Source organism: Cannabis sativa, chromosome 6 (assembly GCF_029168945.1).
Source record: "Cannabis sativa cultivar Pink pepper isolate KNU-18-1 chromosome 6, ASM2916894v1, whole genome shotgun sequence".
In the NCBI taxonomy this organism is placed as follows: Eukaryota; Viridiplantae; Streptophyta; class Magnoliopsida; order Rosales; family Cannabaceae; genus Cannabis; species Cannabis sativa.
In genome coordinates this window covers 1649113-1790880 of record NC_083606.1, presented here as the reverse complement: position 1 = coordinate 1790880, position 141768 = coordinate 1649113, and the positions used below count along the sequence as shown (strand labels likewise).

Below are 141768 nucleotides of genomic sequence, written 5' to 3'. Positions count from 1 at the left end.
TTTACAATGTTTTTGTTTTTCTCTTTATCCAAAATTACTAATATGTTTCTTTGATGTTGTTCTGAATACATTATTTGACCCTAAGAGAAGAGGTTCTTTTAATTTTCATACCTGAATATAAAATTTTCTTCAATTGTCATTGTCGTGTGGTTTCCCCCGCACTTACTCTTTTTTACTTTGGTTTGAAGAGAAGGGGTATTAGTACGATAACTGAAAATTTACAATATTTTTGACAGATAGATTTGGCAGAAAATTGTTTCATTGTTTTGCTGTTTGACAATTTGTGTTTAAGGTATCTAGGGTTAGGCCTTTCAGTTCTCATTTATAATGCTTCCCACGTTTTGCAGCCTTTAGCAATCCCTAACCAGATAAGCATTGTTAGCTGGGGAGGAAAGAGTTTACATTTCAGAACTTTAAGATTTTTTGGTCATGGGAGAGGAAGATACGGTGGTTGAGGGAACTGAGACTGTGGCAAATGGGACTAACCCGCCGGACAAAACCAGTGACACTGTGGCTGAGACAAAGGAAAAGGAAGTAAAGGTGAATGACGAGCCAAAGGAGAAGGAAGTAAAGGTAAATGATGTGCCAAAGGAAAAGGAAGTAAAGGCAAATGACGAGCCAAAGGAAAAGGAAGTAAAGGCAAATGACGAGCCAAAGGAAAAGGAAGTAAAGGTGAATGATGAGCCAAAGGAAAAGGAAGTAAAGGTGAATGACAAGCCAAAGGAAAAGGAAGTAAAGGTGAATCACAAGCCAAGTGAAAAGGAAAAGGAAATAAAGGTGAACGACAAGGCAAATGAAAAGGAAATAGAAGTAAAAGAGGAGTCAAAGGAAAAGGAAAAGGGAATGGAAATAGAAGTAAATGAGGAGTCAAAGGAATTGGAAACGAAAGATGTACCTAAGGAAAAGGCAGAGAAAGCAAATGATGAGCCAAAGGAAAAGGAAGTGGAAATAAATGATGAACCTAAGCCAATGGAGGAAGATAAAAAAGAAGACAATAAAGATGAAGCTGAGAAGATGGATGAAGACCCCAAGGGAGATGAAAAGATAGATGAGAAAGAAAAAGAAAAAGTAGGGGAACCTAAAGCTGAGCTGGTAAAGGAAGAAACTAGTCCAGCTGAAAAAGAAGAGAAGAAAGAAAAGGATGAAGTTAATGAAGCTGCGGATGAGAAGATGGATGTGTCAAAGGAGGAAGAGCAGGACAAGGATGAGAAAACTGAAGAGCCCGAGGAGGAAAAAGGATCAAAGAAGCCTGTGAAAGGGAAGAGGTCGGAGAAAACCAAGAAGGAGAAGAAGGTAGTGGAGGAAAAGGAGAAAGAGCCAAAAACTCCTGTAAGTGATCGCCCTGTACGAGAGCGCAAATCAGTTGAAAGGCTGGTGGCAACTATTGATAAAGAATCTGTCAGGGAATTCCAAATTCCAAAGGTTTTGTTCATGTTTTTCCTTTTTCTTTTTGTCCATTTTTATTTCCATTATTTATTTTTTGGTGCTAGAACATCATAGTTTGCTTCCAAAAGATCATTGACTTATGTAAACTCGTTCAATTTCAGGGCAAGGGTACACCACTGAAAGATATACCCAATGGTATTGTTCCTGCACTTAAATTTATAGCTAATTTTTAGGAATTATGTGAACATTGTTTTTCCTCAAATTGGGCACATAGCGGGTGGACCATTTTTTAAATTGTTGCTTCTTCGTGGCATTTGTTAGTTGTGAAGGCTGTGCAGCAGAATTGTTTTGTGCATATGCCAGGTTTATGATCGGAGTTTACTTATATTAACATTTGAATACCTTTACTTCTACAGTGGCTTTCAAATTTTCAAGGAGAAAAACAGATGACACTTTGAAATTACTTCATACGATTCTTTTTGGCAGAAGAGGAAAGGTATTCACGACCTTATCTCTTGCTTTTCTCGTATTACTTTTCCTTTCAACTTCCTTGTGTTGGTGGACAGATTGCCTTTGAGGGTAATAAACTTATCTCATTTCCTTTTTTTTTTGCTGCAGCAATTTCAGGTCAAGAGTAATATATCTCGGTTTTCAGGTTTTGTGTGGCATGAAAATGAGGTAAACAAATGCATAAACTAAAAGAAATTGGGATACAAATTGCGGATCATTGGTTGACAAATTGTAGTACATTGTACAACTAGTTTTCTAATGCATTCATTACTTATTTGTTTAAAGATGATTACTGTGAAGCAATGGGATGTAGATCTTGAAGCCTCCAACACTCTTCTCATGTGTTACCATTGTTGTTGTAGGACAAGCAAAAGAACAAAGTAAAGGAAAAACTTGATAAATGCAACAAAGAGAAATTACTGGAATTCTGTGATTTGTTTGACATACCAATTGTCAAGACTACAACTCGTAAGGTTTGTTTATATACTTTCTGCTGCTTCAATTAGCTTTCCTAATCATTTCTTTTTAGCAAGGACAAGTTTAATGTAGATAAATTAAGGTGCCACTTTATGCTAACGCAAGAGGTTTGTATGGCTGGTTGTTCAGGTCTCCAACCTCCATATATGTAATTTGTAAAAAGTAAATAAGATTTAGTTGATGGATCTTGTTTTTTTCATTCTCGGAAGAAAGAATCATTCTATGGTAGATTGGAATCTTCCTAAGTAATTTTGAAGTGAACATGTTAATAATGAGGCGGGTATGCATTTGCAGGAAGATACTGTCATAAAGCTGATGGATTTTTTGTTGGCCCCTTATGCTACTACAACTGTGCTACTTTCTGAAAAAGAAAAGGTTTGCCATTTTCAACCATCATAATTTCTCCCTGTAAACAGCAACATCTAAAGCATTATATCTTCTGTTTCTCAGTCAGATAAAGGGAAAAAGCGTAAGAGAGGAGGAAAACGAAGTTCGTCAAGGAGCTCATCTGCAAAACGCTCTGTTAAGGTGTTATTTTCAATCTTACTCGGAGCACAATATTACAACCTTCTTATTGGAGCCTAATACTTCTTATTTATTTATGTTGCCTTCCCTCATCCATCTTCATTATGCTAATATCATTTAGCATTATGATTTGAAATAGCTTTAACTCTGAAAATACTTGTTTACCTGTTTGCCAATTATCAGAGAAAGAGTGAGGACACTTCAAAAGCACAAGCCAAAAGTCATGGATCTGATTCGGAAGATGAATCAGAAGATGAAGAAGAAGAGGAGGAAGAACACAAAGAAGAGGAAGAACACAAAGAAGATGAAGAAAACAAAGTAGTTGAAGATGAAGAAAATGAGGTGGAAAACGAAAATGGTCTTCCAGAAAAATCTGAAGATGAGATTAGTGAGCATTCTATAAGTGAAGAGAAAGAGGAATCCGAAGAAGAGGAATCTGAAGAAGAGGTTAAAAAACGTAAAAGAAGTTCCAAGAAAACTCCCCAAAAGAAAGAATCTGCTCAAAAATCTAGAAGCAAGAAGGTAATTGTTTCACCTAAGTCCAGCCCCCCACCACCTAAAAAAAAACCAAAGAAGTCATCAAAGCAGTCCAAGGATGACGATGAGAGCGATGCGAGTCCAAAGGTATTCTCAAGGAAGAAAACAAGTGAAAAGAAAGCCCCATCTAAAGCAAAACCTGCTCCTAAGGAGAAATCAGGTATAATATACTGACTACACCGTCTTCTCGTACAACTCGTGAACTTAAATTTAGAAGCGGGTGCCTTGCATACATTCTTTGTTATCATTTACCGTTCTCTTATATCTTAAACAACATACTAAAATGAAATTCTCTTGTTTTATATTCTCAGGGAAAAAATCCTCTAGAGGAAAGGTTAAGACCAAGGATAAATTGAAGCCAAGTGATGATGAGCTGAGAGATTCAATATGCGAAATCCTCAAAGAAGTCGACTTTAACACAGTAAGTAGTCAATCATAGTATCAGTTAAGAATGCTTAATTATGTTATCATAGCTTCTTTCTCTTATAACATCTATACTATAATGTATATATTGCTTTAGAATGCATAATTGTTTTCGAGAAATGGTTTTTCGGTGTGTACAGACAGCAAAGTATGTAAAATGCAACTTTAATCCGATTCTCTCTTTTCCATTTTTGCAGGCTACTTTCACCGACATTTTGAAGCTACTCGGTATATTCCCTATCTACTTTTATTTTTCCATCTTTCGGGTTTCAAAGTTGAAATTCTGATTAAGAATCCTCCTAACCGAACTGATAATAACTGACCTAATAATTTCAGCTGAGCGATTCGATGCTGATCTAACACCAATGAAATCATCGATAAAGTTGATGATTCAAGAGGAGCTTACGAAACTAGCAGACGAGGCAGACGAAGAAGAAGAGGAAGAAGGAGAAGAAGGCAATGCAGAGAAGGATGAAACTAAGGCTAAGTCAAGTGGGAAAGAAGTAGAAGCTTGATATGATTTGATGAAAACAAGATTGGAATTAGTAGAGTTTGTGGGGGGACTAACTATGAAGAAAGTATTAGCATTAGTAAGTATAACAATATTTTATTTCCTCTTTTACCCTTTTGAGTTATTTGTGGATTTACATGCATATTATTAGTGTATCAAAGTCCCCTTTGTCTGTAATTTGTTTGTTTAGTTATTTTTATTTGGTACCTACCAACAAACAAACAAACAAGCAAAACTATAATCTGTGAAATTGTAGCTTTTCAATGTAACACATTTAACATATATTTTGTAGGAATTTTTAGTTTATTTAATTTTAATAGAACTACTACTACTACTACTACTCACCACACTTTGTGGAAGAAAGGGTGTAATAATTAAACCTTTTTAATTTTGGTTTTTCATTTTTAGTACTCTAATTTGGTTTGTTTATTCATTGCACATTTTTAAAGGGGAACTTTTATTTTTATGGGGTTTAAGTAACCATGTTGCAAAAATAAAATATGGTCCTTTTTTTTTCTCAAAGAAGTTAATTTTATTGGAAAATTTATAAAAAAGTAAAAAAAAAAATTTTGCGAAGTGTAAAAACCCAAGTACCTGCATTTTTAGGTTTTTAGAAAATTTTAAGAAATTGTTGAAAAATATGGGAAATTAACAAAGGTAACCAAATAGTAATTAGTAAGAGGGTAACTAGTTATTTTATACTTCTATTTGTATATATATTTTTTACTTTTTTCTAAAAATATTTTATAAATTATTTTTTTTTTTTTTGAATAACATTCATATTTTTATAAATTTATACTTTAAAAACTATAAAAATGATAAAGGGTAACAATAGTGCTTAGTACTTTCACTAATCGTCATATTGTTGTTGATGCAATTAAGTATTGAGTTTTATCTTAATAAAAAATATATATAGAGTGAAAGTTTGTTGTTCAAAAAAAAATATAGAGAGAGTTTTGTATATTTGAATTTAATAATTATTATAATTGAGGAGATTATAATGTATACTCATTTTATTTTATTTGTTTTAATTTTTACCTTTATTTTTATATTTTTTAAGATATACCTAATGTTCTTATTATACTCATTAAGTTAATATAAAATTTACTCAAAAAATAGAAGTATTTTTTATTAATGGATAAAAAATAAATATTTCTTAATTTATCTCAAAATTATTTGTAGGTGGTAATTTCAAGTTCTCACATTGTTAGTGGACATCACTAGTCCACTATTATTATTATATTTTGAAGGGAATATATTATTAAATATGCTTTGCACGAGTATTTGGTAATACATATTTTCAATAAAAGAAAAAAGAAAAAAGAAAAAGGAAAAAAGAAAGAGTACTTGGTAATACACATCTTTTTAGATTTGCATTTGGTAATACATGTGTTTCACAATTGGTATAAACTTTTCAAAAAAAAAAAAAAAGATTTTTTTAAGCAAAAGAGAAAAACTTTTCTTTATTATTTTTTGGTTCTTTAAAAATTTAAAGTAAAGTAGAATCTCTATCTAAGAATATATTTAGAATAAAACAAAATAAATTATATTCTAATTCAAAGAATATAATTAAATAAAGATACATCAAAAAAAATCAAAACACCTAAATGTATAAAATATAACAAAAATAGAAATAAACAATCATTAATACTATATCATAATAAAATTATAATTAAGTAAATATAATATTTATAAATGTATTTGAATTTAAAATAAATATATTAATTTTACATAAATAAATTTATAAACCATATAAATATTTTTATTAGAAGTATACTTTTTAATATAAGACTTAAAAAATGTATAATTAATTACATTTTAAATGTTATTTTTATTTGTAATAAATTAGAGATTATTTTTAAATAAAGTATTCTTAAATAGAGTTTCTATACTTTAATATTTTTTCTTTTTTCTTTTTTGATAGCCATTGACCAGTGGCAAGGATAAGCTTATTTTCAAGTTCAATGCTTTTTTATTCATTATACATTTCATATTTATTATACCCCTCATATTTTTTTTTATAATTATATTGCATTTGTTATGCATTTTTAAAATAAGTGTTTTTTTTTTTTCATTTTTTATATAACTGTAATATAAGTAATTATATATAGCCATTGTGTACATTTATGTAATTATGAATGATTTTTGTATTTCTTGCCCTATAAAAAAAATATTTTTAGATAAATTTATGTGAGTGATATTGTAATTTTTCATTAATATTGAAAATCATAAAATTATAGTTATTATATTCTTATCAATATTTCCCTTCTTGATTATTATGCACAATCAAACATTATTATCTTACATGATTATAATTCATAGATAGGCAATAACATTATAATTATAAACTAGGAAACATTCTAACAAACACAAACCCTAATTAAGATTATTTTGGTCCAAAATCAAACTTTAAGATTATGTGTGACAATATTAATTAAAATTTTCATATATTCATTAAATATTTTATACTAATTGTTTTTCCATTTTAATTTTGTAGGTGTTCTAGTGGTGAGATGAAAAGTTACAAGTTAGAAGTTATTTTATTTTATTTTTATTTTTTCTCATATTAATGTTTTATTATCTAATTTTTCTGTGATATTTCTTCATGCTCTTAGAATAGATAATGAACTTTTTAAGATGAAAAAAAATCATTCACTTATTACGCAACTTAGTTATATTTATTATTTTAACATTTAATCGGTTTACCCTGACAAAAAAAATAGTACTATTTTTTTAGTTATATGAATTAAAAATTAAAGAAGTTTTTAAAGTATTTATTTTTGGGAGTGTCAAAGTAGGGTCTACATTTTTTGGCTTTGTTGTTTGTAACCTAATATTTTCTCAATCTCCTTTGGTTTTTTGCTCTCTTTTATAGTTAATTGTTTGACTCTATTCAATTATCATGAAGGAGCACATACAAAGTGCATATGAGATACTAGACAAAGAAGAAAATTGGGGCAATAAAGGAAAAGTTGATGCTTTGATGGGCAACAATAATCAATCCATTCTTGATAAAAAAAAAAGACATTTAGATTCTATACATCTTTTGTATCCAATGTTGACTGAATTTGGACACATGTTTCTTGTTGTGTCTAAGGACTTAATATATTTTTTTATATATATATATATACTAGGTTATTGTTACGTATATTGCATGTATATTTAATTATATTTTAAATTTTTATTTTTCTTATATATAATTTTAAAATTTAATAAATTAAAGAAAACTACTTATTAATTTTTTATTTTTTTTAAAAAAATTAGTATTTAAAATTTAAAAATTTGAGGAAAGTAATATAAAATTTAAAAATATTAAAATTGAGCATACTTCAAATATTAAAAATAATAATAAAAAAAAATAATACTGTTACAAATAATATATTAATATTTATATATTTAAATTAATCTAAAATTAGTATAACTTCAATTAACCTAAAACAAATAACCTACTAATACTTTAAATTTAAAAGAATATTCTGATAGGCCTTAGGATATTAAATAAAAGGGGCATAATGGTAATTGTAATGAGGCATTAGTATTATATATATGAGTGAATAGAAAAGGAAAAAGGGGAATGATTTAGTTAAGTGAGCTTATAGCTCTTGGGAGAGAGCTGGGTCTCTCGAATACCCAGCAAACTTGTTCTCTTTGTCACTCTAATATCAATGTACTTGCTATTTCTTATTGTTTCTACTGTTTGGCTCTATTTTCTTTTATCTTGCTACTGATTATACCCAAAATGATAGGAAATTCCTATCATATTCTTATATTCTTAAAATATTTTATTAAACTAAAAAAATCTGATAAATAATTACATTTTATATATATAATCAAAGACCATTCTTATATGATATTTTGTTACCAAATAAATTCTTTTGATATTTTCCAACTTGTTGAGAAAATTCCCTTGCTATTTTCCCACTTGTTAAGAATTATTATAGACTTTATGCTTTGACAAGAAAGGGAGAGGAGAAAATTATCAATATCCTATAGTCTAGGGATGAAATAATAATTTTACATAAATTAATGACATTTTTTTTTTCAATTAATTATCTACCAAATATGTGTCTCCTAGATTTCTCTTCTCAATGATATGTTTTGTGACCAATGTAATAAATTCCCAAATTATTAATTGTTTTTCTAAGAAGAAAAAGGGTAAATTTGAGGTGCATGTCTCTTTCCATATATACAAATTGAGATATTATAGAGAGCAAAGACAAGAGTCAAACCTTATTAAGAAAAATGATACACATGTGATTTGACTTTATTAATGAGATTTACCTACTTTCCTCTTTGTTTTTTTTTTTTTCAAAAAAAAAGTACATAATATTTTTTAGGGGAATTTAGATGCTAATTTTCTCAATTTTGAGGCCTTTTTTTCTAATATAAAAATAAAAAAAGTTATCAAAATAAAAAAAATTGTAGGGGATGATTTTGGTCCCCCAACCCTATAAAAATTACATATCTTCCTTAATAATAGTATAGGGATAAAGTCCTAAAAAAAAGTACAGGGATGAAGTAATAATTTAAATCAGGAGCTTATTGTTGGTCATATACTCATATTACTCTGGCAAATTATATAAATGTTAAAAGGTATTGGTTCCTCCTCGGTGTCATATCGCTATTAGTGTAATTAAGTATCAAATCTCATATAGCTTAAGATAATAATTTTTAAGGGATATCGCTAATCAATCGTAAGGCGTCATCTGTAGATAGTGCTAGGCACCACTAGTATCCAACAACAATACTCCTCAATATTACACATATTTTCTATACACAATAATACATTATAATTAATCTCAACTATATAATTAAAAGTGGTATAGTTCCTACTCAAAAATATAAAAGGAATAATATTTAATACATATTATTGTATGTAATAAGTGTATACAATGTAGTGTACATTATAGTTAGAGAAACTCTATACTAGGGGTAGGGGATGCCATTATTAATGATACTTCTAGTTCTTGGCTCTTTTAGAGCATATGGCTCTTTAGTTGGTTAATCTTAGGCTATTCTTCTAAAAAAACTAGATATCATAGATGAAATAGAAATAAAGAGGAAAAATAATAATAATTGAGAGAATTTTCTCATATATCAATGTCTTTTTTGTATAACAAGACTATACTTGTTTTCTTTCTTGTTTTGTTTCCAAATAAGAGAATCATAGTAGATAAAATCTAGCAAGAATTGGATTCCACAATAGAAAATGGTCCACCACAATGTGAGGCCACTTGAATAATTTTTTGGCAAGAGACTTACAAAATTTTCTCTTATTGGATCTAAATCCAAATCTATGCATTTGCACTATAAAGGTTCAATTTTTTTTAACTCTAAAAAATGAGAAGGAAATATTGTCTTGTCCTTTTCAAAATTTATTCACTAACTATCTTCATATAGGTAGAAGAAAAATAAGGGTATCCAATTATGTGATAGGTTGAGAAAGACATATTGTTATCCAATTCTCTTTATTATTATTTTTTTCACTACTTTAAGTACAATAGTTCAACTTTTTCTTTTAAAGAAAAAAAATATTAAAGGTCCAAGCAAAAGACACAAATTTTGTTTAGATTTTTTTCTTCTAAATTTCACATGGTAATTTTATTGTAAATAAAAAGAATTTTTCTCTATCCTAGGTTAATAAAAAATTGATTAATAAGAAAGTTTAGTATAAAAATATCTATATATGTGTAAATGTAATATTACCAACCACCCACTAAATAAAAGCTTGTTAAAGTTATCATAACCCTATAGCAAAAGACAAAAAGACTCCACTAATGATAGTGAGGGAGTCACTTAGATTCCAATAATCAAATCCAAAAAGATAATTAACATAAACCAATAAGATATTATGAGTGCAAATCATGTATTAAACCATGTTTATTGAACATATCCATTTTTAAGTGCTTTTAACCAAAATTCATTCATTGCTCCAATTCCTTTTTTTTTTGGTTATAACATATATATATATATACTTTTGTTTTTTTAAGTTAAATTAAAACATTCTATTCTATTTTTGTAAATCAATATAAATTTTTCTTTAAAATTATAGTATGAATTAATTGAAAGAATTATATTGTTTTATATTTACAAATCAATACAAAATTATCTTTAAACCCCAATTTTGGTCAAAAATAATTTAAATAAAAATAAAGTATATTATATAGTTTATTTAAATGATCAAATATGCAATTTAAGAAAAAATCAAGTCCTAATTATAGTTTTATATTGTTTTGTAAAATATAAAGAGTGTCTTATCTTTATTCATTAAATAAAAAAGTATAACCAACTAGTTTAAAGTGTTTATAAATAATATTCTTATAATGGAAGCTTGATTTTTAGTTTCATATATATTTTTTTTCGTCAATACTATTTTAAATTTTGTGTTTTACAAATGTTATCAATTGGATCTCTGTTTTGTAAAATTATAAAATAGACACTGTGTTTTTTAAAATAGTACAAATTTACGACCCTAAGCTCAATTTTCAACAATTTTTTTTTTAATATAATTAACTTAAAGACAATTTCTAACACGATAATGTAATAAATTTTATCATAACACATCTATATTGGTTTATAATTAAGTTTTATTTTAAAAAAAAAAAGTTTAAGGTATACTATTTAGTATTATTTTAGAAAATATATAGTTTAATTATTATTTAACAAAACAGAAAACTTAATTAGTAATTTTTATAAAATACAAGATTTAATAAATAATATTTATTTTTTATTAATTAATAGTTCTTATGTGTAGTTGTAATGAAAACTAGATGTCTTAATAATTTTATTTATAAAGTAATATGTTGCACACTTTACCTTATTGGAACTTCTCTCTTTTGTCACTTAGTTAAACTACTAAACCTTTTATTTTTAAAAAAATAAAAATAAAAATCATTTAAACAAAACCAAATAAACTATGCATGTATGTCCCATATTAATTTCTTAAACCTTATATATTAATCTAATCAAACCTATTAAAATAAGTGACAATAGGTGATTATATAAATGGGGGGTCGGTGTGGTAGGTTCAAGATTTTTAATGACTAAGATTTTGGCATATTCTCAATTGCCTATGTAGCAAGTAACTATGTATATATATATATATATGCATGTGTAAATATATATATTCATATATTTTTGTATATAAATATATATGACTAAACTTCCACTATCCCATATTAAATATATTTAGTTGAGAGTGATAGAATGAGTGCCATGTAAGGAAAAAGCTCATGGTTTGATTATTTGAGCAAAAGGATAACATTTATGTTGACATATATAGTACCTACTTCCTTGGGTATTATTATTATATATAATCTATTTTATATATATATTAATATATAAAACAAAGATTTTGTGCAGTTAATTATTGCTAATTATTATTTGAGCTATTAGAATTTTTATGTTTGAAATTACATATATTAAAATATTTTTTATTAAAAATTTTCTTAGTATTTGTTATAATTATAGTACTCTTTTTGTAAAAGCAAAAGTAGAGTTCTGAGTATTCTAATTTACCATGCGTGTTCAAAAATTTTTAAACATATTTTCAACATTGTAAATCATTTAAAACAATTTAAAAATTTATAAAAATAAAAAATTAAAAATATTTTGACATATATTTTTGAGTACAAAAATTAAGTAAAAGATTATAATAAATTGTTGACAGTAAGACTTCTCATATCTTTAGTAATTTTATTTTTTTAAATAAGATATTTTAACTAAAGTGATATGATATATATATATAACTTCTTTTTTGAAGTTATTTTGTAATTTAATTTAGTTTGATAATTTTTTGTAAATTTTTCCTGTCTATTATAAATATATTTAAATAATCATATATGTATTTTAGTAGACCACTTAAATATATTAAAGAACAAATTATATATAGTGCACTTGTATTAAAAAAAATATTGGGTGCATCAACTTGATTGGTTATTAAATTTAATGAAGTGCAAGAAATCCATGCTATTTATTTATTATTACTTTATCTTAACTCATAAATAAACTTCTTTTATTATTAATTCAATAAATAAATAGTTATACAAAGTAAGTGAATTCAAAAATAAAATAACATGTTATATTATTATTCATGCATGCTTTAAGTAGGAGCGCGTGATGATGACGCGAGTGCAAGAAGCGGGGGAATGTATTTCCCTACAAACACCAAGAAAGATTTTTACTGTCGTTTATTGGCTTCATTGTCGTTTATAATTGGTGTCGTTTTATTGCAACTTGATGCAGTTTTGATGTCGTTTCATTACAACGCCAAATACCGTGACGTGAGGCCTCTTTATATTTGATGTCGTTTTTTTGGTTCATTGTCGTTTTTATTGTTTATGTTTTGTTTTCCGTTTTCTGTTTTGTCTTCCTGTCCGTATCAAGTTTGTTAGTTATCGTTACATTCACTGTCGTTTTCTTTTTTCCATTATTATCTCATTCAATAAAATAATAATAATAATAATAAAAAGAAAAATAAGTAAATTTTAATATGAATAAATAGATTTATTTTCTCAGAAGTATTACCCAACAAAATTGTCCATTTTAATTGTTGCAAATATCTTTGTTGAGTTATATTTTGTTCATTTATTTAAAATAATTTACTTATCACTTATGAACTATAATTGCAGTATTAGAATTTATTTAACCATTTTAACTTAGTCGAAATTCTATAAAATCATAATTCGAGAGATATATCATATTGAGTGCTTCTAAATGCACCTCATAAAATAAGTATACCGATGCACTTTTTATACATTTTGGCATCTAAAAAATTTTTTTAGTCTAATTTTCTTTATAGACGTGTACGTCATAGTCATTTAAGACATCCTTCAAATTTTACGAAATCTAAAATAATTTACCATATAAAACACAGTATTCAAATAGTCTATTCCACATGAATACAAAATAAAAGAGTCATGCAATCTATAGATTGTTTAAACATTATTTTTGACGTGTTAAAATTTTTTAAATTTCTAAAATTTAATAGTACGACTTACATAATTATAAAATACATGACCATGAAAAAAAAAATTAAACTAAAAAATTAAATGCATCTCTTTTAGAAGGGTTCATAGTAGAAATTTTCAATTATATTTCTTTTTAAAAATAAATATAATAATGAAAAATTCTATAATACACCCATTGAAAGGGATGCACCGGTATTCGGTACACCCTTATTTATTTTGGTATATAAAAAAAAATTAATCTAACTTTTTTTTATGATCGTATACGTTGTAGTTATTTAAGACATTATGCAAAATTTTGAGAAATTTAGCAAAATATAATACACTGAAAATAGAGTTCAAAGTGTTTATTGCACGCGTGACTTTTTCATTTTATACACGTGTGAAATAAACGATTTGAACATTGAATTCTATATTGTAAATCATTTCGATTTTTTTAAAATTTTACAGAATGTTTAAATAATTATAACGTGTATACGATTATGAAAAAAATTAACTAATTTTTTTTAAAATGCTGAAACTGTTAAGGCTTACACTAGTGCACTTTAAATTTTTATGTGTCAATTATGCTATTCGTACAACTAATAATTTTTAAGAAATATTGATAGTCAATCACAATGCGTCATATTTATAATAGCTAAACACCACTGTGCCTAATAAAAATACTAAAAATAATAATTAAAAAAAAAAACTAAAAAGAAAAATGCCAGGTCAGACTAGCTCAAAAAAATAAAAATTAAAGCCAGGTCAGACAAACCACGTGCTAGATACCGAATCGACGGTCAATAATATAGCCCTCTAGACCAATCCAACGGTTTCAATCTCGTTCGTGCAAATTCACACTTATCGTCAAACAACGGTCAATATTCTTCCACGTGTTCGAAAGATATGCTTTATTAACCCAAACGATCCAACGGACTCAAACTCAAACTCTCCTCTTTCCCCTTTCTCTCTCTCTCTCTACACTCTCTCACTAACTTCTCCGGTCACCGGAGCAAAATCCTTCGCCGCCGATCACACAATTTCCTCACAAGAATTCAAATTACGCGAATTCAGAATCTCAAAAACAGTAATTTCAATTTTCGAACCCCCGAGAATCGCGGAAACCCTAACTACTGAAGAAGAAGAAGAAGGTGTTAATGGCGGATTCCGACAATGACTCAGGAGGACATAACGCGGGAGCTAACGCGAACAGTGAGCTTTCACCTCGAGAACAGGATAGGCTTTTGCCTATAGCTAACGTGAGCAGGATCATGAAAAAGGCTTTACCGGCGAACGCGAAGATCTCAAAAGACGCAAAGGAGACAGTTCAGGAGTGCGTATCAGAGTTCATAAGCTTCATAACCGGAGAAGCTTCAGACAAGTGTCAGAGAGAGAAGAGGAAGACAATCAACGGTGACGATCTGCTGTGGGCGATGACTACGTTAGGGTTTGAGGAGTACGTTGAGCCACTCAAGATCTACTTACAGAGGTTTCGTGAGATGGAAGGAGAGAAAGGAGGAGGAGTAGCGGCGGCGCGTGAGAAGGACGCGGTGTCTGGGAGCGTGGGAAACGGTGGTGGTGGTGGTGGTTATGGAGATGGGATGTACGGTAGTGGAATGGTTATGATGGGTCAGCAACAACAACAACAACAACATCAGGGACACGTGTACGGTTCTGGTGGGTTTCATCAAATGGCTGGTAATAGTAGTGGTGGTGGTGGTGGGCTTGGGCCTAAGTCTGGGCCTGATCATTTAAGCCCAACTTCAAACTATGGTAGACCCAGATAATGGGGACTTATTGTTGATCTCTCTACTCACTCTTAAAAATATATATATACATATATAAAAAAATGTATTATATATATAATTAAAGATTAAATAGAGATTAGAGGGGGAAACATTTTTAAATGTTAATTCTTGTTCTTTGCCACTAATACTCTTTTTTTTTTTTCTTTTAATATATTATTTGTTTTTTAATGTTATATTGGTTTGTTTTGTTTTACTTTTTGTTTGTTTCTAGAAGAGTATGTCTTTTCTTTTGTTTATTTATATGTAACATGAAAGGGGAATATTAACATTTATGTTTATTATTAAAGTGTAAATAGTTAATTTTTTTTTTACTTTCTTGAATTATGAGTCTTGTAGAGTTTTTATCGAGAATTTTTTCGGTGTAATTAAAATTTATACCCGAATGGTTAAATTCTCCTTGAATTGTAAAAATTATTACGAGCGCGCTTCTTTTTAAAATATGTATAATTTTTATTTGTTAAATAAACTCTTTGTGTTAGTGAATTATAATCGTATTTTGTTTGATCAAAATGTTACAAAAAAGATATGTTTTGTTAGTAATTGCAATGGTTATAAGAAAATTTTAGCCAAACAAAAGAAAATTAGTGGGAATTTTGGTTACACAAATTTGAGAGAAAATTATACTAAATTCATAGTTCCACAAGAAAAATAAATATTTACCCTTTTTAAAAAAGTTTAAATATCTTAAGTTTTGGATAAGGTGAAGGTTTTGGTTGGCCATGCCTTTGATTTTGCACTTTAAGATTTTCAAGAAGCTACAATGTTGTTTTTTCTATGAGTTTTTAAAATATTTATTTTTATGTATACTTCACAATGATAAAGAAGAATTAAAAAATAGGGATCTAAAATTCTTTTTAACATTTTTAAGAATTTTAATTTTTTTTTTTTTTTTTGATAAAAATACAATTAGTTTTTTTTATAAAGCAAAAATTTGTGTAAAAATTCCTTTTAAAAAGTCAAAATATATGTAGAGTAATAATAAACATGCATTTAAATTGCATGTAATATTATTCATGAATATTATATATAAGTGTTATCGTCAACTTTTTATTGCAATTTTTTAATTAATATATGTACCTAAAAACAGATGTAGAAATATTTCTATTTTTCGAAATCTTCTTCATGATAGTATTCGTTATAATTACTACATCATCTCTATAAATTTTTGAAAATTTTAAATAATTTATAGTATTGAAAATAAGTTTGAAATTTTTTGAATACGCAGGTAGACTGAAATATTAGAAATTATGTTTTCAGTACTGTAAATTATTCAATTTTTTTTAAAAGTTTACAGGGATGATATTCTAACTATAACGAATATTTCTATGAAAAAAATTAAAAGTATTCCAATATATAATTTCGATCATAGAAATTAATTAAAAAATTGTAATTAGCCCTCCTCAAAAGTCCCATAAATTTACTAAAGAAAGGATCAAAGGATCCCTATTGGCCACTATTGTTGGCTCGTGAGTGGCTTCATGAGGTATTGATTGGTACTATGGCTTGGGAAATTGCATACAACAAAGGATCAATTTAAATTGTATACATTTCTATAAATGTATGTAATAGTACCTACCAATCAATACAATTGATTTGATTATACAATAAATTTGAGAAGCCATAGTACCAATCAATACCTCATGAAGACACTCAAGAGCCAACAACATATTATAAATGTATTTTAGTACTATGGCATTAATAATTTAATATTATAAGAAATCTCTTATTAATTCAAAATAATTATAAAGGTTCTTTTTCAATCAATTTGATCATTCTTTTCTTTTTAACAAAAAATTGAATTTTTTTTTATACTCAAAAAAAAAATTGATTTTTTTTTAAATTAAAAATAATCAATCACTATTGCATAGTGTAAATTTTATGTTGATTTTTAACATTGTGCTCTAATGGAGAAGGTACAAAATCTAAAACATCAATATATGTCATTAAATTTTCATAAAATTATACACAAAAATAACTACTAAATAAATGGTTTAAAAAAACTTTCAATTAATATGAAATAATACATTTTGACAAAGAAAATAAACAAAATAAGAACATTTATTGTGTGCAAATTTGGGCACACCTTCTGCAACATCATTGTAACTATATACATATATATATGAAACACTTCTTAATGAGTATTACCCATTGATAGGTACTATATGAATTTAACTATAAATATTAATTTTAAAAATATTAAGCTATTAGATTTTGATCTGATGGCGAATAATAAAAGAAAAATTTAAATTTCTACGCTTAAATTAGCTACTTAATTAAAGAAAATATCAAAAAAAATACACCTTAACACGAAAAAATGCAAAAAAAAAAAATTAACTATTTTTGTCATAATACTTATAGGTCGAATTGTTATTAAATTTTATTTTGATAAAAAATTCAATTCAGGATCTTATTTGTACTATTTTAGAAAATACAAATTCCATTTTATTATTTAACGAAACAGAAAATCTAATCTATAACTTTTACAAAATTTAAAGTCTAAAATAATATTACTCAAAGACTAATGATACTAACTTCATAAGAATTTGAAGATTTAAATGCAAAACTTTGAAGTTAGAGACCAAAGTGCAAAAAATGAATTCTGTTGGAAATTTATGATTGCATTACATATAGTTCAACTTTCAACAAAAATGGTATAATTATTACAATTATATAAATACATTATGCCATATATTTTCACCAATATTAAAAACAAGAAAACAATAATTAAGTACACACTTAGGCCTAGTTTGATAAGTCATATAAGAATTTTATTATATTAAATAATAAATAACATTGTTTGAATAGAACATTGTACTATATTAATTACTACGACTATAAATTTTAATAAAATGTGAGTCATATCATTTAATACATAACAAAACACGTATTAGCTTATAATATTTACAAAAGGTTTGAAATCAACCAAGCCCCAACCTCGAACCCTGAATCTCGAACTCAGACTGAAACCCAGACATGGACCCCAAATCTAAAATTGGACCCCCGACCCGAAACCAACCCTGAACTCAAACTCGAACCCAGAACCTTACTCGAACCCCTAATCGAGACCAAGACCAAGACCCCAGACCTTGACCCGACCCTGATCCTAGACCTTGACCCAAGACCCGAACCTCAAACAAGGACCCAACCCTGAACCTTGACCTTGGACCTCAACCCGACCCCTGAACCAAGTCCAAGATCTCGGGCCCGAGAGTCCAAGCCGTAATTGAGATTGGGGTCGAGTTTATCGTAAAGAATTTATAATTTTACATAATTTATAAGTACAAGTCAATATCAAATATAGCATTATATTAAATAATATTAATACAATACAATATATTACAGTGTACCAAACAAGCCCTTAAAGTATAAACACATATCTATCAAAACCATATACTAAATTAGAAAGAATTTATTTTACTTGATATGGAAAAGCTATATATGTTCAAATGGTATAAGTATAAAGTCTCGATGTTGATTGGGAAAGTAATAGTTAAACACATCATCATGTTGATTGGGAAATGCTAAAAGATATTACTGGTAGTATCTAACACCATTTTATGTATCAATATCACTTATTTGTATAATTAAGTATCAAGTCTCATATAACTTAATGTAATAACTTTCAAAAGTATCACTAACTAATTACAAAGTGACACGTTTAGAAAGTCTTAAGTAGCACTAGTACCCAATAGCAATACTCAATCAATTGTTAAGAAAACAAAAAAACAAAACAAAAAGATAAACATGATTAAAAGAAGCAAGTAAAACCAGATGGGGATGTTTACAAACCAGTAAAATCAACACTAACCTAAATTTCTACTAAATAACTAAAAGGGCAAACTTTCAGTAGCAAAATGAGGGAAGCTAAGCAAAGAGTATGAAATTCAAGACAAAATGAAAAACACAATCCTTCAAGTTTTGCATTAAAAATCATCAACACAAACTTCTGAAATGAGTAATCAATCAACAGATTCCAAATTACCTGTAAACTGTAAAATGTAATCTCTAATCAAACAAAAGAAAAGAGATTAAAGAATCTGTATAAACAAAACAAAAGAAGAAGAAAATATTATGAAAAAGAGATCAATTCCATAAATATTTGCAGTATGTACAAAGCCGTATAGGTTACAACCTCATATGGTACAACTATAACCCTAATACTACAAAACTACTTCAATGAATGGTTAGGGGGGGTTACACTACATCATCATCTACAAGTACAACTTCACAAAAAAATGTGCACAATGAACAACAACATCATGGTGGTATACAACAGAATCAAAACGAAGAAAGAAAAGAAAAAGTGAGAGAGGATATAATGATACAACAAATACAAATGATACAACAACTAAGCCAAACAACAAAAAAAGAAATGGTGGGGGAGGTAACAACAGCAACATCCTCAGATAAATCCTATTACATGACCATTTTTCAAGCAACAAGTTCCGAAAAATAATCTAACCATATTCGAGACTTCGGCAATTTCAAGCCATAACATCATCATCATCATCGTCATAACATTGATAAGTTTGTTTCTTCTTTTTTTTCTTTTTTTCATTTTTTTTTATCAAGTGCTAATTAGCTAAAACATAAAGGTAAAGAAAGCTAAGAAAAACTTAAAAGCAAGAGAGTCTGCTTCTAAATCCTATTAGGGTCTGGCACAACACCTTTCGTTCTCCTTTCCAATATTGAAGCTACGAGGTCCCTTTTCGTTGTAGTGGAAGGCTCTCACAGTTCCCTGTGTAACGGCTTTGGTTCTCGAATAAGGAAATCCATCAAGCTACCAATCAATAAATAAGTCAATTAAGAATTGCAGCAGTTAACCAAGATTAGCATGATTCTAAAAAAGTAAAGTATGCAATCATATAGCGAAAGAATATCAATTAAAAGTAACAATTACCAAATATAAGCATAACACCAACAAACAAAGATAAAACCCAAATTGAAATTTCATGAACTGAAACTGATGAAAAAACACCTGTCTCAAAATCAAAGTATTACTTAAAGAGTTGAATTATTAAAAGAACAAAGTTCATTAAAGTCATATCTATAAATCGTAACGACGAAAGTTAATAGTCGATGATTTTGTGAATGGAGATAAACAGTAGTAAATCGTAAATTTAATTGACATATTTAAAATAAGCAAACAGCTTGAGTGTGTGTGTGTGTGTATTGCTCGTGATTCAATAGGTACGAAATTAACAGTATCAGCATACCTAATTACAAAATACACAACTCATTCGGGATTGCTAGAAAAAAGAAAATAGAAGCAAAGCCTAGAGCATAATATTGAACAAAACAAACATACAATTAACAATTTATTACCATGCAATGCCAATAAACTCTACTCATTCAAGCAGAAAATCACTTTCTATTCAGTTACCTTTTCTCATGCAAGAACCAAACCGTGCTTCCATGTAAGAGAAGCAATCCTGAGACTGAAGAATTGTAATGAACCACCACTGAACGAACGGGCCATAAGACATCAGTTGAAAAAGAGTCCAAAATAGCATTGCAAACCCCCAAAAGTTTCTTTGCTTTCACTTTCTTCTTTTTAAAATAAGAATTATCTAGAAATAAGAAACATCAAAGCAGTTATTCGGAAGTGAGCCTCCGCCTCTTCCCATAATCAGCATCCCTTGATCTTGATCGATGATCATCCTCTTGAGATACCCGTCCTTTGTTGTGAGTCCTTGATGACCGTCCTCTTTCCCACTCATCATCATGTTCAGTTTCACGGTCTCTGTACCTATGATGGTCAGCATATCTGTCCCTATCTTCCCTATGCCTATCACGGTCCCTTTCACGTTCGCGATCACGAGAACGTTCTCGATCCCGATCACGCTCCCTTTCCCGCTCTCGACCAGCGTCTCTATCATCACGATGTCTTCTTTCAGACCAGTCATCATGACTTGTATCTTTTTCTCTAGGCACATCCCTCTCATAAGCTTGATCCCTATCCTCCCGATACCTTCTATCCGAAGACCCAGACCAGTCCCTCTCTGAACCTCTATCTTTTTCCTTCATTGGATTGGGCCAGCCTCCTCCTCTATCATGACTAACCTCACCATATTGATGGTCAGATGCAGCTTCTTCACCATAACTAGATTCCGCAGCTCTTCCCCCACCATGCTCTTCACCACCACCCCATCCACCCATGCTGGGATCAGACCACATTCCCATATTAGGCCCATCAACACCAGCTGTTGGCATCATTCCCATTCCATTCATGGGCATTCCCCTTCCGAAAAATGCAGGATTAACGTGCGGGGCAACTCCAGGCAAACCAACACCTCCAACAGGAGGGAAAGAAGACAAAATCCCAGAAAATGGCGGTGTTGGGGCACCAGGAAAGCCTCCATAACTTCCCATTCTACCCATGGGGGCACCAAAAGCTGGATCGAAACCCTGGCCCATCATTGACTGAGGGTGCAATAAAGGAGGGGTTGCACCAAGACCCTGCCCAAAGCCATTTCCACCATTTCCCATTATACCTCTACCACTCATTCCTCCACCCCTGTTTCGCATCGGACCAACAGGACCCCTATTTCCCATATTCTGAGCATTACCCCTTCCCCAATTACCTCTCCCGAAACCTCTATTATTATTATTAGTATTAGTATTATTATCTGCACCTTGATAATTCCCACCAGTTGCAATGTTATTCCCACCAGGTTTAACACCAGTATCATTAGGCCTTCTAGCCTGAGCAACATTAGTCTGAGTCATCTGTTGATTCCTGTTCACTTGAGCCTCTCCCATTCTCTTGACACTGAACGGGGACGCAAATGCAACAAGACAAGGTCGACCATTAAACAAATGCCCATTCATCCCCTCTTTGCAGGCTGTAGCAGCAGCTGGGTCATAAAACTCAACCTGACAATACCCTTTAGACTTCCCACTTGCCTTCTCATCGAAAAATTTAACCTCCTTCACTTGTCCATACTTACATAACTCAGACTCCAATTCCGAATCAGTTGTCCACCAATGCAAATCACCAACAAACAAAATAGTCCCACCACCTCCACCTCCAACCCCTACCCCAACCCCAACTCCACCAACAACATTGTTTCCTCCAACCCCATTAACATTAACACCCACACCAGGTTGCCTCATCATACCATCACCCACCATATTCCCAACATTTCCAACAACACCAACATGAGGTGGCGGAACTTGTTGTGGCGGCGGTGGTTGCTGTTGTTGCAGCTGCTGAGGTTGTTGTTGCTGTTGCGGCTGCTGACCAATAACATGAACCCCAACACTAGTATTCCCACTCTGTTCTTCAAAATCATTCATCTTACTCGACCCCTGACCTAATTCAACCCTCATCCCACTTCCACCACCCACCGATGGCCCCGATCCAACATTAACCTTCAAACCCATCTCACCCCCTCTAAATCCAAGATTTTGATTATTACTATTACTATAACCCTCTCCTCCAACTCTCCCAGCAGCAACCCTAGCTCCAACATCTCCACCACCAGTACCCTCACCACTACCACCACCAACACCCGGAATCGAAACAGCAGCCTCTTGAGCCACTAAAGGAACTTGTTGCTGTTGTTGTTGTTGCTCAATCTTCTTTTCCTCCACAACCTCATTCCCAAAACCCGAATCCTCATTCTTCCTCATAGACTGTAAAAAACCCTCACCAACATTTACATCATTGTAAAGGTCCTCATAATCATCGTCTTCCTCTTCCTCGCCCAAGAAACCCTCATCAGCCACAGCTGAGATCGCTTCGTTACGATGGAACTGATCCATCTGTTCCCCTCCATCTTCATCCATTCTCAAATTTATAATCTTTCTTTCTCCCTCAGCTAAAATATTATCTAATCTCTACCCCTATATGTTTATATATAAATATAAATATATATATATATATAGGTCTAGAAGTGAAAGTGCTTATTCGAAATCAAAATCGAACCATTGCATATCGAAAGAATCGAAACCTAAAACAATTCCAGAAGAATAATAATATTAGATTGAAGATCTTACCAGAAAGATTAGAGTCTTCTGAGTTCGAGTTCGAGTTTGAGAGCGAGAAAGATAGAGAGAGAGAACACGAAACCCTAATACTGAAAAAAGTTATGAAAGAGAGAGAAAGAAAGGGAATGAAATTTCTGGGTTTATTTATTTAAATAATAATAATAAAAAAAAATAATTGAGTTCGCTAGAAATTACTAACGTGCGCCAGTGTGCGTCATGTACGTGTACTGTAATTTTGGTTTTTTTCTTTTACTTCAACTAAACAAGGATGAACTCACTAAAGAATATTTTTAATTAAAGATAATAATTAAAGTTTTAAGTTTGTAAATATTATAAATTTAATGTTTATTTTTAGCGGTATAAGTATTTAATATTTGTAAAATTGTAATTTATTAAATTTGGATAAAAATATATGGTATCAGTTACTTCTAAATGTTCTTTTAATAAATTCAAAACTGACGAAACTAGAAGAAAATTACAGTTTTAAAAATATTGGGTAATTATGCCGTTAAAAATAAATATTAAATTTATGCGGCTTACAAACATATTTGAAAAAAATGATAAATATAGTTTGTTTTATAAAAATAATTATTTTAATTTTTTAAACAAAGGAGTTGCAATAATTTTTTTTATTTTTGAAAAAAAAACTAAAATATAGTAGATAATTATAAGGGGTTTTTTCATTTTTTATATTTTGAAATAGTTTTTTTCTACATTTATATATATAAAAAAACACAGAGCGAGGCCTTAAATCGCAATTCAAATTCACATCGTAACTTAAGCAACAACTAGTGGAGCAACCCAAACTCTAAAAATAAAAAAAATAATAATAAAAATAGCATATAAAATAATTCTCCTAATTATAAAAATAAATAAATAAATAAATACGGCCCTTTATTATAGAAATGAGGTGAGAGAAATTAAGTAAATACTAAAGTGCAAAAGAAATGTTCGATTTATTTTTGTTTTTAAAATTTCACCATGTTTTTTTATTATTTTTTTTAATAAAAATAAAAAATATATAAATAAGGCACTCGTTAAAATTTATTTTAACAAAAAAAAAGTAGCCAACTTCATTGAGAATGTCATTTATTAACAAATATGATTAATTAGTGAAATTTTACTCTCATTATAAATGTAGTTAATTTAATGGAAGAAGCTCATATAAAATTATAAGCGATTTTATTTGTGCTTAATAAAACTCAAGAAAGCATAACTAAGTTTAGAAAATAAAAATCTACAATCATTTAGTACAACACTCGTAAAACTTTCATTAATAACAATATAGAAAATAATAAATATAAAATTTTGAGTTTCTATTAAGGAATTCATTTAATAAAAATATTTGCATCCTATTAGTTAGTGTAACTATCAAAATAACTTTTTTTAAGTACACATCTAATCACTTAAGATTGAAAATGAATGTAAGTGTAAGTATGTCGAGTGATAGAATCAATTTATTATTTTACTTAAAAGATATACTTTTATGATTCACATTAGATGTTCTAAAATGAATATTTTTTAAAATATTTAAATAATGAAACTAAAAATACTATGTAAACTTTTCTCTATTTTAAAGTTTCTTTAAAATTTACTATGCGTGTTCTATAGTTATACAATATTATTCATTGCTCTAAACATGTTTTATTAATGAAATTTTTACACCACATACTGAAATTTTCAACTTGTTTACTTTTTTATTATGGGATATAATTTTTTCAAAAATACTGTATTTTTTTTCAAAAATAATGTGTAAATTTAATACTGTGTACAGTGTTAAGTTTTCATGGTTGTTTTTTAGTTGTTCCACTGTTGTTTTAATTAATTTATTTTGTTGTTTTATAAAAATATAGTATTTTTGTAAAAAATTCAGCATAACAGTAAAATTGTAAACTTTTGCTTAAAATCTAATATTTTTGTAAAAACCCCTTTATTAATTGTTTGGAGTTTTAACTTTACTTTTTATATGAGGATAGATGTAAATATTAATATTATATGTCTGAAATGAGTAAAATATATTAAAATTTGAAAAAAAAAAGTAGAATTTTTGTGATGTACAATGTAATGTAAAAAATTGAAGTAAAATAGAAAAAATGAGATTTTAGTGATGCATTTTAAAAGATAGAGTAGAGAAACCGATAAAAGTGCTCTTAGTTAAATCATGTATTATTTAACTATTATTGCAACATTTATACAAGTGTGTTAAGATGCTTACCGTAGGTCCAAAAAAAAATTATTTAGAAAATACATGTATTTTTTAAATAATTTTTTAAAATGCTACATTTTTTAATTCAAAAATGACCTAATAATATTGTTGCTACTTAAGGCCCAATATATCTTAAAGTCTATCTCCCCCATTAATTTCTTTACTCTATCTTTCAAAGTACACCATTAAAACCTTCCCATTATTTTTATTATACAACTAATTTTTACATTACACTCTACATAAGTTTCTTTAAAATAAATTATCAAAACTTAATTTCTTTTTAAAATATAATATAATATATTCATTTTAAATATATATATATATCAATATTTACACACATATTCAACGAAACCTCAAAAAACTAATATATTTTAAAAAAAAAAATAATATTATTGCATAACAATACAATATTAATAGTAAATTTTAAAGCCCCGATTATGTAGGATCGGGTGTCAAGGGTTTTCACGTCATCCAATACCAAGCTTTCGAGGTGCCTCTTAGAGTACCCTCTCTGGATGTATCCGAGCATTCCTCCAGAAGGTTCCAATTACTTCGTCTTAGGAATGTATGATTCCTCGATCCAAATCAACTTTGTCTCGGAGGTGTGTCCTTTGGGCATCGGATGGGATTGGACTCCTCCTGAGTCAGATTATCCTTTCAATAGGACTTTTTGGTTTGTGTCAAACCATTACAGGCTTATCTTAAGTTGGAAGTGTCACACTTCACCCTTGAATTAACATTGCTTATAAGCACACATTATATCTTAAACCATTCATGGTTTAGTAATAAAAACTCAACTATTTTTGTACTATTCTTCCTAGTACTTCTAATGTTATAACCAACCTACTTTTAATAATATATATTGACTGAATTTTTAGCTAGCCAATACAAAGTCGTAATAAATGAGATTTAAACAAAAAAAAATGAACAATAAATGTAAGTAATGACATCGAAATTTAAAGAGGTTCGACCATAGATGTCGGTAATAGCATACTCCCCTTGTGTGTTTATTAATCAGAGTTGTAAAATTAAAAACAAACTCTTGAATGCGAAAAATAACAATTGCAGAGTTCTTTTTTCTCTAAGTACTCCAATTTTTGGATCCCTTTCCCAGGTCATGGCTGACTCCTTATATAGAGAAAAAAGTCGGTGATTCTTGCTTCAGGAGACGCGACCAATGCGGGGCTATCTCAACTATCTTCTTGGTTTTTCGAAGGTGGTTGAAATATGATTTTCATGGTAATATCCCGCTATTTTTGTGGATAATTCGTAACCACCTTTGAGCTTCTTGTAGGGTTTGAATATTTGAACTAGTCACTGGCGATGAGGGTCTCCCTCGGAGTGTGGTATGACCGTTAATTTCCTCTCGGGATAGAAGCTAATACTTAGGGGTGAAACCCCCAAGACCCCACGTGAAGGGAATGTTAGTTGCCATCTCGGGGTGATACCCCCGAGACCCCTTCCAATTGACCTTCGATGTTGTGGGTAGCCTTGTTGTCATAAGGGTGTACTCATCAATCTTTGAGGATGTCATTACATTTAAGGTAGGGGTAGTGGCATCTACCCCTAGACTAAGCTGTGCGGTGATCGTTTATCCCATCTGTGAGGGTGTTAGTTCACCGTCCTCCTAGAAGCAACCACCTTGCTCAAATTAGGAAGAAAGGTGACCGTCAGACTTTTTTTCAACAATCATGACAGCCGATTACGACTAAAGGTCCACACTAACGGTCATGACTTTACATATTCTTTATCAATTCAGTCTTGGTATCTTCGTGTCACGTGTCGTTATTCTTGTCACACCATCGTCGTTAAAAATTTAGATAGACATTTGCCCCTCGAGTTTTTAGCAGTATGACTATACGGTAGAAACTTTCTTGTGTAGTTTGCACTTCACTTTGGTTGTTGACAACTTGGTGGTACAGTGCCGAGAATGACATGCTTATACTAGAATTACACTTCAAAATCTAAAAAAATATTTTTTCCAATCATTGCACTTTTCATATTTCAACCACTTGAGGCTAGCTCAAGTGATCATAGGAGGGTGCGTATGTATTAGAGATCTTGGGTTCGAGTCCCAAGTTATACATTATAATATATAAATGCTTAAATCAAAAAATATTTTTCGTATTTTACAACATATCCTAATCATAATGTTCCCTTTAATTACAAGCAAGAAAATAAATTATATGATGAAAGAGGATCATTTGTGGCGTTTTTGAAGCTTATATCAACTCTTGGAAGCTTTGTAGATTGCACATTCACTTTGAGTAAACTTTTTATACTCTTCTTTACAATTTCTTAATTAGTTGAGAATTGAGATTCTATGAAATTTTTGAATTAACTTTAACAATTGAGTATAGCTAAAAAATTACTTTGTATTGCCTTTAGAGGTATTTGTGTAATTTTATTCAATAGAGTAAAGTCTTTTTGCTGCTCTTGGTACTGCATGGCTGTTATTGTAAATGATCATTACACTCTCTACACTCATTTTATTACTTTTTTTTACCTCATCTCATCGCTCGTCTTGTTTTCCTTCTGTTTCATACAAATATTACTTTATTTCTGTTTCACTCTACTTGTGTTTCTTGCAAATATTACCCTACTTTCATCTCATACAAAGTTAGTAAGGTACTCCTCTCTTTCACCCCTAAATTATAAGTATTATAATCCATTCAAGATTAGAGAATAACCTACTAAACTTGCAACCAAGCCATTATTAATTTATTATATGGGTAGACAAGTTTGGTTAATATTAAAAAAATTGGTGTTATTATAACTTGTACTAAAGTTATAACATTATATTGTAGATACATTGTGGGAGCAATAGTGGTGATATATAAGGCATTATATACTCTTACCTCACTTTTGTTACTATAAAGGATATTTTATATATTAATAATTAGAAAGATTTTTTATATAACAATTTACATTATAATTCTAGTAAGTATCTTGTTTACCTTACAATTATTGCAAGTCATATGAAATCTATCATTGGAAATCTAAAAATAATAAAAAGTCCTAATTAAGTGCAACCAACAAAGCAATAACTTTACAAATTATCAACAAATTATGGCAAAAAAATTAATGATATATACTGAATAAGGTTTAATTTTCTTTTTCTTATTTTTTTTTAAAATAATAATAATAAAACTTTATCAATCAACAGAATCAGCTATTACAATAGAAAGAAGTTCATCAGGAGCATCATCCTCACTAAACACACGAGCTGGATAGAAACTAGAGACACAAGCAACACAATGAACGACTTTGTTTACAGATTGCTTAACAAAATAAATCTAATTTTAAAAAATAAATTTAAACAAACTTTAACTCAGCTAATAAAAGCTTGTAATCTTTCACCAAAAGACCAAAAGGGGATGACATATGAATCTAATTTTGTAATGCCTGGACCGTTACGAAACTATCCATCTCATGTTGAGCATCAACCCAACCTTTCCTTTTAAAGCCTCCTTAATATCAAAAATTTCAATTAGGACAACATCCATAGGTTTACCAAAAGAGAAAATAAGAAAACACTATTTCAGTTTCACCAATTTATCTATAGTAACTAGCATTAAATTAAAATTGTTTATAAATACTCAATTTATCTGTATCAATGTTTCCATTTATTAAAGGAATAAATAAACAAGTTTTAAAATAAGGTAATTTGAGGCTAAGTTATTTATACTTTTAAGGGTAAAATCTCCAAAACTTTGGTTATGTTATGATTTTTAGTATTCCTTTACTCAACTCTTGTTAAATGACAATGTAGATATCCATGTGTAATTCAAATATAAATTTTGTACCACAATACTCAAATAAACTTTGTATATAAAAATTAAATATGCAAAAACCCTAATCCACTATTAAAAACCTATCATTTAATCACACAACTTCCATTCAATGAACTAGAAATTACACCCTTACTCTTACCACAAACAACTTCCATTCAATGAACTAGTTATATAAATAAAGAGTTTTTTGCGGTTAAATTATTCCAATTATCATTTCACTTGCACTTAACTTTCTAAGCTTAAATTTTAGTAATAAAACTTTCTAAAAATACTGAACTGTTAACAAATTTAATGTGTTATTTATTTTCACAGTTGATTGCCAACATAAACTGCTTATGTTTACAATTCTATACATGTGATACTTTTACATTGGTACATCTAATATAATTATTTAAAAATTACAAAAACTTATTTCAAAAATATGTTTTGTTTTTAAATACTTTATAATTTTTTTATAATTTTATTTAGTTTTAAAATGAATTTTGAAATAATAATATTAGGTGTATAAGTATAAACATGTCATGATACAAGAGTGCATACATAAGTAGTTCATGGTGGTAGTTAATCATGTGACACTTTAAATTTGCTAACAATTTAGTAATCTGAAAGGTTTTAGAGATAAATTTGAGCTTGAAAAGTTAAATACAAGTGAAATGATAGTTAAGAGAATTTAACCGCTAAAAATTCATAAATAAATGATTGTTAATAGTGTTAGAGCTATTTTATTTAAAATAAAATTATAACTCAATAAAGTGAATTTTACAAATACTAAATAAATTGATTAAATCAATGTTACAATTTTATAACAAAAGTTTTTTTTTTATTTTTGAAAGAATCTAATCTATAACAAAAATTACAAATAACTCATGGAAATATAGTAAAAGAAGAATATATTACTACACAAAATAACAAAATAAGATGAAAAACAACAAATCACAATCTTAAATTTTACCCTTATGTCTAAAAGTTTATTATTTCATTTCTATACATCAAATCTTTGATACTTTAAATAAAAATATTTTTAAAAATTATCAAGTCTTTCATATTTTTTAGTACTCTAGTTAATAAAAGAGTTGTCTTCCAAACGAGCATAAGACACTTATTTAGAGTATTTAGCTATCACTTTCAAAATTCAAATACAACACATATAATAGTAAAAGTTACCAACTTTTAAAATGGTATTAAAAGATTAAAGGGAGGGATTTAGGCTCACCTGTTATGTTTTTAGCAAGTTACAATTTGGAACTCGAATAAAAGAAATTCTAAATATTTGTAACCTTCTATACACACGAATGCTGATTTTAATCTTAATCTTCAAGATATAGGTATCATGATATTTACACTTAATTAGTAATATTAAGGTTAATTTAGATTTTTGTCCTTAAACTTTGACATGTACCAAATCATGTCTCTTGAATTTTTCTAGTCGGTAAGAATTTCCTTGGAACTGTTAAGATTATTGGATTTAAAGACTTTTGTTCAATTTTACTTAAGAAAATCTTACGTGAATGAAAATTTAGGAAGCACAATTCGGTATATGTTAAAATTTAGGGGGCGTGATTTTATAAATATCAAAGTTCGAGGTGTACGATTAGTACATAGACAATCACCATATTAGGAAAATTAAATAAAATTAGATAAAAGTCTTTAAATCCAACAATCTCAATAGTTTAGGAAAAAATTTTAACGATCTAAAAAGTTCAGGGATATAATTTAGTACAAACTACAAAGTTTAAGGATAAAAATTTTAATTAGCTTAAATATTAATATAACAAATGGTATTATTATATATAATTATGGTTCAAAAATCAATGGTTCAAAAACCAAATAACCTTATAGAAAGACCAAAATTATTAACTTTTACCATTTACAACTCTAAAAAGAGTGAATTATTCTTATTAAATTCAATATAATTAATGATTAACATTATTAATTTACAACATTAAAACCAAGACAAAGAGAATCTAACACTACCTATTACCTAACTACACGACAAACATACCGGTCAAACCAGTCACCACGTGACAAAAGTAACGACTCATTCACCTACTATAGCCGGTCAAATTGTAATCTCTTAACGGTCATATTTTTTCACAAAAGGTACCAATGTTTCCTCTTTTCATATATAAATCTCTTGAAAACTCAATCTTTAAGTAAAAAAACACTATAATTCCATACTCAAATTCTTAAGAAAAATCAAATTAGCAATCATGCATTGGGTGGTTGTACTTTCCTTATTACTACTCTCCTCCGCCATGGTACAATCCTACAACGCACCCGCTCCTTCTCCAACAACAAAGCCGCCACCGCCACCGCCTTCTTCGCCGTTATCACCGCAATCTTCTCCCGCTCATTCCCCAACACCATTTCCATCATCACCACCACCATCAAAATCTCCGGCTCATTCTCCGACGAAATCTCCTACTCCGGTGACTTCTCCGGCGAAATCTCCGATCAATGCTCCTTCCGTGGCGCCAAAAGCTTCGCCTTTGGTTAGCCCGATTGTATCTCCGGCAAGTCCATCTCCGGTGACTGCGGCGGCTCCTCCGCCAGTGGCTTCTTCGCCGTCTTTGGCTCCGGTTAGTTCGCCGGAGTTGAGCCCGGTCGGTGCTGCTCCGGCGGCGGAAGGGCCGGTGATTGCGGCTACGCCGGAAACATCGGCTTCGATTCCTTCGAGTTCGGCGGATTCTCCTTCGATGTTTCCGTCTAGTGGTAGCCCTCCGATTCCGACGCCGGAGAGTCTTTCGCCGGAAACTGCTCAAGGTCCGGCTGGTGATGGGTCGGGTTCGAACTCTGTGCATGGAGTTCATGTCGTTTTGAGCGGGCTTGGTATTTGGGCCGCTTTGGCACTGTAAGCCCAATACGATTAGTGGGCCTTGTTTTAGATTATTATCAATTTTTAGTGTTTTATTTAGAAAAATATTTAGGTTATTATTTTTCATATGAGTTTGCACTTGTTGTACGGTTTGTAACAATTTTGTTGGAAGGGAAAAGACTCATTTATTTCTATTATCTAATATTCTTTTTATTTATTTATTTTTGGCCTTGTTAGAGTAGAAAAACTAAAAATAAAATAATTTTGGAATTTTTTATTTATATTTTCTCCTAACTTGTTATTAAATTTTGATACCAGAACTAAGAAGTAGAGGTTACAATGCTTTCTTTCTACCATGTGTGGAGAGTTTGAGACCAATGGAATACATTACTAGAATACTTCTATAAGTAAAATTTGTTTTTGTGAAAATATTTATGTTATATTAAATATACTTCTTCCTTTTTAAAATATTATAATTTAAATTTAAACTCTAAGTATTTCTTTTATCTCTTATTTTTTTTTTAAAAAATAAAGCGCTTTATAAATAAATATAAAAATTAGATCTTATAGTCATTACAAAAGATAGAATCTATTATAGAAGATAGTTCTATCGTACCGATAATATTATTGGCAAAAGCACACTTATTCATATTATGAGCTGTGAAATTACAAGTTCTAAAAATAAAAGTAGAGAGATGTTTACAAGGACACACATAGTTATCAATCCCCTAACATTTGTTACCCTTTAGAGTCTTGATAACTGTTTCATAATCATTCTCCACCAACACAAAAGGATGATGTTGCGAAACGACAATCTCTATGGCTAGCAGACAAGCTGCAACTTCTCCAATGAGAGAATCAAAGAAGTTAAGCATACTTGTAGCCACCCACAAAAGCATATTCTTATGATCTCTCTCTATGGCCACATTGCACATGGTATTGCATCCAACTTTGATATCAGAGCTGATTTTGACCTAATCAACTGGTGGCGACAACCAAGTAGGAGACTTAATAATCTTCGAGGCAGTAAGTAAATAGGATCCATAATTTGTATAACAAATATAAATAGAGTCAATAGAATATTTAATATTACCCAGAACGTTTTTGTGTACTTTGTCATTGTGCGCTCTCCAAATTGTATCCACCACAATTGAAGCATAGAGGAACAATTTTTTAATATCCACCATTTTATATTTCAGATTCTATAAAATATTAATCCAGTCCCAAATACGAGCTCCTGAATTCAACACTGGCATAATCCCCTAAGGGGAAGATCGCCAAAGATGATAGGCAAAATTGCAATAGAGAAAGAAATATTCCATCGTCTCCTCTTTCTCCCTACAAAGGGGGCAAGAGACATCCTCAATATACATTCTCTTCGCGAGAGAGGCACGGGTAGGCAAATCATTAGAGAGAATGTTCTACCAGAGGACTTTGTGACGTTCCAAAATTTTAGAATTCTATAACTTGTTCTAAAGTATCGGGGCAACATTACATTTTAAATTTACACTTATTGCGCATATTTAAAAAAATATTTTTCTATGAATTATCAATTTTTTACCCAATTGTCATATCTAAAATATATATTTATATTATTATTATTATTTTTTAAAAAATAAAATAAAGAAATATCTTTTTATGCTCATGTTTCTTTTATGTGGAGAAATATTATACAATTTTCTTTTAGTGTTTATGTTTAAGAAAAAAAATAATATTGTCAATGTACAAATTGTTTGTTCCGAAGGAAAAAAAAAAGATTGAAACTAATCTTAGAAAAATAAATAAAAATGAAAATCAATGTATTTACTACATAGCAATACCACTCACCTCACGACCGGTCTACAAAAGTACTTGTCATCAAAAACAAAAAAAAACAAACAAAAATAATAATAAAAAAAATTGATAAAGATATTTGTTTTGGGCCATCACCAGAAAAATCTCACCCTTACACATTTACATCTCTCTATTCTTCTTCTTCTTCAGCTCATAGTAGCTTAAAGCTTTGATCTTTTCCCAGCACATTGGAAAATCAAAGCTAAAGCTAAAACCTTTCATTTCATTACAATCCATGGCTACTTCCAACCTTATCTCACCTTTATCAAAAATAAACCCTTTAAACCTTTCAACCAAACCTCATAACTCTTCAACCTTCTTCTTCACCCAAAAGACTCCACCTTTACTCACTCTAACCAAAATTAACCACAAATCAACAAACCCCAGAAGAGTTTTCACCATTCAATGTAAGGAAAGCAACTCAGTTGATGCACCAGATAGACTCATCTCAGCAATTTGTTACTTTTACCCTTTCTTTGATGGTGTACAATATGGGAAATATGTTATAACCCAATTCAGTCCTATTCAGACACTCCTTCAGCCATTGATACCAGCTATAAAGGTTTTTAAGAGCTTTCCTTTTAATGGGTTTTTAGTGTTTTTAACACTCTATTTTGTTGTGGTAAGGAATAGGAATTTCAGTAGGTATGTGAGGTTTAACACTATGCAAGCTATTGTTCTTGATGTGCTGTTGATATTTCCTGATCTTTTGGAGAGAAGCTTTAATCCAAAAGATGGTGTTGGGTTGGATTTGTTGATGAGCTTGGATAGTACTGTTTTTCTCTTCCTTTTGGTGTGTTTGGTTTATGGATCTTCTTCTTGCATTTTGGGACAGTTGCCTAGGTTGCCAATTGTTGCTGAAGCTGCTGAAAGGCAAGTTCTTTAAACTTCTTCTTTTATAGCTTTTTGTTGTTAGAGACAATTGTAATATGTTTTGGATGGAAAATTTGAACTTGTGCTTAGTTTGTTAAAGGGAGAAACTTTTGTAACAGATGATGATTGATTTTGTATTATTTGGTTCTAAACTGATTAAATGATATAGAAAAGAAAGTGGAAATTTACTTAGGATTCGTTTAGTACGGCGTATAAATTATGTTTTATATTATATGTTTATATAATATTATATTAAATTTCAATTTATATCAAAATATTATATATTTATACACTCATAATTGTACATGAAAATATAACATCAAATACAATTTAATATAGTAATATACAATAAGATGTAATACAGCGTACCAAACAAATTTTTATTGTATTGTATTTCTAAGAACACCAACTAAACTCAAACACGAACTAAGAAGAGAATTTAACAAAACACAATTCAAGAGAACCAAAAAACAAACAAAGACACCATAGATGGAACTACACCACAATATCTCTTTAGCTAGCTAACTCACAGTGTTTTCTGTCAAAATTTCTAAAAGAATGAATTACAATGTAGAGTGTTTCTATATTGGTTATAGACAATCATTAATATTAATCACTTCTAACATGTTTGCTTCAAGAAAATTTGAGATTAGAATATAACTCAAAGTGTCAGTTATGTAATCTCTAACAAGAGATTATAGATTTGAGCATCTTTAGACTTTTGTGATTACAATTGTAATGTGTTTAGTTTGACAGAGAGAAACTTTTGAAGCAGATGATTGGTTTGTTTGTGTTATTGATTCTAAACTGAATAAGTGAAAAAAAAAAAGAAAAGAAAGAAAGTATAGATGATTTGATTGTATGTGGGTGTATCTGTAATTTGAGATTAGAATATGTTTGAGTACTTACATAGTAAGCTCAAGCTGTCAAATATGTGATTTGTTCTAATAAAATTAGAGATTTGAGTTTGAGCATATTTAGATATTTACAGAATATGATATTAAGTTCTTTGAACTTGTGTGATTTTCATTATTATTATAGCTTTTGTAGAGACAATTGTAATGTGTTATGGATTGGATTGGAAGTTTGAACTTGCTTAGGTTGAAAGAGAGGAACTTTTGTAGCAAATGATTGATTTGTTGTGTTATTGCTTCTAAACTGATTAAATGATATAGTATGCTCCAACCGTCCGATATGTGATTTGCTATGATAAAGTTTGAGTTTTGAGCATCTTTAGAATATGTTTGAGTACTTACATAGTAAGCTTGAAAATGATGGAATGGAAGTTTGGATAGAATTTATGATGTTTGAACTTGTTTAGATGATTGATTTGTGTTCTTGGTTCTAAATCGATATGTGATTTACTCTGATAAAGTTTGAGTTTTGTGCATCCCTAGATACATAGCAATTGATGTAAGTTCTTTACAACTTTGATGATTTTCTTTTTCATAATAGCGATCGGTTATTGGTTTGCTATCGAAAACTTTGATAGTTAGGTATTTTCTTCTGTGTTCTTACATAGCAATTGGTATTTCTTTGTTATGATCAAAAGAAGTAGCTCAAATGGTTGATTATGTGAGTTACATAGCAATTTATTTAGTGTTGAAAATGTGTCTATAGAGAATCCTTACACAATTTCAATTTGAGCATTTCTTGATACTTGCATAAACAAGTGTGGTGGTAATTTGGATGATGTGTTGTATATGGTTTTTTCTCTTCTTCCCTTTTTTGCAATGTTGATATGAGAATTGATTATTATTCAAGAATTTTCTTGGTTCTTCATGAGTATATGAATATGTGTGTGCATAGTTCTTCATGAGCTCATCCAATTTTCTCTATCAAACAATATCTTTTCTTTAAGTTTTAATTGGTTTTAGGTATCAAAAGAATGGTAAAAGTATTAAGAAAAATGTTCCCACTTTTCATTTAGATAATTGTTGGCATTTGTGTGTCCACCACCACAAGATGTCATACGACTGTAATTTAATATCAAGTCTTACATATTTTAATTTAATAACTAACATATAAAATTGTTAACTACTTATTAGGCCATCTCCTCATAGTGCACTAGTGTCTAACATCAATACTCTTTCATTCATTTACCTAAGTATGAGATATGATCAAAACTCACAAAAAAACTAAGTCAAAGCACTATTTTTACTTTAGTAAAATGATTCATAAGATTGGATGAGACTAAACCATTTGAAAATTTTCAGTCCCTTCCCTTTTCTTCTTACAATCCCCTCAAAAACCCCTTTTGCAACATTGCAATGTATTTGATTTGTTAATAAAATCACATGATAACATTTTATTCTATCCAATTCTACTATTTAAACATGAGCTTACTCACAACAAGTTCACTAGTGTTAACTTTATCTGAAATTGGTTTATATGAGCATTGTATTTATCTATAAATTCTAAATTCAAATGTTTAAATTATAATAAATTGGAGTAGACCATGTTCCCCATTTATTGTAATCTAATTGAATGTAGTTGAGTTGTACCAAAACCAAGCTAAGAATCCAAGGGCTCCATGACCATGTTCCTCTTAAGTTTTCTTGTTCTCTTCCTCATGTGTGGTCTCAAACTAAGTAGCCAAAATAGTACAAGACCATGTTCTCTTGTATAGTTTCAACCAAGGGCTAAATGGTCATTTTCCTCTTTCTATAATTTTGTTCTTTGGATTGGTAAAATTACCTAACATAACAACAACCAGCTTCATAAAAGTAGCCATGGTTTCTTGGTCATCTATGAAAGTTGGCTTAACTTGTGCTTGAAATGTCTAATAGTTGTTCTCTTCGTAAATGTGCGAGAACAACGGTATTTCGATGTTTAAGTCAGTTTGAAAACCGCTAAAATTGAAAAGAAAAATTTTATTTACATTCTAAAAATTTCTAAAGACACTCTATTTTAATAATTTTTATTTTATATAAAATATATATATTTAATTGTACTAAGTTTTTTTTTTCTTTTTTCTTCCAATTTATATTTTTAAAAAATATTCCTATCAAATAAAAATAAATTATATTTTATATTATGACAAAAAATTAAAATAAAATATTATATGAAATTTTCTTAGAAAAAATAAAAAATATATATATATACATGAGTTAGAAAAAATTATGAAAATAAAATCAAAATAAGTATTGAAATTAATATAAAATAATGTGAGGAAAAAATTAAAAAAAAAATAATTAGAGTAATTTTTAAAAATTATTTAAGTTTATATTTTTCGAATAATAAGTCTATTTATTATTTTATAAGGTGCAAATAGAACTTCACAATTGAAAATTAAATTCTTACTAATAATTAAATTCTTTTATACTTAAAATTGTGTTGAAAATTTTGTAATTTTCTTTTTCATTATTTTTTAGGGATCTGCGGTTTTGAAAAGCTACTATACACGTATATTGGTGGATTAAGCATAGAACAAACAAAGGGTGGTTGTGTTTCTTAATTTTATAAATTTTATTATTAGATTTTCATTTCATAGCTTAAGTATTACATATCACTCTTCAATTATAATTGATTATATATAAACTAAATGTGCAACCCCTAATAGTTTTTATTTATAAATTACATGTGCAACACTTATAGTGATTTTAAAACAATGTGGGACTTTGTTTGTTGTTATTCTATTTTATTTTATTTTTTTAAAAGATTATTATTTTATTAAGTGATAATATATATAAAAAAAAATATATAGGATGAAACATCACCACTCAGCTTAGTTTTAGATAGAATTTGGTTAGATCATACGAATGAAGGTTGTACATAAATTTTTATAAACCGCTTAACTCGAATAATCCATTCAAAATTAAATCGAGATAACCTGATGAAAAATATAAACTGAAAATTCGATAAAAATATAATTTATTTAATCTTTATATTAGGCGAGTTGAAAATAATATCAACCTGTCTAATCAACCTAAACTAACTCCATCAACTTGATTAAGAGAGTTTTATATATATATTTATATATATTGTATAATTTATACTATTTAAAAAATATAAATATTAAATTAATATGTTTCTTTTATGCTTGTTGATTTGAGTTTTGAATTCAATCTATACATATATGTATCTTATTATTACAATTAATTAAAGGCTAATTAGGATTTTTTTTCTTCTTTGAATTTTGACTTGTACCAAATCATGCTCCTTGAACTTTTAAGGTCGTTAAAAATGCCCCCTGAACTATTAAGATTGTTGAATTTAAGGACTTTTGTCTAATTTTAGTAAAAAAATTCTAATATGAATGAAAGTTTACAGTGCATGATTTAATACATATCAAAGTTTGAGGGGCATAATTTGGTAGATATCAGAGTCTAGGGAGTACGGTTTAGTACATAAACAATCACTAAAACAGTAAAATTGAATGAAATTAGACAAAAGTCTTTAAATCTAACTATCTCAATAGTTCAGGGAGAATTTTAATGGCCAAAAAAGTTCAAAGGGTATGATTTGGTACATGTCAAAATTTGGGGGGAAAAAAATCATAATTAGCTTTAATTAAAATACAATAATTGAATATAAAATAAAAAAATTATATATATATATGTATATTAGTGGTTGGTGGTGAGTTAATTGACGAAATCGACTCATTTTATTAGACAGTTTACTATTTTATATTATTCTTAATTGGATAGATTACACTTAGATTCTTGTAACCTGATCTTTACATTAAATTAAATAAAATATAATATAAACGGATCAAACCAAATGTACACCCTTAATATAATAATGATCTAAGTTAATTTTAGTATATTTTGTGATAATATATGTATTTTTACAACTATAAATATTACTCCCACGAGAGATCCTCTAATAGCAATGATCAAATACATATGAGTTTATATAAATACCATCCACAACATAAATTGTTACTACTACATGGCCAATAACTAGTTTGTTTGTATTTTTTCTCTCTTTATTTGAAATGGGCCAATCACAAGTTTGCATATTTAAGAAAACAAAAACAAATATATTAATAAAATGAACAAGCCAAAAATGATTAAATAACACTATGGGCCCTAAAGTGTTGACTAGTATTGTTTTGTTTGTTGTTATACTATATTATATAATTTAAACAAAGATAAGTATTTTTATAATGCAATTTTCTTTTTTTGTTTTTGTTTTATACTACTAGTGTAATGATACTTGATTTTAGTGATGAATTGAAGAGAGTGAGCATTAAGTTAATGGTACAATTCTCAATCAATGATAAAACAAATAATTTGATTAGTCTAAGATTGCCTTGGAATAAACCATGTTCATTAAATTTTGCCATTAATCATGCTTCAATTATACACCTAGATTTTACAAATATATATATAAATATAAATGTATATTAATGTAATATTTTGGGAAAGTTAGGTCAAAGAGGATCTTAGAGACATAAAACATAAAAGTTGGATTTAAGGGTATGTTCAACTCATTTTAAATACTCAATATCATAATCACAAAACTTACCAAAACCATTTAAATAACAACTATATAACCTAAATAATTTTAATATCAATAAATTATATTTATAATAATAATATTAATAAAATATTTATTGTGATTTACAAGATTTTAGTGAATAGCTTTTTTTATCTTAAGTAAAAATAGAAATGGTACTCCTATTCAAAAATTTTGTCTAACTCTAAAATTTAATGTAAAACTAGGTTTATGTGATCATAATTTAAAAATAAAAAATAAGTATTTTATTAAGAAAGAAATCATCAAACTAAAAATAAATAATGATTAAAAATAAAGAAATTTAAGTAAAACAATATATATTTTGTAAATTACAAACGTGGTGCTGATAAATAAAAAAATCATGTGTGATAAAACTTAACAAAATAATCACTTTATAATATTGTAAATAGTTTAAAAACAATTTTTAACGAGTTCAAAAAATTAAAAAACACAATAGGTCATAATTTTGGGAAATAAATGTCCTAAATAAATTGTCTAAGTTTGTACAAATAAATTTTGAATTTAATCATTATTATATTTTAATTAACTTGCAAAGTCAATATATATTAGTAATTAAATTTTTTAATTTTGTCTAAATAAATGAGAAGTTATGATTGATATTAACTTTTTTTCCTTGATTTAACTTGTATCTTTGACAAAACTCAAATAATCCGATAATAATTATAATAATGTCAAATAAAATAAATTAATTTAATCACCACTTTAATAGAAAAATATTTTTTATTTTCTTAACTAAAAAGAAATAAAAATAAATAAATAATAATATCGTGTTTCCAACTCAGCCATGAAACTTTTTGTCGGTGGAAGATCCTAACGGCTGTAAAATGACAGCATCTTGACCGTACACGTGTCAGCCTCCTATACGGCTGTGACCAGTCTGGCAAGCTTAGTATCTATCTTGGCACTTCTCACACTTTTTTCTTCCAAAACTACCCCTCTAGTATTGTTAAAATTACGAAATTACCCTCCAGCTTTGTACTTTACTACTTTCTACCCCTTATGCCGACATGCTGATGTGGCACTTTACTATCATTTTCATTTTCAGCCAATCCCACACTTCATAAATATGTCCATATAATATTTTCTATAATATATTATTGTTTTATAATATATTATATATTGTTGTTAGGAACATGTATTTGGAACTTATATGAAAGTAACATATTATAGATTTCTTTTTTAAAAGCTTGTGAAAAATGTGTACTAATATATTTGGCTAATTTAAATTTTTAAGTTTGAGATGTATTAAATTATGTTTTTGAACATTTTAAGTCGTTAAAAATTTTTTTCGAATTATTATATTAGAATTGTTAGATTTAAAAACTTTTGTTTAATTTTATTAAAGAAAGTTTGACGTTGATAAAAAATTTAAGAGGTATAATTTGGTATATATTAAAGTTCAGAAGTTATGATTTTGTAGATATTAAAGTTTGGAGACACATCTTAGTATATGGGCAATCGCCACATTAGTAAAATTGAATAAAATTCGATAAAAGCCTTTAAATCTAACAATTTTAATAGTTTAAGAAAAAATTTTAACGACTTCAAAAGTTCAAAAGATATAATTTAATTAATACATGTCAAAATTGAGAAAATAAAAATTCTAATTAGCCTACATATATTATATTTGGTTAGTGATATATAATATGCTTACATAGGAAATTAAAGTACCACCAATAATTCATTTTTTTTTTTTATATTTATTGAAAATACAAATTTACTATTAATACGAGGTCATTTTATTTTACAATGAGAGAACAAATTTGTTTGAAATAAAGAATTTGGATGACTAAATTAGAGTCACTCATCTCTATATGTAAGCTCACAACAATGAACTCTTTTTTCTTTTTTTTAAAGAAAATGTTTATAAATAGAAATTAGACCTTACGATCGTTACACAGAATATTATTCGGGATAGACGATTCACTTAACCTACCAAACAGGTAGTTCGTGAAAAGCCTATTTGGCCACATTATGAGTCATAAAGTTACAACTTCTACAAAAGAAAAATTACAACCATCAAATAGTCGAGAGAGTTCAAACATGCAATCATCTAACTTATTACAAACTGTGATTAAGTTCAAACATATATTTCTAGCTCAAAATATTATTTGATCCGAATTTACTGAGAATATTTAAGCACATCTGTTAATGACTCAATCACGAAAATAATGTTTGAGTTTCTTATAATTAGCATGAGATTGCTGGAATTATCAAAAGTACATCAAACTCAGTCTTTTTTTTTTTTTTTGAAATTAAAGCGTATATATATTAGAAGGAAACAAATAGTCAGACCTCACGGTCATTACAGAAAAAATTAATCGGAATAGTAGAGACTTCTACCATACCAGAAATATTATTTGCAAACGCCCACTTGGCCACATTATGGGCCGCAAAATTACAGTTTCTAGAAATATAAGAAAAATTACAGCAAGTGAAAAAAGTAGAGAGATGCTTGCATTGTCTTGCATAGTTCTCAAGCTGCCAAAAGGAATCGATACCCTTTAGGTTCTTGATTACTATCTTAGAATCACTCTCCACCATAACAAAAGGGTGATGCATTGTGGCCGCCGTCTCCAAAGCTAACAAACAAGCCGATGCTTCCCCGATAAGAGAGTCAGTGAATTGAAGCTTGTTAGTCGCCACCTACAAAATCGATTCCGTATGATCTCTGACAATTGCCACCACACACATGGATTCCAGCCCGACTCTGACATCGTAGTTGATCTTGACCCAATCTTCAGGCGGGGGGGACCAACCCAGAGTATTAGCAACCTGTCGAGACTTGAGCAAACTGGATCCATAATCAGCGTAACAATAATTTATACATCAAACTCAGTCTAAAGTATATTCTTTTCTACTTAAATTAAAGTTCATCAAACAAAGCTTTTATTATCTCACGAAATCGAAATAGTTTTGTTATAATATGTGTTAACTAGTGTTAAATGTTCATATGTCAAACTTATGATCTACAAATAATATTTAAGCTTGACAAGAAATATTATAAACAAGTATTTAACAAATACATCATTTTCTTTCCCACTTTTGGACAATGGGCAATGTTTGGTTACAATGATTATAAAAATATATTGATTGGTGGTGATAAAGTTATGAAATTGCATGCATGGGATTGGAAAATTGGGTTATGATTTTTGAGTATTATTAAAAGAAATCTTCCAAATGAACCCACAACACAAGTAGTGGTGGGCCTTTACCACGTGGGAGTACCTTATTTGCTTTGATTCTCTATTCTATTCTATGCTTGTAAGTATGGTCTTTGTGGTTGTGGCTCTAAAACATTCAATAATTAATTAATTAATTAATTATTCTATAAGTATTTAGGGTAATTATTATTTTGGATTTTGTATTTTACAAAAGTTATTAATTAGACTTTTTGTTTTGTTAAATGATAAAATAGACTTTATATTTTCTAAAATTGTACAAATAAGACACTGAATTGATTTTTTGTCAAAATAAAACTTAATAATAATATGATTTAGAGATGTTTTGACAAAACTGGTTATATTTTCTGTATCTGTTCATGTTAAAAAATGTCTTTAAGTTAGTTAATATTCGTGTTTAAAAATATATGTCGGAATATTTTTTTAATGGTAATATTTGTTATACTTATAATCAGTGACGAACCCAGAATTTTTACTTTGTGGGAGCTTATTTATCATTAAAAAATATATATACTTATATTATGATCACTCTTACTAGATTTATTTAATTTTGTGGGAGCTTTTTTATTATTTTAGTTTATAATTATCAAATTAAAAAAAATACATTTAATTTTTTAAAAGGCAATATTTTTGTTAACATTGTTAAGAGTAGGTCTGTCCCTGCTTATAATATTATCTCTATAAATTTTTGAAAATTTTCAAATAATTTATAATGTTAAAAATATATTTAAATTTTTTTGAATATTCATAGTAAACTAAAATATCAGAAATTCTGTTTTTAATATTAAAAATTATTTAAATTTTTTAAAAATTTACAAAAATAATAGGCTAAGAGATTCTAATAGAAAATTACAATGAACAATGATACTCTTATTCCTCATGTATATAACAAGAACATGAAAAAGAAAGTACTTTAAATTTTTGGGTAACTTGATTTATGATCAAAGAAGAAGATGATTGATGCTCCCAATGTCATAAACCACGTGATCTGTTTTTTTGCTTCTTCTTCTTCTTAATGGTCTTTGCTTATATATACTTTACTCCATTTATAGTCTTTTCCCTTTATTTTATTCTTAAAGTGGAAATTCAAGATGCAAATAATAAGACTATTAAGACTAATAATATAAGCGGGGTCGGTCTTAAGAATATATAGGGTTTAAAGTTGGGATTTGAATTCATGACATTATATAATATGACATACATTTCAACTAATTAAGCTATAATTATTTATTGTTTACAATACACTTAATTTTACTTTAATAAAAACCTAATGATTTTTTTATTTTTTTATTTTGGGTCTCCAAAAAGAGTAGACACTAAGCACAGACCTAACCTGCTTATGCCAAGGGCCAACCCTGACTATAAGCTTCCCCCTTTCAACTCACACATACACTAAGCTTTTTACAAAATTAAGCATTATCTTATCTTTTTTTGATAACTTTTTCTCATCAACAAATAAAATCGTAGTCTTAATACTTTTTTTAACTAACGAATCAACACAATGAGGAGCCAAACACCTAATTTCAAATGCACATAAATTTCTATTCAACTAAATTTTATATGTAGCACATGTTATTGTTGCATTTATCACCTTGATTAACAAACTTTCAGGTCGCTGCTCAAAAAATTATAATTATTTTAATAAATTTATTTAATTTATAAGTTTTTTGCACTATTTTATAGTATACTTATCTTTAATTAAGAGGAAAATATTTAATTTTTTAAGTATATTTTCTATCGGAGGTACATTTAAATATATATTTTAAATGTATTTATTTATTTATTTGTGTAAGAGGAATAATATGACCATTAATAAGAATATTTTGCTAATTAACCAAATATTAATTTTGTATTAAAATCAATTAAAATTAATATCTAATATATAGTTCTAATAAATTTTCATACACATCCCAATTATTCTAACAACACACACATGAGATGAGACCTCTTTTTACTTTTTCCCCTCAAAAATAACTTCTTTATAGAATAAGGTACATATCCTTGCCATTATGCTAGGTAACTTACTTGTGGTTTAGCACTATAATTACAATTAACCAAAAAGTTAAGATGTTCCCATTAATTATTGCAAGGAAAAGTTACTCCAAAAGTATATTGAATAAAATATATAGATATATAAATATTGATCATGAATTTTACCCAAAAAAAAAAATAATTGAAATGAAAATATTGGTCATGATGCTTCTTTTGGCTACTTCTTAATTTTTTTTAACATTTATAGGGATATGATTTTGTCCCGTTATTGTACTTTCACGGATTGTAATCCGTGATGTACGGCAGCCGTTAGATGAGGGAGTTATTTGATCTGACAGCTGAGATTGATCTAGGGATAATTAGAGTTAAAAAGTAAAAACGTACCCGGACACTCATTTAATGTACCCTGAGATCCATCTAATGTGCCACGGAATACATTCCTTGAAAGTACATCACGGGACAAAATCATATCCCAACATTTATATTCACATTTTTCTTAACATTACATATTTTTAAAAATTTAGGGAAGGCTAAATAAATTTATTACTTTTTCTTAATTTTGTGTAATTTATTTGCTAATGATAAAATAAACTACACTAATTATCATATATTTTCTTGAGAAAATATTTATAATTAATAAATAAAATCATACTTTATGATTCTTTCATTTTCATTTTCCAAATGAGCCTAGTTTGTCATGTTATTTTTTTTTTTTGAATCTAGTTTGAATAATTATGGCTTTTTTATTTAATTTTTTTTTGACGCGGTGATCATAATCACACATGATTAAACAGAATAGCAATCTACAATCAGCGGAGACACCTCCTCCAACCAGGATAACTCATCGTCTAACCGAAGGACATGTTTTGCCAAACCATATGTTGCAGAAGATATTGTTAGAATTTAATTTCCTAATTATTATAAATATTTTAGTTAACCTGAAAGCAATATCTTCATGTAATGAACTATGTTTGAGTCTAACACACCTAATAATAGAAATTTTATTTACCTTAAATAAAAGAAAGTAAAATATTTAAAAAAAAATGTAATTTGTAGCGTAAATATTTAAATTTAACTATTGGTTATAAATAAATACTCATATTTAATTTTTGATAATAATAATAATAATTAAATTTTAATTATCAAATTAATAACCACATGATAATTTTTAATTGGTCTAAGTGATTAAATTTTTATTTTTATTAAAGAGTTAAACTAAATATACAAATTAAAAAAAAGCAAATGTGAATGTAATAAAATTAAACTTAAAAGAGAAATATTAATGTGATAAAATGTTTAAAATTTATTTAATTAATTCATTTATAGCATTCTTTTCTTTAGCTTCTCCGACATTAAGACCCAAAATTTAAGAAAAGAAAAAAAAAAATACAAAAGACCAAAGCAAAGAGCGAGAAAATTGGGACCCACAAAGCGAAACAAAAAAAATGGCTCGAACCGTAATTTTCTCAAAATTCAAGCCCCTTTTTGTAAATTCTTCATATTTCTTCTTCTTCTTCTTCTCACTCTCTCTTTCACTGAAACTCACCTATATATAAACACCTCTTCTCTTTCACTTCTCACTCCTCTCTCTTTCTCTCTCTAAAAACTCCTTTCATTTTCTCTCTCTAAATTCTCAGACACAATGCAGCTCCGTCCGGCCTTAACCGCCGGGACACTGGTCCTAGCTATGGCCGTCATCTTCATCTTCTCCGGCACCGGTGTCGATGCTCACAACATCACGAAGATTCTCGCTAAGCATCCGGAGTTCTCTTCATTCAACCATTACCTAACCCTAACTCATCTCGCCTCAGAAATCAACCAGCGGACGACGATTACTGTCTGCGCCGTTGATAACGCCGCCATGGGCGATATTCTCTCGAAGCATCCGAATATCTATACTGTGAAGAATATTCTCTCGATTCATGTTCTTCTCGATTATTTCGGTGCCAAGAAGCTTCACCAGATCACTAACGGTACTGCTCTTGCTGCTACTATGTTTCAAGCTACCGGTTCCGCTCCTGGATCTACTGGATTCGTTAATATCACAGATCTACACGGTGGAAAGGTTGGATTCGCTCCTGAAGATAACAACGGAGCTTTTGCTGCGCATTTTGTGAAATCTGTTGAGGAAATTCCTTACAATATATCGGTGATTCAGATCAGCGGTGTTTTGCCTTCGGCTGCGGCTGCGGCGCCGACTCCAGCTCCGGCTGAGATTAATATTACCGGCATTATGTCGGCTCACGGCTGTAAAGCTTTCTCTGATGCTTTACTTGCTAACGACGCTATGGAAATTTACGAAGATGCCCTCGCTGGTGGTTTAACTCTGTTTTGTCCTTTGGATGATGCGTTCAAAGCTTTTTTGCCTAAATTCAAGAATCTAACCAAATCAGGGAAGAATTCGTTGTTAGAGTACCACGGAGTACCTGTTTACCAATCCATGTCGATGTTGAAATCAAACAACGGACTCATGAACACTCTCGCTACAGACGGAGCTAGCAAGTTCGATTTCACAGTCCAGAACGACGGAGAGCAAGTGACTCTCAAAACGAAGCTCGTCACGGCCAAAATCACCGGCACACTCATCGACGAACAACCAGTAGTGATCTACACTATCGATAAGGTATTAATGCCTAAGGAGCTTTTCAAGCACGAGAAAGCAGAGACTCCAGCTCCAGCTCCGGCACCGGAAAAGGCAGCTGACGCACCTAAATCTTCTAAGAAGAAAGGCAAGAAGGCGGCGCCGTCACCTGACGACGATGCCGATGCCGACGCTCCGGCACCGGACGATGATGACGTCGCAGATCAGACTGCTGATGATAACGGCGCCGTTAGATTTGACGGTAACAGATTTAGCTTCTTCGCTCTTATCGCTACTGCATGGCTAGGATTTTCAGTTCTGTAAGTTTTTATTTATTTATTTTTCTTAATTTAATTTTATTTATTTCTTTTGTTTTATGTTTTATTACTCTTTTATTAATTAATAATGGAGTTTTTTTTTGGTTAATTAAATACTCTGAGATAATGTGTTTGTGAGAATTAGAGTGTTGATTTTTGGATTTGTGTATGTATTATTATTATTACACAATTTATTTATCTTTTTTATTTTTAATTAAATTAAATTTGTTTCTGTATATTTTTTTGAGTAATTATATTATTATCATTATTATTATTTAAATAATATAATAATGTTTGCTGGACATGTGATTATTTGACTAATTTAATTATTTAAATTAGTAAATTATTTATGTTTAATTTAAGTAATAAATATATTTGGTGGAAAATAAATGAATTATTATATGACCTAATTTTAATTAGGATTGTTGTGTTTACAGCTCATACATTTGTTTATTAGCTGTTCCTCATTATTTTTCCAGTAATAGAATTGTTTTTTTTTCCGAAATTTCTTACTTTTTATTTTCTTCCCTATTTTGTCAACCTTTTTATTATGAAATAAATAAATAAAATAATTGTCTTTAGCCATTAATGAATAATAATATTTTAAGAAGCAAATTGATAATTAAAATAAAGGGATATCTGCAATTTAATTATTTAAGCTATTTTATTTGTAGCAATTTTTTTTTTGAGAATATTATTTGTAGCAATTTTAAATACACATGTTATCTTTCTAGTGAAGAAAATATTTTGATTATTAAGTTTGTAACCTTTAAATATTAAAATTATGTCTTTGAAAGTATTGTTATTTGGTACTTTTAGTAATTTTTTATTATTTATTAAATAAAAATATGTAGAATTTGATATTGAAATACTATGATGAGTGTAAATTTTGAATACTTTCCAGTATCAAAAACAAAGTTCTTGTATTTTAATTTACTATAAGTGTTCAAAAAATTTCAAACTCATTTTCTGCACGATAAATTATTTGAATTTTTTTAAAGATTTATTATTTATAATTATAATGAACACGGTCTTAAATTTATATATTTAATATGTATTTTCGAACATGAAAATTTAATAAGTATTGTAATAGAAAGTATACGTTGTTTTACTATTTAAGAAATCGATGAAATTTAAGTATATAATTTTTTGGTGCTTAAACTCCCTATGCCTACTATTAACTTAATAATTATAGTATTTTTGTTGTTAAGGAAATAATATTTGTACTTCAATATTTTTAGCTACTTTTGTAGCTAAAAAAAATAATTCAAAGATAAAATTTATCATCACTTAACTTTTCCATAATTTGCAAAATAAAGTTGCCATTGATCTGCAACTGTTTCATGGATTTATTGTATTATCATTATAGAAGCTGCCAAGTGAATTTGAAATTGAATGATGTAAGCCATTTTTATGTGTCTATCTATCACAAACACACAAATTTAAATTGTTTCACATGATCACAACAACAAAAGTAAACTCATTTAAATTGATTCATTTATTATTTCCAACCAAGCTAATTTCAAGAAACCTCCACTAGTGTACTTCTATTCAAAACATGATGACCATGTTTTTGTTGGAAACAAAATTTGGTTTCACAAAAATATTCTACTCATTTAAGTTTAACCCCTTTGAGAGTTTTAGGACTAGATTTTAATACACAACATTTATTTATGTGATTCTTGTTGTTGTGCAAATAAAATAGAGCTTGGCACCATGTATAAGTAGCGACTTGTGATTGGTTATTTTATTCAATTGTATAAAATTTGATATTTGATTATATCAATAGCAATATAATACATTGGAGAGTGTTGGACACTACTTGTACTTTTTAACATTTCTTAATAAAATATAGGATAAATAGCGGTATAAGTACCCAAAGTTTTAAGTTTGTAAGCGGCATAAATACCCAATGTTTGTAAAACTGTAATTTTCTTCCAGTTTCGTCAATATAGACTCTGTTTTAAATTTATTAAAAGAATATTTAGAAGTAACTGATACTATATATTTCTATCTAAACCCAATGATCTAGAATTTTGGATTTTATATGTGTCCTGTTTAAGACAATAACAAAGTCTGTACTGACAAAATTAGAGAAAAATTACAGTTTTACAAACATTGAGTACTTATGCTGCTAAAAATAAACATTGGGTTTATGCCGCTTACAAACTTAAAACTTTGGGTACTTATGCCGCTATTTACCCTAAAACATATTATTTTGTTCCATAATTAAAGTCTTTACATTGGAAAAAAATATTACCAACATAAAATATAGGCTAATTAGAATTTTTACACTCTAAACTTTAACATATACCAAATCATGTCCTCTGAATTTTTTTGGTCGTTGAAAATTTCTCCTAAACTATTAAGATTGTTAGATTTAAGGATGTCTGTCTAATTTTATTCAATTTTACTATTTCAGTGATTGTTTATGTACTAAACCATGTTCCCTAAACTTTGATATTTACTAAATTATGCTTCTCGAATTTTGACATGTACTAAATTATGCTCGCTGAACTTTCATCTATGTTAGACTTTTTTTTTACTAAAATTTGACAAAAGTTCTTAAATTTAACAATCTCAATAGTTCAAGAGATATTTTAAACGACCTTAAAAGTTTAGGGAGCATAATTTGGTACATGTCAAAATTCCCAAGACAAAAATCTTAATTAGCCTAAAATATATGGATGTATATATGGTTTTGGCAAAAACCCTTTTTTGGACTAATATTAGAAGGCCAATGAGTCACAAAAGTGATTCAAATTCAACAATGAATGAAACTATCATTTTGAAAATCTACTCAAGTGTAACCAACAAAAGGGATAAGTTCTCAATATTCAAATAAAAAGAAGACACTATACTTTGTCTTTTTGTGAATAGTACCTTGAACACAAAATTGGATTAGTCATATAAGGACAATTTACCATAACTAAGATATTGAGATAATATATGACAAAAAACTGTAAATACCCTTTTGCAGAAAAAGATAAAAACAAAGTGAAAAAACCAGAATTTTGATTTCATATGACAAAGTATACATGAACATCAATACATACATAGATACATATGAAAGCCACCAACATAGCAAATTAGTTCAAAAGGAAATATACTTATAATTTCTCGAAGAACAACTTTAGTATTATGTATTTTTAATGATAGTATTTTAAAATTGTATATATTTAATATTCTAAAGTTAAATTTTATACCAATTTAACTGAATTGCTCTAAGTTATATGTAAATAATTAAAATTAAATTTAGAAGTCATAAAATCAGTTTGATCAATTTCAAGATATTAAATATGTACAATTTTAAAATATAAAGTATCGTATAAGTATTATTAAAATATAAAATACTAAATTTATATTTAGATAAAATACATAATACCTAAGTAGACATGGAGAACTTTTTTTTCTTGTTTTCTATTACAAACTACTTAATTAGATATTGATTAAATCAAGACAAGAAAACTTAGGAATATGATGATAAGGGTAAGAAAGATTTGACATATTTTGTGATAGATTTGCATGATTATCATAAGGAACATAAACCCCTTCTCCATAAGGTGTTAGATTAGTAATCTTACTATTTAACTAAACTACTCTAAGTTATATGTAAATAATTAAAATTGAATTTAGAACTCAAGACAATTTGATCGCAGTGATAAATTTTTATTAATCAATTTAAGTTTCAAAATATTAAATATGTAGAATTTAAAACTATATAAAACAAAGTAGTAAATAAGTATTATTGAAAACACAAGATACTGAGTTTATATATATTCAGATACATACCTTAAATAAAACATTTAACAGAAGTGGTTCTTATTAAGAACTTTTTTTCTTATTACAAACTACTTAATTAGAGATTAAATCAAGACAAAAGAGAATAGGAATATGATGATAATAAGGGTAAGAAAGATTGACATATTTTGTGATAGATTTGCATGATTCTCATATGGAACATAAACCCCTCCTCCATAAGTTGTTGGAGGGGTATTATTATTATTATTATTATTATTATTACTATTTTGGCAACACTCAATGGCAGGAGTCGGAGGACACTTGCCTTGAGTTGTTGGTACCTTTGATTTTGGTGGTGGTGGTGGTGGTTCATTTAAAGGGTATTCAGGGAGCGATGGTGGAAGCGGCGGCAGTGGCGGTAGCGGTGGAGAAAGTGGTTGGCATGGATATTGACATATTGTAGATGAAGAATCACCATCACTGTCCCTTGCAAAACCAAGTTTGAAGAAAGTAGATAACCAAATAGCTATGAACAACATAATTAGTTTTTCTTTGACCATCTTTGCTCTATTGAGTTTCAACACATCTCAAGCTTTAAAAACATACATAGATAGAGCTAAGTTTCTTGAATACTCTTCTTGAATTGTTGCCAAATGGCAGAACATCTGTCAAGTGACAATGGCAAGTAGTAGCCTAAGTGTTCTTTTTTATTACTAAAAAATGTATATGGAGACAAATTATCACATGTAATATCTATTGATATGTGTTATGTTCCTACAAGGTTGATATTTATATTTATATGATAAAATTTATTAGGCTATATTTAGAAGTTGAATTTTGGTAAGAAAAATACTTAATTTAACAAAAAAATTTATATTAAACTTAAAAAATTGATTTATTTTTTCGTTGTTCACACTTTTTTTGTTACATTTTCTTTTCTCGATAAAATCTAACTTTCAGACATAACCTTAGTATTGAAATAATATACATATTGTAAAATTTCATATATGTTGGACTTATTAACTTATTAAGATAGCTCAAATGGTTAGACCTGTGATTTGCTTCGATAATTCGAGTATTTTTTCGGCCTTTGTGGCACTTCTAATTCAATTCTTAAAAGAATTAAAAATTTAACAGCTCATTGATGTCACAACAAAACTACAAATTTTTCCAAGCTTTACTCTTAACAGTACAAATCAATTCCTATTGCTTACAATTAATCAGTCTCTCTATTGCTTACAATTAACATAACTCACTTAAAACATTTCATTTCAGCCACTAAGAATTTGACACAATTAAACAAGAGTGATTCATAAAAGAGTGAGAGCCATCTTATTATAATATAGGACAATCAAACCAAGTACATAATTGATGAGGAAATGATACATAAAATGATTAATATTATGAGGGAGAAGTAGTAAGTGGGGATCAATTATTGAAGTCTTTCTCATTCAAATATACATAACTTGATCGACTAGTAAAAGATGATTTTGTAATTTGAGGTGAAAATCCATTGTAAGTCCCATGAAGCTTTTTTAAGCATATGTCATTTATGCACTTGAAAAATCCATGTTGTTGCTTCATCAATGGTTGTTCTGCATATTCCTTGAATGACATCCACTATCAAAAATGAAACCAAATTGAATTAATAAACACTAATTAGTTAGTAGGGATATTTTCGACATAAATACCCAAAGTTTAAAGTTTATAAGCAGTAGACTCGATGACCAATGTTATTTACACTGTAATTTTTGTCCAGTTCTGTCATTATGGATTTTATTAGTTTTTGAATTTGTTGAAAAAAGATTTTGAAAAAAAACTGATAATACATATTTTCGTTTGGACTCAATGATTTAAAATTTGAGTCTTATATGTGTTCTGTTTAAGAAACTAACAAAGTCTGTACTGAAAAAATTAGAAAAAATTTACAGTTTTATTGGGTTTATGCCGGTTACAAACTCAAGACTCTGTGGTAGTTTTTTCGAAAGTATCCCTAATTATTATGTAGAACCAATCACATATGTACTTAAGCAATAAGCATCCAAAGATATCAATGAATTGGCTTAAAAGGTCAAAAAGAAATGAAATTGGGGAGTCACTTGATTTAGCTATGTTTCATTTTTGTGTGTGCTTAAATTTGTACTCAAAAAAGAGTTTTCCAAATTCTTGTATTATGCATATAACATTCTAAGTCAAGGAGCACCTGTGCAGCCTCAATTTCTAGATCTTGTTTCTGTATATCGAAAGACACGGGTCGCAGCATGCACATAAACAACAAATCCGATTTTTCAAAGTATGCCTTGTGAGTTTGCCTACAAGCAAAAAAATATGAAGGGGTTAGAAGATATCATAAAAGACTTCAAAAAAATCTAATCATTTTAATCCAAATATTGACATTGAATTGTTATAGGAAACTCGACAAAAAATGCGTTAAGTCTCGTTCGAATAGTCTAGATTATTGGAATTAAAAAAGAGTAGACTCTTGTGGAGAGTTTAATACTCTCGAATGGTTGGAAATAGGAGAGACAAGCCTCCCGAATGCTTGATTTGAAAGAATTTTTTTCGAGAGATTTCATTTTTTGTGTCTTGTTTACTCGTAGAGTATTTCTACTCCTAAGATTATTGTATCAGAAAACTATAACAAGAAAATTACTAAAAAAATATATGTATTTTTAAAGAAAAAAAAATTGTTTTTGGACCCCTATGCTGAGTGGGACCTAGGACTGCCGCCTAGCCCGCCTTAACCTAGGTCTGGCCTAGTATGTCGGAGTTCATGATAGTGACTTGAATTTAAAATCTTATGAGAGCAAACCACATGCTCAACCAAGTCAACTAGTGAAAATTGGTTAGTGATTTTGACAGTCAAAAAGTAAGAAAATTTGGTCAAGTCCAATCTTCACTTCTCATTTTCATTAGAGAATTTCATATTATTGTAATGCCCAATTGACTATTTTCATTAAAAGAAGACCAACTTCATTCCCCAGTCAAAATTTCAATTACTTTAATTAAAACAAACTTTATTACCTTACTGCTAATACCTCCAAAAATTCAGTATCAATCTGAAAAACCAGAAGTCTTTATGAGATTAAATAAATTAGAAAGAAGTATTATTGTCAAAATAAATAGACACAAAATGATATGATGACTCTTACTCCAGTTTCTTCTTTCACTTCTCTTATAGCTGTTTGAAAAATATCTTCCCCCTATTTAATCAATGAGCTTACTTTACTTAAATGTCTTCTCAAGGAAAATAGTATAAACAAAAAGTAGAACAAAATGAAAAAAATAAAATCAAATTTACTCACCTCATCAACAACTCCAGTGGGAATTTTCCACACACCTGTTCCTTTGAATACACCAGCTTTTTCTTGCACCACAAGTAACTGAAAATACCAAAGTTTGTCATTATACAATGTGAAGTACAAGACCAAGAGATTACAAATCATCACTTCATATGTACATAGATATATTTTCTTTAATGGAAATAGAGGTTTAATAAGAAGACAAATCGTCTAACAAAATAGATATATACTCGATAGGGACATGAACATCCTTCCTACTAAAATCTTGATCTGGGAAAGAACAGGAAACTAAATCGAAATAAGTATTTCTAATCAAAATAGATATAAACTCAGTAAGAACATTTTTCTGACTAAAAACTCGATCTGGAAAAGAATAAGAAGTCCTGGCTAAATTATGAGTTATTCTGTTAGCAGAAAGATATATGAATAATAAAAAGACAGCTTTCTACAATCATCAACCACTGAACCAAAAGTATTTTCTTGAGACCATATTGTTTCTAGTTTGGTGAATAGGGTGATTTAATATAAGATAATAGAATAAAATAGAAATGACTTAGTCATTTGGTGACAAAAACTTATAAAGATGGGAATTGGATATGACAGAATTATCTCAAGTTTTCTGACAAGACTAAAGGATTTGATGTTAGAGGAGATTAATAATACTAATAATACCTGATTTTCATCCTTAATGACAACCGCGCCAATGCCAACTCGGTGTGAAGCATTCGCAGGAATTGTACTTGGAGTTTCAGGGATCCAGTAAACAAGCATCAAGTACTGTGGCTCAGCATGATGATATCTAAACCCCTCCTGCCAAATCAATAACAGAAGTGATCAAAACCAAATTTCCATCAATATCTTTCAATTCATGCCCAACAAAGATACATTAATATAAGTAAAGTAACTGTTCAAAAGGATGAGATACGAAAACTAGGATCCCCACCTAATCCTACAATATTTGGGGACCAGAAAACTATAACAATTGCTATGTAGATACCTAAGAAGAACTCGAGCAAACCACATGCCTGACTATTTGAGTAACCCTTTGGGAACCAGCATAACTGATATTTTAGTAAAGTAACTCTTCAAAAGAATGAGATATGGAAACTTGGATTCCTGACTAGTTCTATAATATTTGGGGACCAGAAAACTATAACAATTGTTATGTAAGTACCTAAGAAGGACTCGAACGAGCAAACCACATACCTGACTATTTGAGTAACTTTTGCATAATTGATATTTTAGTAAAGTAACTGTTCAAAAGAATGAGATATGGAAGCTTGGATTCCCACCTAACACTACAATATTTGGAGACCAAAAAACTATAACAATTACTATGTGACTATTTGAGTAAAGTAAACTGTTCAAAATGATGAGATATCATTATCATCATGCCAATTAAAAAATACTTGTCTGTCCTAAAGTTTAGTGGGGTATACTATATAACTAAAGATTAGATTTCATTTTCAAGTTCATCATCCATATGTGTAGTGGGGTAAAGTTGAAATACAATCCAATATAGTGGATTCAAATTTTCAAGAAGATACTCTTCACACAAGCCAGATGTCAAACACTTAGAGATGCTCTATTCATATACACAATAAAAACACTTTAACTAAAGTTAGTAAGACTGAAAATTAACTAACCTTTACTGTAGTTTCAACTAGGTTTACCAGCTCAATGGGCAATTTTATCCAAACACCCTTTTTTCCCTGAACAATGAAAAAGTTAAAAACCCCAAAAGTCTCTATATATACACACATATACACATATATATACATATATATAAACCTGTCTCCTCCATTGTGACATGGAAGCTCTGAGCAAAGTAGCAAAACAAGAAGGCTCCATAGGCTCCTTCATATCAACAATGATTCCACCATGATCATCATTAGTTGCAGGAAGAAGTAACTCTTCAATTTCAACAACCTGTTGTTGGGTCCCATTTTCATGAACAATTTCCACTCCTACTGATGAATTTGCCATTGTTCTCAGTCTATAAGAAAGTAAATAGAAAATCAATTACTACCCATTAAAGCTAAACCCCTCTTCTTCTCATTTCTTTAATAAAAATCACAACTTTCATAAATTTAAAACCAATCCATAATCGAAAAAGAGAAAAAGAAGTTATTTTTTTTGGGATTCAAAATCTGGTCTTTGCAAAATGAACAGCACAGAATCAGAGAAAAAATAAATAACGAATTTTGGAAAACAAACAAAAATAGAGTCAGCTCAGAAAAACGAAACCTGAATTCGAAAAATGATTAGAAAACCGTTTTTGTTTTTTTTTTTTTGGTTTTTTAATTTGAGTTTTTGGGGATATTTATATCGGAAAATTCGAAAACGACATTGCCACGAGTGCTTTTCTGACGTCATCACCACTAGTTTTGATTAGCCAATCAGATCACTCTAATCAGCCGCCTAATTTTGCCACGTGTCAAGATATGGAGTTGGGAGTGGGGACCACCACTAAAGAAAGACAATTAGGACAGAAGCGACGTGTTCGTTACTTTGGTTGAAATTACTTAAGAGGGCTCAATAATTGTTATCTTTTTGCGATTAGAGTAGGGGTAGTTTTGGAAATTTGGATTTTGTGTGGTCCGAATTTGGGTTTGGGTTGGGCCTGGGCTTGGATTGGATTAAGTGGGCCGAGTTTTGGTGTTGGTGGTGGTGTGTGGGCTGTAATCATTATAATAGCATTATTTTTGAATAAATTGTTATTATTATTATTTATTATTTATTATAAATATCATTTTCTTTCGTCACTAAATAATATTTGGGGTGATGTTTTCATGTGACTCATCAATGACGCTCTTCCCATTTTATTTAACAAATTAATTATCTTTTTTTTTAAAAAAATATATATATATTAGTTAATTAATTTTTTTTTTCAAAAAAAAAAAAAAATCACCAATTAGTGGCATGTGAAAATAAAAGTGGAAGTAAGTAAGAAAGATTATTGATCATGTGAAATGTGAATACACTTTGTTAATTTGAGTTTTGCTATGATACTTTATGGAACTTTATTGTAAAGAAAATAGTTAAAAGATTCCATTTTAAGACATGATTTCTTTTATACCACTTTATGTGACATATGCTTTATATAACATGTTGTAACCTTTTTTTAATTTTTTTTAAAAGTTTGAACTTTATTAAGAAATCTGCAGCCACCAATGGCAACAAATCATAGGACAATTATTCATTCTATACCGTTGTAGAGATAATAAGATGCTCTAGCAAGTCAATGAGCAACTAAATTTACAGACAGTTTAACATAACAAATAGACACATTCATAAGAGAACCGAGAAGTTCTTGACAATCATGAGTAATAATACCAAACGTAGAAAGCATTTCAATAGAACTACAAATGACATTATTAACAACATTGATGCAGTCGGTTTCTACTTTGGTATGAACAACAGGGTTATTCTTTAACCAACTTAAAGTTTCTTTTACACCCTAACCACCTCTGCACGCACAAAACCCTCGACACAGTAAACTCGGGTCTCAACTAGCACACCTTCAGTGTCACAAATGACTAAGGATAAACCATACTTTCCTGCACTGTTAAATATTGCAACATCCGTGTTACTTTTGATCGTATTTGGCAAAGATTTCGACTAATACTCAACCTCCCTAACAGATCCAAAAGAATTTTGAGGAACAAAATTTTTATCTTCTTGAGCAATATTTTCTAAACTATCTAATATTTCTTTTTTCATGTTTTAGTATTATATAATTGAAGAATATATTAAAAATACCTAATTTGTTCATTTATACACATATATTATGGTGAAATAAAAATTTGTAATTTTATGTACATTATTTTTATTTTTAGTGTCTACTATATATCCATCTTTGATAGAGATGCTACATCTACAAACTTTATGTTAGTTTATATACATGTTTTGCTATAACTATTTTTTTTAATAATAAATATTTGTTTATTATAATTCATAATTTCTTATATACCACGATTTTACTAATTGTGTATATTTTTTGGTAACAATTTTATTATCATATATGATTATACACGAATTACCAAAATTATTAAAAAAAAAACCTCAAGTTTGCCTTTTTTTTTTTTCACTAAAAGTCCCTACATAATAGTTGAATATTTCACTTAAAAAAAAAGAGTCAAAGTCTTTCTTTTGTAGTCTAAATTATATGATTGGAAACGTGAATATTGTGATTTAGTTCAAATGTGATTGACATGTTGTCACCATTATTAATATAGTATTGAATTAGGATTAATTTTTATCTTTTTTCTATTTTTTTTTAAGGAGAAGCTTCTTACTTTACAAGTTGGTAAGTAGTAAGTAGTAACTATATAACTTTACAAAGTTGGAAAAAACAAATATTTAAAAATGGATATGATACACTCATATACACATATATTATTAGAAGCTTCTATTGTATTTGACAATATCTACTATTGAGCATATTAGGTACTGGTGTGTTTAACATTTTTTATAGGTGATGCTTTATAATTGGTTAGCGATATTTTTTAAAAATTATTTAAGACCTGATACTTAATTATAACAGTATGATATTGAGAAAGGTGCTAGCCACTAATAATAAGTCCTAGCAATTCTCTTATTAGAAGCTTCTATTGTATTTGACACCCACTATGAAATCATACACCATATATATTATCTATTAATTTTTGGTCGATTTGGTATTCTCCATTCCCACTAATTATTTTGGTGGATTAAATATTGTGTTAAGTGAAAGGACAATTTTCTTGGCATACAAACAAAACTTTCTTACCTTTTGACCATTGTGAGTCCTCTCCAAAAACCAAGGTCAACATGCATGTTATTCATGGTCTTCTCATGCATGCATGATTCATGTTGAAGGAAATATAAGAAAAAATAAGTTGAGTATTTCTATGTAAGATTTGGTAAAGATGAAAAATATAAGAATATAAATAGAATAAAATAAAATTTAAAATACATACAAAATTAATAAAATAAATATTAAAATTTTTTTTATATTATATTGGAATGATGTTTTTTTTTAATTTTAAAATAAAATAGATATTCTATTAAAATAGTGGAAAATACATTCTATTATTAAAATAATATTCTATTACTTTAAAATATAACTAAACAAAAAGAATATAATAAAAATTATTTCATTCCTATTTTATTTTATTATCTCCAATTAAAAACCGCCTAAGTCTAAAAAGTTATATCGTTTTGATAAAAACAAAAGGTCAAAACTACACTAATCCGAGTAGGAGAAACAATCATTTTGTACATGTTTTGATCGAAAATATATAAAGAAAATTCGAGTAAGAGACCCAATCACTACATACACTTTACTAATCTAAACATTTTTTCTTCTACAAAAGAAGATCATAAACTTATCAAATAATCAAATCGTTCATAAATATATAGAAATGAAGTTCAAAGGAGCATTACCCACTCCTAAAAATAGGATCATGCTTGAATTTGGATTAAGTCAAGTTAGGTCACCCAAATTCAAGGTCTAAAATTTTTATCAAGTATACTTTTATGCTTTAAAAAATGGTATTATTTTTAAATTTTTTGTGAATTAGGCCAAATTATACTCACACTCTACTTTAAATATAATACATAAAAAAAATTCTCTGGCTCGACTCCTAAGGCAGGTTAGGTCTGTACCTAAAGCCCACTAAAATCTAGATTTGACCCAAAAATCCAACACACGTATATATGATCCATGTTTTTTTAAAAAAAAAAAAAATATAAGAACTTAGGCCCAACTCAGGTGGCCCAGTAGCCTATTTATTTAGGGGTTTTTACAAAAATATTAGATTTTGGACAAAAGTTTACAATTTTACTATCACACGAATTTTTTTTACAAAAATATTGTCTTTTTATTAGAAAAAACTGCAAGACAATAAAACAGAACAATTAAAATAACTGTGGAACAACTAAAAAAACAACCGTGAAAACTTAACACGGTACACAATATGAAACTTACACAGTATTTTTGAAAAAAAATTTATCCCACAGTAAAAAAGTAAAAAAATTAAAAATTTCAGTATGTAGTATAAAAACCAAACTTAAAACTTCAGCGTGAAAGCAAAGCGAAAAGCAAAAAAAAAAAAAAAAAATCGAAAATATCATTCGTACATGTCGATACTCCTTAGATTGTACCCTTTTTTTATTTAAAATCACATACATATAATTTATTTTCAAAAAAAAAATATACACTACAAAAAAATAATAATAGATATAAAAGGGCCATTTTTTAAAAATTTTATTAAAGTAGTCTTGAGCTAATTTTTTTTTAGGGTCGGCCCTTAGGGTCACTCAAAGTCAGCGTTAAATACGACCATAATTTAAACAAGTAGATATTGTTAGATAGTGAGCTATCAGACCGTCAAATTTTACTTTTTGATGTACATATATTTAAAAAGGTTTGTCAATTATAGAATATACATGTATATATTTATATAAATTGTGATCCCTTTGTTATTCTTAAACTTATCTTAAGTGGTAGGGCAATTATTTTTTATATAATGGTTTTCATTGTGAAGATGTTATCAAGACAATGATGCATGCATTTGGAAGGTTGCAAAGCAATATATGAAAAAAAAAATATTTTTTGAGGAATATGAATGATCTATGGATTTCTTTATTTGGCAATGTATTTGGGGTCATTAATTCTTTGTGGTATGACAAAAATAAGATCTCACACAACACTATATTCTCCAAGCCACAAAGACTTAACTTTCTATTCTTTATTTGTATAAACTCATGTCCTAATTGTGTTGGAATAATCTTATGGAAAGTAGTTTAAACCTAAACTAAACTACTTATTATGTTGTGCAAGACAACGATTTCACAAGTGTTAGGAGTATTATTCTTGAATCATTAATTTTCGAGTTATTATAAGAGCTAAATTCTAAACCGATTCCAATTTAAAAGTTAACTCAATTGATGATTATAATTCTAACAAACTATTGACTTTTTAAATACGAAATTATTGTCTTACCTAAATATTTATTTTATATAAAATGTGACTATGTAATAGAATTTTTAATTTAACAGTATTTTTTTGTTTCATACGTTAATTTTAACATAATATACTATTATTTAACTGAATATTTTTATTAATTTTATAATATTATAATGTATATTTAAAAATAAAAATGATGTAGATATTTATATAAATTTTTTTTAATTTAAATGTAAAATACGTAGATATTTTTAACTATGTTTTTAATTTTATAATACTTAATAGAGAAAAAAATTCAACAAATAAAACTAATTATTAATAATATTTGACAACAATAAATTATTAGAGAAAAAGAAATTATGCAATGTTATAATTTTTTTTTTAATTACTTGTGTCTATCATTAATTAAAGTATGTTAATTGAAACTCAACAGAATGAATCAAAGACAACACTATCTCAAATTATATAAGCTAGTTTAAATGGACATAAACAAATTATTGAGTTTGCTGGGTCATAGAATTGAATCCTAATTATGTAACTCAAAATTATGTATATGTAATATGTTTTAATTAAATTTATTATTATTTTTTTTAGATGAAATATCAACTTGATTGAATAAATTAGTATTCTGAATACAAAAAAATGTAAGAGTTCACCAGAAATAGAAATATCAAAAAAACTACGATCAGATTGATACTGAGAATGTCTAGCAACATAATGTGCTACTCGATTTGCTGATCGTCTAATGAAAAATAAATTAACATTTGGGAGGGTAGATAACAAAAGTTGGCAGTCTTTTATTAAAAGGGCGAAAGTGGACTTCATTGCTTGGTTGCTTCGAATAACTTGTACTGAAACAAGACTGTCAGTCTCGATCTGAATATGTTGCCAATTATTGGTCTTTACCCAACTGAGAGTTTCTTTAATCCCCATGGCTTCGATGACTTCAGCTGCATATCTTCCACCATGGCAATCGGCCCGTGCTGCAACAAGGTAACCAAGATGGTTTCGGGCAACAATTTCGAAACCATACTTATGATCGCTATCAAAGAGTGTTGCATCTACATTAATCTTGATAGTGTTTTATGCGGATTTAGTCCATAACTCAGCGCCATCACCGATATTTTCTAGACAGATAAATTAAGTTTATAATTTAATTGAGCATATTATATACAAAATATTTATTGTACCTATAAAATACCTATATATATAATCACATATAAATGACATATTAATGTAGCAGCAATAGTTAAAAAAAATCCTCAAAGATCAAAATTTCAAATTTTATTTCAAAAATTTAAAAAAATAATATCATCTAATTTAACCTAATTAAAAAATATTAATTATACGTGAATTGTATATAACATCAGTATATATAAATACATATATTAAATTATTGATAACATTTAAGTACTTATCTTAGTCTTCAATTTTTTTTGGAAACTTTTTGAAATAAAGTATTATTATTGTGTTTTACCCCTCTCAAATATATATATATAGATATATATATATTTTTTTTTTAACATAATAACTAATTTTATTGCTGTAAGTAAAATAATACATTGGTCATTATATAATAAGGAATTTCTTCCAACCAAGAAACTTTGTCTTTCACTTGTAATGCATATCTTGCTAACCCATGTACTGCAATATTAATATTTTCGCATCACATGTTGAAGATATATACTCAAAAAGATAAATAACAAAGACCTATTAGATCTAATAATATAACCTCATTGGAAGACACCTTCAAAAGGAGAATTGATTGAAGGGTTAATTTCACAAATGCACAAAAACAACAAAAATACGGTTTTACAGAATTTTAAACATTTTTACGATTTTTTCGATTTTATTTACATAAAATACGGTCTTTTTATGTTGAAATTTTGTTCATTTGTTGTTAATTTTTTGTTATATGTATGTTATTTTTTGTTGTTATTTTCATGTTACTTTTATATTGTTTTCTTGTTGATTTTATGTTGTTTTCGTGTTATTTTTTAGAAAACCGTAAAAATGTAAAAAAACATTCTTTGAATGTAAAAATGTAAATATTTTACAAAAAATGGTACTTTATGTAATTATTATTGACAACGATTTTAGCATCACTCTCGACAAAAGAAACGAAAAAACTTAATTCTAAACACTATTTTACTTGTTGCAGTAAATTAATTTCCTAATATAGTCTTCTCTTTTTATTCATTTCCCTTTTTTTTTGCTAAATTTTTTTTCTATTATTATTAAACTTTTGCAAATAAGGTTATTTTAGGACATAATTATGACTTCATTTCATGTCTTCTAAAAGTTAATTTATCCTTACAATGAACACTCTTTTCCTTTAAAAATAAAAATCCAAATTCAAAGACTATCTTACAAAAAAAAAAAACCTTTATCCAACAGCATATTGTGTGGTGCAGTATAGGAAAATCTTTACTACCCTTCTCTTTTGTTTAGGTTAAGAGTTTGACTCTCACTGAGCTTCTCAATTGTGAGTTATTATGTTTGGCATTTGAAGACTGACTTGTTGTATAGTGGGCTATCTTTAGAATAGGAACTCTCGTGAGGTGTAAGTACTGATGAAAAATCAAGATAAATTATAAGACTCCTATAGTTAGCTCGTAGTTTTCAAAATTACCTTAAGACGGTAAAAGTAAAAACGGGATCTGCATCACATGATCCTCTTTCATTATAGCACAAAAAAAAACCTTTATCCAAAAACACAAAAGACTCAAATAATGACAAATTTGTCCTTATATAAAAAGTGAATAAATAGAAAAATAGAAGGCTATTTTGGTAATTTCACTATGAAAAAATTCTTTCCTTATAGGTACATAATAAATATCAATGGCTCTATTGGCCTTAGGGGTCTCCTTAAAAGAGGCAAAATTTTCTTAGGCTTTTCAGCAGTTAAAAAAAAAAAAGAAAAATGAACAAAAATTGAAGAAGAAGAAGAAGAAAATAGAAGGGATTATTTTTATTTTCAATTTTTTAATCAAAGTTTTCATTTTTATAGAGAGAGAGAGAGGAAGTAGGAGCGTTAGAGAGAGAAAGTGTTACAGAAAGGAAGAGTAAAGATCATGTCTTTGGGCTATGCTGAGAAGCTTTCCTTCATTGAAGATGTGGGTCAAGTCGGTATGACCGAGCATTTTGACTCATCCAACATCTTGCAGGAAAAAGTTAGTATATTTATGAATTTGAATCTAATTTCAGTTTCTGGGTTTTCTTGTTTGTGACTTGGCTTTTGATCTGGTATAAGGGTTTTTGGGGTTAGTGTTTAGTGTTATTGAATTTTAGATGTTTAGTTGATTAATGAGATCGACATTGTAAAACCCTTTGAGATTGGTTCTTTTAATTAATAAAATTAAACTCTTATCATTATGCATTTGGGATTTTGATCATATTGTTTTTCTTGATATGTACATGTGTATAATTGCACAAGCATTGTTTGTTTTTTTTTTTTTGGGGGGGGATTTTTAACTGATTGAATAATGTTTTTACATTCCATAGTAGAAACTTGTTTTTGTTCTGTGACAACATAGGTTGTAGTTGATTAGATCTTTTGAAATAGCTGTTTTGAGTTTTGAGAGCTGAACTTATTAGTTTCACACCATGTTGATTCGTCAAGACTGTGTTTCTTTATAGCTGTTTTAGTTTAGAATGCTGAACCTAATAGTTTCACAACATGTACTTGATTCGGTTTGAGTTTTGAGGACTAAACCTATTAGTTTCGGTTTGAGAGCTGAACCTATTAGTTTCACAACATGTTGATTTGCCAAGACTGTGTTTCTTTGTTTTAGTTTTGAATGCTGAACCTAATAGTTTCACAACATGTTTATTCAGTTTTGAGTTTTGAGTGCTGAACCTATTAGTTTCACACCATGTTGATTCGCCAAGAGTGTGTATCTTTATAGCTGTTTTAGTTTTGAATGCTGAACCTAATAGTTTCACAACATGTTGTTTCGGTTTGAGTTTTGAGGAATGAACCTATTAGTTTCGAACCATGTTGATTCACCAACACTGTTTAATCGTATTGATTTTGGGTAATGTTTGATGTGGTTAATTGACTTTCACTATTTTTTTTTCGATGTCAGATTGAACGTCTTGCAACATTGATACGAAAGGTTTGGCCTAACTACACCATTATACTTAATCATTACTATCTTGAAAACTTTATGGCTTCTTTTTAAAGATTTTGTTTTCTTTGTACTTGCAGAGTAAGCATCTAGTAGTGTTTACAGGTGCGGGAATATCAACTTCCTGTGGTATTCCAGATTTTCGAGGCCCGAAGGGAATTTGGACTCTTCAGGTGAGAGTCACATGTCTGATTTTTTGAAGTTTAACTGCTAGTGCTTCTCCTGCTATGCATTATAATGAAATGACAACTGAGAATGGATTTTTGATTCCTTATGAAGTAAGTACATTTCCGAAATTTAATAACAAAAATCGTGATGTCTAATAGTCAACATAATCCTAAAAATTCTGAATTCAATGTATTCTACTATTTCTTTGAATAATTGCTGATTTATAGCGTGAAGGAAAAGCCTTGCCTGAAGCATCACTTCCATTTCATCGAGCAATGCCTAGTTTGACACACATGGCATTGGTGGAATTGGAAAGAGCGGGAATTCTAAAATTCGTCATCAGCCAAGTAAGCTTGCTTCTAATAGTTTATAGGCTTAGAAAAGAATTCTGCCTAACTATGTTCTTATTCCTTTTTATGTGGTCATTGTTAGAATGTCGATGGCCTCCACCTTCGATCGGGAATACCAAGAGAGAAACTTGCTGAGCTGCATGGTAACTCTTTCATGGAAACCTGTCCTTCTTGTGGAGCCGAGTAAGTTTAAGTTATATGTACTTAAAGTGTATTTAGAATGTTTTTAGTTATTTTCAAAACGCTAAGGTAATTGTGTATAAACAATTAAAGGTATTTGCGGGATTTCGAGGTGGAAACTATTGGATTGAAGGAGACTTCCAGACGCTGTGCTGTTAAACAATGTGGTGCAAAACTTAAGGATACAGTGCTTGACTGGGAGGTATAAATGTTTAGCTAATTTTAAAATTTGATTGATTATTACTCACTAAGTTTTCGGGCATTTTGACAAGAAATTCTTTGTTCTAACTCTGTAATGTGCAGGATGCATTGCCCACAAAAGAGATGAATCTTTCCGAGAAGCACTGTAGGATGGCTGATGTTGTCTTATGTTTGGGGACGAGGTAATTGCAGAGTTACCCGTTTAGCTAATGAAGTCTTTGTTACACCTGTCCCGACATTTGGTAACTTGGATGGCTGATCGATAATATTATATACAGCCTGCAGATCACTCCAGCGTGCAACCTACCTTTAAAATCGCTTCGTGGTGGGGGAAAGATCGTAATTGTTAATCTTCAGGTGCATACTCTTATGTCTTTCTTTAGTCCATTCGAGTAAAAGGAAATATCTTTAGTCTTTGTTTCTTTTTACAGAAAACTCCTAAAGACAAGAAAGCAAGTTTGGTGATTCATGGACTCGTAGATAAGGTGGGAAAATTAAAATTCTTAATTTGAACTGTTTAGTTTGTTCCGAATTCTTCTTTGACATGCTTTGAATCATTCTTGTTTTTAAAATTTAAATGACAGGTAGTTTCGGGTGCCATGATTTCACTCAATCGGCAGATTCCTCCGTTTGTCAGGGTTGATCTTTTTCAAACCATTATAACACAAGCCTTGAGTCTAGGTAAACTCTCAGCTTTGTATAGACACATATGCTCTCGAAAACTCGACTCGTACATCAGGCCTGATGATAGTAAACCACATGTCTAACCATTTGAGCTACCCCTCTTCGATTAGTTGATTGTTCAATATTCTACATTGGGAACGAACGAACAAATTTATAAAATTTTCCGAATTCATTTGCAACTTAGTGTAGCTTTCTTTTTATTTTCACTTCTCAAATGGTTCATTTCCTTGTATTTGCAGATAAAAAATATGTGAATTGGACCCTTCGAGTATCAAGTGTACACGGACATAAAGCTCCATTGCCGTTCGTCAAATCTGTTGAGGTGAAATTACTTTTTTAAGAAACTCATTGTTAAATCCTTTCATGGTGTTTGTTTTCATGAAAAAACAAAGTAAACTCTTTAGAAAAGTTGACTTTTTTCACTTCAAGGATTTTGACTTACAATACCACTCTCAAGTTCTGATTTTGAATACTAATGGAGGCAAGGGGCCAATTGGGAAATCATCTTTGTTTTGTGTCGTCTTTCATGGTGTTTGTTTTCATGAAAAAACAAAGTAAACTCTTTAGAAAAGTTGACTTTTTTCACTTCAAGGACTTTGACTTACAATACCACTCTCAAGTTCTGATTTTGAATACTAATGGAGGCAAGGGGCCAATTGGGAAATCATCTTTGTTTTGTGTCGTCTTTCGTTTTTCAATAACTAACTCCTTTTTGAGTCTATTCTTTTTCGGTTTTTGTATCCTAGGTTTCTTTCTTAGACAGGGAGGACTATAAAGGCGCTATCTTGGAAAAAGAACCGTTTCAGCTGAAAAGGTAACGGTGATAGTTTCCTTTTCCTCGCTCGCACATGTTGTTTGTTTTCGAGCATCGAAATATGGTATCCTAATGCGACATAATAGCGAATTTCCATTGATAGTAATAAATTTTGTAAAATAGGTGTTACAAATGTACAAATTCGGGAATGTTATAAATGCTGCGAATGTTGTATTTCGTGTCCCATTCCTTTGCATAGCGAGTTCGTTGTTAAAGAAGTTACATAACGCCTTTTTTGTACTATCTGAAACCGTCGTTATCTTCTCGTGATTTTTTGCATATTTGACATTTTGCAGGAGAACCGTTTCAACAAAATCGTTTGAAGTAGTTTTGAAGCTGAATTTCAGCGAAGGCTGTGGCTGTCCATACATCGAAATGAACATTCCTATTGACTTTACGGTTAGAAAGAAAAACAAAAAACAGTTAATACAGTTATTTTCTTTTTCTTAGCTTAATTGACACACACAAATGGTAATAATAATTTTCGGGTTGTGCAGGTTCCAATCGATTGTTTTAATCTCGACAAAGACGCCATATTTGAAGAGCTGAAAGAGACTGCAATCCAAGAATTGTGTTGTGGACAAAATGCGGTTATAGTGAGAAGAGAAATCTTAACACCGCAAAGTGAAGAAACTGTATACGCAGTTGTCACCAACATTGTTAGGCACAACAAAACCGCTAAAGTCTCTGAACTCGGTGATTCTCTTAGCAATGGCGGCAATGTCAAGAGACGGCTTGAAAATGGTTGCACCGGGACATTGAAGAAGAAGCGATCCAAAAGCCGACATAAGAAAAAGCTTACTACAACAACAACAACAACAACTTCTTCACTTTCTACCTAACAAAACTAACAATTAAAAAGTGATATGGGGTTTTGTTTGTGTGTGTATATAATATATATACATATATTTTTACTTTTGATTGGACACTAACCGAAATTAAGAAGTAGTTTAGGGACTAAGTGAATTTTGCTACATATAACCACACTTGGTCTCCTTTCAACTTGTTGATGAATGAAACTCATTGAGTTCATATTACATTTCTTTGAATTTTTTTTAATTAGTATAATTTTATTCATTTTTTTAAACTAATGTTAGGTCTTAAATTGATTCAAATTTACATTTTTTATGTTCAATTTTTCTATCATTTAGTCTTCTAATAAAAAATATAATAAAGGGTATTTGTCAAAATAATATTTTTATTTGAGTTATCTTGTATAATGATAACTTTTCTAACAAAATAATTAATAGGTCATTTTACAAAAGATGTTATATAGAGTAATGAGATGTACAACCACAAATTATATTTTGTAATTATCTTAAATTAGTTAATATTAGTATCACATTATTAATGTTGGAAAATTTTACAATCCACCCTTTTAAAGGAGTATAATGATACATTATTATTTGTTTTGGTATTTGAGATAATTTTATAATTTAAATTTTTTTTTATGATCATGTATGTTGTAGTTATTTAGACATCTGCACATTTATGTAAATTTTTAAAAATTTTAACACGTCGAAAACAAGATTCAAATAATTTATTGAACTCGTGACTTTTTTAATTTTATATATGTCTAAAATTGATTGTTTGAACACTGTTTTTATATTGTAAATTATTCTAAATTTCTTAAAAATTTTACAAGATGTCTTGAAAAACTATAACATAGACGACAATAATTTTTTTTAAATGTCGAATCATATGCACTCCTTCTAGAAGGGCGCATAGTAGATGCATACAATAATGAGATGATATTTTAGTCTAATTTATTAGTGTATATATCTTTACTTTTTTATATGTATAAAAAATTACTTTTTCTACATAATTATTTTATATTTATATAAATTAGAACCAATATAAACTAGTTTAAATTCAATTCACATTAAAAATAATTTATTTTTATAGATTAGTTGTGTGAAAAAGTAAGTCTATATTATACATCCTCAAAGAGTGTTTCAGTAGATTTTTTATATGTTTGAGTATTTAGGAAAAAATCTTAATTTTTCTTATAATCGAAAATAAGGTTTAAATATTTTATTACATGAGTAATTATTTTTTTTATAAGCATTGTAGAAAATTGTTCAAAATTTATTTTCAGTACGAAAAATTTATAGATAATTCTAAATAATTACAAAATACACGATCATAAAAAAAAATAGACTAAAAAACTCTTCAAAATGCTTAAACAGATAGAAAATCTACTAAAACAGGAGAGGTGTGTACTACAAATTTTCCCAAAATAAGTATGAATATTTTTTTCAATAAAATTTGGGTGAAGATGATAAACCCTAGCTCTAGTGAATATTAATGAGAAGAAGACAAATAGTCTCATGAAACCAACGTGTTTAGTTAAGCAACATAGTAACGAAGATGCCACAATGAAAAGCTCATCAGAGAAATAAAGAACCAACAAAATCATGCCACGTCAGCACAAAGTCAAAGTTAGAGAGAGAAAGAGTCAGTTTCGTCTTCACCATTCGAAAAGGCACGTGCCACGTGGCATGAAACAATTGGTTGAAAGACTGTAAAAGAAAAAAGAAAATGGTAGTTCCCAAAACACAAAACCCATTTATTAAAGAAGAAGAGGTGAAAGTGAAAGAGTGTTATTTTTATTTATTTATTTATTTATTATATTAATAATTATGATGATTATACAATGTATATCTTTTTGTAGTATAAATGAGAAGTTTTTAATTTAATTTTTTTATAACCGTGTACATTATAATTAAAATCCGCTCAAACAATTTGAAGAATAGGCAAAAATTTTAGAATTATGTGTATTTAAATCACAAATTTTTATCATTTTTTCAGTGTTATGAACACTTATTATATATATTATCAAAAAAAAAATATTATATTATATAGAGAATTGTTAAAAGGAACTTATTCAATGTCATACCGTTATCAGTGTAATTAAGTATCATGTTTCATATACCTTAAGAAAATAACTTTAAGGGAATATTGCTAACCAATCGTAGAGCACTACTTATAGAATGTATTGGGCATCACTAATGCCTAATAGTAATGCTTTATTATATATAAAGATGATTTAAAATAGGGTGCCTTTTAAATTAAGTGGCTTTGTGCAATGGCCCAAGCTGATTAATGCTTAGATCGACCCTAACTATAGTACTTAAGACATTCAACAAAATTTTGAGGAATTTAAAATAATTTACAATATAAAAGACAGTGTTACAATAATTTTGTTCACATGCGTATAAAATAAAAGAGTCACGTATGCAACAAAATAATTGAATTTTATTTTCGACATGTTAATTTTTTTCAAATTCTTCAAAATTTTACAAAATCTATCTTAAATAACTACAATAATCATGAAAAAATAAACTTAAAAATTCTTCTGCATACCGAAACAGATAGGAGTAACTTAGAGCATCTCTAATAGTAGCATTCTTAAATGATGCTAAAAATTTACACATCATCTAAAAATATAATATTTTATTTTATCTCTCTTCCACATCATTTTTGACACTTACTTTAAAAAACACTCCAATATATAACACTTTTTAAAAATACTATAATTATGATCTCACACATTATAATTTAATATATATCCTAATTTTTAGCTACAATAACTTTTTAATTTCAATTTTTTATTACAAAATAATGAATAACATTGATTCTACATCATAGCATCCATGTAAATATTTAGAATGCCATCCTCTTCTCTCCAATGGTATAACATCTCAATGTTTTGCCACATAATATGTCCACGTCACCAAGCATCATCTAAAAATTTAACATTAGAGATGCTCTTAGTGTATTGTAAAATTTTGCAATAATTATTATAAGATCATTGCTATTGGGCACCAGTGGAGCCTAACACCCTTAAGACGTGTCACTTTGCGATTGGCTAGCGATACTCTCTAAAAACTATTATATTAAGTTATATTAACCCGATACTAAATTAGACCAATAGCGATATTGACACGTAAGAGGGTGCTTGACACCACGGATACCTTTTAGCATTTCTCTTATTATAATTATTATTATTAGTAATAAATAAAGTAAGTTTGACCGGGAACCTGTTAGTAGCGGTGGAAGAAAGAGTGTTATTAGCGGTAATTATGGGGTTGCCTCGTTGAGAACGCCGGTAATATAAATGCCACGTGGACAGTCTTTGTATTACCTTTTTCTTAACTCTCTCTATATATATTCAAACTCACATCATCTAAGTTTCACATTCAAGAGACACAATTAATATATATATATATATATATATAAATAATTATAATATATATATATATAATATAATAATTATAAGAAAGATAAGAGAGATCAAACTATGGAACGTGTTAGTGGGTTCCATGGCTACCACAAGCATGCAAAGTCTACCTCCTCAGGTAATTAATATTAATAATAATAATTAAACTATATATATATACTCTTTTTTATTTAACCAAATTTCGAATAAAAATCATTTTTATTATATACATATATACATAAGATTATATACATATTCTTCTTATATATATATATATATGTACTTGGTTCGGAAATGGGGTTTTTTTGTTTTAAATTTATTTATGTTTATTATGTGCATAAGATATATTATATATGTATATGTATTCTTCTTATTTTACATATTATGTTTTTATATATATTGTATGTATATATATATATTCTTCTCTTTTGAGTTTTATCTTTTCTTTTAGTTTTGGATTTTTCGTTGCATGCATGAGTTTTGTTTGAGTGTTTCACTATATACGATTTTTGTTTTAATTTGCTATATTTAAACACTTATATATATATATATATTATGTATATTACATAATATATATATATATATCTTGATATTTTTCATAGAGACTGTTATTTCTAGTTCTTTTAAGGTATATATGTATATATGAAAACTATGTACATAAAAGCTATAAATGGTATATATAAAGGTTTGTTTAATTATATATGTGTGATACATGTATATATATATAAATGTATGAACTTTTTGCCCATATATATATATAGTTTAGTGGGAGTTATATAAATATATATATATACGTAACGCTTGTTGAAAATGGTCCTATCTTTTTCTTTTTCACTCCTCTCTAATAATGCTAATATTTCTATATATATATATATATAACCGTTATACGATATATAGATACAATATTAATATATATGTGTTATGAGATAATTATAATTGTAAAATAATTGAGAATTAATTTTAATTTAATAATTTTTAGCTGACATGGCATGCATGCAAGAGACCTAACTCAGAAGTTTTATCATTTTTATTTTTTATAATATTTATTATTTAAACATTTGAAACGATTTAGGATATATATCTTGACCTTATTTTCTACTAATTATAAACCATTATTGTCTAATAAATGATTTTTTTTTCTTTTTTAATATATCACATGTTAATTTATTGTCTAATAAATTTACTTTAATAATTTCCCATCAATAAATAGTCAAATTTATAAGTAAATTCTATTTAATTAGTTAAAATACTAAAAAAGACTAGTGATATTATTATGAATGTAATTATATATACATCAAATGATATATATATATATTTTAATTTATGATTAATATAAAAAAAATTATTAATCATCAAAGCATTGTTGACCATTTTTTTTTTTATTTTTAATTTTTTAAAAAAGATGATATTGGAACTTTGAGAAAATGTGTTATGAATTTATTAGAGAATCACAACAGTAGACTATAATGTTAGTAGCTTCACCAGCTAGTTATAACTTAGGTGGGACCCACAATAAGTATTATACAATATTTTTTGTCTTTTTATTTATTTATTTTATTTATTATTGAAAACCAATATTTTGTCTCTTTGTTTTTCCATGAAAAGTCTCTCAATCTTTTTGCTTTCATTGGTTGAATATACTTATTGGTAATAGTTCTTGAACCACACAAAATTTGCAGACATTTTTTTTTCTTTAAAAAAAAATATCTATGTTGCCTTGATTATTTGTTAATTAATTCATGATTTTTTTTGTTAATAATTCATAATAATAATTCAAAATATTTGTATATGTTCCTATGAGAAATACTCTATTTATAGTAATTTAGACATTATATTTGTGTTTGAATGTTTTCATCAAATGATTTTTTTGTTATCTTCAAATATATATTAATGTCTTTATGTCTTATATGTTGAAAATATATAGTACTTTTTTTACAGAATAAAATAATTAATATTTATTATTATTATTATTATTATTATTAATAAGTTATATCTATATTATACACTAATGTCTAAAAAGTTAGTAAAATACACCAAGTGCATATAATTTGTTGAGAGTTACTAATTTTAAATAAAATTACTTGCTTTTGAATAATAGATTATAATATCATGTATTTATTTATTTGAATGAATTATAATGTCATGAATGTATTTATTTATTTATTTGAATGAATTATAATGTCATGTAAACATAGGCATAAATTTTTTGCCCCTAATACTATTATTAGCGACGGACTATTAGCGGGGGACTTCCGCCGCTATAATAGCATGTTGCGGCCGAAAATGAGATTATTATTGGTGGAGTGATCCACCGCTAATTGAGGGATCTGTCGTAGTGTTTTGTTAAAAACTTAATTATTATTGCTTTTAAAATTCAACATCGTTAAAAAACCAAATAAATATAAATTGAAAATTAATTTGTGGTGTAAATATTTAAGTTAATTAATTCTCGATTTGTAGATAAATACGTAAGTTTAATTTTTAATGATACCTAACTACGCAGGGCCGACCTTGAAATTTAGTGGGCCATAGAAAAAAAATTTATTTTGGGCCCTTACTTAGAAAAAATGTAATATTTTTCAAAATCAGAAAGAAAAAAAAATTGTATAATTTTTAAAGGGAATTTTTTTTGGGCCCCTGGCCTAGGTGGGCCCTAGGCACAGGCCTAGCCCGCCTATGCCCAGGGCCGAGCCTGTAACTACGTATATACTTGGCTGTTAAATATTAAGTCATTATTCATGCGTTATTTTCTTATTGGTATATTTAAATTAATTTTTAAATAAAAAATAAAAATTTAATAATTTTGACCAATTAGAGATTAATACGTGATCATTGATTCACTTAAATATAACTTAAATATTATTACGATTAAAAATTAAACGTAAATATTTATACTCTAAACTATTTAAATTATGAGGTAATTTGTGCGGTGAATACTTAAATTTAACTCTCCATTATAAATAAATACTTAAATTTAATTTTTGACAATAATAATACATTACTTGTCCCCTCAAGGTAATCCCCTTTAAGTGTCAAGTATCACTTTCTTATTAATATATTTTTAAATAAAAATAAAAATTTAATTAAACTAAAATGATTGACTTAAATTATATTTAAATATATTATCCTTAAAAATTAAATTTAAGTATATAAATACATAATATTTTTGTTTTCTTTATTGTTATTATTATTATATAAATTATTGTATTTTTCAGACTTAGGCTTAGTGGTAACAAATAACACCAATGAAGAAAATGGCATCGGCGCCGGCACCGACAACAACGGTGCCGGAGCTTTCACCGGAGGCGGAGGAGGTCATGAACGCGTACAAAACACGTGCGTAATACGCGAGCAAGATCAGTACATGCCGATCGCGAACGTGATCAGAATCATGCGTCGGATTCTTCCGTCGCACGCAAAGATCTCCGACGACGCGAAGGAGACGATCCAAGAGTGCGTGTCGGAGTACATAAGCTTCATCACCGGCGAAGCCAACGACCGGTGTCAGCGCGAGCAGCGGAAGACGGTGACCGCCGAGGATGTGCTTTGGGCTATGGCAAAATTAGGGTTTGATGATTACGTTGAGCCTCTCACGCTCTTTCTCACGCGCCACCGCGAGTCGGAAACTGATAGGTCATCTTCTTCTCTCCGCCCTGAACCGGCGTATGTGAAAAGAAACTCTTCAGCTAATATGGATCATTATGGGCCTAGTCATCATCTTCATGTTGGGCCTTATGGGCCTGGTGGGCCTGGGTATCAGTTGGGCCCTTATCCACCAGCTATGTTTGAGAACTCGATTCATGGGTATTTTAGAGACGGGTCGGGTCATACTGGACCCGGGTCCGGAGCTGGGTCTTCTGGTGGTGGTGGATATGATCCTTTTGGTCAGTATAAATGAAAAACCAAAGAAGGGGAGGGAGGGTATTATTGGAATTTGATATATATATATATATAAACTGAGAAAGTTAATTAATCATAATTTGATTAGTTAATTAACTGGGTTAATCATGATTATTGGTGTTTTATTTATGTTTTGTTTGTTTGTTTTTTAGTTTTATTTTCTTGCTTGTAAGTTTAATTTGTGAGTTTTCTCAGAAGTTGAGAGAAAATTCTTGTTGTTTTTATGGGGTAATTTGTGTTCAGATTTGATTTCTTGTGTATTTATTTTGGATTATTAATATAAGGATGCAAAAGTAATTTAATTTTATTTTAAAATGGCATAATTTGAACGAGTCGATCCAAATCCAGTCCAATAATTTATTTGGTAGTATACGAAGTATTTAAATTACGAGAAAAAAAAATCATTCAAGCAATATTTGTCTAAAAAAATTGTAAATGGATTTTCAGGTTCACCAATCATTAATGGTTCTTTTATCGATCGAACTAGGTGTATATAATTTATTCGCTATAAGATAATTTTTGTGGATATAGCTTATTTTTTATTTTTATAATTATATATGTCGTGTTATTTAAGTTCACTTATAAATTTCATGTCTTTCACAATATTTCTAATTCTAAAAAAAAAAAAATAATAATAAAAAAGATATTTCAAAAGCCATTTTATTTGAATTCAACAACTATGCATATATATTCATATTCATCTAAAATATTATACAATAATTGCAGTATGAGAATATTCAGCATTGAATAGAATGATGTAAAATCATTCATAAATAAACACTAAAATTATTGGATTCTAATTAGGAAGATGAGTTGATGTAAAGATTATTTTTCTTTATGTAATCAATCACTTTATCTTCAGTTAAATATTTAATTGACAAACCTCTTGAAATACAATCCCTGCAATAAAATACAAAAGTTGAATATGGTCAAATATTAATTTAAAAACCAGAAAGAAGAAAGAAAAAGAAAATCTTATTTTAGTCAAGTGATTAGATTTTGTTTACCTTAGTCTTGATGAACTTATTTGGTTTGGTATAACTTCATCCACAATTTTTATGTTCCCCTGTGAAGAAAGAAATTATTATTTGGTCAAAATCAAATTACAAAACTGAAATCTTCAAAGAAGGAAAGACTTTGACTTCATAATCCAATTTCATAAATCACTTGACCAAATTGCTAAGAATTCAGAAGTTGGTCTGGTTAAAATGTTTAGAATAGAAACTCAAATGGTCAGACATACAATTTGCTCGGAAAATTTCTAGCTGACCCACGACAACCCAAGCCTAAGGAAGTTTAACCTAAACAATAAAAAGATCAAATTTTTACGACAGGGCTTGTATCTATAGTTCGAGTTCTTTCTGGTCCGGTAAGATTGGCACAATCTAGTTTCAAAAACTACATAAATATATGGTGGCAAATAGGCATAGTTTTTACTCTGTTCTCCTTCAAAATTTGATTATCTGAGATAATTTTCTCAACATCTTGTCCCTCTCTACGAATGCAAACCACACCGTACTCGCTACATATGGCCCGAACCTGACAAAAGAAATGCATAAAGGGTGAGTCTTTAAGTCCATTGAACTCTAGTTTCATATATTGATTCTTGTATAAGTACCTGCTCGGGTATCCAAACCCCGGGAGTGGCAAAAGATTGGAGTAGATCAGAACCGCAAACAATCATGACCTTGAGGGATTCTAACAAAGGAATAGTAAATACAAGTTATAACCATAACAAGAACACAATGTTTGGATTGAGGATTTCGGAAACTAAAGCCTAAAGTAGTTTTTATTTGTGTTTCTTACCTTTGGGATTCAACTGCAACATAGAGAACCCACTTTTGACTCTAGATAAAACGGTTAATGTTCGTTGATAGGAACTTTGTATTGCCTGCATGAAAATTCTTATCATGAGTTAGAAAAACATAATGTGGCATATAAACTCGAAAAGAGAGAGTGAAGAGCACATTACCTCCCATGAATCTACCATGACAAAGTCAGAACTTTTGCAGGCGAGTTCACACAACTGTATTCGATGCTCTGCAGATATAAGGCCCTACATCATCAAGGTGAGTACTTTGTTAGAACATGTTCATTTGTGGCCACAATGTACATAGTTAAGAAAGAAGAACACCGAAATGAGTTAACGTAATGTGCATATTGAGAAAGCTTAATGTATTGGGTTCAAAAAGGAATCATGGTGTATATACCACATACCCTTTTGTTGTATGCATCATTAACAGGTGACATGTAACCTCCAATAACACAAAATCCTTCCGAATTCAGTGCATCTCTTGCTAGTTCTATGCATAAAAACACAGATTTAATAAATATACATTAAATCCATTTTCTACCAAAGTAGCATACAATCAAGTTACAAGATTAGAGGCATTTGTGTTCATCCTTTCTTCCTTGATTTCTCAATCTCGTCGGTTTTTTGAACAATTCTAAAATTAAAGTAAACTTTAACCATTTCTTACCAACTTCCTAATTATCATCCGAAGAGAAAAATATTGAACATTTTACATTGAAAGCACGATGTATCAAATATCAAACTTCATCATTAACACATAACTTTATAAAAAAACTAACCAAAGAGGCGTAAATGCATATATGTAGGAGGATTGAAACTTCCAGTTGCAACAAGAACCACATATGTCTTGCCCCTTGACATAAGAAACACAAGTTTGTTATATATGTTTTTCCCAAAATTACACATTTTACAAAACTTAACTGAACTGATTTAAAATAGTCCAAAATTTTCTGTAACAAAGAAATAAAATTATTGTATAAGGAAGAGAACATTATGAGTTGAGGCATACTTACTTTGGATCATTATCAATCAAATGCAGACCTAATTTGGTAAGTGGTAACTGAATATCCAAAAAATCTGATGAAACAAAACAACATTATCAGCAATAAATGTGATATAATATCTTCTATTATAACAGTAAATTGAATCCTTTCATGCTGATAATTTCATTATAACAAAAACAAGCAATTGGGTTCTATTGGCAGAAAACCAACTTCCAATTGCTTCAATAAGAACATGAATTCCGAAATATTAGCACAAAAAGATATTTGAATCAGTAAATTAATCAGAGGTAAACTGAGAAATTGGACTAACCTTCATTCAAATGAGACATCTCTGACAAAATTCAAACTTTTTTAACTGATCAACTAAGCAGTACCTGAAACTTCACATGCATTGTTTGGTTGGAAAGAAACTTGTTCTGGGATTTTATAGTGTGTGAAGTGACTGTGAGACTCAAGCTAAAGCAAAATTCAGTCTTGGACTTGACTTTCAAAATGTTTTAAGTTTGGTTCATGAATCAAATATGCATATTATAATTTGGTCAAACAAATGTATTCAATGTTAAACATTCAATTACATACCTAAAGACTGAAATTTCAGGTCAATTAATTAAAATGGCAGTGAAGAAGAAATTCACCTCCAAAATCCTTTCTTGGATTAACAACACTTAACAGAAGTGCTTAATTAAAGAACCCCCAAATGCATTATATTCAAGTGACAAGCAAATACTGAATTTTAAGCATCAAAAACTATCAAAGAAACCCAAATTTTTAAATGAAATTATAATTGAATTGTTCCAAAATCAAAGCTAAAGCTCATGTCATTTACAATTCAAGAGATTTCATCAATCAATTTAATCTCCTCTAATCAAATTAAAGATTTTAGGGTTTTCAGTTTTTCACTGATATGAAGAAGGAAAAAACCATTTTTTTTATTTTATATTTTCAATCTGATATGAACAAAGGTAAAAGAAAACTGTAAGAACCTGGAAATGTATTGGTAGTAGGCCAAGGAGGAGATCGGAGAGGGGCGATTGGTGAGGACGCGCCGCCGTTGGGTTAAGTCAGCTAATGGTAGAAGAGGAGTATCTCATCTCTTTTCATAAAACGGTGTCGTTTATCAAAATTTTTTCTCAATTCATATGTATTAAATTAAAGTAAAGAACTCCTACAAAAGAAAAATTAAAGTAAAGAAAAACAACACATTGTTTAAAAAATATATTTCTCCCACATTGCTTGTATTTGTAATTTGTGAGATTTATATTACATTATCAACCCATAAAGTTTAAGTAATTTGAGTATCCAAATCTCGAGAGTGGCAAAATATTAGTAAATGCGAGTTATAACCATAACAATAATAGAATCTTATGAGTTTATAACCACTTGATTTATGTAATTTGACATAAGTTTAATTCAACCACTATACAAAAAACAAATTAGTTTAAACTTTATATATTTTTTTAAATAGTCATAAAAATTATATAATATATAAATATATATAATAAAAATATATAAATATGTAGAAAAAAAAATCTCTATTAATCAAGTTGGTCAAGTTAGTTCAGGTTGATAGACGGGTTGATATTATTTTCAACCCGCCCAATATAAAGATTGGGCATATTATATTTTCATTGAGTTTTTCAGTTTATATCTTTCGTCAGGTTATTTCGATTTAGTTTGAACGGGTTATTCTAATGCATATTGTCTTACATTTTTCACTTATTCAAAATTTTGAAAACAAATTGTGGTAACAAGTATCTACATTATGACGTAGCACTTAAAAACTAAATTATTTTTTTTAGTAACATAAGTACCTAACCTAATATTTTTTTTTTTGTAGCATAAGTACTTTTTATTTATATTTTGTTGTATTTTCATAGAACATTGTTATTAAATATTAGTAGAGTGGTGTTATAAGAATGATTTGTGATATTTTATAAAAGTTATCATATTAAATTATGTGAGACTCAATACTTAATGGGTTAATTTCACAAATGCACAAAAGCAACAAAAAAAAAAAAACAACAAAAATACGGTTTCACGGAATTTTAAACATTTTTACGATTTTTTTGATTTTATTTACATAAAATATGGTCTTTTTATGTTGAAATTTTGTTCATTTGTTGTTAATTTTTTGTTATATGTATGTTATTTTTTGTTGTTATTTTCATATTACTTTTATGTTGTTTTCTTGTTGATTTTATGTTGTTTTCGTGTTATTTTTTGGAAAACCGTAAAAATGTAAAAAAAATATTCTTTAAACGTAAAAATGTAAATATTTTACAAAAAATGGTATCTTATGTAATTATTCCATACTTAATTGCACTAAATAAGAATACAACATCTTGAGTAGTACTAGGCACCACTGATACCTTTAAACATTCATTGTGAAAGTACCTAATTTACCAAATTTTCGTAGTAAAAGTACTTAATTTATGAGATATTTGCAGCCAAAGTATCTAATTAAAAAAATATATTTTCTTTAATTGTACCATGTTATATGATTAGAAGAGGTATGGGAAATCTATTTAACAAGCCTAAAGAAAAGTGTTCCTCAAAAATTTCAAAACACCTTAATGACTTTCGATGTATGATGATGCATTTTAACATCAATTTATAGAAACAAACCTCTCAAAGTCACTCTCAAAATTACTTTCAACAGACTTGCCTCATTGAATTGAGTAAAAAATAAATAGAAGTAAAATTGAATAGAAAGACATAGAAACACCTCTCTCTCCCTAATCTGTATTTCTGGCTCTAGTAGCACACAACCACTGTCTCGGGGTTTCGAGATCATCACCTGTGATCGTTGGCACATGCCACCGACCATCCTCGGATTCCTGCATTCATCAACCGAATATGGCAAATCATCATAGTTTGTTCGGAAACCCCAAATGAAAGTATAAGAAGAAAAATAAAATTGATTAGCAGTTTGATTAATTATCTAACCTGAATTACATTTGAATAAGGTGGTGGCATGTGAAGCTGAGGTCCCCTAGACGATACTGATAACCGAGCCTGCAAAATATGATCAAAACACACTCGAGTCAATACCTCCCACAGCGATTCGGGTATGATGTTTTTCTCTATGCATCTAGCAAATATTAATACCTGATGTTTTTCCTTCCATCTTGGGAAAAAGCTAGTCCCTAACAATTGGAATAAATGGTCTCTCATTTCATCATTTGTTACCAGTAAACAGTTGCAACTAACAGCAGCGTATAACCAGTACCTGTTAAATAACACACTAATGAATGTTTGAGCTATTTGGGTGTAGAGATAGAATATCATACACACTAACAAAAACCAACCGACGAAAGACCAACTTGTTCAACCAACAAAAATGATATTGCATAATAAGGTAATCCAATTCATTAATAGAAGAATTTTTGAAGGAATTGAGAAATCAGCGGATGATGTTAGGGCGAGAATCAGATTTTGGACAGTCACTTGGATCTTTAGAACGAAATGTTTTGAGAACTTTTCCTTCCTAAGTGGAGTTCGTTGATGTGATTAGATTGGATGATTTTTTTTTGTTTTGTTTTCTCTAATTTGTACTAAAATTTTTGTTTACCAAGGTTTTTCTCTGCCACAAGTGAGGTTCTCAATACATAAAGGGAGGCGGCTAGTCTAAGACAAGTGATTTCTTTTTCGAAAAAAAAAAAAATATTAATAAGTAAGGGATGCGAACGAACCAATCATCATTTGAGCCGGAAGGAGTAGCATAAAGTGCACCGGCCTTCTTCCACATTTCTATCAATTTCTTGTTCCTTGGATCCTGAGCAGGACCCCCATTTACACGACTTGTGTGTAATATAATTAGTGGCAATTTCTTTGATGGACTAATTTGTTGTAATTGATGAACAACAGATTTAAGCTACAACAGATAAAAAAAACAAGAGAGAACATAAGTTGATCCATCTATCTAATATGGCACAAAGAAAACTGTGAACATTGCTGAAAATTTATTGGCGTAAAGTAAAAACTCACCTGGAAAAAATTGAAAGTGTGTTGATTTATAAGACCAACGTTTGCAGCATCTATAACAGCATCGAATGGACCATGACGCTTGAGCCACTCCTGAATGAGTTAACTTCAAATCAATCATGATGTTTCTGGAAAACATATTATTTATCACTGGCCTGAAGAATATATATATATGTGTGTGTGTGTGTGTGTTAAGTATTTACTTCTTTCATTTCTTTCTTATTAAACAAATCATTGAAACTTCTGTTGAGAAATCATCAATTTTTAATTGGGATTCAAGCCATGCAACTGAATTCATATCAGATTGGGTTGAGACCCTCCAAAAGAAACTCTTTCTCAATAATATCAACTATCAAAGTAACTCAAACGAGCTCAGCATTATATATATATATATAAATTCAGGTTCAGTAGAGTTCATATGCAAAATAAACAAAAACCTTATTAACTGAGGATGTTTAGATGGTGTTCAAACCTGAAACCGAAGAAAATCTGCTTTAACTTCTCTTCCACAAGCCAAGCTAGTAAGTGATGCTGCAAAATTTTCAGTCTCTCTGGGATCAATATCAATACAAACAAGCTTTTCATTACAAGATTGACAAACACCATCTTCATTCATTCGAGTCCTCACCACTCTCCAATTCCCAATCCCGAGCCACCCTTGACCGTGCCATCCTCCACCGCCACTCCTAACTCCTTCCTTCACATTATTCACATCCCAATCCACAATCCCCACTTTCCCAGCCTCTTCAGACACAAACCAATCTTCAATAACTTCAGCAGTTGACTCCGAAACCTGCCTTATTGTAGTCCTCAACCTATGTAACATCTCATAAACTTTGTCTCCCTTCTTCGAATCCGAACTAAGCTTAAGCAAAGCAGAAAGCTCACTCTCTTCAGGAAGAACCCCAGATTCAGCCATGTGAGAATCAACATCATAAGCTCTCTCGGCCTCTCCTTTCTTACAAAACCCGAACAATGCTGGTCCATAAGACCTTAACTTGGGTGGAATACCAAAACTTTTCATCTGTTTAACCAACTCAAAAGCCCTTTCTGGGTCTTCTGCTGCAGCAGCAAGTCTAGCTGCACTGGTAATCGTAGCCTCATTCGGCGCAACCTTATCCATAACCATTTGCTCAAAAACCTCAAAACCCCTTTTCAAAACTAAATCAGATGAAACCATTTCTCCACTACTCAATTCAACAGAAGAACACAAATAGAGTAACACATTGTAATGATGCAAATTCAATTGGACACCATTAATTCGAGCTTCATCATAAAGCCTAAGTGCTTCAGCTACATCACCATGCTTAGAACACATATCAAATTTGTGCTTAAGCAAACCCTCAGGCGATTCTCGCCGCGCCTTCTTTGTCGCTCTGTTCGAAACAGGAGCGGAAGCCATAGTACAAAACCTATTACTTTTCCCCATTGAAAACCGTTTGTGATAAATGTTTTCAACTAGAATTCTCTCAAATGATCGGCAATGGCTGTGATTCTGTCGGTATATCAATGGAAGAGGAATTTTGACAAAGAATGATAAAAGAGGTGATGATGTTCTTGCCAGAGATGGCAGAAGGAAACTACCATTGGACAACATCAAAAATTTTCTGATAATTGTAAAAAGAAGTGATTTTTTCTATAACATTCGTAATGTTAATTGGAAATTCAGCATTGAGTTTTCTATTTTCAGATTGAAAGTTACGAGCTTTCATCCATGGCTGCTTGGCTTAAACCCTAAAATGTATGATAAGCATGTCAATTATATCAAACACATGGTGGTCTGACTGAAAAGAAAGTACCTTTTGCAATGGATTAGAAGAGAAGAGAAGAGTGGTTCCGACTGAGACGAGTAGCTAACTCTGGCTAGGTGTGTCGGAGCCGGAGCCGGAGCCGGAGCTGGAGCTGGAGCCGGAGCGTTGTTACAGTTATGTTGGTTTAGGTTTGAGTGGATGAAGATGAAGAAGAGAATAACCCTAAGTTGAGTTGTAGTTTTATTTGAGGGGTAAATTAGGTAATAACAAAAATTTAAGGTAAGAGGATTTTATAATTAGGATTTTTGTTCGAGAACTTTTCCTCTTCGGACATAGCGATTTGGTTCAAGATACCTCTCCAAGAACTAACCATAAGAGTTTGCCAGTGAGATTCGAGTCGACCTATCTTCTGACTTCCTTGTTCGTCAATCTATCGCCCCGTGACTTTTTTGGAAAGCAAGCTCCATTCAAAGCGGTCGTTAGACCTTCTTACAACTTTCATCGTACTGTGCTTTCCAAACAACAACTCTTCTCAAAATCTCAAAAGGTGCTGAGTTGGAATCCCATTCTAATTAAGGATTCTTGTGGTTCCGGAGGACCTAGCTGGTTTGAACCTACCATCTTAGATAAAAGGCAAGCAATTGGATCACTCCGCCCCCCCCCCCCCCCCCCCCCCCTCTTTGGAAAGGTGGAACTATGGAGACTCTTTTTCCTTCACTCGGAGATATTCCAAAAGGTCCAAAAAGAGTATTCTAAAAGGCCTAAGAACGTTAGGAGAATACAGATAGACGCTAACACGACCTTAGCCTATCAGATCGGTAGATGGGTATGAAACATATTGCCCTTACAATTAGGCTTTTAGCCCCTTAGCCGTTAAAAATTTCTCTTGAATGATTAAAAAATTAAAAAAAAATTATCTAATTTTACTAATAGAAGTTCAATGTGGACGGATGAAAGTGTTAGAATATTTATTTTACCAGGATCTTAGATCTACTCACAAGTATATTGTTTAAACACCCTAAATATGAACTTTCTAAAACGATAAATTAAACACATATAAAGTTAAGAAAACCTTACATTGATGCAGCGGAATTAATGTCTCCTTCCACTCAGATCTCTAACCCGTGTATCCTTTCTGTAGCAGAGTATAATCAAGATCTGAGCCCGAATGTCCTTCTTCTTCAAGTTTGATCCTTCACAGTCTTCCAATCTATGATTGAGTTACTGCTTGCTGTGTGTGGGCACTTACTCTTTCACTAGGGTCAAAATTGATGAAGGGAAAAGAGAAGAGAGGGTTTTGGCCAGGTATAGAAAGTGAGGAAGGCTCAGTTTTTCTGAAGAGAAAAATTTCTGTCAGAAAGCTGATATGAAAACTTGTGATTTGACTGAGCCATCACTTTCTATTTATAGGCAACTACTAGGTTTAGGTTAGGAATTATTTGGCATTAAAATAATGAAAATATTAATTTGAAATCCCACATTAAGTGGCCGGCCATGGTGTTGTATTGGGCCCCACTTGATTTTGCAGTTTTATCAAATTTTATCTCTATTTTCTCAAAAACGCCAATTTTCCAATTCTAACCTTTTAAATGCCAAAACTAATTATTTAATAACTAAAATAGATTATTAAATAATATTGTCATTTGATTTAATTATTAATTAGACATATAAAGTCTATTAATAAATAAATAAACCTAGAAACTCTTTTCTTTACAATTTCACCACTGCTTAGTGAAAATTCATAAAATTAGACATAGTCTAACTTTAGAATTATAATTGATCAATCACGAATCAATTAATGAGTCTTACAAGCAGAATGTTCTCAACTAGAATGGGGACCATGGATCTATATGCTGAGCTTCCAATAAGTGAACCAAATTTACCAAGTAAATTCCTACTTATTAATTTTTCGTTGAATCCACTCTTAGAACTTAGAATTGCACTCTCAGACTTATATAGAGCATATTGTATGTTCCATGATATCAATATGCTATCTCATTTAACCATTGTTATAATCTTATTGTGATTTAAAGATCCTCTATATAGATGATCTACATCAAGATGAGATTTCTTTACCGTTCTCACCCCTCAATGTATTTTGCCCCTTAAAACACTTAGCTACCTGTAAATGGTGTTTAGTGATCTAATAATTAGTCAGTTAAACAAGAGCTCATCCATTTACTTCTATTTGCTAAGCTCGAAGGGAATCATCACTTGACTTCTATACACCAGTAGAAGCTATAGATTCCATATTTATGTTCAGCACTCCCACTCAATCATACTATCATGTTCCCAAAATATACGTATCACCCTGACCCAAAAGTAGGCTTAACTAATAAATCTAAGAACATGAATAGCACTCCTGAGTTGAGCCTAAGCATATCAGGATTTAGATTCTTTTAATCTTAAGATCAACTACTGATATTGACTTGGAAAGATATGTATAACGGTAAGTTTGTAATATCTTAACTTAGTTGCAATATCGGTCCAGTCCAATGTATACTCCATACATTCGAAACTAGTATACTTTACTAATGTCCTGGAAAGAACATAACACTTACTCCAAGTGTAAGTACACATCATCGCTGATTATCACATTAGTGTAAATCCAATAACACTGATGAAACAGGGACCAATACTTTTGATTCATATGATCACAATCACATTCCACTGTGTTGACGATACTGTAATTGTGAATAAACATATGATCTGGATTTAACTGATTTTGTGTGTATGAATGTAATAAACATATTAAACATATTAAACCATTAGCATGTAAAATTCATACAAACATCAATCACTTCAAATTTCTTATATTGATAACTAATCAGATTGTAAAGAGTTTTATTTAGGGCATAAAACCTAACCAAAAGTTCGTTCAAAAGACACAATTTGGTACATATCAAAATTCGAGGGCATGATTTGGTAGATATTAAAATTGGGTAGCACGATTTAGTATATGAACAATGACCGCATTAGTAAAATTGAATGGAATTGGATAAAAAAAATTTAAATCTAGTAGTCTTAATAATTGAGGAAAAATTTTATATTACATTTTAAAGATATGTGTACCGATGTAATCTTTTGTGTTTTTGATAATGAGTAATTCTAAAGTTGAGCATGTTTGGAAAGTTAATTTGTAAAGTGTAATTTGGAATTGAGTGTATTTTATAATAGTTATGTATGTGGAGCCAATTGAGGAGTTTCAATTATACTTTTAAATTTTTATCACTCGATGACAATTGAATGTGATTGCAGATTGCACGATATTATTATATTTAGATAATTAATATTATTAAAAATACTTTTGAAAAATCATAATGTAATTAGATTTAAGTATAATTGAAAGTAATTATACCATTTGGAAGATGTTATTTGAACATGTGATTGAAAATAATTGAGAATTTCAATTACTCTCTGTAATTAGTATATACGCCACTCTACTTTAACTACAATTTTCTAAATTTTACAATCTCAAAATCCATGACATAACAAGAATATAGGATTAGAGAGAGTGTCATCATTTGTTGAAATCAAAATATCTGCAGATCATAATTTGTATCGAATTCCCAGAGTGATACATTCTCGAAGAACTGTATATTCTTTCATGTTAACAATTAATATCTAGTAACCCCGTCATATATATATATATATATAAATTCACACCCTAATATGTTTGAGAAAGAGCAATTAACAATGGCTAAGGGCTGTGTCAAGTTGCTTGGAATGTAAGTAAGTCCTTTTCCCATGAGACTTCATTGGTCTTTGAAGCATACAATCATGAGTTTCTTTCCAATCCGAACAAAGATGTTATGCAGTTCTAACCCGAATCTGAATAGAGATGGTTTCAAATGGTTGAATGAGGGTGATTTTATAGAGCTAAATGTCCTAAGAATTTTCACTCACAAATCGTTGAGAAGTTGTGAACTTTATTACCACTTATGGCTTGAGTGAGGTCATAAGCCTCATCATCCATTTTGATCTTGTCAATCTCCATCATTTCTAGAATATCTAAAGCTGGTTTCTGAGCATAACTGTATATCCTCAACAAAGATTTATACAATGGCAAACTCGCGAAACCCAAATCGTGGATAGCCTTGACATACCAACACGCACCTTCAACATCCCCTTCCTTCTCGAAATACTCTGCTATGGCCATTACAACACCATCTGATGGCCTCCAATGGCAATGTCACATCAAAGAGAATGCTTTCTTCATTGCATCAAGGGCTTTCTCCATCTTTTCGGTTTTCACCCACCCTTCCATGAGGATCTCCCAAGTTTTATAATTTGGGCATCCCCCTTTCTCCAATGTTTGGAGATGAAATGATTCAGCTTTGTCCATCAACCCATTCCTAACATAAGCACCTAGAAGGATATTTGAAACCCGAATATCAAACTTACGACGGTTGGATTCCCACTCCATGAAAACTCTCTCAGCTTCTTTGATCTCACCTAGCTTTACCAAGCACAGCATTAGGCACATGTAATCTGCACAATTGATTCTTTCACTTAATGCTTTACGAGCATTCCAAACCCGAAGAACTTCATTCTTGTTGTTCAACGAGGCATACTGTGTTATGAGAAAGTTATAACCAAGAGGATTAAAGCTTGACAGTTTATCCTCAGCCTTTCTAAGAGCCAAACTAGCTTTTTCAAAATGCCCTGCTTTCATATAAACATTAGCTAAAGTTGAAAGACTACTCCATCCAATCTCAACACCATCATCTCGAATCATTTCTTTGTAAACCATCTCAACAGAAGAGACCCCAGATATCTCACCACAGGCATTCATCCAAAGGTTGTAGGACAAAACATTCAAGGGTATTCTGTTATGCTTCATTTCCTGTATAACACGAAGTACTTTTCCGAATTGAGAGGTTGCCATGTACAGCTTCATCATCTCATTGTACGGATGAGAGTTCACAACCAGTCCAGAGCCATTCAACTCTGACATGAAAGCCTCAGCTTTCTCAGTGTCCCTTTCCTTAACATAACCCCGGAGAAGAGAAAAGCTAGCAGCTTTACGCGATGCAGTGCCTGAGATTTTGCTTCTGTAATATTCTTCAGCTTCCACTAGACCCTTGATGTTGATGATTAACTCCATCTTCATGGCATGATCTGTTGGTGACATTAAGAACCCGTTTTGAGTTTCCATCCAGTTCATTATCTGACATTTCAATAGAGAAATATAAATATAGTTAGAGAAAAAGTAAAACGAACTAGAGCTATGATTCGGAATTGAATTTGGAACCTGGAGAGCGTGGTTGTGGCGTTTCAGCTTCAAGAGTTGGGTGGATAAGCGACGAAGTTCATGAAAGGAAACCTTATAGCCATGATCAACCCAGTTCTCAAGCACAGTGGCTGCACAACCAAAAGGGTACTTGAGCCTCAAAATCTTGCCCTTGAAATCGCTTTTGGTTCTCGGTATGAATTCATTGGAGGACTCATCTGCCATTAGTGAACTATTGTAAGAACATATTGATCTCCTAAGACAATTTTTCACATCCAGTTGAAGCATGAAGCTGCATATTTCAGACACCCAAAAGAGTGATTCAAAAAAGCCAAAGAAACTGTTCAATAAAGAGAGGTAAAGAGAAATGTGAGCTCACCTTCTGATATCAGCAACAAATAAGCGAATCGCCATGGAAAAGCCAGCTTCTTCTTCCCTGAATTTGTTTTAAGGTAAAGAGATGAAGTTTTTACCTAAAAAACAATTTCCTTGACAACTATTGAGTTTCAAACTTCCAAGAACTCATTTCAAGTGCTTTATCAAAGAATTGCCACAGAATTGTTGAATTTTTAACATAAACAACTCAATTTAATTGCATTATCAAAGAAGCCCCAAATTGAAATGAAATTATAGAGAGAAAGCTTAAGCTTAATTTAGAACCCAAAGCATACATACATTTAAACAACAGGAGTTCATGTATAGTTTCTTTCCAATTCCAATCAAAGCTAAAGCTTTTTCAAGTATAGTTCATGTTTCTCAATTTGACCTAAATGGAAATACCAGGAAAAATCAACTAGGTGCAAATTACAAACCCTACTGTTTTCCCTCTCAAATTTGTAAAAAATATATACTGGATATTCCATCATCTCCAAACTCATATATAAAAATTTAGGGTTTTAGGTTTTTCAATCTCATATGATGAAAACCCCAAATAAAAACCAAAACTTTATAATCAATACATAAGAAAACAAACCTGTAACTCTAATGGTAGCAAAGCCAGGTTAGCACAGACGAGCGATTGGCGAACACGCGCCGCCGTTGTATGGTGGAGGCTGGAGTTTGCAAACGTCTATGGTAGAAGAAGTAGAAAGACATTGATAAAACGACATGTCGTTTATCAAAATTCCAACGACAAATCGATTATACAAACGATATGTCGTTAAGTGAAATTGATTATCAACGACATGTCGTTTTTTCTCTGTTGATCCTCAACAAAACGACATGTCGTTTATCATTGAATAATGGCAAGATTTGAATTTCTCATACCGCGCTAAACGTTTGGGGTTCTCAAATCGTCTTCGTCCCCAAAACCAAAAATCCTTTCTCTCTCTAAACACAGTCGCAGAGTTTCTCGCTCTAGAGTTTTTCTGTTGTGGATTCTTCATGACTACGAATTGAAAGGTTGAAGAAGAAGACAATGTCGGCGATTGAGAAGCTCTGGGTTCAGATTTTTGAGAGGAAGTCGTGGATAATCGACCAGGTCAAACAACAGACGAGTCTATACGATAAGCACCTCGCATCTAAACTCCTCATCGATGGAATAACACCTCCACCTTGGTTAGGAGGAACCTTAGATTCTACTGGTAAGTAAATAACATTGCATTTCCGCCATTGATGTCGATTTCGAACTTCTTGTATATGTGCTCTTACTTCTTTCACTTCGATTTTTTGGTTCGATTGTTTGAAGTTCGAATTCCACTTTCAAGGTTTCGATTACTTGTTCCGGTTTCATTCGTAGTGTTTGGCTTTGTGGATTTAGTGTCTATATAGTTCTGGACCATTTCCTGTGGTGGATTGAACAAACTAAGCCTAGGGTTTTCTTACTCAGTCAATCTTTGGCAATGTCTTTTTTTTTTATTGTTTATTTTCTTAAGAGGAATAATCGGTAATTGTTAACATTGGGAATGTAAGAAACACTCAATTGTGATATCTTTGTATTGCAGAAGTAAACATTTCGTTTTTTGGTTTTTCTTTTGGCAGAGTTGAATTGTGAAGACCTCATTTCGGGGGTGCTTCTGTCACGTCCAAGGCCTGTAATCCCATTTGCATTTAGTCATTGTTCAGTGTATGATGAACCAATTGCTAAAGCTACAAATAGGGAACTACCAAATGGTTCGTGCACGAAAGTATCAGTTGAAAATAGAGAATTGGATGGTTTGGATCATGCTAGGCGTGATAGAGAATGTGATGGTTTTGATTATGCTGAATGTGCTTCAGTTGGTGTTTCTACAATGGATCAGTGTAATACAATTGTTGAAGATCAGAGAATGGAGGTTGAGGATGGTAGTGTTACATCTCCTCAAGAGCAGAGAGATGCAGGATTCTTAGATGTTAGATCAGAGACAGCTTTTTCATTGGCTAAGATTCAAAGATCCAAATCAAGGCAGAAGGCTCTTGAGATTCGCACTGGTACAAAAGCAGCTAAATCCCGCTTGAAGAATGCCATTAATTCGGGTGAAAATATTCCCATTCCTTCCTTTCAAGATGATCAGCCTGAACAATTGAACTTAGTAAACCCTGCTGTAGATAACAGTAACAACATTTGCACGGTGGAAGGTGTTAAAGTGGGTGATTCTTGTAGCAAGGAGAAAGAAAGCTCTGGTTGGCAACATAACTCTTTGAATGCGGGTAGTTTATCTAATGTTGTTGGGGAGGATGGAATTGCACTTGAAGAGTCTATTGGCCCCTCAATTCAGCAGTATAATCCACCTCCAGAGTCTGCTCATCATATTCAAAGTCACTTCGAAGATTGCATAGCAGCAGAAGGTAAGGTTGGAGAATTGAGGAGAATGACCCGGTCCAGAAGCTCTGCTAAACAAGCTAACTATGACAGTGAAAAGAAAAGTGGTCCAAGCAATCTAGCACCACAAGCCCAACTTACTGATCAGAGCCAAAGAGCAAAGTCAAGGCAGAAGGCTCTTGAGATTCGCACTGGTACAAAAGCAGCTAAATCCCGATTGAAGAATGCCATTAATTCGGGTGAAAACATTCCCATTCCTTCCTTTCAAGATGACCAGTCTGAACAATTGAACTTAGTAAAACCTGCTGTAGATAACAGTAACAACATTTGCACGGTAGAAAGTGTTAAAGTTGGTGATTCTTGTAGCAAGGAGAAAGAAAGCTCTGGTTGGCAACATAACTCTTTGAATGCAGGTAGTTTATCTAATGTTGTTGGGGAGGATGGAATTGCAATTGAAGAGTCTATTGGCCCCTCAATTAAGCAGTCTAATCCACCTCAGGAGTGTGCTAATCATATTCAAAGTCACTATGAAGATTGCATAGCAGCAGAAGCTAAGGTTGGAGAATTGAGGAGAATGACCAGGTCCAGAAGCTCTGCTAAACAAGCTAACTATGACAGTGAAAAGAAAAGTGGTTCAGGCAATCTAGCACCACAATCCCAATTTACTGATCAGAGCCAAACAGTGAAATCTGCTAATATTTCTAATGCAAGTTATGGTCTGAAAAGAAAAGTTGCCAGGTCTCTGAGCCAAACAATGAAATCAGCTACTGATGGTTGTTTTAGAAGGGTAACTCGATCTAGAAGCTCTTCTCAACCGCACAACACTGTCTATGATTTGTCATTGCCAATGAAGTCTTCAAATACACGGAACTTTGAAGACGAATATCTCTCTAATACTACGGACTTGGTACTTTCTGCTTCGAAGAGTTCTCAACAAGACAAAGACAGACTAATATCAGCTCAACTTTTCTTGCCAATTGGAGAGGATCAAGAGCTTTATGCAGAAAATTCAACAGAGTGTTCAGACAAGGAAAATACAAGAACTTTTATAATAACTGAAGGAACACCAGAAGTTGACAGCTCCCAAAATTTGGGTCTTCAAGTTACTCACTCCAAGTCTGCAGGATTGAAGGAATATCTGGAAACTGAATCTTTAAAAAGCTCAAAAGAACTTGACCCCAATAAGGTGTCATGTGATGAATTGGAAGACTCGCCTATTTCCAGCACCAGCAAGCCTGCTGATTCGGCAACTGTAATGGAAACTGCAACGCATATTGATGAGCAACAAGTCTGTTTTGTGTCAAACTTGATTGGTGCAAGCGATGTTGGTGTGGAAGATTTTCCCCAACATCATGTTGGTAGTACTAAGCATGTGGAGCCCAAGCAACTGAATTTTGACGATGTGGAACCATCCAGTTTCGATGGGGTTTCTGCTCTTTTTGTTGAGAAGAATGAGGAGGAGAGATTGTTAGAAAGAAGCCCTCTTGTCCTATCAGAATCTGGAGGTGTGTTAGATAAAGGAGTGTCCTTGGAGGAAAGGGAAGCCTTTAGCAAAGAAAGAGAGCTTAGGAATTGTTCTTCTGAAGCCTTTGTTGAGGAAGCTGATACAAACATTATTGCTCTGAATGAAGATGCTGTATCAGCAGTGAGTGAAACACCTCAAGCAGAGAAGGATTTGGCTACTGATAATTTGCAGCAAAGTGAAAAAAGTTCCAAAGAGAAATATTCTTTGAAAGAACCTTTAGTAACCCCAAGTGAGACAGAGAGCAGAACACCTGGTGAAATAGTTTCTGCAGATAGACTGAAGAATATCTCTTCAGTTGTTCATAAACTATCAACACATGCTGATTACACTCAGGTATCCATACCTGTCTCCTTTGAAATTCAGGAAGTGTGTACAGATCCTTGTTCTGTTTCCAAGGATGATATTATGGGTAATCAAGCAATGTCAACTGAGAATTTAGAATATTCTCAGTGTCGTACTGCCTCAGAGAAATTTACTCATGATGCCACTGATGGTTGTCTCTACCAATCAACTGAGAAGTTTGAATATACTCGGTGTTGTACTGCAGACTCTTCAGAGAGAGTTGCTCATGATGTCACTGATGTTGGTCTCTATCAATCAACTGAACGGCAGATTGCAACAAAGTCCATTGTGAAAGCCAGTGTGGGTGCATCTCTTGAGGGTTCGACTCGGAATAAACGAAAAAGGAGTGGTTCTCTGGCTACTTTGTCTACTTCACCAGGTGCTAATGAAAATGCAGTTTCTCCTCTCAACAGGGATACTGAAGGGAGAAACTTGTTTCCTGAAAAGCATGGTCTGAAAGATGTTGTAGAATCCCGAGACCTTCAAAGTTCTCTAGATGATATTCAATTAGAAGATAACAGTAAGAGTCAAGTTGAAGGGATGCCTCAAAATGAGGAGGATGACATGCATGAAAACTCTAAATCTTCACTAAAGCTTCTAGTTGAAGAGGTATTTTTTTCTCTTCTGGCTTTGGTTAAAAATTCTGCCTTCTTTAAACACTACCACATATATTTTGTTCTTTCTATATTTGGAAAATTTTCTGATGCATAGTATATGACATCATGCTGCATATGTAGGATGATTGTAGCTTGAAACATAGGGATTTAAGTGAAACGAAAATGGTCACTTTTGCTGATGAGGAATTGGAAGCATCCCATGTTTCAAGTGTGGTCAGAAAGTCTGCTGGAGCTTGTGATGTGGGTCTCTATCAATCAACTGAACGGCAGGCTGCTGTAAAATCCATTGAGAAAGCCAGTGTAGGTGAATCTCTTGAGGGTTCAACTAGGAACAATCGAAAAAGAAGTGGCTCTCTGAATGCTTTGTCTACTTCACCTGGTGCTAAAGAAAATACAGTTTCTCCTCTCAGTAGGGACACTGAAGGTAAAAACTTGTTTCCTGAAGAGCATGGTCTGAAAGATGTCGAAGAATCCCGAGACCTTCAAAGCTCTCAAGACGATATTCAATTAGATATTGGTAAGATTCAAGTTTATGGGATGCCTCAAAGTGAGGAGGATGACATGCAAGAAAGGTCTAAATCTTCACGGAAGCTTCTAATTCAAGAGGTATTTTCAGTTTCATTTTCTTTTTCACACACTAAACACTTTTTTTTTACTTTTACATTTTGAATATTTTCTGATGCACAGTATATGACAATCATGTTGTATCTGCAGGATGAATGTAGTTTGAAGGATAGGGATTCGAGTGCAATGAAGCATCCCATGTTTGTATCTGCTGACGAGGAACCAGAAGCATCCCATGTCTCAGCTTGTGATGCTCTTCTTATGGAGGAAGCAAGAAGAATGGAAGATCCAAGTAGTTTTATCTTTGATGGAATCTCATTATGCACTTTAGAAGAGGACAAATTTTCTTCTCACCTTGAAGAAAAATTCCAAATCCGGAATGCTGAATCTTTGACTTATAGTGATTCGTTGCACTTGATTGATGCTGATGAGACCGTGCCGGTGCTCGAGAGTTTCATTTTGCAATCAGATGATGAACAACCATGCATTGCTGATCAGAGGATCAGCTTTGACAAGCTCAGTCTTCCGAACACTTCAATTGAACGTGCTAGCATTCTAGAGGAGCTTTGCAGATCTACTTGCTTACAAACTCCAGTATCCTGTTCTTCAGTTTCGAATAAATTGCTCAAATTTTCAAATATATACCAGTCTGTTCCAACTGGGCTTCTAGAGGGCATGGATAAGCCGAAAGATGATTACGGTTGTTTGAGTGAGGCCTTTAGTTGTGCTTTTGAAGAAAGATCATATTCAGATTGTCTTCCCAGTTCAACTAGTCAGTTTGATTGGGAGATAAAGAAACCTTGTTTGTCTCCAGTTCGAAAAGTCTGGGACAGAATCATATCGAAATCAGACAGCTCTGAGAAGCGAATGAGCGTAGTTCCTGAGCTTCCATCCATTTGTGAAGAAAATGAGAATGTAGATGAAGTAGCTTATACTTACCGAGAAGACAATGTTGCTAAGGACCTGACTAGCTCAGTAAAAAGAGCACCACTTGCTGATGTAATCGCAAACATTGCTGCATCGGAAGCTGAAACAAATATTGATAGAAGTAGTTTAGATTCAGTTAACACAGAATTCAGCTTCAATGGAACTCACAAGAGGACCAAACAGAAAGTTGGAAATGGAAAAGGCATTAAGAGAAGATACAATAACAAAGAGAATGATAGCATGTCATCACTAGGAACAGCTGGTCCTAAGGGAAAACCGGGATTATTTCATAATCGATTTAGTAAGCCAAAAGTATCATCAACAAGAACTAGTTCGAGGAGAGGAGGTCCAAGTTTGACAGTGACAGAGCCTAAGCCTAGCAATATCGTATCGAATATTACTTCATTTATTCCACTTGTTCAACAAAAACAAGCAGCTGCAGTTGCAACAGGTTATTTCTCATTCTAGTAAAGTTGGGAAATGCACACACTCATGATTTGACATTGCATTGATTTCATTGGCTGTTTTGTTTAACTTTTACAGGAAAAAGAGATGTCAAAGTAAAGGCCTTGGGGGCTGCTGAGGCTGCAAGGCGTCTTGCAGAGAAAAAAGAGGACGAACGCAAAGCTAAAAAGGAAGCCATGAAGCTTGAGCGAGCAAGACTCGAGCAAGAGAATCTAAAGCAATTGGAGATGCAGAAGAAACAGAAAGAAATGGAGAGGAAGAAAAAAGAGGCTGATATGGCAGCGAAGAAAAGGCAAAGGGAAGAGGAAGAGAAGAAAGAAAGAGATAGGAAACGAATGCGTGTTGAGGAAACAAAAAAGCAACAGAGAGAAAATGAGCGAAAGTTGAATGCACAAAAAGAAGAGAAAGATGCCAAATACCGAACCGTGGTAGCATGTCTTACCTTAAGTTCTTGGCTCAATTTATTTTTACTTGTTGTTTTAGATGTTACTCACATTAAGCTGACTGATATAGGATGATAGAGGACATGAGACTAAGGAATCTAAAGATGAAAAAAGGAATCTTCATAAGAAGATGGAACAGCAAAATGGATATGAGAATCTCCAGACACTTACAGAAACTGAACATGCTACTACACAAGCATCAACAAGTGATGCTAGGTCTTCAAGTGAACTTGTGACAAATCTGAAGGTAATAAGTTTCTATTCCCTTTTGGCTGTGAAATTATTCATAACTACCTCTCAACAGTAATTGACACTCTGCCCTTTTCTAGATGAACAATTTAGACAAACCCACAGGAGCTGACAATGTAGAACAGTCATATGATATTTCTCCATACAAATGTTCAGATGATGAAGATGAAGAAGAAGACGATGACTCACCGAATAAAAAATTCGTTCCTTCATGGGCTCGGTATGATGCTTTCCAACCCTTATCAACCATTAATCCTGTCCTGTTTATAATTGACTTAAGAAATTCAATTGTTTTGGAACAGTAAATCTAGTGTGGCTCTCCTTGTTTCTTCACAAGATAGAATAGACCCAGAGACCATATTCCCACCAGATAGCTTTTGCAGCATAGCAGAAGGTAATGAACACAGATTATATACTTTTATTTCCTCTTGATTAGAGCAAATGACATAAACAAGATTCTCTTTTTGCAGCTCTTCTGCGTCGAAAGTTTCAGATTAACATAGCTGGGGCTTGAATCAGACCATAATGATCATCTCTAGTGATTATATTCTCTTCAACCAACTAGCCTGAAGAATTTTTTGCATTGAGACAGGTATGCAATGGAGAATTGTGCTTAATAAGACTTAGCATCGGTCGGTTTGGTCAGTTTTTTTTTATATAAAAATTTAGACTTCGGTTTTTGGTCTGGATTGGTGCAATCCAAAAACCGACCAACCAATTCAGAACTTATCTTAAAACCGACTGTTTTGAACATCAGTTTGGTCGGTTTAAACTGCCCAAACTAATTTTTTTTTTTCTGTAAAATATGATCCAATTTATTCTATAAGCACATTATTCTACATTCTACAACTATACAAATTAATTGTTCAAAAACTAATTGTATATGTATAACGGTTGGTTTCGGTTTATTACCAAAAAAAAAAAAACTGACCGTTCAATGGTAGTTTTTTCGATTTTCGGTTCCGTATCTCATTTCCAACAGTATTCGGTAGGTCGGTTTGAACGGTTTTTTCGATTTTTTAGATTTCATGCTCAGCCTTAGCCCTAGTCCTTATTTCTTAACACTAAATTCATTTCACTATTAAGTTTTTTCATTAGAGACATAACAATCTCTAAGTTCAACATGTAATCTTACATTGCTTCAATCTTTTACATGACAGATTCTAAGAGAAGATTTTGTGAAATGGAGTGTTCTTGAGCAGCTAGCTTCACTCGGTTCCCACCATTTTTTTCACACCGAGCTTCGGTTTCCGAATATCAATCCAGGCAAATTCTCCCTTCCTTATTCTATCTGTGAATCTATTCTCTACTCTACCTGTATATTTAGATCTGATAGGGAGTTAGTTTCTTTCTAACCCTTTTTTGTTGTATGTTTTTTGTTCCTTATTCTTTGAGGCCAAAAACACAATGAACTCTTCTTAATTCCCATTAAGTCATTCAAAATGTGTAAAGATCCTTTTTTTTTACCTCACTACATATCTCAACATATTTTTTTAAGGTATGATAGAGAAAGAATATTGTAACTTTTGATTTTGGGGATATGAATTCAAATTTAAAATCTCTGTGGGAGATAGATGTGTAATACAATTTGGCTATGTTATCATAAATAAATATGTATCTTTATTCTTTACCATATATGGTAATGGTTGGTTACTTTTGTTAGAAAATAAGTTGAAGATTTCAAATAAGGGAAAGTTTAATTTAATTGGTCAAAGAAAGAAAGGGACTACTTTGTTCATATAAAAATGTTAAAATTTTCAAAAGATCCTCAAACTTACTTTCTTAAACAAATCTTTATAAATTAATGGATACCCCAAAAGAGTTTTGTAGTCAATTTTTTTTTTTTTACATTATAGTTATTTAGAACTATTTATAAATTTTTCAAAAAAACTTAAATATTTTATAATGCTGAAAATAAGATTTACATATTTTGTTACACATGTAATTATTATTTTTTTACATTTTGTAAGTAATTGTTTAAAGCTAATTTTTGGCACTATAAACTATTTAGAATTTTTTAAAAATTTATAAATAATCGACTATAACGTACACGATCATGAAAAAAAAATAAGAATAATTTTTTTTTATAATCCTGAAACAAATAGGGAAGGTTTACTAAATCGTCCCTTTAGAACTTAGAAGGGTTTACTATAGAAATTTTTTAAATTAATATCGTCGAGATTAAATTAAAGTATTTTTTATTGAAATTATTAATTAATCGAGTATTAATTTATACTTTTTTTTTATTTAGTTGAAGTTATTAAATAATTAAGAAAAAAAAATATGTGTATATCTTTACCATATTATTACCTTTGTTATGAAGGAAGGAATTGGTTTTGGTCATGATTTTTGTAACGGCTATTTGACATGAGATTCTATATTGTCACATGGGCCCTTTTATTTTTTTAACATTTATTTTGTCATTTTTGAAAATTGTCCAAATTCACACACCACACACAACTCTTCATGAGTATTTGGTCTCTATTTTCAAAGCTTTATATTATTCACTCATTTTATTGCCGTTTAGATTCCATTGCATAACATACATTTTAATATTAAAAAAGATTAATTTAGATTATTATCCAATAACCCATTTGGAACTGACTCAAAATTTAATTGAAATAACTATTTGAACATGTTCCAATGAGAAAGTACAACCTAAAAGTGACCAAATGTGGAATTCAGTGCTTTATGGGACCCAACCCAATGTTCTTATTTTATTAGATTTTGATTACTTAAAACACTTTTAAATATGTAATAATGTCACATGCAACAGCATTACATGTATTTGAACAATAATAATAATAGAATTGTTAAAATGTATTATTAGGTATTTTTAGTCTCTAGGATCTTTAGATATGTCGTCGTGTGATTAGCTAGTGATATTCTTTACAAGTTATTATATTGAATTATAAGGGACCCGATATTTACTTGAACTAATAGTGATATTGATACATAAGAGGGTGATAGACACTACTGGTGCCTTTTAGTATATTTTACTGGTGCTTAGTATCTTCTTCGGTATCATATTGTTATTAGTGTAATTAAGTATCGAGTCTCATATAATTTTAAAAAATAGTTTTTAAGAAATATTGTTAACTAATCGTAAAACGTCACCTATAAAAAGTACTAAATACTACTGGTGCTCAATAATAATAATAATTATAATAATATTATACCTTATTCAATTGTATTTATGTATAGTCAAAGTATTGGTATATCATAATCATTGTGAGACATGAAAAAACGGTCAGTTTTGAATAATGCTTTTCGAAAAAAGGTTTATTTAAGAAGACCCCACTTTGGATCTTATTGTTTAATGTAAATCTGACCTACTTGTCCTTTCACAAAGAATGAGCAAGAAAATAACAAAACAAGAACAAATAAAAATATTCAAACATAGTTTTTAGGGCATTTGCCCTCTTTTATTAATTACATTTTAGCTCCCAAAAGTTTTTATTTTTTAATAATTGAGTCTTTATTTTTCAAAGCACTCTTATGATAAATTATGAAAATATAGAAATATATTTATACATTCTTAGAGTTAATTTTGTATTTTTAATGATAATAAAATAAATTTGAGCTAGTGTAATATACTATGTTTGATAAGACGGACAGATGTCGAGGAGTGTAAAGACTAAAAAGAGTGATGAGAAGGAGAGACTAGTCAATCTCAACGTCTGAAATCACATTCTGATTTCTTTTTTGTAGTGATATTTGTTATAGTTACAGTATCATCTCTATAATTTTTTGAAAAATTTCAAATAATTTACAGTACTGAAAATAGAGTTCTTTATATTCCAATTTACTATGTGTATTCAAATAAAGTTCCTGATATTGTAAGCATAACAAACACTACCAACAATATTTTTTTTTGAAATAAAATATCCAAACATGTGTTTTCGGGCATATATATGTATAGTATATTTAGTATATTCAATTTAACATATGTAATAAAACTACCAAAAAAATAGGGTAATCACCCCTTATACAATTTTTTTTTTTTTAATTTACAGTTTGGGTTTTTTCAGTGATTGTTCCGATAGTTTTTATGTTGATTGCTATGTAAATTTCAACTGCAATTTAGATTGCTTCGTTGGTTGTTATGTAGAATTCTATGTAGATTTCCGTAAAAAAATACAAAAAAAAAAAAAAACTATTTTAAAGTGTAAAAATAAAAAATAAAAAAAATTCCCAAAGAAATACTTAATTGGAAAATTTACACTCCAGTACTTTAATTGCATTCTTTTTACAAAAATATGGTGCTGTCATTTATATATGTTAATGTACCGTTTTTTATACCGTTTTTAATTTAATTCATTTTTTTTTTTTTAAATAACTGGATGGGACGTGTGATGTGTGATGACGTCATCACATCACGTCCTGCACGTCTTCCATGTTGCAGTGTGCAACTGTTCACGCGCCACTTTTTTTGCATGTGTAATTCAAATTATGGACGGTTTTAGAGGATTGTAATCATTTTTTTTTTATTTTTATATTCTATTTTACCATTTTTATGGTTTTTTAAGTGTTTGTATAAAAGGAAAGTAAGTTTGTTTTTATAAATATTCATCTTGAGCTTTTCTTTTCTCTGTTTTCGTTTTATACAGAGTATAGGGGTTAGGGTTTCTTCTTGGGGGGGTTTATTTTTGTATTAGCAAGAGAGTTTGAGTGCATCATTTTCGTTTATTGCCTTGTTATTATCATCTGTAAACCTAAAAAATGGTTAAAACTCGTTCCTCAATTTCTCCTTCGCATTCTGTAAAGGTAGCTGCTGATAAGAAGAAAATGGAAAATGTCTCCGATGATGGAGATCGTGATGATTCTGATCGTTCTGGTGGTTCTGGTGGATCATCGGATGGTAGCCGTGGCTCGGCATTGCAAAAGAGAAAAAGAGTTGTTGATAAAGTGAAGAAAGAAGATGTTCGAAATGTGAAAAAGATGAAGCAAGTTGCTGAAGATTTGCCTGAGGATTATGATAGTGAAGACTTGGAGGTTGAAGTTCGTAATGATTTGAAGGTATTTTTATGATTTTTAATTTTTTATTTGGTTGTATTGGGTTTACGATTTTTAGGGGTTTAATTTATTTTTAGATTTTATAGTTTATTGTTTTATTTTTTTAAATGTTTTTGATGTTTGTTTGTAATATTTTTTTTGGTTTATATTGTAGTCGGTTTTTATTTGTGGGTTTTTGGGTGTTGTTTTTATTTTGTTATTTTTCATGATGTTTGTAATATATTTTGTTGATTTTAGGTTTGATTATTTGTTTTTAGGTTACTGTTTATGTGTTTTTTTGGTTTATTTGTTAATTTGTTTCGATTTTGTTTATTTAGGTTATGTTTAAGTTTATTTTGTTTTATTTTGTTTATTTTGTTTATTTTTGGGTTTTAGATTTTTGATGGGTATTTTTCTTGTTTACTATGGAAAGTTTTGGCTTACAAATATATTTTCTGTTTTTGTTTATTATAGGGTTTGATTATTTATTTTTAGGTTATTGTTATTGATTTTTTAGTTTATTTGTTAATTTTTTTTCGATTTTGTTTATTTAGGTTTATGTTTAAGCTTACTGGTTTATTTTTGTATGTTTATGGTTTATTATAGTTTTTAGGTATTGATGTGTATTTTTTTTTTTGTTTACAGTGGAAAGTATTGGTTTACAAATTTAAATGATTATTGTATCCTGTGAAGTTGTTTATTTATGCTTATTTTTAGTTTAATGTGTGGATTTCTTTGTATATCATTTTTTTTACAGGAATGGGATTTATATTTCAAGCCTGGTGAAAAGATTCAGGGAAAAGTGATGTTATTCCCTAATCAGGATAACATTGTTGTCAAAAATATTAATTCCAAGTTGACTAAAGATCAACGTAAGTTGTTTCGTGATACTTGTTTTGGTTATATTTTGGATAGCCATCCTGTTGGTTTTCAGTCTCAATTAGTTCATAATGCCTTACATAGGGAGGTATATCAGAAAAATGAAAAAGAAATGTGGTTTAAGTTTGGTGATGAGAATTTCAGATTCAGTTTAGCTGAGTTTGCTGTTGTTTCTGGTTTACTGTGTGTTGGTGATGCCGATTTGAGTAAGTATACACACGGAGAAAATGCTTTTGTTGATCGATATTTTTGTGATCGGACAAAGGATCGTTAGTCTTTGTTGAGCATAGGTTTATGTATAGTGATTTCAAGTCGGATGAGTATCTTGTGAAGATGGTCGTTTTGTACCTTGTTACTAATTGTTTGATTAGTAGTGTTTACTCAAAAAAGTTCTGTTGAGATTTTGAACATAATTGGGGTTGATGAGTATGGTAGTTTTCCATGGGGTATACCAGTGTTTGAATTAACTTTGCACAATTTAAAGATTGGTCTGAGGGGTGTTATGAAGGGAAAAGGTGTTGCTAAGCCTCTTGCTAAGGTTAAAGGGAAACATTTGGAAAAGGGTCCTCGATCTTATAAACTTCTGGTTTACCTTTTGCATTTTTGGTTTGGTTGTATGAAACCATTCCTTTGTGCTTGAAGGCAAAGTTTTGTTCCTATGATTACGGTAAACCATATAGGTTTTGTAGATGGAAGAGTATTGGAAATCCTAATTCAAGTGAAGTTGAGAAGAAAGGTCTATCTTCAAATAAGGTATTTTTTATATTTTGTAAATTGTTTATTTGTTGTTTTTATTATATTTTGTAAACTAATTATTTTTTCTTTTTTTGCTAGATGAAAGTAAAACATATTGTGCCTATCGAAGATGAAATAAAAGGTTTATTGGTGCTTACCGGAATGGAGTTTATTGGCGAGAAGAGTCAGATGATGACTTTGATGATGTTCCATTCTCAAAGTTTAATGTTGATAGAGTTGGATCTTCTGGTGTACAGAAGGAGTTTACTGGTGGTTTTGATGTCGATGGTGTGATGCGTAAGATGAAGGAGTTTATTTCTAGGCAAAAGAAGGCCGATGAGTCTATTGAAGTATTGAATAATGTGTTGGAGGGTAGATTCAAGGAGTTGCAGTTAAGTCTTCAGTCGTATATTGACTCAAAGATCAGTGAAGGCTTGGTTTTTTTTATGGAATTGAAGTTTAATGAGTTGAAGGAAGCTATTGAAAATGCAAAAATTTCTAAAGATGGAAATGATAGTCCTGATGAGAGCGATGGCAAGGTTTGATTATGTTTATTTTATTAGTTTATTAGATGTTTCTTTGTTTTTTCATATGTTATTTTGATTTTGTTGGTTTTTTTTTTTTTGTTGCAAGAATGATGATTTAAATGATGTTGAAGTTTTTGATGTGAAAAGTCAAGATGCAATTGAAACTTGTTGGACTCGATGAGAATATCCAATATACTCGTGTTATTATTGTTTTGTAAACTAGTATATTGTTTTTTGTTTATTGAATATTTTTTGTTTTTTGAATATTTTTTATTTATGTTATTAATGTTTTTATTGTTTAATGGGTTTTTTTTTATTTTTTTGTAGGTTTTTAATGATGATGCTCCTTCATTTGATATTATGAGTTTTATTTCTAGTAAACCTGATTGGTTTACTGAAGAAAAAAAGAATACTGATAAATTGAATGATGAAGAACAGGTTGTTGATGATCATGGCCTATTTAAGGATGTTGTTAAAAAATCTAAGGAGGATGAAGATGATGGTGGTGATGACCAGGCAAGTTTATTTATTTTTTAGTTTTTTCATTATTTAGATGATTTGTTACTATGTTGGTTGTTGTCTCTGTCAAATGTTTTTTATGTTTGTTTTGTATATTTACAGGGTTTGGGGGGTGGTGATGCTGTTAAAGCTATTGGTTCAGATGGGACAAATAAAGACAATGTTGAGGGAAAGAATACTGAAGAAGCAAAAGATGTTGCAGATGGGAGTAATAAAGATAATGTTGAGGGCAGAGCAGTTGATGTAGATGCAAGTGTAAATGATGTTGAAGGTGTTTGTAGTAAGGGAAAGTTGTTTGATAGTCAAGGCACTGAGGATAGTATCACTGTGTCTGCTTTGGAGATTATAAATGAAAAGATTGATGCCTATGAGGGAAGCATTAAAAAGGTTTGTCATTTTTTGTTTACTGTATACTTTTTTGTTTATTTAGTTTATTTTATATTTTGAATCATTTTGTCATGTTTAATTATTTTTATTTTTTGTTTTTAGGATAAGTCTTTAAATAAATTAGAGGCAACAAATGCTGATGTTTTATCTACCTATGGGTTGGACAAGGTTTGTTTACTTTTTTTTTTTTTTAATTCTTGATTATGTTCTGAGTATTGATTTTTGGTTTACTATGTTTACATATTTTTTGTTTTTTTTTTTGCATGATATTTTAAGACTGATGTTGTTGGTGTTGAGAAGAAGCATGGTTCTCAAGAAAGCTTTTCTGTATCTACCATGGAGGTTGTTAATGATCATTTGGTTTCCTATGAAGACAGTTTGAAAAAGGTTTATTTTTATTTTGTTTATGTTATTTGGTAGTTTATTTTTTTTTTTCTTTTCACTTACTTTTTTTTTTTATTTGTTTGTAATTGTTTTGAATGCTAGGGAAAGTCTATAAAATTGGAGGAAGAAACTCCTACAGTTGGAAATAGAGAGAGGAAACCTAGTTCTGTATACAACAGTCCGTATGCCACAGAATTTGGTTCAGGTAGTATTGGTAAACCAAAAGGTGGACGTCCTGGATCATGTGCTTTTGGATTTGGCTTTTTCAATGTGATTGATGATGTGCAAGCTAAATCTTTTGATCAGTGGTTTAAGATTGGGTTTAATGATAAAAACAAAGTGAAGAAGTTTAAAGAATGTCATAGGAAGCTTAAGGTTCCATTGGATTTTGTGGTTTGTCAAATTGATGATAAGATGTGGTTCTATGATTTGCTTACTGTTGGGAAGAACTTGTCATGCTCGGTTAGTGTGTTATTATATATTTTTTTTTGTTTATTGTATACTTTTTCTGTATATTTGTTTATAACTTTGGATTGTTTTATGTTTATTGCAGCATATTGATGTTTGTTTCTACTATTTGAGAAAGAAGTTAAAGTATGACCAGTCTGTGAAAATTTCTGGTAATACTACTGATTGCTTCTTTGCTTCTCAAATTTTTGAATTATATAATGAGTTTGTTGCAAGTGGTGAAAATGTTGATTCGGTTAAGAAGGATTCTAAGGCAGCTGCATACATAGCGGGTTTTTATATGTTATGCAATAAACCCTGGCCGAGCTTGATTTCGTACTAATGCCTGTTAACGTGATTGTTCTTGCTCATTGGATATTGTGTATTCTTGACATTAAGATGAGATGCTTAAAAGTGTTGAATTCTATGAGGTTTGGGAGGTACAAGAACAACTCAGAGAGTTTTGTTCGTGCATTTGCTGTAATAATTCCTATCTTACTGTCACATGTTAATTTCTATGAGGGGAGAAAAGATATTGACAGGAGTAGTAAGCACTGGCAAGGTAAAAGATATCGATGCGTTTGATATTGTCGTGGTTGATAATTTGCCACAACAAGAGGATAGGTAACTATCTTTGTTTTTTTTTATATTTATGATTCTATGTTATTGTTTATTTTTTGTTATCTGACAATTGCTATGGGTTTATTTTTGTGATGTAGTGATTGTGGTGTTTTTATCATAAAGTATGCTCATTTCTTCATGCATGGATTGATTGATAAGATTCCTAAGAAGTTGGACATTGCATTCACTCGGAAGAAGTTGTGTGTTGATCTGTTTGTTCATGCAAAGAAGAAGGAGTTGGGTGGGTACGAGTCTACTTCGGAGCATCCAGGAAGGATGCCATAGTTTTATGTAATAGAACAACATGTTGGAAACCTAGTTTACATTTTTTTGAACTTTATGTGTATTTTTATGTCATGTTGTTTTGTTTTTAGGTTTATGTTTGTGTTTGTTTAAGAAACTGTTTGGAACAGTAATATTTTAGGAGACTCTTGCCTATTTTAATTTTGAAGTAACCTTTTGGTTTTGCGGCACAGTATGTTTTGCAGTTTTTATGTTATGTATTTCTGTGAGACAATATGTTAATTTTTTGGATTTAGAATTTAGTTTTAGTGTTCTGGCATTTTTTATGTGATTTTTGTTTAATTTTGTTTGATCTTATAAACCAATGACATTTCTGTATACCTTTCTAAGTGATATAAACCAATGTGATGGTTTATTAACCTTTAAAATGGTTGTAAATAAATTACAGTTAGTAACTGTTCATATATTTGGTAACTGTTCATATATAGAGGAGGAAAAAAAAAAACTTACTTGAATCTAAGCGAATTGTAATCATTTTATTAAAAGTTTGTATTAATACATTGAAAAGCTTTATCAACTAACAATTATCATTGTAAATTGTTTTTGTATACTGTCTATTTAGTAACCATGTTTGATGCTTACCAACATTTATTCATTTTACCTCAGGATCTTATGATCTTTTTCTTTTTCTTGGTGGTTTTAGTACTGGGTCATTTTTACATGATCTTTTGTTGTGTCCTCTCTGGTGACATTGACCGCATACCACTTGTGCTTTTGCTTCAAGTCCATTTTTGTATCGTTGTTTCTTTGGTCTTCCGGCAGCTCTCTTATGTTTAGGTGGGAGGACTACAATATTTCTTATTAAATCTGGTATATTCCATGATGTTGCCTCACCTAATGGGAGTATACTGTCTTCATATGTTGCCATAAAAGCTTCTTTCGTGTAGTAGTATGAGCAATATTTGTAGCAAGACAGGTTCCTTTTGCTTAGTACAGCGATTGCATGAGAGCAAGGCATTTCATCATATTCAAATCGTTGGCCGCATGTTTTATTCTCCAAGTTTACTATGTGAGATCCGTTGTTGTCGTGTACTTGGTATACCGAAGGTTTCTTTGTTTCAACTTTGTATTAATCAAGTAAACCATTATTAAGTTTACAACAGAGTAAATATGTTTGTAAGCAATTTTTATTTTTCTGTATACATAATTACCTTGTACTTTAAACTCATATCTCTTTGTTTCTTTAATGTTTTTTCAGGTATTTTTGCCAGTGTTGTTGTAGTTTTTTGGGCTCTATTCTTGTTTTCCCAATACCATCTTTGCACCAATGAATGTAGGCATTCTAGTAGAGTTGCGATGGGTAGGTCTCTTCTTGCTTTCAAGGCCGCATTGATCGATTCGGCAATATTTGATGTCATTGTTTTGTATCTCCTGTTCATGCCATATAGTCTTGTCCACTTTTCGACACCAATTTCATTCACCAAGTAATCTCTTATTCTTACATCTATATTGTCCAAGTCTTGCATGCTCTTTTCAAAATCTTCTATGTTGTAAGCTTTAGATGCACTATTAAATGCAATCTTGAGCTCATCACCTCCTTTTTTGAATTTCATTTTTATATTCTTCATCAAATGGTAACAACATACCCCATGCATTATATCTGGAAAGGTCTCTTTTCTTGCTTTTAGTATACTCTCATGTCTATCCGATACGATGCATTGACCTTCTCTTTCGCCATAAGTTTCCTTTATTTTGTGAAGAAACCATTCCCAAGAGCCGTCATTTTCGGAATCTACTACTGCAAATGCAAGTGGGAATATATGTCTATTTGCATTTTGTGCACTTGCTATCAACAAAGTGCCTCCATGTTGGTTTGTCAAAAAGGTTCCATCTGTGACTATAATTGGTGTACAGTGTTGCCAACCTTTTATTGAAGCACCTACTGCAAAGTATAGATATTTGAATTTGTTATCTTCATCTGTTACTAGGTCTGTGATTGTTCCTGTTTCAAAAGTAACCAATTAGTTTATAGTATAAATTCCTATATAGCATATTAGTACTTTATGTTGATGAAGTATTTTATTACCGGGTTTGATATTTGCATCATGTATAAAATTGATGGTATCTCACCGTATGATTCTTGTGGGCGGCGACGAGCATCCACAATTGCCTTTTCTCTAGCTCTCCATGCTTTTTGGTAAGATATAGAGACACCGTAATCATCCGCCATGTCATCCACAATTTCGTTGGAGTGTAATCTCTTTTTGGGTTTACAAACTTGTTTTTTATAACCTTTCCAACCAGGTTGCTTGTAGCTTGAGGATGGTCTCCAGAAGTGATGTCCAATGAACATGTATGAGTATGCTCTATTTTTCTTATGATAAACATGTCAGTCTTTCCATGTTTTGATGCTAAGAATGTCCGGTTGCGGTTATCATCAATACAGACTAGTTTATAGTCTAGTTTTGATGATCTTTTTACCTTGAAAGGTTGATTGTATCTTATTGAGTGAAGGCTTACTGCTTGTTGGAGGGTTTCCTTGTTTGCAAAAACTTGGCCAATGTGTATTTCAGCAACTTGAGGATTTAAAATTATTTGATTTTCTTCGGAGCTTTCTTCCATCGATATTTGAGTTTGTTCAATCACATAATCTGCCATCTTTGTTGCATATTCGTTCTTGTTGGTAGCAGTTGCCTTGTGTGTAAACTAGTGTCCCCATTGTAGGTATAGTTTACTCTATCATTGTGTTCATTGTCGGTTGTGGATGTTGAGATGTTAACACGTATAGGATATTTGGTCTCATCATCATTTTTCCTTCGTATTTGTTCATAAAACTTGCATCCACTATTGTCTTTGATTCTTATTGGTGGTATGCCTTCAGTTACTTGAAATTGAAGATCAATCGTATATTTGTTTCTGTCCAAATTCAAAGCTTCGTATACTATGTGAGAAAGCTCATAATGTGAACAATCCGTTGGAATTAGTATACCTTCGACTTCATAATCAACGTATGTTGTTTTGTCAACCCAAGTTCCATTGTAAAAAAGAATCACCGTTCTAACATCCATATTCCCGCGTGATTTGTTTAGTTTAATCATGTTAAGTATTGTATACGATAAACATTATGTATATACAAAAATAATAAACATGTAATAGGTGTGATGTTCATAAACTAAATTTTATATTTTTTATAGTAAGGTTTATATGCAGTTTTACTAATTAGATGACTATATGTTGAACTATAATGTTGGAGCGATTACAATTACGAAGGTTTATAGTGTACTGTATTTTTTAAAGTACTTAGTATTGATTAGTTTACTATCAGTTATGATTACAACTGGTAAACTATCTGATTAGTACTGATTAATTGTCAAATAATCATGTTTAACAGAATTAACAAACATGATGGATTTTTAGGTGTTTTCAGGAATTGGAAGGTGTAATGTGTTATAAGCAGTAGTATGTATCGTAATGTATAATAGGTACCTTATTCAGATTTAGTTTTCGATGTTGTAGTTGACGGACTTCTTCTTCTTCCTCGAAGCAACGATTTCTGGTTTTTCGATTTTTTGTTTGTTGTGATCAGCTCATAGGTTTATTGATGGATTGAATTGTAGGTCGAATTAGAGAGACGATGATTTGCTTGTTGTATACAGCAACAGTTTTGAGAGATATGATGATCGATTCTCTAATTTTCAGATTCGTCGAGATCTGTATTTTTCCGTCAATGGTGTTTTTTCGTTCAAGGTTGGTTTGGTTTCTGTTTTTCGTTTTCGTGTATTATTCTTACGGTATTTATAGATTTCTGTTTTAAACAGTAGAACCACGCGCAGAGATGGCCGAGAAATATGGAATTGTGGGCGCGTCTCCTTCATCGCCGGTGGTTCCAAAATTATTCAAGCTAATCACGGTAAGCTTGATGACGTGTCACGGCATACAAATGCATTGTTTTCATTTAACGTTTTTTTTGTAATATTAATGTATATAATGTATATATATAAAAATTTCCCTACTTAATTTTTATACAAGAACAAAAAAAAAATAAAAGAAATAGAAATTCAGGAATTTAATTATTAAAGTTAAAAAACTTACAATAGATTTTTTTTTTTAATTCAAAGTCATCACTTTATTAACGAGTAACCTCTGTTACCAAATGAGGTAACAAAATAGTTAGAAAAGACCCTAAATTAAAACGACAATCAAGATATAATATAGCAGCTTTTGCAAATGAACGAGTCACCATATTTGTCGATCGTTTAACAAAATAAATCGAAATACTTCTCAAAGAGCTAAGTATAACCTTACAATCATTAACAATTTGACCAAACATGAAAATCATAACAATAGAACTACAAATGGCTTGCACTAACAAAGGGACAATCTGTATAAAGTATCACCTGTGGCCATTGATTTTCTTTTATCCAACTCAATGCTTCTCAGATCCCCATTGCTTCCGCAACTTCGGGAGAACTTGACCCTTGGAATAGTTTTGTGCAACCTTCTATCAAGAAACTACCTGCATTGCGTGCCACATACCCAACGCCAAAACTCTTAGCCTCCTCAAACAATACCGCATCAACGTTAATCTTAATGCTATTAATATGTGGGGCCACCCATTGCTCAGCTCCGTCCCCCGGTAGGAAACCGGCAAATAAAGGTTCTATAATTGAATTTTGAGCAACTAGCCATTCATTAAATTTTAGATTATATAATTGAGAGACTAATAATGGAATTATTTAATTCTCTGAAAACTACGTCGTTTTTATCATTACCGTTAGAGAAAACGACCACACACACCCACGCGCCCATTATTTTATTCAACCGTTAAAACCCCACTTTCCCTCTAAAAATTCAATCTTTACTCAAACCATCTTCAACCTCTCTCTCTCTCTCTCTAATCTTCAATCCAACACAAACCCAGAAAAACCCTTCTCCCAATCTCACTAAATAGTCCAAATCTCCATAGAAATGTCTTCAAGAAAGCTTCTTGTTTTCTTCTTTTGCTTCCTTCTTTACTACTCAAAAAACCCACCTTTTGTACTATCTTTACCTTCTTCTTCTTCTTCTGATAATGTCAGATTGGATTTCCCATTTTTCAGTCTGAGAAACTTCACACTACTCGGAGATTCTTATCTCAGAAACGGCATGATTGGGTTAACAAGAGAGCTCGGTGTTCCATCTTCAAGTGCTGGAACAGTAATCTTCAATAACCCAATTAAGTTTTTTGACTCAGAAACTAATACCACAGCTTCTTTCTCCACTAAATTCTCTTTCACCATTGCTAATCTAAACCCTAGCTCTTTCGGGGACGGGTTATCGTTCTTTCTTTCGCCGGATAATAGGATTCTTGGTAGCCCTGGTGGTTATTTGGGTCTTGTTAATTCTTCTCAATTGACCAAGAACAAGTTTTTGGCTATTGAGTTTGATACTCGTTTAGATATGCATTTTGATGATCCAAATGATAATCATGTTGGGTTTGATATTGAGAGTCTTAATTCAATCAAAACTGCTAATACTATGTTGCAGGGGATTAATCTTAAAGCTGGGAATGTAATCACAACTTGGATTGATTACAAGAATGTTCAAGAGAAGTTGAGTGTGTTCTTGAGTTACTCGAATATCAAACCCGAAAAGGCGATTTTGAGTTTGGATATTAATCTTTATGAGTATCTTACAGAGAATATGTATGTGGGATTTTCAGCTTCAACTGAAGGAAGTACTGAGCTTCATTTGATTGAGAATTGGAGTTTTCATACATATGGATTTTTGTCTTTAAGAACAAGAAAAAATCCTCATAATGTGTCTGATAATTCTGTGGCTTTTGTTACACCAATGATTCCTGAAGTTGATTCTGATTCTTCTTCAAGGAATAATCATCACAAGAAGCTTGGTTTAGAGCTTGGAATAGCTGTACCAGCCTTCTTTTTTGTTGCACTTGTTGTGTTTGTTTATGTGTCTGTGAGAAGATTAAACAGTATTAAAACTCAAAAGCTTTTCTTCAATCATGAGCTTTTAACATCTCCAAGAGAGTTTACTTATAGAGAATTGAAGTTAGCCACAAAGGGTTTTCATTCAAGTAGGATAATTGGGCATGGAGCATTTGGTACTGTCTATAAAGCTTTCTTTGTGAATTCAGGTACAATTGCTGCTGTGAAAAGATCAAAGCATTCACATGAAGGTAAAACTGAATTTCTTGCTGAGTTATCTATTATTGCTTGTTTGAGACATAAGAATTTGGTTCAACTTCAAGGTTGGTGTGTTGAGAAAGGTGAATTGTTACTTGTTTATGATTTCATGCCTAATGGTAGTCTTGATAAATTGCTTTACCAACAAGGACCTTATTTGAGTTGGTCACATAGACACAACATTGCAGTTGGTTTAGCTTCTGTTTTGACTTATCTTCATCAAGAATGTGAGCAACAAGTAATCCATAGAGATATCAAGACAGGAAATGTTTTGCTTGATGGAAACTTCAATGCAAGATTAGGCGATTTCGGTTTAGCAAAACTCATGGATCATGATAAGAGCCCTGTTTCAACTCTAACTGCAGGAACAATGGGATACCTTGCTCCTGAGTATCTTCAATACGGTAAAGCAACCGAAAAGACTGATGTTTTTAGCTTTGGTGTTGTGATTCTTGAAGTTGCTTGTGGTAGAAGACCGATAGAGCGGGAAATCGATACTCAGAAGATGGTTAATCTTGTTGATTGGGTTTGGGGTTTGTATTCTGAAGGGAAGATCATTGAAGCTGCTGATAAAAGATTGAATGGCGAGTTTAAAGAGGAAGAAATGAGAAAGCTTTTGCTTGTGGGGTTGAGTTGTGCTAACCCGGATAGTAATGAAAGGCCTACAATGAGAAGAGTCTTACAGATTTTGAGTAATGAAGCTGAGCCTATGGAAGTACCAAGAATCAAACCAAGTCTTACTTTTTCTTGTAGTTTGCATTATACTTTGGATGATATTGTTTCAGATGATGATGATGATGATCAAGTAGAAGATTGTGAGATTAAAGTTACTACTCAACAATGATTTTCAAGTGTTTGTTACTTAACAACAACATTAGATTTTAGAGTAGATTGATTGATTTTCAAGTGTTTGTTAATCCATTCTTTGTAATTTTTTTTTTCTCTTTTTCAAATTGGAATATTGTTCAATTTCATCTAATTGAACTATTATGTGATCTCAGATTCTTACTTACTAATATGTAATAACAATCTCTGTTTGAAATGTATACAAAGTTCCAATCTTTTTGTGATTTTTCTGAAAAATTTGCATTTATATATGTTAATACCATAGCCTTGTCACTATTATACCAATCTTAGTTTGAAATTCATACAAAGTTCCAATCTTTTATTTGGTTTATACAAATAAAAAAGAAATCCATTTATACACTAATATATATATATATAGATATATATACACAAAATAAACCATAGAGGTAAAGCTGTCACTAGCTCACTTGCTTTTCCTAGAAAAGAAAATACTCAGTTTTCAACCAAATTGGAATATTGTTCTATAAAGTATTCAATTCCATCTATTGAACTATATTTTGTACATAACAAATTGTTTGAAATTTATATAAAGTTCCAATCTTTTGTGCTCTTAGTGATTCATGGTTTTTATTTTGGTTTACAAAGAAAAAAGTATGCATTTATACATCATTATATATATAAATATATATATATTTATATAATGTAGAAAAGTACTAGCTCACCTGCTTTTACTAGAAAAGAAAATGATCACTAATTTTTACCAAAACATATATACTAAAAAAAGAATTACAACAACTCTTTTGATTAATATCTCTGTTGATTTTTTCAACCTACATAATAGACATAGTCCATATATATAATAAAGCTTTATAATCATCATCATCATCATCATCTTTCATCATCATAGATATGACACTATTGATTAAAATCTCAACTACTTTCATCTTCTAAAACCCTTTTTCTGAACCAACTACAGCTTTTTCTTCTTCTTCTTCTCTGATAAAATAATCTTCAACAAAAGATAGAACTTGAACCTGAAAATTAACGAAATAGAACATGAAAAGTTACTTTTTTTTTTTTGCTTATTATTATTACCTACCAAACCCATCACCTTAAACTTTACATATGATTAATATATACATATATTATATATATATATGATGATGATATATAAGATGGGATATGTATGTAAGGATGATAATAATGGTGACAGAAGAAGAGAGAGCACACTCCCAACATTGGCAAAGATCCCTTTTAACCCATCTCGGGTTGTGCTCTCTCTCTTCTGTCAACATATCCTCCATCTCATATATATATATATAGATATTATATATATATATATATATATATATATATATATATAACACAAGAAAAGAAAAACATGGGGTTTCACAATATTGTAACATATATAAATTCTTCAATACATAGCATGGAAATACATAACATAACTTCTACATTAATTTTTATATATATATGTATGTGAGGATGATGAACACATAATATATTTATATAACATATAATTATTCAAAAGAAAGAGAAGAGCTATATGAAAAAAATACCCTTTTGGGATCTTAGTTTTGCCTCCTCTGTTTTTTTATATATACATAAAAAAGAGAAGAAAACAGTATACTATAAATATATAAATATATGTTATATATAAGATATTGTAGCTAATAATTATGAAAAAAGAAGGGTAGGCATTAGAACTTGATTTTTCCTTAATTTACAGAAGAAAAACTTAAAAATGAAATGAAATGTAAATGAGATAATAATTAAAGAGATAATTGATGAATTGAGAAGAGAGAAACGTATAGGCTAAAAACACTTGAAAAATTATCTCAATGAAATGAAATAGTAAGGTTGCATCTCAATCACTATAAATACAAAAGACTAAAATGAGTGACCGGCTGCAGCCGGTCACATTGTTCATTATCACCTTGTTTTTTTTATCAAACATTATGACCTTCTTAGTAAAGAGAAATATACTTTTTTTTTGTGGTAAATTTTTATTTTGTAAAAAGTTATTTTGTTAAATAATTAATTGAACTATGTATTTTTTAAAATGATATAAATTAATACTCATTTAATAATAATTAATATTATGATAAAAATAGGTATATTTTTTGAATTTATTCGTGCTAGAAATTGTAGTTATGTTAAAAATTGAAATGGGAAATTTTAATTTTTATGCGTCTTTTAAAGCATAATTGGTTAGGTAAACAAAAACTTAAGGTAATTATTAAAATAGGACTATTTTACTTAAACCCCAAAAATACCCCTCTCATAATCACCTCTTCATTTTCTCTCTCCTTCCCTCTAACCTCTATCTGCCCGTGCATACCCCATCGCAAGAACACACCGACCCACAACGCCCACCCCCACCGCACCATTCCGACCGACCCCCACCCACCATTCGGACTGACTGATTACCGCACGGAGTCGACCGAGTATTCTGACCAACTACTGCACAGAGGAGAACTCCAAACCCGAAATTTGTTGTACCGAGTCTGATTGGGGCGCGATAGGTACCCAAAAAAATTGTTTTTTGGGTACCCATTGGGCCCGGTACCACAAATTATACCGGGTCCAATTGGTCCGAATAGAAAAATACTTTTGGCCACTAATAGAAAAATACTCATTAGTAAAAGGTGAACCTCAAAAAGTGGTCCTTTCTAATTAAAAACAATACTTTTTCTTTTATTCAATTCTTTCTAATTATGTTATTATTACCTAATAAAACCCTTTCTTTTTCTTTTACTATTAATTAATTAATAATCCCTTATATATAAATAAAAAAATAAGGAATAATAATGAAACGTACAAGTAACCTCATAAATTTTATAAGTTAACATAGTAAGTAGATTAAGACTTTGCATTTATTATTTATTATTTTAAATTAAATAAATGTAAAGTCTTTTTTTTTTTTTCATTTTTCAAAAAAAAAAAGGGAAAAAAACAGAAAAATACAAAAAAGGAAAAAAAATTACAAAAATACTTTGGGCCGGCCCATTAAATATTTATACAGTCCACATACAAATATTTACAAAAATACCACATTCACTAAGCCTTCAGCTGTACAGAGCGAACCATGAAGGTGAAAATACCGCGATCGTTTCAAAACCGCAAAACAACCAAAATGAAACCAAAACGATAAAAATACAACTATTAATTCTGGCGAAATCAACTGGAAAAGAAGACCTGCAATGATCTAAACAGAAAATGACGAAAAAAAAATTAGAAAAACTGTGAAGAAACTAAAATTACACATTTGTTTTCTATTTTATTCGATCAAAATAACTCCCCCTAATATTGAAATCTATATTCATGAAATGTAGATCTGTAACAAACAGATCTGGAGCTCCCACCAAATCCAAAACAATGTATGATGTGAAATTTTTTTTAAAAAAACCTCATGAATAATACATCTACGTTATATACAGTTGCATTTTGATTGATTACTGGTTTCTAATATATATATATTTTTTTAGAAACATAATAAGAAGAGTAAATTCGAATTAAGGTACAACCAGTTACGTATAAGTCAGTTTATTTTTTTATTTTGGTTGCCTTATAGTTGCATTATCGTTTTATGTTAGTTTATATATTATGCATGAATTTAATTTGACGGGGACTAAGAAATAGTAGTTATACATAGTAAGTTTTGTGCAAAATGGTTGCATATTAGTTTTATAATGAAATAACATATGCAAGTAGCAAAACTATAATAAAACTACAAAACAACTGTATACAGACTAAAATACAGGAAAAACTCTTTGAACATCAACATCCATGATAAATCTCATTGTTACCCATTGATGATATAAAAATGGACAGGAAACAACTAGACAAAAAACATATTAAAAAAAAAATACATACAGAAGGTGTTTACACTATTAAAAAACTATGAAAAAACTATTACAAAATGAGAAATAATCAAATGAAGAAACTGAAATGAAAAACAATAAAACATCTCGAAAAACAAAAACAGAAAAAAAAAAATAATAAAACAGAAATTAAGACTAAACAAACAAAAATGAAAAACTCATAAAAAGAACAAATAAATTAAACTAAAAAAATAGAAGCCCTAAAAAACAAAACAAAACTAAAAGAAATGTTAAAATGAAAAACCTAAAATAGTAAAATCGATAAACACAAAACACACTAATGTCAAATACAAAAAAAAATTCAAAAAGGGGGGAAACGAAAAAGAAACTGAAAACAAACCTGAGATCGAAGACCAGCTCCATCTTAATCATTTTTTAAGCATTATCTTGATGAATTTTTTCCTGGGCAGCAACCTTTGATTTTTTTTAGGAGGAGCTTGCTCACGTTTCGACAGTTGAGAAGCAAAATCGGAGTTATCGTCTTATTCCTATTAGCTACAGATTTCAACCCCATTTTAGAACTTTTCTTTGGCAAAAGGGAGGAGAAGAGTTCAGCTATGGAGGTTTTATTTAAAAAAAAAAAAAACTGAAAAGAAATTGAAAATAATAAAAAAAAAAGGAAGAAGAGAAAAAGATAAGTGAATGATGTAAGATGTGATTGATATAAGTCATCAATCAATCACGTGGCTGCATGCATGGAATTGATGTGTAAGTGGTATAATTGTAATAAAAGAAAGAAGAAAGGTAAAAATGATGATGTAAGCGTGTAGGGATTTTTTTGTAATAAATTGAGTAAATTGGATTTTTGATGTAAAAATTTCAAAAAAAAAAAGACTTTGCATTTATTTAATTTAAAATATAAATAATAAATAAGATGGTGACCGGCTATTGCAGGTGCAGGTAGCCATAAAGATCACGCCTCATTTTTACTATTTTTGCTTTTGTTTCTATTCATACGATTCAAATTTGATCATCACCGTTCATTCTTCTCTTCTCATGACACGTGGCATACATGCAAGGTCGGCAGTTTGTTTACACTGCCAAAACATTTACAATAATAATGCCAAAAGTTTTAAAAATTTATGTAATAGACCCAAAAGTTTCGGTATTTACAATACGTTTATAGTTTAAATTTTTTTTCATAATTGCACACTTATTTTAAAACTTTCTGTAAATTTTTTGAAATAATATTATAATATATACTACCATATATTAAATTAGATTAAATTTTTTTTATAAAACTAAAGGGAAATTTACATAGTATAATAACTTTTCTTAATTTTTTATAAAAATACTGCCAGGTGGTATTTTTTACTGTGTTTTTTTATAAGTTTCATATTGCAGTATATTGTGTTAAGTTTTCACTGGTGTTTTTTGTTTTGAGTTGTTCTACTTTGTGTTTTACTGGTGTTTTATAAAACTACAGTATTTTTGAAAAAAATTCCGTGTGACAATATTTTTATAAAAATTAACCCAAATTTCAGTATTTTTATAAGTTTCTCAAACTAAATCAGATAAAAAATCTACCAAAATACTTTAAGGAATATATTTTAGACTTACAATAACATTAATAATGCCAAAAGATTAGCACTTTTTCTATGGTTTTGTTAAGAGTATAGTTTTGGAAGAATATTATGTCTATTTCATGTAAGATGAGATACTCTTTTTTTTTTCTTTTATTGGATTGTTAGACAAAAAAAAATGAAAATAAAAAACAATATTTTTATATTTTCTGTTTTTTAGTTTTTTCAAACTTAATTTCAAAAAATTATTTTTAAGAGATTTGGCCAAACGCTCCTATTAGTTTTTAAAAACTGTTTTTTATTTTTAAAAATTAAAAACAATTATTAAGTTGTTCAGTTAATAGTTTGAAATTTTTAATGGGTAATCCTAATTTTTTATTTTTTTTTTTACTTTTACAGGGTTGTAAATTTAAATCTTTGTTACCTATCTTTTTGAATGTATATTTAATTTTTGTTGCATTTTAATTTACTAAATGTACATTATAAATAAAAAATAAAGTTACACATATGATTTTAATCAAAAAAAGTAGCGATAAAAATATTTTATATTACGATTTTATTGTAGTTGTATCTTTTTTTAGTCATCAAGTGTCAAATAAATAAGTTAAAAAAATATATTGGCACGTGTTTTTAAGTTAACAAGCTTAATTTAATTCACACTTAACAGCTAAAATATAGTATGATTACAACAAAATCGTAAGATTAAGTACTTTTGTTGTTATTTTTTATTAGGGTTATATATGTAATAATTACAAATGTTAAAAAGATTTTACCTCAAATATCCCAATAGAAAACAATGTTTTTTTTTTTATATTTTATGTTTTCTAGTTTTTAAAACTCAATTTCAAAAAACTGCTTTTAAAAGATTTGGCCAAACGTTTTTTAAAATTGTTTTTTGTTTTTAATTTTAGTGGCTGTATTGAAAAAAATTAGAATTTTTTGTATGAGAGAAGAAATTTGTTTAAATAGACTGTTTTATCTGTGTCAACAATATAATTTTTTAATCTATTTATTTTGTTAATAATTGTGCATGTTATACACATGCATTAAATATTTAAATTTTAAAATTTACAAATAATCTTAAATAATGACAACGTACACGACTATAAATAAATGAAAAAAAAAAACTGAAAAACTCTCTTAAATACCGAACTAGTTAAGAATTCTACTAAAAACCACCTTTAAGAGAATGGTGTACTATAATTTTTTTCTATACATATATTTCACATAATTATGACAAATACAGTTCAAACATAATTATACACATACATATTTTTAATATGGTAAATTATTTAGTTTTTCAAAAATAGATGAGATACCTGTTATAACTATATAATTAGTTTCACTATTTCCAACTAAATGAAAAACTAGTGATGATAATCAATCCTTCAATTAATGAAAACATATGACAAAAAAGAAAAGAGAAAAGAATTGTGGAAAACATCTTACTCTTTACCAAAACTTCATTGATATGAATATGATGTTTATTCATATAGTGAGTATATATATATATATAGCTATATATAGATACAGCTATATATACATTATTATGAGGTGAGCTATGGCTAGAAGAGGCAGTGGTCAGAAATGGCATGGTTCTTCTTAATAAGTAAAAACAACAGCTCACTATATAAATTCTGAAACATTCCAATGAAGGAATTTTACTTTAATGCAATATTCAATAAATAATAATAATAATAAATTATGAAAATGATGGCTACTAACTTGTTCCTCTTACCATAAATAATAACCCATTTTCTCTGTTTCTTTTTTTTTTTTAATTTTCTAATAAGCCTATTTCACTCATATACAATAGGATGATCACAGCCGTTAAAACCTATTATAGATCATCATTTAATGTGACATACTGCACTAAGTGTCACATAACTAATTTAACTGTCATATTATGAGTCCTATGTATGAAAATGTTACTAAATGAATTGGTTTGATCGATTTCGAGTCAACCTAGCTAAAGTTACTAGTTCTTGATTGAGTGTCTTGAAGTGAATATAAACAATTTATGACCTTATCATCATCACATGAGATTCGATCAACAAATGACTCACTTTTTATATCTGAAGCTGTCTCCGTTGAGTATCCTCGGTTTTCGACTACTGCCTCGGTCTCTTCAAGCTCGGTTTTCTTCCATTTAGAACATGTTGCTTCTGCTTGATTTGCGAATAAGAGTTTCGACATTGGGGAAGAGCAAATGTCTTTGTAAGTTTCATAATCCGCAGCATGGGTGTTCCTACCTTCTAAAAGTTCAGCGAGAGGATTCAAAACCGAAATTGGATCATCGTTACTTCTCTCTAAGTTTTGCTTTAAGCTTAGAAACTTGGAGACAAACTCGGTTTTAGAGAAGTAGACGAAAACTGCTGTTTCGTCTAAATGGTAGACGGAAGTTACAGAGGTTGAACCGAATGCTTTTGTGATGCAACATCTAATGTCTTTGGCCTTGAGTTTGGATGGAAAACCCCAAATCAACACAATATTCTCGAATGAAATGTTGGAGAATCGCCTTTTCGGGTTGGATTCCAAAGTTTCGGTGACCTTATTACCGGTTCTTAGATCAATAATGTCTGCATTGGTCCAGCTGAGATACAAATGGTTGATGTGCTTTTGAAGTTTTTCATTGTATGCTAAGTTTTCGGTTGAGGAATGGAGTTTAAAATCGATGCCTATATAACTGCATGCTTGAGCAAAGATGCATCCTGTCATAAAAGCATCGTATCCAGCTTCGTGCTTGCCTCCAGCATTCCAGCTCGAACACCTGCAAACAAAAACGAAATCTCAATTGCATAAGGGGGAACTACGATATTCGGGAACCATGAAACTATAACAACTATTGGTACCCACAAAGGACTCGAAACTTAAACTTTGTGGGAACAAAGCATACCTGACCATTCAAACCGAAAAGAAACAGCAAGCATTTTTACTTTTAGCATCAGTTAATTAAAGGTTTCACAAAAGTTTAATAAGAAATATGGACACAGACAAACTAATGTGTACATTAAATGATAGAGTACGAGCATGTGTGAGAGAGAAACACAAGAAATTATATAGTCATTCATATATATGTGGATATGGATTGCAAATCAACTTTTTCATATGGGTATATTGGTTCATTTAATTCTTGCTCAAGTCAGATGATGAAAAATTATCATGCCCGGTTCATTCGGGGAGTAAAGATTCAAAAACCTAACTTGAACAATCTTGAGAGCTAAATTGGCTAAAGGAATGAGTCATAATTATTAAGGAGAACCATAATAATTAAGATATATTATATATATTTGTCAGGCTACTATTTTAAGAAAGATTTTAACATTTTCTAGTGTAATGTTTTTCCAGTATTTTGTTTTGTTTTGTTTTCTTTAATGTTGGTCTTTCTACCTCCTCTCCATAAAGAGTTAGGCGTCCCAACAAATGTGCCGGCGAACTTGACTAAAATCATATGTACTACGAACTTGTTCATTGTAAACAAAGGAAAGTAGGAACAAACCTTGAATCATCGACTTGAGCCTCCACCTTAACATAGGAATCAGATGCTACAGCACTACTTACACTAAGAGCAATATGTGGGCATATCATGGTGAATGCTGAGGATAACGATGTCTTGGACTTCTTCATTCGTTGTTGGAGTATAGGATGAGTATTCAGTAGTATTTTGGTGTCGATAATGTGAGGGAAGTACTTATGAATAGAAGCAACAAAGTCTTCAGCTTCCAGCGGAAGAGGACCGACAAATTTGTTGTGGACATGTGCAATATCTGTATAACAAAGAAGATAATTTCTCGGGATTAAAATATGGTAATCGAATGAATTTTTATACCAAACAAACAAAAGAGAAAGTTGTGGTTTATATAATGTACCCAAGAAGCAATTGTGACCAACAATCAATTTCTTTTCTGAGGAAAGCAAGTCAATAACATGGCGAAAACCTATTGCAGCTTGGATCTTCATCTCTGCTTGTTTCCGATGCTCATCCTTTACTTCTTTCTGCGAAAAATTAAGATACAGAAACTCCCAATTAATTCTTAAGGATGGAGATGTCATAACATCACTATTTTCCTTATTAACTTTATTCTCCATATGATCACATCTAATACATATACCGACATCCCTTCCTTATTAGTATACTTTGGATCTTTTCACTTCTAGTAATCAATGATTTCGGTTCAAGTTTTTAAGAGAACAAGATAGTCGAAACTTGAACCCAGTAAAACTTACAGAATAACAATCTCAAACTCGATCTGTGTTTGCCTCTTAAATTTAGTAATACTTTGATGATAGAATGACATGCAAACAACTAGGTGAGCCAAATAATTTCTTAAACGAGAAAGAGTATTGAAAAGCTTACCATAAGCAAATCTCTGTCGTGTTTTGAGTCTGTATATACAACTAGATGTTGAGATTCACCATTTTCTCCTTTTACACGAACATACGAAAGATCTTCGAAGTTATTTTTAATAACCTGCATTTTTTTCAGAAACAACACAAAATGAATTCACATTCAATACAAGCATGAATCGCTATGATTTCTCAAAAATTACAATCCTATAGGTTAAAGCAAAGAGTAACAGTTAAAACATTACCAGCTGAATCAACCTTAGCTGATGAGAAGTGAATCCATTCACACTAATAGCTGGACGCATCTTAAAGAAAATAGTTTGAAATTGTTGTTTGGAATAACTTTGACTCCCTTGAGATTGAGATTCCCCATTTTGAAACTGTAATAGCCGATCACGCCATTCACTAATTTTGTTCTTCATTCGGTCACTGAACAGAATGCTTACCATACCAACTACCGGCATGTCTCTAACTTCTTTTGATTCACCCTCGTATTCCAAATCAAAACGTTTCTGTGCATCTACTTCTTGTCTTCTGGATAAATAAGATATTCCTGAGATTACCCAAGGGAGTTAATTTTCTCAAAGATAGAACTTTGATGCATTAGGAAAGAAATGAACTTATATCAGTTATAATAAAGTGATAACAGCATCGATCGTAGTAACTATTCAAAACGATTATAACTCAGAGCTCGAAAATCCCAACCAGGGCTAAGGCTTAGAACAAGAAATTCACCTTCATGTATGCAAGCATTGAAATCAAACTGGTACTTAGCCAGGAAATCAATTGATGAAGTCTGGAAGAGATATTCATAAGAGGAAGAACCATCAATGTTCAGCTCTTGCCTTGGGAAAATGTAGAAATTGAACCTGATAAAAGAACAATCCTATTCAGAAATATACATGAAAATGGTACAAATAAGAGAGTAACAAAACATAATAGTAAGCCCTAAATCAAAATCTACCATAGTTATGAGCTTTTTCATTCTCCACAAATACTAAATATTACACTGAACCAAAACTTTTCTCTACAAACAAACATGAAAATCCTTTCATTCCTTCCATTCAAGAATCTCAGTTAAAATCCTTTTCTTTTCTCAAAATGATGATATTGAGCAACAAAATGTTCCCAAACTAGATTTTCTATACCTTTCTAGCCCTTTTTTTCTCATGAAACAAACACATAACCAAAAGAAGAAAAAAAAAGAAAGATCAGTGATTTCAAATTAAATATACTTAGTGAGCTCAAAACTCCTAACATTTTACTTAAATTCCTTCACTTTTCCAACACACAAATATATCCAATATACATATACGCATACATAATAGTAAGCCCTAATCCTAAATCAAACTCTAGCATAATGATGAGCTTTTTCATTCTCCACAAATACTAAACATTACACTAAACCGAAATTTCTCCACAAACAAACATGAAAATAAAAATCAGGTATTTCAATATTAGATCATTCCTTTCATAAAATAATCTCAGTTAAAAATCCTTTTCTCTTCTCAAAATAACGATATTGAGCAACAAAATGAATCATCAAACAACAGAGAAAATTGATAAAACAAAAACTTTAGCTCAAATTTCTTTTATCTTTTTTCTCTTTTTTCCTACAATATGCAACAAACACAATGTTCCAAAATTAGATTTTCGATATCTTTCCAGCCCTTTTTTTCTCCGGAAACAAATACATAACCCAAAGAAGAAATAAAAAAAAAAATCAGTGATTTCAAATCACTCAGTGATCTCAAAACTTTTCTTCACTCTTCCAATACAATATACATACGTACACATACAATATACACACACACACACACACATATATATATATATAGAGAGAGAGAGAGAGAGAGTACGGGTATGCAATGAAGGACTGGTTGGAGGAATCCCAACGGAAGGGGCAAACGCCGAACTGAACAACGGCAAACTTCTCAGCGGAGTCCTTGACCTTAAGATACCTTACATCGGAGCGGTCGAACTCGAAACACTCACGCCACGGCGCGCTAGTAACGCCGGTCATTTCAAGGTCAATGGCGACGAAATCCGCGGCTCGAACATGGCTCCGAAGCTCGGCTAGAGCCGGCTCGAAGTTCGACTTGATTACCTGCTTCAGAGGAAACGCCGGCACCGACGGCGCGGTCGCCGCGGCGGAGCTGAAGGAGTGTACCAACGCACGTGCCAGCGCGGCACGTGCCGAACGAAGTCTGTACATTCTTCTCTCAACTGCAAAAAAAAGTAAGGCGCGAACAATTTAGGTATATATACCCTTGTAAATTTACATATATACCCCCGTTGTAATTTTGTGTTGATATCCCAAATAATTATTTTTAGTGAAATTTGTTTAGCATGTATTTTATAGTTATTTAAGATATTATATTGTAAAATTTTAATAAATTTAAACGTATACATGATTATTTTATTTTATACGCGTTTTGAATACTGCTTTTTATATTGTAAAGTATTTTGAATTTCTCAAAATTTTGTAAGATATCTTAAATAATTAAAACGAACACGAATATAAAAAATAATTAGACTAAAATTTTCTTCCAGATGCTAAAATAGGTAAGTAGAGGGTATTAGTGCATCTATTTCAAAGAGGTGTATTATAGAATCACTCAATACTTAAAGTTTTGATTTTTGTAAACGACATAAATGATAAACCTAATAATTTTTTTGATGTCTGGATGAAGATATGAAACGAGAGACTGTACTAACAAAATTAGATGAAAATTACAATTTTTACACGACTATTCACTCTTATTTTAATTATTATTATGCATTAAACGTGATTAACATAATTGAGTAATTATACATTGAACATAATCAACATAATTAAATTGACAAATAAATAAAGAGTTTAATGAACTTACATGTAGAAGAAAAGAGAGTTCCTTAAGATTTAGTGATAAGAGGTTTTGAAGGTTATTAGAAATTTTAGAGTCTTAGGTGTCTTTTTATAGGCTCACTTAGTTAGATAATTATATCATATTTTTCCATTTCAAATTTAAACCTAATAGATTTAAATTCAATTCGTAGATGTTTTAAATTCAATTACTTATTAGATAATCAATTAAAAAGATAAATATTTTTTATGGAGATAAATAATTAATTAAAATAAGGGATTTTCATTTTATAGTTTTTTTTTTAAAAAAAATTATTTGTATAGAAAAATTCAATTACTATTTTTATTTTACATAATAAATACATATTTTTAATTTATTTTCACTTTGTATAATATAAAATATATTTTAAATATTCAACTAAAAAATATATATGAAATTTTTCAAGTAAACTAAAAATTAATCCACATATTTTCAGAATAAAAATATACATTAAATATTTAAGATTTTTGTCCCTGAACTATGACTTATATATTATTATACACTGAGGTTTTTAGCCCGTTAAAATTGGTTTCACAATGTTGTAAATTGGTCCTTCAATCAAGTTTCGTTACACGTGGCAAACAAAATAATGACATGTCATGTTGTTAGTATCATGTCAACGTCACATGTGTAATTAATTTGAAAAAAATAATTTTTTTAATTTAATTTTACATAATTTTTTTAATCATTAATTGTTTTTTAGTTTAATAAATTTTTAAAAATATATAGTTTTTATTCTTTTTAATGTTAAATGATACATGTGGCGTTGATGTAGCAAATTGTTAAGCAGTCATATTATCATTTTGTTTACAACGTGTTACAAAACTTGATTGAATGACTAATTTATAATACTATGAATAATTCATGAACTATTTGTAAAATGCTAAAAATTTAAGGGACAATAATGTATATGTTATAGTTGGGAAGCCAAAATCTAGTTTTATTTTTAATATGAAAATAAGACATTCACATAAAAAAAACAATTATTAAAATTTATATAAAGAAAATGAATTTTAAAGAATTTTTTATTTATTTTGAAATAGGAATGTAAAAGAAAAATTAAATATTAATAAATTAATTCAAGTAAAATTATTTTGGGTGTAAGATGATGAAGAAGGAGCTCTGTGATTATCAGAAGACTGTGAAGTGAGAAAGAAGAACACTTCCGCCATTGTTATGTACAAGAAAACCTTATGTCAACTTCAAAAGCACTTGACTTTAACTTCTTCACCACATTTCAAATCACCACACTCAAATTCCCCAAATTTGTTGAAACAATTTCTGAACTTTCCAAGCACCGAAATAGCTTTGCAAGCTTGTTGTGACCATGGTCTTGTTCGTCAAGGCAAGCAAGTTCATGCTCAGTTGGTTGTTAATGGCGGGACAAAAAACAATCTTTTGGGTACTAAGCTTTTGGCAATGTATGTTTTGTGTGGAAGCTTTTTACATGCTAAAAATGTGTTTTTTAGATACCTCGAATTGGGTTTTGCCTCACCTTGGAATTGGATGATTAGAGGGTTTACTAATCAGGGTTTGTTTAATTATGCTTTGAGATTTTATTTCAAGATGTTGGGTTATGGAATTTCACCTGATAAGTATACTTTTCCTCCATTGATTAAAGCTTGTGGTGGTTTGAATAATTTAGGGTTGATTAAACATGTTCATGAGAGAATTAGATTGATGGGTTTGGAATTAGATGTGTTTGTGGGGAGTTCTTTGATTAAATTTTATGCTGAGAATGGTTGTATTTATGATGCTAGACAAGTGTTTGATAAAATGCTTGAAAGAGATAGTGTGTTATGGAATGTTATGATTAATGGTTATGTTAGAAATTGTGATACAAAAAGATGTGTTGAGATTTTCTTGAGAATGAGAGAGAGTAATGTGAAGCCTAATTCAGTTACTTATGCTTGTGTTTTGTCTGTTTGTGGTGGATCAGAAGAGTTGATTTGTTTTGGGGTTCAGATTCATGGGCTTGTTTTTTCATGTGGGTTGGAATTGGATTCTCCTGTTGCTAACACATTGTTGGCTATGTATTCGAAATCTCAACGTTTGTTTGAGGCTTGTAAAGTGTTTAATTTGATGCCTCAAACTGATTTAGTAACTTGGAATGGAATGATATCTGGTTATGTACAGAATGGTTTCATGGTTGAAGCTTCGAATTGTTTTCGAGATATGGTATCTGCTCGTATCGAGCCTGACTCGGTTACTTTCGCGAGTTTTCTTCCATGTGTAACTGAATCTGGTCATCTTAAACAAGGTAAGGAAATTCATTGCTATATCATAAGACATGGTGTGTCAATAGATGTGTTCTTGAAAGGTGCACTTATTGATTTATACTTCAAGTGCAGAAATGTGGAAATGGCTTGTAAGATTCTTGACCAAAGTAATGCAGTGGATGTCATTGTTTTTACATCAATGATTTCAGGGTTTGTCCTTAATGGTATGAATTGTAATGCTTTGGAGATTTTCAGGCGATTACTTCGAGTGAAAATGAGACCGAATTCAGTTACTTTGGCGAGTATTTTTCCTGCTTTTTCAGGTATGACTGCTTTGAAATTGGGAAAGGAATTGCATGGTAACACCATTAAAATGGGGCTTGACAAGTTATGCTATGTGGGAAGTTCAATCACAGACATGTATGCAAAATGTGGAAGATTGGATCTTGCCCGTCGAGTATTTCAAAGAATGCCCGAAAGGGATGCTATTTGTTGGAACTCGATGATTACCAATTGTTCTCAGAATGGCAAACCAGAGGAAGCCATTGATTTGTTTCGTCGAATGGGGTTAGAAGGAATCAAGTATGATTGCGTGAGTATATCGACTGCTCTTTCGAGCTGTGCAAACTTACCAGCTCTCCATTATGGGAAAGAAATCCATGGTTTCATGATTAGAAGAAGAGCATTCAGCTCTGATATTTTCTCTGGAAGTGCTCTGATAGACATGTATGCAAAATGTGGAAACTTGTATGTTGCTCGTCGGGTATTTAACGAAATGGAAAGCAAGAATGAAGTTTCATGGAACAGCATAATTGCTGCTTATGGAAACCATGGTCACCTTGAGGAATCCCTCATACTATTTCATGACATGTTAGAGAAACAAATCGCCCCTGATCATGTCACATTCCTCGGTATAATTTCAGCCTGCGGCCATGCTGGTAGAATCGACGATGGGATTCACTTTTTTCGTCTAATGACCGAGAGCTATCAAATCCCAGCTAGAATGGAGCATTATGCATGCATGGTTGATTTGTTTGGGCGTGCTGGAAGGTTAACCGAAGCATTCGAGACAATAAAAAACATGCCCTTTTCACCCGAGGCAAGCGTTTGGGGAACATTACTTGGAGCTTGTCGAGTTCATGGCAACGTTGAACTCGCTGAAGAGGCATCGAAACATCTTCTCGAATTAGACCCTTACAATTCCGGCTACTACATTTTGCTTTCGAACATTCATGCTGGCGTCGGAGACTGGAGAAGCGTGCTTAAGATACGAAATTTGATGAAAGAAAGAGGAGTACAGAAGGTGCCTGGATATAGCTGGATTGATATCAACAACATAAGTCATATGTTTGTTGCAGGAGATGGAAGTCATCCTGATTCAGTTGAGATATATTCATTGCTTAATAACCTTCTTGAAGAGCTGAGGAAAGAGGGTTATGTTCCTCAACTTTACCTACCAATGCATCCACAAACATTAGGGATATGAATCTTTGAAGAACAGTTTCACCATCTTTAACCTTCTGAGAATTTTTACCACCTGAACTATGACACTTACAGGGTTTTGCCTTTTTGTAAAATGTTCTCATAAAAATATGAAAATAACTGCAAATTCGGTTGTATTTTGTTCATTTTTTCAAATAGTTCAATCATGTTATACATCAAATGCAAAAAGATTGATCTGCCATTAAAATACTATAATTCGAGTTTTTAGACGAAAAATAATTGCATAAATAACTTTAACAATTAAATTTGGGAGTGTGTATCTGTAATTTTAGAGTTAATATTTGAATGTTTAAACCATTACACTTAATTCCAACTTAGTTTAAATTTAAGTAATTAAATTACAGGTGATTGAAGAGTATACATTTCAGTTCAGTTCCTCATGCATAGATAAAATCTGAAGCCATTTTTGCTGATTGAGTCAATGAGATGAAAAAAAATGTTGTCTTTCTTCTTCCTTGTGATGTAAGTAACTTGATTCTTTGGCTCCTTCCTTTGAAGAGATCTTCAGTTCATTCTGAAGCAAAGGGAATTTCTTTGATGGAGCAGGCAGAGAGAACAGAAGATCGTTATGTGCCTAGAAAAGGCGGTACGACAACTCCCTTCCTCCTCCACTCTTGTTCTTCTAAATTCGCTTTTTCTACACTTCCATTCCCAGCCTGTTATGATCGAACTAACCGAGCAGCGAAAGATCCATCGAGTGAATGCTTTACTGGGAATGAAGAGTAGAAACCCTGTGATGTTACGAAATCGCTTGGAACATATTTTTCGACTGATTCTATATTGAATTCCTGTAACACAAGTAGAAAGTAGGAAACTTTAGTAACTTTTCTTGAACATAGCAAGGTAAAGAAAAACCCGAGCAGAAGATCTTACCGGATGCCTTAGAAGAAATGCAGCTACTCTATCTTCATTTTCTTCGGGATCAATTGAGCAGGTGCTGTATATTAGAACTCCCCCCGGCTTCACCAATCTAAGGATGCATAACAAAGTACAGTCTATAGTGAAAAGAAAAGAAAATTTTAAGGGTGTAACACGAAAATTTCTCAGGACGCCACCCATCCTAGTACTACTCTCGTCCAAACACGCTTAACTGCAGAGTTTTTATGAGATCCAGTGAAATGGATGTCTTCGGGTGCATATAAACATTAGTAAGAGTAATTTTTTGCTTCATTACTTACACCACGACTCATAACTCGAAATAGAAAGAAGGGCGAAACCAAATTTGACACATACTTACGTGACAAGTAATTTCAACTTATTATCTTTATTTAAAATGAGTCTCGCTTATCAAAAGTGACTTACCAGATAGATATGTGTAATGTTTGTGTGTGATTTATGTGTGTACACATCATTACTCGAGTTCAAAAGGGGTATAGAAATGTTATCGTACAAGGAAGCTGCATCGAAGAGCTCGTCCTGTAACTTCTTAAGCTCTTCCATATCCTCGGCCTTCCTATTCCAACGCAAGTCTGCTCTCTTCAAGAAGACAAAAGAACCCAATACTTACATTTTATGTTATGAATTTTTTTGTATAAATTTGAATGATAATCTAAGAAAGAAATACTTGGTACTTACCTTGGAGAGAACACCCAATCCAGAACATGGAGCATCCAACAAAACTTTATCATATGTCTCTGTATTTGTTTCCTGAAAATGAAGTTTGAGGAAATCAATAAATAAAGTTCACAATTCAAAATCTCATACCTTTACATAATGTCATATAGCTTACTGGAAAAACGCGAAGATCGGCGCAAATGGTTGTCACGACGCTATCTACTTGGTGCAACTTTGCTGTCTCTTTAACGATTCTCAACCGGCCCTTGTTTACGTCGATTGCAGCTATCATACCTGAAAAATCCAATGTGACAATTCTATCAGCAAAGACAATTTTTAAAGGATCAACCTTTCTCGAAAAACAGATTACCTTGGCCACACAATCGTGATGCCATGTAAAGGGTCTTTCCTCCGGGAGCAGCACAACAGTCCATGATTTTCTCACCCGGTTGAGGATCCACAACTGAGACTATCAGACCTGCAAACACATTGAGTTATAGAACTTTAGGAGATACAAGAAAAGTAGTTCTGAATTTTCCACTAAACACAAAAAAAATACAAATTTACAAGTGAAAACTCAATTCGCAAAGACCTGCACTCTCATCCTGAACCGCGCATAGGCCATCTTTAAGCAACCCCGCTTGTATTACAATCTGAAGAAAAGAAAAATCATGTACTTAAAAGCTTATTATCACTAAAAGAAACTAAACACTTTCACTTATACCTGTAAGCCGGTTTTCATACGAACAAAATCGTCCAAATGCAAAGAAAGCTCGTACGGGACCTGAAATTAAACTCAAGAAAATGAAACTGGCATAACAATTTGACACTTGAATGAAACACAAAAGAAGAAAGGGACATAGCTAAACACCTTGAGAGAATTTAGCTTTTCTTCAAGGTCAGCTCTCGAAATACCTTTCCCCGCGTTTGCCCTGACATTAGCACCCGAAATGGTATCAATATATTTTATGTCATATGCTAAAAGAGGGGAGATAAATGTTTGGTTCGGGTGAGGGGAACCGAAACCTTAAGCTGAAACTAGGATCGGTGTTGTTCCATTCCATCAATTTGATTGCTTCATCTTTTCCTAGATACTTAGTCCATCGCCTAACCATCCACTAGATGATAAATTATGAGAAAAAGCAAAACAAAGGGAATATTCGAAAGTTTTGTTTCCCACAAGATTCGAGGCTTCGATTACAAACTTACAACGGGATGAGAATACAATGTGGCAAGAGCGCGTGCTTGTGTACGATCGTCACCTTCCAATTTCAGTAAAGGAAGTGAGTTTTGTTCCTGCAAGCCAACTTTGAAGGTCAATAGACAAGTAAGTTAAGAGAAGAAAATGGAATATGATTGTATTGGTTGGAAAATCGGAAACCTTAAGCAAAACTAGCTTTCGGAGGATTGCATTAACCATGTTGCCAGCACCAGGTCTCAGGGCAACTTTGGCAAGTCTCACATTCTGCATAATACAAACCGAACAAGCATTAGCCGCGTTTGAAGTGTGTTGAACCAATACATGGCATTACACCGAAATTGAAAAGAAAGAAGGAATGGAAAGATTTTCACCTCATCCACAACAGCATATGGTGGCATATCTAGCTTAACAATCTCATAGAAACCAATTCTGAGAATCTAAAAAAACAATAGGAACAAAAGAAACTCGAGAATTAGATGGAGCTCTGTGTTTTCTTCGTGGTGTGGGGAACACAGAAGGGCATACAATACCTGTAAGAGCAGAGGTTCCATGCTGCTAAAAGACTTATCATGGCATAATGAACTGATCAAATGATCTAGATATCGCCTCCAGCGGATTGTTCCCCCGACTATATCAGTAACCTATGCAAATAAACAATTTAGTGTCATGAAGATCTGATAGGACAACAATTGCATAAAAAAGGAAAAGAGCTTGTAATGAGAGATAACCAATCGAAGATCGCGGTCTTCTAAATCCCTTGTTCGAAAGCCAAGAGTCCTTTCCACATATCCCATCTCATTATCACCAGAACCTTTCCCTTTCTCATTAAGAAGATCAGCAAATGCACCACCTAGCTCTATTCTCATTAACCTCACAGCAGACACTGCATACACAAAAGTAAACAAAGTCAATTACAAAATAAACAAACATGCTGCTGAGAAAGAAGCACTAGCTTTGTTGGTAGGACTAAAATGAGCTCGAGAGCTCAAAAAATTGGACTTCTAGTCAATGCTTTTCTCTTTGACTCTTTATCTTAATGAGTAAGGTGTTATATCTTCAGACATTAAAGCATTATTGTCTAGCTATTCTGGGACATCTCTTTCTCATGTTAGCCGTAACGTTACTATTATGTTGTGGTGCATTAATTGGCCAAGCATTTCCCACGGATAAAAGATGAGCTTTCTTGAATGGAAGAGATCCCTAAAGTGGTTCTAATTGGCCAAACATGTCCTACGAATAAACAATAAACTTTCTTGGATGGAAGAAATCCTATCTCTAATTTTTATCCAATGAAGTGGTTCTGATTGGTCAAACATGTCCTAGGATAAACAATAAACTTTCTTGAATGGAAGAGATTTTCCTCTAATTTTTATCCAATAAAGTGGTTCTGACACAACCTCACTAAAACATCAAACACAACTCAACTCAACTCTCCTTCTTCAATCATTATCAGATAGCATAAAAAAACACTCAAAAACAAGATTTTTTCACTCAATGTAGTATTGAAAAAACAATCACAGCTTCCATAAACAAAAGTAACAAATCCAAAAAAACCCAACTTTCCTTCTTGAATCATAGACAGCATAAACAAACACTCAAGAACAAGAATTTTCACTCAAAACAGTAATAAGAAAAACAAAATTACCAGCTCTATGAGGTGAAACCTCCAAATTCAACTTCTGGGTCTTCTTCAAAACACTAAAACGACCTGTAAGAACCGAATCTTTTCAAGTGAATTACTTAACAACAAACACAAATGAAGATAACCCAGTTGCTCTATCTTCACAAAAACCATAAATTTTGATGAAAAATCTAACCTTTTCTTGAAGCAGGAACTGAAGCTGTTGACTTGGAGTAGGTTTTAGCTGAATTGAGTGACTTGTATGATTGAGGAGAAGTTCTTTGGTTGCTGGAAGACAGTAGAAGGTGAAGTGAGAACACTTCTGTCATTGTTGATTGTGAAGCTGTGGGGATTGGTGAAGTGTAATAGTCTTTGCTCGGAACAAAAAGATTTTTGCCACTCTTTGCCGGGAAACCAAAAAGTTCACTTTTTTATCCCATTAAAGTGTCCTTTTTTGCCCACATGATAATTTATGTTTTTATTATTTCTAATAAATATGATGTTTTTTCTTATCAAACATACCAAAATCTTAATCTCAAATTATAATTTTAAGGAACTTTTAATTTCTTCTCTATTTTTCAAAATACATACCAAAATTTTACTTTATATATTTATATTTCTTTAGCACCATAGATACTTAGGCCCCTTTTGGGGAGCTTTTTAAAAAGCTAAAATCACTTTTGGAAAAAATTATGAGTTAATATATATTTGGTAAAGTTATAATTTTTCTCAAGTTTTATCGATTCTCTATTTTGAATTTATTAAGAGTTAATACCATTTTAAATCATGTACTTTACAAAAATTACTGATTAAATATTTTATTTTGTTAAATAATAAAGTAAATCCTGTATTTTTTTAAAATAGTACAAATAGAACAATAAGCTCAATTTTCGACAATTTGTTTCTAATATAACCCACTTGATGACAATTCATACCTCGAACATATACTATAAAACGTAATCAGTTTTGTTATAACACCTCTAAATCAGATTATTATCAATTTTTATTTTGAAAAAAAATAAATTTGTTTAGGGTACTATTTAGTACATTTTTAAAAAATACAAAGTCCAATTTGTCATTTAACAAAAATAAGTGTCTAATTAGTAATTTTTGCAAAACACATAGTCCAAAATAGTATAAGAAGATTTAGAAGTAGCTAATAGTATATGTTTCCGTACAAACCCAATAATATAGAATTTGTGCTTATATGTATCTTGTTGAAGACAATAATAGAGTTTGTACTGACAAACTAGAGAAAAATTACAATTTTAGAAACATTGAGTACTTATTCCGTTAAAAAAATTTAAATTCATACCGCTTACAAACTCAAAATCTTGAGCAGGTATGCATTTATTTATTCATTTTTTTAGTATATTTTATTCATTTTAAAATATATAATATTAATACAAAGCTGACCTAAGTTAAAATAGGTCATAGGCAAAAAAAAAAAAAAAAAATTAGACCCTTACTATAAAGATAAATGATATTTTTAAAAATTATTAAAAAAAATATATGTATATTTTTAAAAGGTAATTTTTTTATTTGGAGCCCTAAAATAAGTGGGTCTTAGGCGCGGGCCTAGCGCGCCTATGCCTAGGGCCGATCCTGTATTAATATATAACACACGTACACAAATCTAAAAAATAATTTAAACTAAAAAGCACTATAATATCTTATCAGTTTCTCTGTTTTATTCTTCAAAATAAATCGTCAATAGTCAAAACCTTTTCTTTTCCATTTTACATTACACTATAAATCAATTTTTTATTTTTATTTCTATGTCATTTAAATATTATAATTTTAATATATTATTTTATTTAAAAAATTTAACTTTCTATGCATTTATTAAATTAAAATTATTTCTCTAAACTTAAATTAACCCATATTGGTAGAATAGGCTAACATTTCATAAAATCCAATTCTACCCCTCCCATTTCAAACACTTGACCCTCTCTCATATTCCATTCTCTCTATTGCTCTCTGAACTCACCCCGAGGACTCGACCCACAACCCACCACCCACAATCTCGGTCCCTTCTCTCCACGACCACCGCGACCACAAACCCAATGACCAGCGCGAACCCAATGATTTCTCCACCAACCACGGCTTCTCCATTGGCAATATTATCAAATGAATAAATTCTATGATTAATGTCTATTACCTATGAGTTGATGTTAAATTTAGGATTGAAAACGGTCGAATCTGAGTTTTTTTGGCAGAAAATTAATTATTTTGCTAGGCCCGATGTCTTTCTATTGTTAAAATGAGTTAAAGTTGAAGACAAAGGTCCGATAGTAGTCCGATAGGATATAATTTGATGGTGATCCGATGGTGGCTCGATGCCTTCCTGACGAGCTTAATGGATGGAGCTTAACATCTATAAATGTAGAATATGGTCTGATAGTGGCCTGATGCTACTATTTTTTATGTACAAAAACATTAAAAAAAAAAAAAAAAAGGTAGCATCGGGTCACTATCGGACCTTCATTGGACTACCACCGATATGGATGAGAATTGAGAGCATGGATGGTGAAGTTAGAAGAAAGAAGAGTATTATAGGCATTAATATATTATAACGTGTGCCCATTTTTTTAAATTTTGGTAAGATTGTATTCAAAAAATTTAATATACACTAAATATATGTATATAAATTTAAATTTTTTATTATTAATTTTATTTTAAATTACAATACATGTATAAATATTATATTTATTCAAAAATAATTTTATAATGATATAGTATTAAAGATTATTTATTATATTACGATATAATATTTTTTTATAAATTTGAGTTATATTTTTTGTATTTTAGAGGCTTGTTGAGGAAGATATTACATACAACATATAATATGTAGTGTTTTTGAGCTTTCCTTTAATCCTACACTTAGCTTAATAATGTATTATCAATTAAGAAGCATTAATTAAAACTAGCCAAATTATGTGATGTGAGCTTTTTTAATAGTAATATTGTTAATGATGTAGTAGTATGTCAAATAATTAAAATCTTAATTATATTGTATATATATATATATATATATTTTACTAATTACTAGTAGTAGTACCCAACATAAAAGTATAGTTTTTTTTCTTTTCTTTTTTTATTTAAATAATGGTTTGGAGCCCAAGAAAAGAATCAACATCTTTAATTATTATCCCTTCAAAAAAAAACTTTATTATTACCAACTTTCTCCCACTTTTATTTTCATGGTATTGAACACTTCAAGAATTAAATTAAATTAAATTAAATATATTAATAATTAAAGTGTGATTGTAACCAAATCAACAAGAAAATTCAAATTTTATATATTAATTTATGTATAAATATTAACACTAATTTATATAATTAACACCACAGAATATGTTACCTATTGATTTAAATAATGGACCACACTTACGTGGAATTTAGTTATAAAGTTTTTAAAATTAATACTTAGTTTAACATTTTAAATATTACAATATTCTCAAATATAAAGCATGTTTGAAGTTAGATCGGATTGACTGCAAGCGGTTCGTCTTATTAATGGAGTAGAGGTGGGTTGTTCGTAGAGGATGGTCTCATTGTGGAGATTCAACGCTTACTTCGGCATCATTCGGCCAATAGGGTTCGGTTTGTGTTTCGATAAGCGAATGTAGCTGCCCATGTATTAGCCAATTATGTTTTGACAAATAAGGTTAGTGCTATGTGGATTGGGGTTTCTCCCCTTTGTGCTCGTCATGCGATTGAGCGTGACTTGCCATTTCCTTGTAATCGTCTAGTTGTTTAATGAAATGTCCAATTCTCAAAATATATATATATATAGGATGTTGATTTTTGTGATTAATATAATTTATTTTGGTGTACTTCAAGTTTTATTCTTAGCCCACCAAATGAAATATAAATATAAAGCATGTTCAATTTTTTTTTTAATTTTTTTTTTGGTTGAACTAAAAAATAGTACTATATATTAGTTGTTTATTTTTATATGTTTTTACCTTATGGAATAAAGGCATAATGTGGGTCTTGGTCTATTCCATATACTTTTACTTCATTGTTAAGAAACATAATTTTTTTTTTATTTTATTTCTTTAATTAAGTAGTTAAGAAAATATGAAAAGTATCCAACACATGCACTCACCTAGGGCTGAACATCGGGCGGGTTTATCGAGTTTCGGGTTGGCGGGTTTCGGGTTCACGGGTTTCGGGTTCAAAAAATTGAAACTGAACCCGGACCCGAATAGGGCATGGGTTGGCGGGTCACGGGTTGACGGGTTTCGGTTGGTCGGGTTTAGCGGGTTGGCGGGTTGACCCGGTCAACTCAGTCAACTCGGTCAACTCTTTAAAAAAAATTAACTTTTTATTCAAATAATTATTTTTTTTATTTTTTTATTTATTAAATTAAGCATATATAATATAACAATTTGTTCATAGTATCTATTATTGAAGAAAAAAATACATAATCAATCCAACCAACAAACAAACAACCTATTTATCAAAGATTCAAATCAAACTTCATATTCATGTTCATGAATCATGATAAAAGTGAAAACTAAAATATTTCAAAATACATCCATATCCAATATCCATAGTCCATAAAAATCTAAAGTCCATATTATATATATATAAAGAGTAATAAAAGAAATATATATAATATATTTATAAACCGGGTTGGCGGGCGGGTTCGCGGGTTCAAACCGAAACCCGGTACCCCTAAAATCTCAACCCGCCAACCCACCCGAAGGGTACCGGGTTGAACCCAACCCGCCCGAAACTTTTTTAAAAAAAATTTTTTGCGGGTTCACTAGTTCGGGTTCGGGCGGGTTGCTCGGGTTTGGGTCAAACCCGTTCAAAATGTTCAGCCCTACACTCACCCCATTTTCCTAAACACAACACAAAAGTTTTCTCTTTCTTTTTATCTTCTTTTTGTCTCTTGTCCATCTCTCTCTACATATTTATTTTGTGTAAATAAGCATGAATTTATATAACCATATTTAAAATTAAAATATTGATTAACATATCTCATTATCTAATTCTCATTAGTAATTTACGAGCATTGCTATTAAACATTAGTGGTGCCTAACATTTTCTCGACATGTCGCATTGCGATTGGCTAGTGATACTCCCTAAAAGCTATTATATTAAACTATATGAGACCCGATACTTAGTTGAACCAATAGCGATACTGACACATAGGAGGGTGTTAGGCACCACTAGTGCCCTTTAACATTTCTCCTAATTTACACTATATAAAAAAAATATTTATTTTTTATCAAATTTTATAGTCAGGTAGTTGACATTTGTCAATGTATAATTTGTTTAATTGATTAAAATTTATTAAAATTTGATTGACGAATTGCACAAATTAACTAATAAGTGTTTTTGTGTTTTACTAAAATGTAAATTTATAATTGAATCTTTCAAATTCAACAAAATGAAAAGAAATTACTTTAGTGTTTTTAGTTTTTGATATTTTGTTTTAAAAATAACTTCAAAAATTATAATATATTTGTGTAAAATTTGATTGGGAAGACATGCATACAATTTTTTATTTTAATATTTAAATTGGGTGGTAAATCACTTTTAATAAGTAGATCCATCTTAAAAAATGATTAGTTTAGATTTTTTATTTTGTTAAATAAGTGTGTCTCAACTTAATAATTTAATTTCACATATTACTACTCTATAGCAAATACATTAAAAGTACCATTTATTTATTTTAGGATAAATAATAATATAAGTATTTAAACTTTTAACTTTGTAAGTGACATAAATTTAATATTTATTTTTAGTGGCATAAGTTCCCAATATTTGTAAAATTGTAATTTTTTTTC

General features: G+C 30.4%; 19 protein-coding genes and 1 long non-coding RNA gene across 24 annotated transcripts in view; 11 read left to right on the top strand and 9 right to left on the bottom strand.

Annotated features, from left to right (window-relative positions):
* The window catches only part of LOC115725027 (DEK domain-containing chromatin-associated protein 3), a 6164-nt gene extending 1455 nt beyond the window's left edge, over positions 1-4709 (top strand). Inside the window, exons 2-12 of the mRNA XM_030654428.2 lie at positions 348-1422; positions 1548-1581; positions 1803-1882; positions 2005-2064; positions 2259-2369; positions 2668-2748; positions 2824-2901; positions 3082-3595; positions 3747-3856; positions 4056-4086; positions 4195-4709. Coding sequence (XP_030510288.2) covers positions 430-1422; positions 1548-1581; positions 1803-1882; positions 2005-2064; positions 2259-2369; positions 2668-2748; positions 2824-2901; positions 3082-3595; positions 3747-3856; positions 4056-4086; positions 4195-4373 — 2271 coding nt within the window. The 5' untranslated portion in view covers positions 348-429 and the 3' untranslated portion in view covers positions 4374-4709. The remainder of the gene's footprint in view (positions 1-347; positions 1423-1547; positions 1582-1802; positions 1883-2004; positions 2065-2258; positions 2370-2667; positions 2749-2823; positions 2902-3081; positions 3596-3746; positions 3857-4055; positions 4087-4194) is intronic.
* A 9236-nt stretch (positions 4710-13945) lies between these two features.
* On the top strand, positions 13946-15605 carry LOC115694766 (nuclear transcription factor Y subunit B-3). Its single transcript, XM_030621852.2, has one exon. The coding sequence runs from the start codon at positions 14475-14477 to the stop codon at positions 15102-15104; it is 630 nt and encodes a 209-aa protein (XP_030477712.2). The 5' UTR covers positions 13946-14474; the 3' UTR covers positions 15105-15605.
* A 3812-nt stretch (positions 15606-19417) lies between these two features.
* LOC115694694 (uncharacterized) lies at positions 19418-23240 on the bottom strand. Its single transcript, XM_030621777.2, has 2 exons — positions 20509-23240; positions 19418-19905 (listed from the first exon to the last, which is right to left on the bottom strand). Exon 1 carries the CDS (start codon positions 22914-22916, stop codon positions 20721-20723), a length of 2196 nt encoding a protein of 731 aa, XP_030477637.2. The 5' UTR covers positions 22917-23240; the 3' UTR covers positions 19418-19905; positions 20509-20720.
* An 8020-nt stretch (positions 23241-31260) lies between these two features.
* Positions 31261-32129, top strand: LOC115724637 (vegetative cell wall protein gp1-like). The gene has a single exon (XM_030653969.2). The coding sequence runs from the start codon at positions 31328-31330 to the stop codon at positions 31970-31972; it is 645 nt and encodes a 214-aa protein (XP_030509829.2). The 5' UTR covers positions 31261-31327; the 3' UTR covers positions 31973-32129.
* A 1667-nt stretch (positions 32130-33796) lies between these two features.
* LOC115695823 (protein TIC 20-v, chloroplastic) lies at positions 33797-34830 on the top strand. Its single transcript, XM_030622910.2, has one exon. The coding sequence runs from the start codon at positions 34001-34003 to the stop codon at positions 34649-34651; it is 651 nt and encodes a 216-aa protein (XP_030478770.2). The 5' UTR covers positions 33797-34000; the 3' UTR covers positions 34652-34830.
* Positions 34831-46823: 11993 nt separating this feature from the next.
* Positions 46824-48430, top strand: LOC115725090 (fasciclin-like arabinogalactan protein 1). The gene has a single exon (XM_030654515.2). It carries the CDS (start codon positions 46939-46941, stop codon positions 48199-48201), a length of 1263 nt encoding a protein of 420 aa, XP_030510375.1. The 5' UTR covers positions 46824-46938; the 3' UTR covers positions 48202-48430.
* A 4814-nt stretch (positions 48431-53244) lies between these two features.
* Positions 53245-57519, bottom strand: LOC115695769 (nudix hydrolase 10). The gene is made up of 9 exons (XM_061117733.1): positions 57485-57519; positions 57029-57231; positions 56884-56949; positions 55910-56047; positions 55241-55318; positions 55088-55138; positions 54960-54994; positions 54139-54247; positions 53245-53555 (listed from the first exon to the last, which is right to left on the bottom strand). Exons 2-9 carry the CDS (start codon positions 57221-57223, stop codon positions 53364-53366), a joined length of 864 nt encoding a protein of 287 aa, XP_060973716.1. The 5' UTR covers positions 57224-57231; positions 57485-57519; the 3' UTR covers positions 53245-53363.
* A 7519-nt stretch (positions 57520-65038) lies between these two features.
* On the top strand, positions 65039-69807 carry LOC115695686 (NAD-dependent protein deacetylase SRT1). Of its 2 annotated transcripts, XM_030622750.2 has the most exons (14): positions 65039-65362; positions 66278-66307; positions 66400-66492; positions 66715-66834; positions 66920-67020; positions 67111-67219; positions 67321-67400; positions 67497-67575; positions 67650-67703; positions 67803-67899; positions 68142-68224; positions 68649-68716; positions 69013-69115; positions 69214-69807. In XM_030622750.2, exons 1-14 carry the CDS (start codon positions 65264-65266, stop codon positions 69556-69558), a joined length of 1461 nt encoding a protein of 486 aa, XP_030478610.2. In that variant the 5' UTR covers positions 65039-65263; the 3' UTR covers positions 69559-69807. The 2 variants fall into 2 exon arrangements, with proteins under 2 accessions (XP_030478610.2, XP_030478611.2); XM_030622751.2 differs by lacking the exons at positions 65039-65362; positions 66278-66307 and having other exon boundaries at positions 66400-66597.
* Positions 69808-72935: 3128 nt separating this feature from the next.
* On the top strand, positions 72936-77153 carry LOC115724811 (nuclear transcription factor Y subunit B-4). The gene is made up of 2 exons (XM_061117732.1): positions 72936-73077; positions 76154-77153. The coding sequence occupies exons 1-2, from the start codon at positions 73020-73022 to the stop codon at positions 76834-76836; spliced, it is 741 nt and encodes a 246-aa protein (XP_060973715.1). The 5' UTR covers positions 72936-73019; the 3' UTR covers positions 76837-77153.
* LOC115724535 (nicotinamide/nicotinic acid mononucleotide adenylyltransferase) lies at positions 76119-80880 on the bottom strand. 3 transcript variants are annotated; one of them, XM_030653837.2, is made up of 11 exons: positions 80639-80876; positions 79966-80035; positions 79665-79728; positions 79431-79504; positions 79056-79141; positions 78811-78894; positions 78645-78729; positions 78457-78536; positions 78276-78377; positions 77846-77904; positions 76119-77738 (listed from the first exon to the last, which is right to left on the bottom strand). In XM_030653837.2, exons 2-11 carry the CDS (start codon positions 79982-79984, stop codon positions 77639-77641), a joined length of 753 nt encoding a protein of 250 aa, XP_030509697.2. In that variant the 5' UTR covers positions 79985-80035; positions 80639-80876; the 3' UTR covers positions 76119-77638. The 3 variants fall into 3 exon arrangements, with proteins under 3 accessions (XP_030509697.2, XP_030509698.2, XP_060973714.1); XM_030653838.2 differs by having other exon boundaries at positions 77497-77738; positions 79966-80029; positions 80639-80880; XM_061117731.1 differs by lacking the exons at positions 79431-79504; positions 80639-80876 and having other exon boundaries at positions 77497-77738; positions 79966-80620.
* A 1215-nt stretch (positions 80881-82095) lies between these two features.
* On the bottom strand, positions 82096-85915 carry LOC115694765 (proteinaceous RNase P 1, chloroplastic/mitochondrial). The gene is made up of 6 exons (XM_030621851.2): positions 84112-85915; positions 83643-83732; positions 83348-83529; positions 82764-82884; positions 82602-82670; positions 82096-82492 (listed from the first exon to the last, which is right to left on the bottom strand). Exons 1-6 carry the CDS (start codon positions 85234-85236, stop codon positions 82391-82393), a joined length of 1689 nt encoding a protein of 562 aa, XP_030477711.2. The 5' UTR covers positions 85237-85915; the 3' UTR covers positions 82096-82390.
* Positions 85916-88913: 2998 nt separating this feature from the next.
* On the bottom strand, positions 88914-91741 carry LOC115724519 (pentatricopeptide repeat-containing protein At5g27460). Its single transcript, XM_030653816.2, has 4 exons — positions 91597-91741; positions 91003-91059; positions 90645-90915; positions 88914-90560 (listed from the first exon to the last, which is right to left on the bottom strand). Exons 2-4 carry the CDS (start codon positions 91035-91037, stop codon positions 89583-89585), a joined length of 1284 nt encoding a protein of 427 aa, XP_030509676.2. The 5' UTR covers positions 91038-91059; positions 91597-91741; the 3' UTR covers positions 88914-89582.
* Positions 91742-91809: 68 nt separating this feature from the next.
* Positions 91810-100128, top strand: LOC115694711 (uncharacterized). Its single transcript, XM_030621798.2, has 10 exons — positions 91810-92206; positions 92604-95839; positions 95968-96453; positions 96562-97789; positions 97882-98231; positions 98317-98493; positions 98576-98715; positions 98798-98889; positions 98966-99087; positions 99656-100128. Exons 1-9 carry the CDS (start codon positions 92041-92043, stop codon positions 99007-99009), a joined length of 5919 nt encoding a protein of 1972 aa, XP_030477658.2. The 5' UTR covers positions 91810-92040; the 3' UTR covers positions 99010-99087; positions 99656-100128.
* A 5709-nt stretch (positions 100129-105837) lies between these two features.
* On the top strand, positions 105838-107711 carry LOC133038979 (uncharacterized). The gene is made up of 6 exons (XM_061117708.1): positions 105838-106147; positions 106253-106537; positions 106640-106705; positions 106814-106924; positions 107024-107383; positions 107475-107711. Exons 1-6 carry the CDS (start codon positions 105992-105994, stop codon positions 107709-107711), a joined length of 1215 nt encoding a protein of 404 aa, XP_060973691.1. The 5' UTR covers positions 105838-105991.
* Positions 107712-108902: 1191 nt separating this feature from the next.
* LOC133038978 (uncharacterized) lies at positions 108903-110462 on the bottom strand. Its single transcript, XM_061117707.1, has 3 exons — positions 110363-110462; positions 109444-110234; positions 108903-109343 (listed from the first exon to the last, which is right to left on the bottom strand). The coding sequence occupies exons 1-3, from the start codon at positions 110460-110462 to the stop codon at positions 108903-108905; spliced, it is 1332 nt and encodes a 443-aa protein (XP_060973690.1).
* Positions 110463-112649: 2187 nt separating this feature from the next.
* On the top strand, positions 112650-115500 carry LOC115724605 (probable L-type lectin-domain containing receptor kinase S.7). 2 transcript variants are annotated; one of them, XM_061116821.1, is made up of 2 exons: positions 112650-114410; positions 114783-115500. In XM_061116821.1, exons 1-2 carry the CDS (start codon positions 113201-113203, stop codon positions 115259-115261), a joined length of 1689 nt encoding a protein of 562 aa, XP_060972804.1. In that variant the 5' UTR covers positions 112650-113200; the 3' UTR covers positions 115262-115500. The 2 variants fall into 2 exon arrangements, with proteins under 2 accessions (XP_060972804.1, XP_030509781.2); XM_030653921.2 differs by having other exon boundaries at positions 112650-115500.
* Positions 115501-118198: 2698 nt separating this feature from the next.
* Positions 118199-120779, bottom strand: LOC133038684 (uncharacterized). Its single transcript, XR_009688176.1, has 2 exons — positions 119449-120779; positions 118199-118432 (listed from the first exon to the last, which is right to left on the bottom strand). It is a non-coding gene; the product is annotated as an uncharacterized LOC133038684 (long non-coding RNA).
* Positions 120780-122262: 1483 nt separating this feature from the next.
* On the bottom strand, positions 122263-127222 carry LOC115695644 (poly(A)-specific ribonuclease PARN). Its single transcript, XM_030622699.2, has 7 exons — positions 126838-127222; positions 125714-125847; positions 125224-125531; positions 124989-125102; positions 124501-124627; positions 124131-124398; positions 122263-123401 (listed from the first exon to the last, which is right to left on the bottom strand). The coding sequence occupies exons 1-7, from the start codon at positions 127191-127193 to the stop codon at positions 122597-122599; spliced, it is 2112 nt and encodes a 703-aa protein (XP_030478559.2). The 5' UTR covers positions 127194-127222; the 3' UTR covers positions 122263-122596.
* Positions 127223-128930: 1708 nt separating this feature from the next.
* Positions 128931-131753, top strand: LOC115725374 (pentatricopeptide repeat-containing protein At4g21300). The gene has a single exon (XM_030654874.2). It carries the CDS (start codon positions 129040-129042, stop codon positions 131566-131568), a length of 2529 nt encoding a protein of 842 aa, XP_030510734.2. The 5' UTR covers positions 128931-129039; the 3' UTR covers positions 131569-131753.
* Positions 131754-131865: 112 nt separating this feature from the next.
* LOC115725375 (uncharacterized) lies at positions 131866-136476 on the bottom strand. Its single transcript, XM_030654875.2, has 17 exons — positions 136158-136476; positions 135986-136048; positions 135069-135223; positions 134871-134981; positions 134712-134777; positions 134521-134604; positions 134349-134435; positions 134166-134257; positions 134011-134071; positions 133864-133923; positions 133732-133792; positions 133510-133617; positions 133315-133433; positions 133161-133232; positions 132976-133061; positions 132459-132555; positions 131866-132373 (listed from the first exon to the last, which is right to left on the bottom strand). Exons 1-17 carry the CDS (start codon positions 136288-136290, stop codon positions 132245-132247), a joined length of 1584 nt encoding a protein of 527 aa, XP_030510735.2. The 5' UTR covers positions 136291-136476; the 3' UTR covers positions 131866-132244.
* Positions 136477-141768: the final 5292 nt, after the last annotated feature.

Excerpts from the sequence above, each read along its gene's own strand:
- LOC115694766 (XM_030621852.2), top strand. The coding sequence starts at position 14,475 with ATGGCGGATTCCGACAATGACTCAGGAGGACATAACGCGGGAGCTAAC.
- LOC115694694 (XM_030621777.2), bottom strand. The coding sequence starts at position 22,916 with ATGGATGAAGATGGAGGGGAACAGATGGATCAGTTCCATCGTAACGAA.
- LOC115724637 (XM_030653969.2), top strand. The coding sequence starts at position 31,328 with ATGCATTGGGTGGTTGTACTTTCCTTATTACTACTCTCCTCCGCCATG.
- LOC115695823 (XM_030622910.2), top strand. The coding sequence starts at position 34,001 with ATGGCTACTTCCAACCTTATCTCACCTTTATCAAAAATAAACCCTTTA.
- LOC115725090 (XM_030654515.2), top strand. The coding sequence starts at position 46,939 with ATGCAGCTCCGTCCGGCCTTAACCGCCGGGACACTGGTCCTAGCTATG.
- LOC115695769 (XM_061117733.1), bottom strand. The coding sequence starts at position 57,223 with ATGGCAAATTCATCAGTAGGAGTGGAAATTGTTCATGAAAATGGGACC. Across the intron at positions 55,139-55,240 it reads CCACTGGAGTTGTTGATGAG|GGGGAAGATATTTTTCAAAC; the intron begins GTGAGTAAATTT and ends TTGATTAAATAG. Across the intron at positions 53,556-54,138 it reads TAGAAATTGAGGCTGCACAG|TGGATGTCATTCAAGGAATA; the intron begins GTGCTCCTTGAC and ends CATTTTTGATAG.
- LOC115695686 (XM_030622750.2), top strand. The coding sequence starts at position 65,264 with ATGTCTTTGGGCTATGCTGAGAAGCTTTCCTTCATTGAAGATGTGGGT. Across the intron at positions 68,717-69,012 it reads GAACCGTTTCAGCTGAAAAG|GAGAACCGTTTCAACAAAAT; the intron begins GTAACGGTGATA and ends GACATTTTGCAG. Across the intron at positions 69,116-69,213 it reads ACATTCCTATTGACTTTACG|GTTCCAATCGATTGTTTTAA; the intron begins GTTAGAAAGAAA and ends CGGGTTGTGCAG.
- LOC115724811 (XM_061117732.1), top strand. The coding sequence starts at position 73,020 with ATGGAACGTGTTAGTGGGTTCCATGGCTACCACAAGCATGCAAAGTCT. Across the intron at positions 73,078-76,153 it reads TGCAAAGTCTACCTCCTCAG|ACTTAGGCTTAGTGGTAACA; the intron begins GTAATTAATATT and ends TGTATTTTTCAG.
- LOC115724535 (XM_030653838.2), bottom strand. Across the intron at positions 79,505-79,664 it reads TTGATTGATAATGATCCAAA|GGGCAAGACATATGTGGTTC; the intron begins GTAAGTATGCCT and ends TCTTATGTCAAG. Across the intron at positions 79,142-79,430 it reads TATGCATTTACGCCTCTTTG|AACTAGCAAGAGATGCACTG; the intron begins GTTAGTTTTTTT and ends TTTTATGCATAG.
- LOC115694765 (XM_030621851.2), bottom strand. The coding sequence starts at position 85,236 with ATGTTGTCCAATGGTAGTTTCCTTCTGCCATCTCTGGCAAGAACATCA. Across the intron at positions 83,530-83,642 it reads ACACTTTCAATTTTTTCCAG|CTTAAATCTGTTGTTCATCA; the intron begins GTGAGTTTTTAC and ends TATCTGTTGTAG. Across the intron at positions 82,671-82,763 it reads GATGGAAGGAAAAACATCAG|GCTCGGTTATCAGTATCGTC; the intron begins GTATTAATATTT and ends CATATTTTGCAG.
- LOC115724519 (XM_030653816.2), bottom strand. The coding sequence starts at position 91,037 with ATGGCGATTCGCTTATTTGTTGCTGATATCAGAAG. Across the intron at positions 90,916-91,002 it reads TTTGTTGCTGATATCAGAAG|CTTCATGCTTCAACTGGATG; the intron begins GTGAGCTCACAT and ends TGAAATATGCAG. Across the intron at positions 90,561-90,644 it reads GCCACAACCACGCTCTCCAG|ATAATGAACTGGATGGAAAC; the intron begins GTTCCAAATTCA and ends TTGAAATGTCAG.
- LOC115694711 (XM_030621798.2), top strand. The coding sequence starts at position 92,041 with ATGTCGGCGATTGAGAAGCTCTGGGTTCAGATTTTTGAGAGGAAGTCG. Across the intron at positions 92,207-92,603 it reads AGGAACCTTAGATTCTACTG|AGTTGAATTGTGAAGACCTC; the intron begins GTAAGTAAATAA and ends TTCTTTTGGCAG. Across the intron at positions 98,716-98,797 it reads TTCGTTCCTTCATGGGCTCG|TAAATCTAGTGTGGCTCTCC; the intron begins GTATGATGCTTT and ends GTTTTGGAACAG.
- LOC133038979 (XM_061117708.1), top strand. The coding sequence starts at position 105,992 with ATGAGTTTTATTTCTAGTAAACCTGATTGGTTTACTGAAGAAAAAAAG. Across the intron at positions 106,538-106,639 it reads ATGAGGGAAGCATTAAAAAG|GATAAGTCTTTAAATAAATT; the intron begins GTTTGTCATTTT and ends TTTTGTTTTTAG. Across the intron at positions 107,384-107,474 it reads GGAAGAACTTGTCATGCTCG|CATATTGATGTTTGTTTCTA; the intron begins GTTAGTGTGTTA and ends TGTTTATTGCAG.
- LOC133038978 (XM_061117707.1), bottom strand. The coding sequence starts at position 110,462 with ATGGCGGATGATTACGGTGTCTCTATATCTTACCAAAAAGCATGGAGA. Across the intron at positions 110,235-110,362 it reads CCGCCCACAAGAATCATACG|GAACAATCACAGACCTAGTA; the intron begins GTGAGATACCAT and ends CTTTTGAAACAG. Across the intron at positions 109,344-109,443 it reads ATATGAGTTTAAAGTACAAG|AAACCTTCGGTATACCAAGT; the intron begins GTAATTATGTAT and ends GTTGAAACAAAG.
- LOC115724605 (XM_030653921.2), top strand. The coding sequence starts at position 113,201 with ATGTCTTCAAGAAAGCTTCTTGTTTTCTTCTTTTGCTTCCTTCTTTAC.
- LOC115695644 (XM_030622699.2), bottom strand. The coding sequence starts at position 127,193 with ATGTACAGACTTCGTTCGGCACGTGCCGCGCTGGCACGTGCGTTGGTA. Across the intron at positions 125,848-126,837 it reads CAGTCCTTCATTGCATACCC|GTTCAATTTCTACATTTTCC; the intron begins GTACTCTCTCTC and ends TTCTTTTATCAG. Across the intron at positions 125,103-125,223 it reads AGCTAAGGTTGATTCAGCTG|GTTATTAAAAATAACTTCGA; the intron begins GTAATGTTTTAA and ends AAAAAAATGCAG.
- LOC115725374 (XM_030654874.2), top strand. The coding sequence starts at position 129,040 with ATGTACAAGAAAACCTTATGTCAACTTCAAAAGCACTTGACTTTAACT.
- LOC115725375 (XM_030654875.2), bottom strand. The coding sequence starts at position 136,290 with ATGACAGAAGTGTTCTCACTTCACCTTCTACTGTCTTCCAGCAACCAA. Across the intron at positions 133,924-134,010 it reads AAAAGCTAAATTCTCTCAAG|GTCCCGTACGAGCTTTCTTT; the intron begins GTGTTTAGCTAT and ends GTTTAATTTCAG. Across the intron at positions 133,233-133,314 it reads CCGATCTTCGCGTTTTTCCA|GAAACAAATACAGAGACATA; the intron begins GTAAGCTATATG and ends CTTCATTTTCAG.